Below are 143,519 nucleotides of genomic sequence, written 5' to 3'. Positions count from 1 at the left end.
GGCCTGTTTTGGCCAGGCCAAGCGGGGGGGAGCACCCCCCTTTAGTACCGGTTCCTGGCTCCAACCGGTACTAAAGGCCCCCCCTTTAGTACCGGTTGGTGCCACGACCCGATACTAAAGGGGGTGCGCTGCCAGGTGAGGGGCGCAGAAGTTTAGTCCCACCTCGCTAGCCGAAGGGCGCTCACACCTGCTTATAAGCCCCACCGCCACTGCTGTCTCGAGCTCCTCTCTAAAGCAGGCCTTCTGGGCCTACCTCTGCTACTCTGCCCTGTGGGGCCTATTGGGCTTGCGGGCCTGCATCCTGGCCCAACAACAGGTTGGGTTTCTAGTCGTATGCAGGTCGGTGTGGCCCGGTAGGTGGGCTTTTTTCATTTAGTTTTTTCTTTTCTGCTTTATTTATTTTGTTTTATTTATTTTTAGTTGTTTTTTGCTGTATTTAGAGTTTCTTTGTGAATATTTTTGATAGTTTTTAGAAACTTTCAGTTAGTGCCGGTAGTTTTTAAATTTGAATAGTTTAAATTTTGAATTATTTGAAATTTGTGTGAATCACTAGTTTGTGAATAACTTAACTTTAAAAATACATTTTCCAGTGATTCTTTTTTCTTATGTTTAATATTAGTGTGTTTTATCATTATATTCAATTTGGTAATGCTTAAGTTATTTAAAAATGAAATGCCTTTGTAACGGATGAGTTTTCGTCCGAAACCCTGATACTTCGAAACAGATTGTCCATTTTGTACACGAAGTGTATCCAGTTTTTGCGGTAACCCTCTCTACTTTTTTGCACATGCTATGTGGGTGAAATTATGATACCATGCCAACTTTCATCCTTTTCTGAGTTCATTTGAAATGCTTTTCAATTTCAGGGTCATTTAGCTGAAAAAATCAATAAATGCATGAAAGAATTTGCTTGCACATAAAATTTCTTCGCGTTTCAAATGCCAAAACACATAACTAGCTACCCTAACTATTACAGAGATTCCCTCCTGGGTGTGAAACACAGAAGAAAGTGATGATAGCTAAGCCGATCACATCCCAGATCTTTGGGTGTGAAACTTTTTCTTCGCGTGTGTCCCTTTGCGTCGTAGCCATGGAAAATCTTCATCATTTAACGGGATGCTCGGGTCAATATTCACTGTGAATGGAGCAATTTCATCAAACTTTTCATAATCTTCTGACTTGTCTGTCTTGTCATCCACTCCCACGATGTTTCTCTTCCCAGAAAGAACTATGTGCCGCTTTGACTCATCGTACGATGCATTCGCTTCCTTATCTTTTCTGTTTCTTGGCTTGGTAGACATGTCCTTCACATAGAAAACCTGTGCCACATCATTGGCTAGGACGAATGGTTCGTCTGCATACGCAAGATTGTTGAGATCCACTGTTGTCATTTCGTACTGCGGGTCTTCCGTTACCCCGCCTCGTGTCATATTGACCCATTTGCACCGAAACAAAGGGACCTTCAAACCACATCGATAGTCAAGTTCCCATATGTCCTGTATATAACCATAATATGTTTCCTTTACCGTCTTGGTTTCTGCATCAAAGCGGACACCACTGTTTTGGTTGGTGCTCTTCTTATCTTGGGCGATCGTGTAAAATGTATTACCATTTATCTCGTACCCTTTGAAAGTCATTATATTCGAAGATGGTAACTGGGACAGCAAGTACAGGTCATCTTCAATAGAGGTGTCATGCATGGTACGTGCTTGCAACCAGCTGGCGAAACTCCTGGTTGTTCACGTGTAATCCAGTCATCAGACCGCTCCGGGTGTTTGGAGCGTAGCAAATTCTTGTGTTCATCCATATACGGAGCCACCAAGGCGGAATTCTGTAGAACTGTGTAGTGTGCTTCAGTGAGAGAATGTCCGTCCATACATATTATTTGTTCCCCTCCTAGCGTGCCTTTTCCATCCAGTCTGCCCTTATGCCGCGATTCAGGAACACCAATCGGCTTAAGGTCAGGAATAAAGTCAATACAAAACTCAATGACCTCCTCATTTTGACGGCCCTTGGAGATGCTTCGTTCTGGCCTAGCACGGTTATGAACATATTTCTTTAAGACTCCCATGAACCTCTCAAAGGGGAACATATTGTGTAGAAATACAGGACCCAAAACGTTAATCTCTTCGCATAGGTGAACTAGGACGTGCGTCATGATGTTGAAGAAGGATGGTGGGAACACCAACTCGAAACTGACAAGACATTGCACCAAATCATTCTGTAACCTTGGTATGATTTCTGGATCGATTACCTTCTGAGAGATTGCATTGAGAAATGCACATAGCTTCACAATGGCTAATCGAACGTTTTCCGGTAGAAGCCCCCTCAATGCAACCGGAAGCAGTTGCGTCATAATCACGTGGCAGTCATGAGACTTAAGGTTCTGGAACTTTTTCTCTGCCATGTTTATTATTCCCTTTATATTCTACGAGAAGCCAGACGGTACCTTAATACTGAGCAGGCATTCAATGAAGATTTCCTTCTCTTCTTTGGTAAGAGCGTAGCTTGCATGACCCTGATGTATGCCGTCTTTTCCGTGCATACGTTGCTGGTCCTCCCGTGCCTCAGGTGTATCTTTTGTCTTCCCATACACGCCCAAGAAGCCAAGCAGGGTCACACAAAGATTCTTCGTCACGTGCATCACATCGATTATGGAGCGGACCTCGAGGTCTTTCCAATAGGGCAGGTCCCAAAATATAGATTTCTTCTTCCACATGGGTGCGCGTCCGTCAGCGTCATTCGGAACAGGTTTTCCACCAGGACCCTTTTCAAAGACCACCTTCAAATCCTTGACCATATCATGTACATCAGCACTAGTACGGTGGCGAGGCTTCGTCCGGTGATCTGCCTCACATTTGAAATGTTTGCCTTTCTTTCTTACGGGATGCCTGCTCGGAAGAAATCGACGATGTCCCAGGTACACATTCTTCTTACAATTAGCCAAATATATACTGTCGGTATCGTCCAAACAGTGCGTGCATGCGTGGTATCCCTTGTTTGTCTGTGCTGAAAGGTTACTGAGAGCAGGCCAATCATTGATGGTCACGAACAACAACGCCTTTAGGTCAAATTCTTCCCCCATGTGCTCATCCCACGCACGTACACCTGTTCCATTCCACAGTTGTAAGAGTTCTTCAACTAATGGCCTTAGGTACACATCAATGTCGTTGCTGGGTTGCTTAGGGCCTTGGATGAGCACTGGCATCATAATGAATTTCCGCTTCATGCACAACCAAGGAGGAAGATTATACAAACATAGAGTCACATGCCAGGTGCTATGGTTGCTGCTCTGCTCCCCAAAAGGATTAATGCCATCTGCGCTTAGACCAAACCATACGCTCCTTGCGTCATCTGCAAACTCCTTCCCGTACTTTCTTTCGATTTTTCTCCACTGCGACCTGTCAGCGGGTACTCTCAACTTTCCTTCTTTCTTACGGTCTTCTCTGTGCCATCGCATCGCCTTGGCATGCTCTTTGTTTTGGAACAAACGTTTCAACCGTGGTATTATAGGAGCATACCACATCACCTTGGCAGGAATCTTCTTCCTGGGGCGCCGGCCCTCGACATCACCAGGGTCATCGCGGCAGATCTTATAGCACAATGCACCACATACCGGGCAAGCGTTCAAATCCTCGTACTCACCGCGGTAGAGGATGCAATCATTAGGGCATGCATGTATCTTCTGCACCCCTAACCCTAGAGGGCAGACAACCTTCTTTGCTTCGTACGTACTCTCAGGCAATTCGTTGTCCTTTGGAAGCATATCCTTTATCATTACCAGCAACTTTCCAAATCCCTTGTCAGATACACCATTCTCTGCCTTCCATTGCAGCAATTCCAGTGTGGTGCCCAGATTTTTCTTGTCACCTACGCAATTCGGGTACAACAATTTTTTGTGATCCTCTGACATGCGCTGCAACTTCTTCTTCTCCAAATCACTTGCGCAGTTTCTCTTTGCATCGGCAATGGCCCGACCTAGATCATCAACGGGCTCATCTGATGCCTCTTCTTCAACTTTTTCCCGCATTGCCGGCTCAGCTTCTTCCCCCATTGTTGTATCATCGTATTCAGGGAGCCCATGGCAGGGATAGCTGTCGTCGTCCTCTTCTTCTTCATTGTCTTCCATCATAACCCCTCTTTCTCCGTGCTTGGTCCAAACATTATAATGGGGCATGAAACCGGTCTTAAACAGGTGGACGTGAATGGTTCTTGACGTAGAGTAATTGTGACCATTCTTACAGCGAGCACATGGACAAGGCATAAAACCATCCGCCCGCTTGTTTGCCTCAGCTGCAAGCAGAAAAGTACGCACGCCCTCAACGAACTGGGGAGAGCATCGGTCATCGTACATCCATTGCCGGCTCATCTTCATTACACAACACCGAATAGACCAAATTAATACAAGTTCATACATAAAGTTCATACAACACTTAAATGCAACAAACAAATAACTCTCTAGCTAAAGCATTTAAATGCAACAACAAATACGATCAAGATCGCAACTAAGGTAACAATGGATCCAACAGGATAATGATACCAAGCCTCACTATCGATGGCATATTTTCTAATCTTTCTTATCTTCAAGCGCATTTTCTCCATCTTGATCTTGTGATCATCGACGACATCGGCAACATGCAACTCCAATTCCATCTTCTCCCCCTCAATTCTTTTCAATTTTTCTCTCAAGTACTCGTTTTCTCTTTCAACTAAATTTAACCTCTCGGCAATAGGGTCGGTTGGAATTTCAGGTTCAGATACCTCCTAGAAAAAATTTCTATGTCAACTTGATGGGCATAATTTGTCATAAACACGAAATGCAACTAGTTTTAAAAGATAATATACATACCACATCCGAATCATAACAAGGACTAGGGCCGACGGGGACGGATATCAAAACCATGGCACTATATGTATAACAAACAACGTACGGGTAAGATAATTATACGAGTAACTATATATCCAAATCACACACATCAATTTTTAAATAAAATTTCATGAACAAGAGGCTCACCACAAGGTGGTGCCGGCGACGGGACGGTGCGGGCGATCGACGGTGGCTACGATGGAGATTTAGAAGGCACTAAGTAAACCACACGTACATATGCAAACTAAGTGTTATTTTTGACCTCAAATTGCATATAAATCAAATACTAGCACATATATATATATATATATATCCTCCCAAATTACTAAACTCACAAATTAATCACTATATAAACCAATGCAAGAGCTAATCTAGCAATGAGAGATGAAAGGACAAAGTTGCTAACCTTTGTGATCATTTGAATGGATGAGGGCCTTCAAATCTTGACAAATTTTGGGGAAATTTTGTGATGAACTCGAGAGGAAGAAGGGAAGAACAGAGGAGAGGGCCGGAGAGGGGAAAGGGGGAAGAACAGAGTGCTGGTGGACGAATGGTTTATATAGGACGACCTTTAGTACCGGTTCGTGGCACGAACCGGTACTAAAGGTGCTGGAGGGGCCCCACTCTGACAACATCCTGCCACCACTCTCATTAGTACCGGTTCGTGGCACGAACCAGTGCTAAAGGTTCGCCACGAACCGGTACTAATGAAAGCGGCCCGGCTAGCCGTTGGAACCGGCACTAATGTATACATTAGTGCCGGCTCAAATACAAACCGGCACTAATGTGCTTCATGATTGACCCTTTTTCTACTAGTGGTGGTTCATCTGATGAGATCATCGAGGAGCATGTGGGAGCCAACATGGGTATCCAGATCCCGCTGTTGGTTATTGACCGGAGAGCCCTCTCGGACAAGTCTACATGTCTCCCGAACCCGTAGGGTCTACACACTTAAGGTTCGGTGACGCTAGGGTTGTAGAGATATGCAGTAACCCGAAAGTTGTTCGGAGTCCTGGATGAGATCCCGGACGTCACGAGGAGTTCTGGAATGGTCCGGACGTGAAGAATTATATATAGGAAGTGCAGTTTCGGCCATCGAGAGAGTTTCGGGGGTCACCGGTATTGTACCGGGACCACCGGAAGGGTCCCGGGGTCCACCGGGTGGGGCCACCCATCCCGGAGGGCCCCATGAGCTGAAGTGGGGAGGGGAACCAGCCCATAGTGGGCTGGTGCGCCCCTTTGGCCCACCCCATGCGCCTAGGGTTGGGAACCCTAGGGTGGGGGGGCGCCCCACCTGGCTTGGGGGGCACTCCACCCCTTGGCCGCCGCCCCCCTAGGAGATCCCATCTCCTAGGGCCGGCGCCCCCCTAAGGGAGCCTATATAAAGGGGGGAACAGAGGGGCAGCCGCAACCTTGACTCTTGGCGCCTCCCTCTCCCCTGCTACACCTCTCCCTCTCGCAGAAGAATGGCGAAGCCCTGCTGCGGTGACTGCTGCATCCACCACCACGCTGTCGTGCTGCTGGATCTTCATCAACCTCTCCTCCACCCTTGCTGGATCAAGAAGGAGGAGACGTCACGCTGACCATACGTGTGTTGAACACGGAGGTGCCATCCGTTCGGCGCTAGGATCTCCGGTGATTTGGATCACGTCGAGTACGACTTCCTCATCCCCGTTCTTTGAACGCTTCCGCGCGTGATCTACAAAGGTATGTAGATGCAATCCGATCACTCATTGCTAGATGAACTCATAGATGGATCTTGGTGAAACCTTAGGAAATTTTTTGTTTTCTGCAACGTTCCCCAACATTCATGCCACCAACCGGGACCAATGGTGGTGGGCCAGAAGCGAGGCCATTGGTCCCGGTTCGTCCCACCAACCGGGACCAAAAGGTCAGGACGAACCGGGACCAATGGCCCACGTGGCCCAGCCGGCCCCCTGAGCTCACGAACCGGGTCCAATGCCCCCATGGGTCCCGGTTCTAGACTGAACCGGGACTAATGGGCTGACCCGGCCTGGACCATTGCCCCTTTTCTACTAGCGAAGGAGAGAAAGAGGGGAAAGGAAAAAGGGGAGCGCCGCCCCCCTCCTTGTCCAATTCGGACTTGGGGGGGAGGGGTGCGCGGCTGACCCTTGGCCTTGTCTCTACTTCCTCCACTAGGCCCATTAAGGCCCATTAGGTTACCGGGGGTTCCGGTAACCTCCCGGTACTCCGGTAAAATTCCGATTTCACCCGGAACACTTCCGATGTCCAAACATAGGCTTCCAATATATCAATCTTTATGTCTCAACCATTTCGAGACTCCTCGTCATGTCCGTGATCACATCTGGGACTCCGAACAACCTTCGGTACATCAAAACATATAAACTCATAATGAAACTGTCATTGTAACGTTAAGCGTGCGGACCCTACGGTTTCGAGAACAATGTAGACATGACCGAGACACGTGTCCGGTCAATAAACAATGGCGGAACCTGGATGCTCATATTGGCTCCTACATATTCTATGAAGATCTTTATCGATCAGACCGCATAACAACATACGTTGTTCCCTTTGTCATCGGTATGTTACTTGCCCGAGATTCGATCGTCGGCATCTCAATACCTAGTTCAATCTCGTTACCGGCAAGTCTCTTTACTCGTTCCGTAATACATCACCTTGCAACTAACTCATTAGTTGCAATGCTTGCAAGGCTCAGGTGATGTGCATTACCGAGAGGGCCCAGAATACCTCTCCGACAATCGGAGTGACAAATCCTAATCTCGAAATACGCCAACCCAACAAGTACCTTCGGAGACACCTGTAGAGCACCTTTATAATCACCCAGTTACGTTGTGACGTTTGGTAGCACACAAAGTGTTCCTCCGGTAAACGGGAGTTGCATAATCTCATAGTCATAGGAACATGTATAAGTCATGAAGAAAGCAATAGCAACAAACTAAACGATCAAGTGCTAAGCTAATAGAATGGGTCAAGTCAATCACATCATTCTCCTAATGATGTGATCCCGTTAATCAAATGACAACTCATGTCTATGGTTAGGAAACATAACCATCTTTGATCAATGAGCTAGTCAAGTAGAGGCATACTAGTGACACTTTGTTTGTCTATGTATTCACACATGTATTATGTTTCCAATTAATACAATTCTAGCATGAATAATAAACATTTATCATGATATAAGGAAATAAATAATAATTTTATTATTGCCTATAGGGCATATTTCCTTCAGGCGGCTCGTAGTTGTGGTCGTCGTCGCAGCCATAGATGAAGTTACACTCGTCCACCACCTTGGCATACACAGACTTGCCATTGGCGGTGATCTTGATGCAGTGCCCGCAACGGGCCAAGTTCTTGAACCAGCCAGTGGAGAGTGCGACTACCATCTCCTTGTCGCTATGGTAGGCGTTGTCACACTCTGACGGACCGCCGTCGTCCTTGCCCTTCTCGAAGCTGTTGAGCGTCAAGACGGCCGTGGTGGTCGCAGTGAGTGCAAGGCTTCTTCCCTTGTCCTTGCTAAAGAGCCACGTACGTGCATGTCTTATTCATGCGTTCTTGAAAATGGTACCACGAGAAGGAATAAAATGTACAACTTGGGGATAACATATATAATCCTACCACCAGAGGTGCAGTTCCTTGCTGGTGCAACACATATTTTCGCCATTTTTATTTTCACCTTATAGATACGGTGGAATTCCTCTTCCAAACATACTAGCCTGTCCAAAATCTGCCCTGATATAAAATGCCACATATAATTTATTTTTCATATATTTATTGGCCGCTGAAATCACTCGGGTCCTAGGCCGTCGGATCCAACGCTCGCCATCCACTGGATCCGGTCAACGCATCACGCTGCAACGTGCAGCCGCATCACCATCGACAGGACACGCGGATCGCCACCCTGCGTGCATCACCATGCCCTGTTCTACTACAGCTCCGCGGCCCCGCCTGAGTGTTGCACCGCAGCTCCGCCGCCCTGTGCGCATCACCATGCTCCGTTGCACTGGAGCTCCGCTCGCCAGCCCGCCGGAGTGTTGCAGTGTAGCTCCGCTGCTCCGGCGCGCAGCACCACGCCGTTGCAGCACCAAGCTTGCCCTCGAGAGCCACCGAAGACGCTGCATTGAGCCACGGCGATGCTGCAACGAGGCACCGGGGACTCGGGAAACTCATCGCGCGAGTGCTGCATCGGAGCACAGGGGAGGCACCGGCGAGCGCTCCATTGCAGCACAGCTGGTGGCGATTGTAGCGCCAGTAGCGACACCAAGGTTGCATCACTGCACCGACAACGGTTCCGAAGCAGCACGACGGTCGTCGATGAGTTGTTGCGTCGCAGCTCGCGGTCGTGGACGCGTTGTTGCGTTGCAGCACCGACAGTCACCGACGAGCCCCGTATCACATCTCCGGCAGCACAAAAATGAGTGATCCGCCTCCCGCGTGTGTGTTGCTTCACAACAGAGCGTCGCCTCGCGCAAGGTTGCAGCGCCATGGCGATGCGTGCGGGTCTTCATCGCCTTCGTTTGCGGCAGGGATGCAGCTGGTGGTGCGTGCTGCCGCTCACAGCAGCGGTGCGGAGCGACGATGCTGTTAGAAGGGAGAGAGGGATTTGGTGGAATAGTTCGTTGTATTGTTTGAGCCTCGTGGACATATATATAGGAGTACAATGATCTACTTGGAGCACAAGACAAACCAGAATAAATCCTAGTCTATCTCGTCTTTCCTAATAATCAATATACTCAACATCCCCCCGCAGTCACAATAGTAGCGACGCAGACGGTGAGACTGGAGAAGAATCTGAAAGCAAGCCGACGGACACCCCCCCTAGTCATAACGGTCGATGCATCACGGAAGTCGTGGCTGGAGTGGAAACCCACGAGGTTGCTCAAGCAAGGCGGCAGCCCTTTGTGCTTGTCGAAGTAGCCGAGAGCGTAGGTGGTGTAGCCGTGGTCGAGGTTGCGTGCGAAGAACGCGGCGGTCGATGTCGAGTCGGGGTAGCCGGTGTCGAGGAAGTCGTTTGGAGCCGCGGGCGCAAGGAGGTGCCGAGTTAGTCATGGGCGCAGTGGTGTCAAAGTAGTGGTGCGCCAGGAAGAAGACGATGTTGACGAGGCGTCGCATCGGGTTTGCCAAACCCGGGGACACGTCGTAGACAAAGGCACACGTCGGTGTTGGCAGCACCGGGCATGCATAGACGGACGAAGACGAAGTTGACGAAGCGCCGACCAGGCTTGCCAGGCCCAGGAACACGTCGTTGATGAAGGCACACATCGGTGTTGCCGGCACCGGGCATGCGTAGACGAGGGACCTGTACAAGCTGTACGCCATGTCGGAGAAATCGAAGGGGCCAGCAGAGAAGAACTCGACGATGGTTGCGGTGTCCATCAGCGCGGGGCCGATGTCACCAACGGTGGTCGGAGTAGACGAAGTGGTCGGGGTAGATGACGACGACGCTGGAGACGGTTGGTGCTTGGACGAAGAGGAAGGGGTGGACGGGCGGCGGCGGCGGCCGCCAAAGAAGAGCAGCGGCGGCGGTGCTCGAAGTAGGCGAAGAACCCTGACAGCGTGACGAAGACCGGCGCAGACGGTGGCGTTCCCGCGCCAAGGGAGATGGCGCGGCGCATACCACGGAAGGTCGACGCACGGTGATGGCGGAGTCGACCGCGGGCCGCGGCGCTACGGCCCGAAGGGGCGACGCAGCGGCGGCAGGCGGGTCGGGGCGACGGCGGGGACCGCGGGCCACGACGCCGCGGCCCGAAGAGGCGACGCAACGGTGGTTCGCGAGTCGGTGCAGCCGCGGGGACGGCCTCGGAGCGGCGGCGGGGACCGCGTATTGCGGCACTACGATCCGAAGAGGCGACGCAGCGGCAATGCACGAGTCAATGCAGCCGTGAGGAGAACCACGGGGCAGCGGCGCTGCGGCCCGACGGGACGACGCAGCGGCAGCCCGATGCTCGTTCGGCGGAGAGGCGCGCGATACTCGGGACGATCTTCACGGGACCTGCGAAGACGCGCGCAAGCAACTGGCCAGGTCAGTTGCACGTCGTGGATGAGATGGATCACGGGCGAACGGGTGATCAATCCGGACACGCGCGATGTCGATGATGATGTACCGGATCGCCTGGTGATGATGACAAGCCTATATCGATGGCGCACATATGTGAAGCTAGCTTGGGCTTTGTACTCCAGTACATGAAGTGCCTGCGGATGCTTTGATTCACAGGAGGCAGCAGTTGGTGTGCGTGATGGTTAGCAGACCAACGCATCACTGCGCGAGCGGCCGGCCGTCCAACATGAAGCCTGGACGCCAAGCAGCAACTGATCCGGGTGGATGGAGACGGGGTTGATGGAAGGATCCCAATCAGATCAGGAGACGACGACCGACAGAAATGGACAACACATGGAAGTGCGTATATGGACGTCCCTTGGGACACCGTGTGTGGCATCTGGCCGCATAGTTGAAGATGAGGCCGGTGTAGTTGCAACCGATGTCGAAGTAGAGGCGCGAAAAGGTCGACGGACGGTGGCGGACGATGCAAACCGATCTTAGATCAGAAAACTAAAGAGTAGACGTCGATCAAAGCGATCGGCGAGAGAGAGAAAACCCGGATCAAAGGATCGGGAAAAAGATTTTCTAGGGCAGCCGGCCAACACAGCCGGCGGACGAACCCTAGGTACGCGCGGCGTAGCCCCCGGTCCACTCAACAGATGACATGGGAGCTCCTGTCTCGAGCGAGGGCAAACAGAGATGGGGAAGGAAATGTGTGGAGGAGAGATGACGCGAAGAGATAAGGTTGTGGCGCTGGAGGGAAAGCGGTGGATGGGCCAGGGACATGTGCTGAGCGGTTTACGTCTGTGATAGATTAGCCGGTTGATCTTAATACTTTTTCATATTCATTAGGTCAGAAGTATTAAGTTACGCGAGACATCTTTTTTTCCCTTGGGGCCAGTTGAGGCTGAAAATTTATCAACTTGATGAATTCGTGTCGAATTCGACGGACATGAAACCGTGACCATCATGTGACATGACAGGCCCACTAATTATTCATGAATGAGGCCCCAGGCAAATCGCCCGACCCGGATTTACATGCACGGTGATTCTGGCCGCAACCTTGAGCCTTTCCTCTGTATGTTGGCCATGGCACCAACGCCGGCCTCCACCTCACGAGATCCTCTCTTCGCCTTGTCTTCCGAGCCGCGGATAAGTAGCAAAGGTTGTGCGTGCATCGGCATGATAAGATGTTGTTGCCGCAAGTGACACGAGTGGCATGGGCCCGGTCTGCGTGATTGTGGCGGCGTAGCAGCAACAATTGCATGCTTGGTGCTGCCTCATCGGCGTCCTACTCGCCCAAGAGATGGCGGCTAGTGGCGCTCAACACAAGCAATATGAAGATCGATGGTCCCAAGTCCTCAGGATAGTGCTCCCGTGGGTGCGAACTCACAACGGCATCATAGCGGTTGCTCGAAGCACTCCTGGTGGCATGATGCGGTGGTATGAGTTTATGGGGTGTCCTTCACGAGGCCGCAAGCTATCTAGTGGTGGTGTTGGCTGTCTCGGCGGCCTCCGCGGTTCTCTACTTCACGATGGGCACATGTGTCGGTTGCAAGCAGCTGGCTGGATGGCGCGGCATGCGGCTGTGGGGGGATGATGGTCACGAGCAGAAAATGATGACGTGGCAGCGAAGGCTACAACCTAAAGCATGGCACATCTAGCGTCCCGCGGCTGTGCGTCCACCTTTGATGGGAATCTGGATCTCTGGGCTAGACTTTGCTGATGGGACTGGGGTGCACCAAGGATTTCCCATCGGCTATGCCTCTATTGACATAGAGGACGCCGGGGTAACAACCCTGGGAATGTAATGTATGATGCTGGCCGGTTCATGTCAGTGTGGACTAGATTTGTACCATGACAAGAATGCCCCCCCCCCCCCCCCCCCCCCGGCTACCGTGATGATCTTATGTGGGATTACATTCCACGCATCTGCTAGGGTCACTTCTACATGGCTAGCGTGACGTTGTTTATAGAAGATCTATCATCAAGTTTGTGACTGAAGCACTACTTCATGTCTACGGTGAAATTTTTTGTTCTACCTTTTATATATTGGGCTCATTGCCATCACACTTGCATCGTTGTCTTGTTGAAGGTGTCTTCTAATGGTTGTTTGCTAGCCTTCAGTGGTTGGTCTCGGCTTGCAGGATGGAAAGCCACGCCCTGGTAAGTTGGGACCGGACAGACTATGGCGGCGCAAAGAGGTGTATTCGTTCTCAAAGGTGATATTGCGGAAGAAGTAGACGCCGTCATAGGTGTTGCATTCATTTCTTATAAAGGTTCTTCCGTCATTGCCTATGTTTTATATTCCCCTTGTTGATGACTTTTGTCAACTTTACTAAAATGATTGTGTGCCTCACGATGATGTAAAGGCTGGCGATTTCAACCTCCCTTTCAAAAGAAAATTGGTCACATTGTTTTTTCAGGAGGGACCCCATATTCACGCCACACCTGCTCTAGCCTCAGCCTCGCTCTTGCAAACCAGCTAGAGCACACATAGTTGCCCTCCGCCATTGTCGTGTCCTCTCGGTGTGTCGCCATTATGTAGTGTGGTCACCGACATCCAAACGCAGGCAGTGCCACTATCGGGTCAGCCCGGCCATTAGCTTAGACTAGTCCCCTATTAAGGTTAACCCTCTATCCATATTGCCCTATGATAAGTGGGACCCCTATTTAATCCATCGGTTAAAATATAGCGAAGACACTGCCATGTGTGCCCCGCTTCTAGTTTGATAGTCTTAGTTGACTGGGTAAACATCGGCACATGGATCCACTTGGCATACATCGTCGCTAGGTCCTTGTGTGTGCCAACAGTTTTTTGGGATGTTTTGAGTTCAGAAATACTTTTAAAAATTCCAAAAAAGCATTTAAACTTGAAAAATCATAAGAAATTGATATGAATTCAGATTTATGCAAATAGTATACAAAATGTTTAAAAATATCGCATATATGTGCATTTCATTTGCATTCATGTGTGAAAACCAGTACTTTAAACCTGATTCGGGTAAATAACTTAAATTGGCCTTTTAATACCTATTCGAGTTGTTGGAAATGCTATAACTAGTGCATTTGAAATAATTCAAATAGCTTTTGTTATGTTGCATTAGATCAATTTCAAATAACACTATGGCATGCCATGGATCTCATATCATCATCACTTTGGTGTCTTGATTGTAGTAGTAAATGCCTTGTCTTACGCTTTCCTGGTGTTTGTGCTTCTTCTTGATAGGACCCAAAGTTGATATGAACAATGAGAAAGATCAAAGCAGTGTGAGTCGCTGATGGAAGACAAGGAAAATCGCTTGATCATATGGGCGTCGACGACGTCTATGCCAATAGATGGAATGGATCCTGCCAACGTCGCCTTCATCTGTACCGGAACAACGGGAACGACCCCTCATTTCAACTGGCCAGGTGGGCCCCTTCCATTGGTGGCTCATCCCTCCATCTTTTGCATTAGTATTGTATGTTCCCATCAATATAAAGGATTCCTCTGCAAATATTATATTTCAAACAACGGGTGCCTCTACAAACTTTCAATTAAACTCCTAGATTATTCCGTAAATCCTCCTCATGATTAAATAATCTCAAAAGCACGTTACCATGGAATGGGAATACTTATGGTGATAACGGGCCACCCTGATGGAGGCCCCAAGTGGGAGAGAACATATCAGGTACTGGACCATTAATTCAACTGGAGCTGATATTTAATGGGTGAGACGCATTCAACAATGAGGTCCACCCACTTGGAGTCAAAACCCAGCTTAAAAGTAATACTTCTCAAGAAATTCCACTCCACCTGGTCATATGAATTGTGCATATCAAGCTTGACATCAAAAACACAAAACCTTCCTTTCCTTTTTCTTCTTTGTAGTATGATAACGCTTGTATGCCACCAAATCATTATTAGTAATCATGCACCATGGAAAGAAAGTGCTTGCTTATGGCGAGAATTATCTCGCGCAGCATACTCTTCAAACAGATAGCAACATTTCCTCATAACTTTATAAACTACATTGCGTAAAGAAAATGCCCGGAACTAGACTTACGGATTTGGGGTTATCAAATTTTGGAATAGAAACCACCATTTACAGTTACATCCATCCAGAACCATGCACGAGTTGAGTGCTTGTAACACATTATGGAATCATGCAATCATCTGTATTACATAGTTAGTTGATTTACTGAAACAATAAGCGTCAACACGCACGGATTATTCCTCCTGCTTTTGCATGGCCCTTGATTAAGATGCTCCATTTTGTTGATTGCTTGCTTAATGCTTGACTTGAGTAAATTGTTATGGGAGTTATACTTGCAGCTTGCAGCACTGTCACTCTTCATATGCTGCCACTTGCTGCAAAGATGCTGCACTTTAGATGCAACCGCGCAAGAGAACGGTCTGTATAATTCAACAAAATAGTTTCTACAAAGTTCACTGTATTTTTAGCTGCCCCCTGGACACTCAGTGCAAATGTGAATGATGTAGTTTGTTACCGTTTTGTTATACTTGTTTAGCTACCCTTGAAAATGAGTGTGTAGCTTTCTCAGGTGCCTCTCTCGTATGTTTCACATTCTCTATGCACCATGCTGCTCACTATTTATTATATGCATGATCGAAGAGCAAACATGAACTTGTCATCCGTGCTAAACCATAGGTGGCACTTTTTATTTTATAAATTCATGAAATCATATACAGAATCTAATAAACCTCCCAAGTATATGATATGTGTACACTGGACTTCCCTATAAGAACGAAAATTATATACATGACACTGGACCGATAAGTGGTATCAACAACCTGCGCTCACCTTTATTTTGGAAACTCACTCATCCGACCAGGTGATGCCCTCCATGCCGACGTTCTGGTCGAGCCCCAAGGCATTCCACACCGCAGGAGATGCGTCAACGATGTTGTTGGCACACGGGGGCTCGTAGTTGTGGTCTTCGTCGCAGCCATAGACGGAGTCGCACTCATCCACCACCTTGGCATACACAGACTTGCCATTGGCGGTGATCTTGATGCGATGCCCGCAACGGGCCATGTTCTTGAACCAGCCGGTGGAGAGCGCGACTACCATCTCCTTGTCGCTATGGTAGGCGTTGTCACACTCGGACGGACCGCCACCGTCCTTGCCCTTCTCGAAGCTGTTGAGCGTCAAGACGGCCTTGGTGGTCGCGGTGACCGGCGGCGAGCAGTGGTACTGCGGGTATCTCTTGCCATCCTCGCAGCAGTCGGGGTCGTTGCTCTTCTCACAGTTGCCTGACTTTCCTGGAAGGTAGCCACTTGCACGGCACACACCGAGACCTGGGCGGAGCGAGGACGCGATGTGGGAGGTGGAGAGGGCCACCAGGAGGAAAACTGCCATGGTGGCTAGAGCTCTTGCAGTGGCCATCTTACCTACTGAACAGCGCGGAACTCTAACGCTCGTCTACTTCTTCTTTTTGCTGCTACAGTACTGGTTTGTTTCCCTCGATTGATTGTGCTGTGTGGTTAGACAGCTGCAGGGTCGACTTTATATAGTGCTTCTGCTAGTTCAGTCATGAGCACCAACTTGTTGCATGTTCTCCACGGCAAATCATTGATGAGTTCAGACAGGGCACTGGTCCGTAACGTCTCAAATGGATTGTTATAATACTAGGTCGGACGTATATATATTGTGTCTCATTGAGCATGCCCTTGGGAAAGACAGACGGAGACAGGATTACACCGATGATAAAAATATTGCAGAACAGGTTCAAAGAACTGAATGAATTGATAGCAACATTCTTTATACTATTCTATTTCTACCACACTTCTTGCCGGTGCCTTCAACCATGACAGACACTGAGGGTCACTGAAATATAGAAAACTTCGTTAGATAGATAAGTATTATGCTAAGCTATCATGTGTTTTTATTCCACTAAAATAGTATAGCACAGCTCGATGCCAGACACTGTTTCTTTTTTGCCAATATCGTCTAGTTCTTGCAGGTCTTGCCGTGTGTTTGTGCAAGGATTCTTCCCTTGTCCTTACTAAAACATAATAAAAAGCCATTTACGTGCATGTCTTATTCATGTGTTTTTGAAAATGGTACCACGAGAAGCAAATAAAATGTACAACTTTGAAAAAACAAATGCTACCACGAGAGCTGCAGTTCGTTGCTGGTGCAACACATATTTTTGCCATTTCTATTTGCACCTATTGTTTTTTTTTTGCGGGATATTTGCACCTATAGTTACGTGGGACTTCCTCTTCCAACCATACTAGCTGGTCCAAAACCTGTACCTATGTAAAATGCCACATATTTATTAGATCTGGAGTATTAAGTTGCACATATGTCTCTTTTTTTCAATTGGGGCCAGTTGAGGTTGAAAATTTATCAGCTTCATGCATTCCTGTCGAATTCGACGGACATGTAAACCGGGCCCCATCATTTGATATTGACAGGCCCACTTATTATTCAGGCCCCACACTACTAGAAAAAGGCCTACTAATGGCGCACTGGTTTTGCCTACTAATGGCGCATTACCAGTGCGCCATTAGTAGCACGCCACTAGTATATCTTACTAATGGCACACCAACTAATGCGCCATTAGTATTTGGTATACTAATGGCGCACCAACTAATGCGCCATTAGTGTGTCTCCCGGGGGGCCATACGTAAGCATGGCTTTGTCATACTAATGGCGCATTCTCTGTTGATGCGCCATTAGTATCCTTTGGCATACTAATGGCGCACCTGGTGGTGATGCGCCATTAGTATGAATATTTGGTTTTTTTTCCTTTTCTGATTTTTGCGCAGGTTACAAAATATATTATTAGACAGAATATAAAATATATTATTAGACAGCAGCACACAGCAACATCAGATTCATCGAATACAATAGAAGATTAGTCTCCGAATACAATTCATCATATTAGTCTCCGAATTCAAAAGACCGAACAAAGATAAAACATTACAAATCTCAAGACCGCGAGTATCGAGTTTGTCTTCACATTACAAGTCGATATCGATCATCTAAACAACCATCACATAGAAGAGAGTTGTGGTCATCACGATGAGCATCATCGCGATCAAACTGGTCTTCATCCGGTTCCTCCAACGCTCCCTCCTCTCTCCCGCTAGATAGCGGGCGTATCTAGATTCGGCCTCCGCCCTAGTGGTGTACCCTTTGTAACTATTACCGCTGAAACGGTGAACCTGTCTCCGACACTCCTCCCAGTCGTCGTAGACTCCGGGAACCTTACCCTTGTACACGACATACGACGGCATCTCTATGCACAAGCCAAACAACAGACAATACATAAGCAATATGTAAGTATGCAACAAAAGGATCGGAAGAGAAAAGCAAGACATTAATAGCACGATTCATGGTCCTACTAATAAATAGCATCGATTACATCTAAGTTGAACGACTGTCCAAACCAAAGAGACATACGAATTCATTAAAGTATAATTACAACATGAGCCAATCAATGTTTCAGAACTACACATCACTACTTTCGACTCGACTCATCGGACAGGAACGTGGATGAAGCCGCCGTCTGTCGTGATGGTCATGAAATCACGGTCGTTGTCACCCTGCATTTGTAGCATTTCATCTATCTCACTGTTGGACGGTTGATATCTGAGGAAGAACTGCCCCGAGGTATGAAGGACATCTTGATGGATGATGTCCGCAAACTCCGACTGGATGCGAAAGAATTCTTGTCTGAGGTCCGCGTCCTGGACTGCCGACAAGCTCGCGGCCCAATCTTTGAGATTATCTGGTAGCAGAAGTTGATGATGGTCCCTTACGATCGCCCGCATGTGATGGAGGGCGTAGTAGGCATCCTTCTGACCGCCAGGCGGCTGCTTGACGCAGCAGAACTTCGTATTGTGTGAGAACATGTGCTTGTCGTACTTACGAACTACCCTGGTGAAGGTACCTCTAGATTTGGTGTAGCCGGGGAGAACATCATCAAGAACTTTTTTGACATTTGTGTAGTCTATGTTGGAGTTACGGTTCGGGTCGAAATACGTGGCCATGGAATATTTCGGGCTTAAGAGGATGAATGTGCAATGTGTGTCACTGCACAGAACACGGAATGTTAGAAAAAAAGAACGATCGAAATCTAAGAAATCATATGTTACGGGGCGGTTAAGGGATGACTTACTCGGGAAAGTAAGCCACAAGAAAGTTATCCTTATCTGGGTTTGCCAGAATGACGCCTTCGAGGTGTGAACTCGCAACTTGGCGGTCTCCAGCGCTGCTCAAGTGCTTGGCACGCATGTAGAAGGGGTCGACTATCACGATGTCCGGGGTCTTGTCTCTAATGATCCGCATCTCCATACTCAGCGAAAACAGCCGAACGAAGGTGTAGTGCAGCGGATGAAGGTTAAACATAGCAAAGATGTCATCAAACCGCAGGACGATCGTACCCCCGATGTCGCCATCCACAAAGCCCTTGCCCTCTGGCACCTTGGCCATGAAAACCGGGTATGCCACATCCTTCTCTCTGAGACACCGCTTCTTCAAAGAAAGAACACTGTCGTGCAGACTCCGCATAGCACCGGTTGCAGCATTCAGCATATTTGGCGGTAGCATCGCCCTACCCGCCACATGCACCCTCCTCGAGATATCCTTAGGTGAAGGTGGCCCGTCCTGAGCACGGATCGAACTCGGTGCCGGCTGGCTCGCACCGGCGCCCTTGTTAGTCTTTCGTTTCCGTCCCTTCTTCTTGATCTCCTGTAATGGGACCGAGTTCTGTTCACAGACCGCCTTCTTGAGCGTGTTGGGGCTGATAATATTTCGCACCTCAGCTATCTGAGGCTCGGTGAAGGCGGGAGCTGGAGGCGTGTCCTGAGAACTGAACGCCAGACGACGCCTGTTGCAATTGGATTTCTCCGCCGTACCAGCTAGATCGCGGTCGTCTTGGTTGGGTTCTTGAGAAAGAGGCCCGCAGAACTCGTCAGCGTACCCATGTTCGGCAAAGTACTTATCAACTTTGGTAAATGTACCGTCGTCGTTGTCGTCGCCGTCCGGATCCTGTGCCATAGGGCTGTCCGGATCCTGTGCCATAGGGATGTCCGGCAGGTCCGGTAGCGTTGCGGCGTTCTTGACATGGCTTGGCGCCGGCACGACTGGCGGTCTTGTCTGTGGGGTGGTGTCCCCCGCCCCCAAACGAATCTGGCTCTTCGGCCAAAGCAGGGGCCAGTTTACGCAGGTGCTGAGGGTTATCTCGTCTTCTTCGTTGGCCCCAGCGGGTCGAATCGGAGGTAACAGCTCGTCGCAGCCTGGCAGCACCCGAACCACTTCAACCCTATACATTATGGGTGGCATCGGATTACTGTGGAATATGGGGTTGCCCGGTTGAACGATTCTGCCCTTGGTGACATCGACCAACTCGGCGCCCACGAAATGCAGAAGAGTGCAAGGAACGTCGGCGGTGCCCTGCAAAAACATGTATAGGGCGTCAGGGATGCCCAGTCAAAGGCAAGGAGATGAAGTCATCGGCCGAGAGGCTTGGTTACCGTGATGCCATCGAGCTCGGCTAATGTCGAGGCACCGCCAACGGCGGGCGTGCAACTGACGGAGGGGGCGCTTTCTGGCGAGGTGCCGGCCGGCGTACACCCGAGTGCATTAAGCTCCAATGCCCGTGCCGGCGCCGGAGACACGAATACCGCCTCCGCCGGAGACACCAATGGCGCTAGCCGTGAAGCTGGGAATCGGGGGAGGCCCCTGTTGGCCGCCCGCAATCCACATCGTCAGCCCATGAATCAACGTAGGCACCATGGCGTTGAGCGTCGTTCCAAGTTGTTGTTGCACTTGCTCTTGGACAAGCTCCGGAATCCACGCCACTTGTGCCTTGAGTTCTTCAACCTCGCGCGTCTGGCTTTCCGAGCTGGTCTTTTTCTCCTTCCACACACCAGCGGTATAGTATGACCCCCATTTTATGGACAAGCCTTTGCCGGCCACACGACCAGCTGATGTCGGCTTAGTGAGCTTATCCTTGTTTTTCATTACGTTCAATGCCCTATTTAAAGGGGTGTCGAAAGGGGAGCTCTTAGACGACCCCGCGCTACTGTTTTCAGTGTCCTGCGAAAGGAACGTGAACCATTTAGAAATATTGGGGATTAATTAGAGTGCAACCATATGGAGCTAATTACGCGGGGGTGTATTCCTTACCAGAAGAAGCTCAAGCGCCCTGGTCTTCAGATCCGTGGTAAGCTCCTTTGTTATCGGGTCCTCCTTGTACCGGGCCCTGACATAGTTCCTGGTCTGCTTGTCATCGCTGTATTTCTCGAAGCGGGGCGGTAGGCCTTGCTCGGCACGCTCCGCGTCCTCCTTGTCCCATATAGGCTCCGCCACTCTGTAACCGCCGGGACCGAGTTTGTGTTCCCCTAAGTTCAACTCCCGCATTTCTTTCCCCCACTGACTTGATTCGGAGGTTGCACTGCTGTCGCACTTGATCTTGAACTCCTTGTACTCATCTTCGCTCATCAAAGGATATTTCGCCTTCATCTTCTCATAACTATCACCTTTATCAATCATTCTCTTCACCGCGCTTTTCCAAGTAGACAGGGTCGTGCTCATCTTCGTGAGGGCGGCACTGTTCACTTTATTCCCTGAGAGGTGTGTGTTTTCAAATTCGGCGGGGAACTTGTATCGTTCGTGCAGCTTCGTGAAGAGTAGGTTGCGCAAATTCCCTCGGTCCTTATGCCTAAGGTTCTCGGTGTTGATCGAGACGGTGCTCTGGAGAATGCACCCGAGCTGAAGCGAGTACCCCTTGACTATATGTTTGGGCTCCGTTGGATTCCCGTCGGAGTCCACTTGAGTGAATTCCTCCTTGAGGGTGCGGAGCGCATTCGGGCGCCGGTCCTTCCTTTGCTTCTTCGGTTGGCTGCCATCTGTTTGTGCGCCGCCATCATCAGTGGTGGCATCCTCGGCGGCACCATCAGTGGTGTCATCCCCGACGCCACTAGGGGTTGTGTAATCAGGATCGGTGTCTTCCGCGGCATCCTCATAGCGGTGAGGTTGTTCCTCCATCTCCTGGGATAGCTCCCAGAATTTCTTGCCGCCCGAACCACCGGCCTCATCGTTGTGGGCCATGTTTCGCTCTAAATAGGAAAAAAGTTTGGTCAAAAAGTTGGTTATTGTCAAGGAACAAGATCATGGTCTCATCATTTAGGGTTTGTCGACACCGAGGCACCCTAAAAGCCTAAGCTTTCATCATTTAGGGTTTGTCGACGCCGAGGCACCCTAAAAGCCTAAGCGTACATCATTTAGGTTCTCATCGACACCGAGGCATCCGGGGCAGCCAAGTTAAGTTTTCATCATTTAGGGTTTATCGATGCCGAGGCACCCTAGGTTGAGCCTAATCACTTGGCACTAATCACTTGGCTCTATTGCCACCTATGGTTTAATGCAGCAAGAATAAAGGGGCAGTTGATCCTACTTAACTAAGTACTAAGATACCCCAGCCCATGCATTAGTAGCAAGTACCTCATATGTCCGATTTTTAGCAAAGTCATGCTAAAATTCACGGAAAATTTCAGCATGACCTTTGCTGAAAATAGGACATGTGGAGTACCCGAATTTGCCGGAACGGAATTTAATCGACATTCCGGCAAACTCAAGGGCCTCTCGGGGTACCTGCAAAATCATCACGACACAATGGTCGGAGACAAAACCCAGCCACAGACCATTTTCTGAAACATATTTTTGCCATGGCAATTTTGAATCAATAGACATACTTCTCAAAAGAGGCATGATCAAATTCTGGTGCCCTTGACTTACTAGTATTTATCTCTTATGACTGATGAATGTGCATTGAGTCCAGAAGCAAAGACTCTACAGTGAAATGAAAAAAACCTTGGAAATATATTTATGATAACTCTAAATGGATCAGAAGGTGCAGATGCACTTGTAAAAAAAAGTATGCATTTGCAGCAGCTTTGTTCTGATTATGACACCATTCTGTTAAGAAGGAAAAATAACATTATCATCCCAATTCATGGTTGACCAGTTCAGAACTAATGCACATTGGCCACATAATATTATTTTGCAACCACTCAGTTTGTCCTTGACTGGGACACTTGAAGCACAAAACAACTAATGCAGAGCTAGGTCTACTTTGGTTCTGACAGATCACATCCTGGTGCATATGTGGGGTTTTTTACTTAGAAAATACAAAACTTCTATTATTGTTTTTATTTTTAACCAGAGCCTAACCACCTCTACAGTTTACAAACTAATTCAGATAATCACTAATCAAGAAGATTGGTGATACATATGATGGAATTGTCAGTTTAGTGTTCCACTATGATGCATTGGTTCACCTGTGATTTCCTGATGGCACTGGCCATACCTTTGGTCATTTTCGTTGTAAATATTCCAGAGTTTGACTGCAACGATGCTTAAACAGCAAGCTATTATCTTACTGATCTTGTACATATCTCCAAGTCTCTTGGGATCTTGTCCAATATTTTCTAAATGAGGCGATAGCTAAGGAAAACTAGTTCAGGCTTCTTGCTCCAGCTGGCAGACAAGTTAATGTAGAACTCTATTTTTTTCTTAGTTGGCACATGTTTGTCTAGTGTGAACCTCAACTAATAAAATTGTTGTGTGTTAGGACCATACACTAGAAAGCCTCACTTTCTGGCTTTCAAACTGTTAACCTGTTGTACTGTAAGTATAAAAGATAACAAACTAACATATGGAGATTGTGAGAGAACCTAGAAAAATGCACTCCTCTTATAGTGATGCACAAACTAGAAACTGTATACCAAACACACAAATAGAAACCCAGCTCCGGGAACTAGAGTAGCATATTCAGTAAATCAACTTGTAGTGGGAAGTACAGCAAGTTAAATCAAGTAGTCAAAGACAATAGGATTAGTGTACTGAACCACGGAGCAGAGGTGGAGCGGAGACCGGAGTTGAGGTGGCCGGAGTTGAGGAAGACGACGGTGACCCGAGGAAGAGGACGAGGTGGATCCGGTGCTGTGCGGCTCCTCGGCGATGGCGGATCTGGTGCAGTCTCCCTCCTGGATCGGCTGCGACGCGAACAAGGACACTGTTACTGCTCTGCTCTGCTCTGCTCTATGTAGCAAATTGACAGTAGCCAAGAACAGACCTTCCCAGTGGCGAGGTCCCGATGCGCAGCGCCGACGAGATGGCAGACCCGGCCTTGCTCCGCAGCCACGGCAGGAAAGCACCGTCCTCCTTCACCTGCGGGCGGCAAATTTGATTCCATCGACATTCAGCAAAGGGGCGGGGGGGACGGGGGGATTTCTTCCTCTCTTTCTTTGCTTGCGGTGAACCCTAGCTAGCCCAGATAGCTCACCTTGGGGATGGCTGCGAGGGGAGCCGGAGCGGGTGTGGAGCGGGCGCGGGGGTCGTCGGAGCGGGCGCGGGGGAGCCGGAGCGGGTGTGGAGCGGGCGCGGGGGTCGTTGGAGCGGGCCGGGGGTCGTCGGAGCGGGTGTGGCGGCGGGGGAGGGAAGGGGGGATCGGGCGAAGGGGTATCCAGCTAGACACTATAGCAATGGCGGACCACCCTCTGGTGCGCCATTAGTATTTTTTCTGATAGCAATGGCGCACCCTCCTCTGGTGCGCCATTAGTAACATTTTTTTCATTATTTCTTGTTGCATCTAATAATTTGTTTTTTTATCAAATTTGTTATTTTCATCAGGACTAGAACAGAAGATATCATCAAATAACATCAATTTTTTTTTGAAAATATCTTCAAAAAGTGGGGGAGGGTGCGGGTGTCGGCGGCGGTGGTGGAGCGGGCCGGGGGAAGGTGCGGGGTGTCGGCGGCGGCGGTGGAGCGAGGGAGGGTGCGGTGGGTCGTCGGCGGCGGTGGAGTGGGGGAGGGTGCGGGGGGTCGGCGGCGGCGGTGGAGCGGGGGAAAATATTGAATATGAAAAAATATCATCAAATTTGAAAAAATATTCATGAATTCAAAAAGTGCCCATGAAATATTCATGATATCAAAAAGTGCCCGAGAAATGAAGGCTACAATTTAGATACAATCGATCTTAGCTAGCTATCTGTTCACAATCTTCTTGCCCTTCTTTTTTGCAAATGGAGTTCTTCTGTGGAACGGACGTCCTTTAGGTAGGGTGGTCCTGCTTCTTCTTGTGGTGTATGCTGCTACTTCATCGTCGTCGTCATGTTCGATCTTCGGGTCGCCGTACTTGTCGAAGTCTTGCTCATTGGCTACTCCATCCATTCCGATGATCTTCCTTTTGCCTCTCCTCACGACAACACGACTGGGCTTTGACGGATCGGTAATGAAGAAGCATTGGTCCACTTGTGAAGCCAGTACCCATGGCTCATTTTTCGCGGTGACGTTTGCGCCCGCGCTCTTGGATTTGGCTTCGGGTATAACCATGGTGGTGAAATACCGGTCTTCTTTTAGGGCGCTCTTGGCCCATCTGACACGGAACATCGGGACCTTCTCTCCAGCGTAGCTCAACTCACAGATCTCCTCGATCCTTCCGTAGTATCTGTCCTTGTCGTTACCGGTGTAGGATTCCATCGTTATCCCAGAGTTCTGATAACCATCGCTCTTCATGTCCTTGTCCTCGGTGTAGAATGTGTAGCCGTTGATATCGTACGCCTCATAGGTCATCAGGTTGTGCTCGGCGCCCTGTGACAAGGCGAATATGAGTTGTTCTTCCGCGGAAGAATCCTCATGTAAAGGGTACGACAGAAGCTTCTGCTTGAACCAACGCATGAAACATGAGTTGTGCTCTTTGAGTATATCTCCGTCCGTCCTCTGTTGGCCTCGGTCATTGTACGTCTTCTCAATAAAGGTTTTGTGCTCTACCACCCAAGGATCGACCACGTCTATGTGTTGTAGCGCGACTAGGTTTGCTCTTTCAAAGTCGGCGAGTCGACCCTCGAAGTCGACATGCATTTCGCGGCGACCCTCACGGTGACCCCATCCAGCGAGCCTGCCGAGGTGCCTGTTGATGGGCAGACCAATGGGGTTCTCGATGCCTAGATAATTCGTGCAGTAGGAGATGCACTCTTCGGTCAGAAAGCCCCTGGCTATACTTCCCTCTGGACGTGAGATGTTGCGAACGTATCCTTTGATGACACCGTTCATCCTTTCGAATGGCATCATGCTGTGCAGGAACGTCGGCCTGACTTGGATGATATCCTCCACGATATGGACCAGCAGATGCACCATAACGTCGAAGAATGCGGGCGGGAAGTACATCTCAAGCTCGCATAGTATCACCACGATCTCTTCCTGTAGCGTTCTGAGTTGCCTCACGCCAATTGACTTCCGAGAGATGACGTCGAAAAAGTTGCATAGGCCAAATAGCGTTTCATGGACGTGCGCGTCCATGATCCCACGGATTGCAACTGGAAGTATCTGCGTCATCAGCACGTGACAGTCGTGAGACTTCATCCCGTTGAACTTCTGCTTCGCTGGGTCTAGGTATCTGCTTATCTTCCCCGCGTAACCGTAAGGAAGTTTTACTCCTAGGAGGTAGGTGAAAAACTACTCGATCTCCTCCTGACTTAGAGTGAAGCACGTGGAAGAGTAGTCATTTCCGGTCTTCTTGGCCTTTTTGCCTTTCCGACGACTTTCTGTGTCCTGCTTCGCCTCATCATCATCATCATCATCATCATTAGCGTGAAGCTCCTGCCTGATGCCCATTGATTTCAAGTCTGCCCTTGCTTTCGGCCCATATTTGGTCTTCTCTGGCATGTTGAGCAGGGTACCAAGCAGACTCTCGCACACGTTCTTCGTGATATGCATGACATCAAGGCTGTGAGGCACACGGTGGATCTTCCAGTACGGCAAGTCCCAGAAAACAGACCTCGTTTTCCATACCTTCAGCAGCGGCTCTGGCGCCTTTCGCTTCTTTCCCGGCTCTGGCGCCTTTTGCTTCTTTCCCGGCAGTGGGCAGTCTTTCCAATTTTTCAACAGCTCATCTATTTCCTCACCGCTCCTCGTACACGGGCGTTTTCGGGGTTCGGTTTCACCATCGAACAGATCCTTGCGTTTCCTCCACGGGTCATCGTCGCGAAGCCACCTTCGATGTCCCATGAACACGGTTTTCAAAGACCCGGGATCTCTATCTAGCTGGCGATACGTTGTGTCATCCATGCACCTTACGCATCCAGAAAATCCGTGGACTACCTGCCCCGCGAGATATTCGTAACCGAGATAGTCGTGCACCGTCGTGAGCAGTGCGGCTCTCATAGGGAAATATTCTTTCTCTGCGGCGTCCCACGTATTGGCTGGCGTTTTCCACAGCATGTCTAGCTCCTCCTTCAGCAGCCCCAGATACAGATTGATGTCGTTCCCTGGTTGTTTCAGCCCTTCAGTTAGCATACTTATGTGAATGTACTTCCTCTTCATGCACAACCAGGGGGAAAGGTTGTACGTCCACACAAACACAGGCCAGGTACTATGTGTGCTTCTCTGGCTGCCAAACGGATTGACTCCATCGGTGCTCGCGCCCAGCACGATGTTCCTTGGATCCTTCCCAAATTCTGGGTATTCGAAGTTCAACGCTTGCCACTGGCTCGCATCCTTAGGGTGACTCAGCATTTTGTCTTTTTTATTTATCTCCGGATCATTTCCGTCATCTTCCCGCTTCTTCTCCTCCCTATCCGCGTGCTAACGCAGGAGCTTTGCTACCTTAGGGTCCGCGAAATACCGCTGCAGACAAGGAGTGATCGGAAAGTACCACACCGATTTTCGAGGAGCTTTCTTCCTCTTCTTGTATCGAGTGACGCCGCACACCGGACATATGGTAAACTCCGCGTGCTCGTCCCGATAAATGATACAATTGTTCATGCACACATGGTATTTCACGTGCGGTAAATCCAGAGGACACACGATTTTCTTCGCCTCCTCGAAACTGGTCGGGCACTTGTTCCCCTTGGGAAGACGTTCGTGCCAGAATGACATGTTCTCGTCGAAGCATGCGTCGGTCATTTTGTGTTTTACCTTCATCTCCAGAGCCATGAGCGTTACTTTCAGGCGGGTATCCTTGGGCCTGCATCCTCATACAATGGAGTAACCGCGTCTATCTCCAGTTGATCCAGCTTGGCTTTCTCTCGGGCGGCAGCTCTTGTGTTATCCGTCTGCTTGAGAAGGAGCTCTTGAATATGAGGGTCCTGCACCCAGCCTCCATCGTCGTCTGCTCCGGCATCTTCATCTTCATGATCATGCCCTTCATCTTGATCTTCCTCATCATCATGTACGACATCTTCTACATGATGACTGTGTACAGCATCACCGTCGTGATCATGTCCTGGAGATTCTTCGTCTTCTCACCCGCCCTCGCCGCGGTGGTACTTGTCTTGTTACCCTTCCTCATTTCTTGCCCGGCCCCGGCCATGGACGACTTCATAGTCATCTTCATCACCTTGCCGCCGATAGCCATCCATGAAACCACGCAAGAGTAGGTGGTCCCGCACCTGCCCGGAATCCGGGTCCGCAATAAGGCTCTTCAGCTTGCATCTTCGACACGGACATCTTATCTCCGTCTCGTTCTTTTGAAGTATCTCGGCCTTCGCGGAGCTCAAAAACCTATTCACGATGCCTTCAGTCATCGTGCGGACCATGGTCGCCTGCAGGGTAGAGCAAAACGATATTTTAGAACCAAAAAAAATTTGGCATGACCTTCCCTAAAAATAGGACCAAAAAGAATGCATAGTGCCAAAATTCTCGCCGAAACGGATATGAATCAAAACATTCCGGCAAAATATTGGCAAGTATCGCATTTCAAATACCGGTACCTTCAAACACAAACATATATGCAACACCACAAACACATGCAACACCACAAACATATATAGATCTAGCTAGGCCACAAAAAGTGCATGTGCACGTTGTTGGAGCGAGGTAGGGAGAAAAAAAGTAGATCTACATCATGAAGATAGCTTTCCCCTTACTTACCTATCAAAAAAAGGTAATTTCACCACTTAATTTTGATGAATCTATGGTGGAAATGAGGTGAGGAGGAGGAGGCAGCCAAAAGCTTGGAGAAGGAGGTGGAGGGAATGAAGTGGGGAAAGTGAGTGGGTAGGTGTGGGGCTGTCCAAAATATCTTGTTGGGGTCACAAGTTACTAATGGCGCACCTGCAGATGATGCGCCATTAGAAGTTTTGCAAAAAAGTAAAAAATATAAATATATATACTAATGACGCACCGTGTAATAGTGCGCCATTACTAGTTTAAACTAGTAATGGCGCACTGTGAAACGGTGCGCCATTAGTAGTTTTGCAAAAAAAAGAATAAGAAAAAAATTACAGTAATGGCGCACTCTCTGCCTGGTGCGCCATTACTAGTTAGAACTATTAATGGCGCATTGTCGACCTGATGCGCCATTAGTATGTATGGAAAAATGGAAAAAAATTAATACTAGTGGCGCACCCTGTTTCTGGTGCGCCATTAGTGTCTTCCACACTAATGGCACATCACCAACAGGTACGCCATTAGTATATAGTAGTGGCGCACTACTTCCCTGATGCGCCATTAGTATCAATCCTATCTATAGCCCTTTCCTAGTAGTGCCAGGTGAACCGCTCGATCCGGATTTTCCTGGTCGGCGATTCTAGCCGCAACCTTGAGCCTCTCCTCTGTACGTTGGTCGTGGCGGCAACGCTGGCCTCCACCTCGGGAGATCCAATCTTCACCTCGTCTTCCCAACCACGGATAAACAATAATGGATGTGCATGTGTCGGCGCGTTAAGACCTTGCTGCCACAAGCGACGCGAGTGACACGGGCCCAGTCCTCGGGAAATCACAATTTAGGCCCCATGTATAAGAAAGTCAAGTAGGCAATTTAAACATTATTTTTATTAGTCACTACAGTAGTACAGATTTCTCAAGGAACTACATAATACAAGAGAAAAATCTTAGAATTTTGAGCTACAGGTCCATCTTTTACTCTGTTAGCCAAAGCGTGCCATCCTTTGAGCATTTCTTGATACAAAATCTTCAATTAGATCTTCATAAGCAACCCCCTCCAGTATATCATTTTCAATTGCTATAGTAGCCAACCCACTGAGCCTTTCTTGTGTCATTGTTGAACGTAGATAGGACTTCAATAATTTCAATTTGGAGAAACTTCTCTCAGCTGATGCGACGGTCACTGGAATAGTTAACAAAATTCTATATGCAATAGTTGCATTAGGGAAACAATCTAGCCGTTTAAGAAATTTCAAGATATCAACCGGCCCCATATTATCATTTGGAATGAAACTTTTAAGTAAATTTAGCTCAACATATAATTCACTACCATTAATGTCTGATTTCCCCCCACTCTTTAGTGCAGCCTCAAGAACACTACAAGAATATTTTAAGCTCTTCTCATCCAATGATTTTAGTGCATCAGAAGTAAATAAAAAACCAAAGTTCTTTTGGAATGATTCATATTGCTCAAATCTTGTTGTAAGTGAACTGATAGCCTGATCAACAACAGGAATAAAATATTTTCTCCTAAATGATTCATGTGCAGGTTGTGAAGAAATTAACACATCATCTGGGTTTTCGTCAAATTGTTTCTTTCTTTTAATCTCACGCTTTTGACGAAATGTAGGATCGATCTCCATTTCAAGTGCAATTTCTTTTGCTGTTTCCAATGCATTACAAAAACCAGTGTCTCTATACCCATTAAAAAAGGTAATTAGCCCCTGCACTTGCTCAATAGCAACATCAATAAGCATATCCTTTGATTGTAAGTTCTTGCTGACCAGATTGACGGCATACAGTATTTCATACCAAATAACAATAGCTACTAAAAATTCAAAATCACCAAGTTCATTATTCGCGAGAGATTTAGCTTCACTGCTAGTTTTTGGATCATTATCAATATCAGATACTTGCAGTAAAGCTTCTCGTATGTTCGAAATCTGAAATCTTATAGCTTTAACACTATCTATTCGACTCTCCCAACGAGTAGATGACAACGACTTGAGAGTCAATCCTGTTGTATCATCTATATTATCTTTCAAGATCTGCCACTTTTTAGTTGAATTAGCAAATGTTGTGTAGATGCGTTGTATGATTCCAAAAAAGTCCTTTGCTTTACCACAAGTTTTTGCCATGTCACAAAGTGTCAAATTAAGACTATGACAACCACATGCTGAATAAAAAGCTCTAGGATTTTTATCCAAAAGTTTCCTTTGAACACCATTATTCTTACCTTTCATATTCGCACCATTATCGTAGCTCTGTCCTCTTACATCATCTATATCCAGGTCAAGATTCCGTAGTTCTTCCTGCAAAACATCAAAAAGCCCTTGCCCAGTTGTATCATTGACATCCAAAAATCCTAAAAAGGATTCCTCAATGGAAACAAAAGTCGAAGATGCATTGACATATCGTATTATCAGAGACATTTGTTCTTGGTGGCTCGCATCAGGGGTACAATCAAGTATAATGGAAAAATACTTTGCTTCTTTAATTTTTTTAATTATCTCTGACTTAATTGCAGAAGCAAGCAAATGTATTAACTCATTTTGGATCCCATGACCAAGGTAATGAACATGAGTTTCATTGTTTGTTATGCGCCTAACATGCTCCTGAATAATTGGGTCGAACTCAGCTAGCATTTCAACCAAGCCTAAGAAATTTCCATTATTATCTTGATACAATGTCGAGTTAGTACCACGAAATGCAAGATTGTGTTTCGCAAGAAATTTTACCATCAAAAGAATTCTAAATAGAACTTTTCTCCAATGGTCCTTTTCTTTCTCAAGTTGTCGCTGCGCTACACAATTAATAGTTTGATGCTTTTGCAACCGTAGTCGCAAATCATACCAAGTGACCATATTCAGAACATGTTCGGCACTTGTTTGGTGCTCTCTAATTCTAATGCTAATATGTGCCCAATCATTAAAACCCTCACTAGGCAAATGACCCTTTCCATGCCCCTTTCGAAATAATTTGCAACAAAAGCAGAATACCTTGTCAAGTTCTCTAGAGTATACAAGCCAATCTCTATCACACTTCTCTCCATTTGGTAGAACTCTTGTGTAAAATATCGAAGAAAAGCATCTTTTATTTTTATCCTTCCGGCCTTTTTTTATAGTTAAATCTCTTTTGGGACCATTTTCTACCAAGATGTCAATCGCTTTTGAGTCAAGGGCATCCCAATTCCTTGGATCAAATATATCTGGCCAGAAAGAAACATTACCATCGGAAGATGCATCCATGTTATTCTTATCAGATGAACTATCCATGTTTTCATCAACACTAGCGCCAACGACATTTTCATGCAGGTTAGCCTCATCAGGATTAGTATTCTCAACCTGAATGTTGTCAACATTATCATCAACATCAGCCTCTATATTCTGATTTTCGGAAGAAACTTGTGGTTCTTTCACAACAAATTTATCAAGAGACCCCTTCAGAGAATGAATAAGATTTTCAGCTTTTTTCTTCTTTGTACGTTTTTCATACCCAGATTTATACTTCTTACCAGGGCGTTTAGAACTAGAAGACATCTTAGAAAATTAAGAAAAACCAAGGATACACAAATGCAAGAAAGAACAACGGATCAACTAAAAAAGGGGTGAAAAGGGGGCGAAACAACCTTTGGTTGCTGACTGTTCACGGATGCAGATCATCAGGCGGGGGCGTTTGGTGCTCTGATTGCTCACCTCCAAGGACTGCGGCCACCAAGCAGCGAGATTCCAACCCAGGCCTGTTCCAACCTCTTGATTTTCTAAGGGGGCGATGGATGGATTGATGGATCAGTGGAAGAAGCAGTAGAAAACGCCCTAATTTATAGATTGATGCGGAAACGAACCTGCAGTTCATTGTGTACTTGCCATCAACGGCTCTCTTCTTGGATAATAATTGGGAAGCCATCCGAGAAAGGAGATGAGGAGTCTGCGAGTTAATTGCGAGCGAGTTAATTCGCCGGCCGCCGGCGAGTCCTGGTCTCGAGGAATAGAGTTGTAGAGAGAGAGAAAAGAACAGGGGAATTCGATCCGTCTTCAGTCTTCTGGAATTCTCCGTGAGAGAGATGAGTTGGGCTATGGGCCTGCTGTTCCGTTGGGGCTTGGTGGATTAATTGACGTGCGTTGGGCTGGGGCTGCACTTTATTTTTCTTGGCAGTTTAATGATCCAGTCTTTCCTCTTTATTAATCTCAGGATTTAGTAATATATACATATAGTACTTGAACAAAAATTGGGGGCCCCAGATTTTGGGGGGCCCTGTGCAGCGGCTCCACTTGCACCTGTGGATGTACGGGCCTGGCACAGCTCGATGGCAGACACTGTTTCTTTTTTGCTAAGCTCATCTAGTTGGCGCAGGTCTCATCGCGTGTTTGTGCAAGGCTTTTTCCCTTGTCCTTATCCTTACTGAAAAGCCACATACGTGCATGTCTTATTCATGCGTTCTTGAAAATGGTATACCTCCAGAAGGAAATAAAATGTACAACTTGGGGAGAACATAGATAATGCTACCACGAGAGGTGCAGTTCCTTGCTGGTGCAACACATATTTTTGCCATTTTTATTTGCACCTATAGTTACGTGGGACTTCCTCTTCCAAGCATACTGGCTTGTCCAAAATCTGCACCGATGTAAAATGCCACATACTATATTTATTAGGTCAGGAGTATTAAGTTACGCGACACGTCTCTTTTTTTCCCTTTGGGCTAGTTGGGGTTGAAAATTTATCAGCTTCATGAATTGGTGTCGAATTCGACGAACATCTAAACCGTGCCCCATCATGTGACATTGACAGGCCAACTTATTATTCATGGATGAGGCCCTAGAGGAATCGCCCAATCCGGATTTTCCTGATCGGTGATTCTGACCGCAACCTTGAGCCTTTCCTCTGTATGTTAGACGTGGTGGCAACGCCGGCATCCACCTCAGGAGATCCTCTCTTTGCCTCGCCTTCCCAATCGCGGATAAGCAGCGAGGGTTGTTCGCATGTTGGCGTGTTGAGACCCTGCTGCCACAAGCGACGCGGGTGGCGTGGGCCCAGTCCTGTGTGATTGTGGCAGCGCAACAGCAACGGCAGCACGCGGTGCTGCCTCTTCGTCGTCCTGCTCACCCAGGACATGGCAGTTGTTGACACTCAACACAAGCAATATGAAGATCTATGGTCCCATGACCTCAGGGCAGAGCTCTCATGGGTGCGAACTGTGGAAGGTGCACATGCGCAATAACGTCGCAACGGCTGCTCGCGGCGCTCCTGGTGGCATGATGTGGTGGTATGAGTTCATGGGGTGTCCTTACCGAGGTCGTGAGCGATGCAATGGCGATGTTGGCTATCGTGGCAGCCTACGAGGTTCTCGACTTCACCATGGGCACGTGTATCAGTTGCGAGAGGCAGGCTGGTTGGTGCGGCATGTGGTTGTGGGGGCACAATGGCCGCGAGCGAAACATGATGATGTGGCGGTGGAGGCGATGGCCTGGTGCACGGCACATCTAGCATCCGGCAGCACCGCATCCACCTTCGATGGGCATCTGGCTCCTGGCGTGAGACTTTGCTGATGGGGCTGGGGTGCGTGAAGGATTTCCCAACGGCTATGCCTCTTTTCACATGGAGGACGCCGGGGTAACGACCCCGGAGCCATGGTGTATGCTGCTGGACGGTTCATGTCATTGTGGACTGGCAACAGCTGGATTTGCACTGCGACATGGATGGTCCCCTAATGGCTATCATGATGATCTTATGTGGGATTACATTCCACTCGTCTGCTAGGGTCACTTCGGCCTGGCTAGCGTGACGTGACTTTCGGAAGATCCATCATCAAGTTTGCGACTGAAACACTGCTTCATGTCTAGGGTAAAAACATTTGTTCCAGCTTGTATTTTTTGGGCTCATCAGCATCACACTGCGTCGTTACCTTGTTGACCAAGGTGTCGTCTGGTGATTGTGTTCTAGCCTTCAGTGGTTGGTCTAGGCTTGCAGGATGAAAACCCAAGGCTTGGTAAATTGCGACCAGATGGGACAATTGCGGCACAAGGACGTGTATTCTTCTCAAAGGTGTTGTTGCCGAAGAAGTAGACTTCGTCATAGGTGTTGCATTAATATCTTGTAAAGGTTGTTCCATGGTTGCCTATGGTTTGTATTTCTCTTTTGGATCATTTTCGTCAGATTTAATGTAAAAAAGATTATGTGCATCACAATTATGTAGAGGCCGGAGCATTCAACCTCCCTTTAAAAAAATAGGTCACATTGTTTTTTTTTCAGGAAGGACCCCATGTTTCGGCGCCTCCTACTCTAGTCTCAGCCTTGCTCTTGCAAACCAGCTAGAGCACGCATTTTTCGATAAAGGGTGATTTTATTATCTCAAATGTAGCATCAAACGGATACAAAACATTATGAGTAACACTCGGCCTCTGCATAACTAGGATGCACACAGCCAAACACCAAAGTCTGACACTAGAAAAGGTAAGAAAACCGACAATACGACAACAGTAGAGTCCTATGGACCGACACTTTGCCTATGTCGAACTCGGCGGTGGATGGATCCAGAGGTTATGCTGCCACCCATGTTGGGAAAAAACCTCCATAGCCGCCTGCTCCAACCGCGTACACACCGCCTTGAACAGCGGTTGGTGCTCCGCCTGTTGTATCGTAGACCACGTACGAAGCAAGTGCGTACAATGGAAAATAACCTACAGAGGAGAAGCATTTTTGTCATTAAAAATCAAATCATTTCTACATAGCCAAAGCGACCATAGTAAGGCATACGCCCCCACCCTTATTAGCGTTTTGAAACTATTTGAAATTCCGTCCAACCAATGACCAAATATATTGGCAATACTCGTTGGCGGATACAAATTTGACGCTATTTGGATGACTGACCATGTAGACCGTGCAAACTTGCATTGGAAAAAGAGGTGTTTGATTGTCTCGTCATGAGCACAAAAGCAACACTTCTTACTTCCTGGCCAGTTGCGCCGTGCAAGATTGTCTTTGGTTAGCACAACTCCCCTACGAAGATACCACATAAAGATTTTAACTTTTAGTGGAATCTTTGACTTCCATGTTTTCTTGCTATTATTCACTGGCACCTCGGAATGCATAAGCGCACGGTACATCGAGTCTACTATGTAAGACCCTGATGTTGTGAGTTTCCAGTGAAACACATCCCGACCTTGTGTCAGATTAATCGAATCCAGACGGGATAAAAGATTATGCCATGACAAAAGTCGGGGGCCAATCAAATCCCGCCTGAACGAAATATTCGGTGGGGATGAACTAAGCACTTGCGCAATAGTATTACTCTTATCGCGAGCAATGGCGTATAAGGCTGGGTATTGCTCTCGGAGACTGGCATTGCCTAGCCATATGTCTTCTCAGAAACGAACCTCTGACCCATCCTTTATCGCGAAAGAGCCAAAGCGAAAGAGATGTTTCTTTGCCACCATTAGGCCAGCCCAAAAGTGTGAGTCACCAGGTTTCCAATAAGCCTAAGACACCGCCTTTTGGCCTAGGTACTTGTTGCGCAATATGGTTTGCCAAACACCATCCTCAGTAAGAAGTTTGAACAACCATTTACTAAGTAGGGCCTCATTCTTGACATGCAGGTCATGAATTCCAAGGCCACCTTGGTCTTTCGGCCTACAAACCACGCTCCATTTTGCCAGCCTATATTATTATTTTTTACCGTCTCCCTGCCAAAAGAATCTGGATCTAAAATAGTCCAATCTTTGGAGGACCCCTTTTGAGAGTTGGAAGAAAGAAAGCATATAGAGAACCATATTTGTGAGGACAGAGTTAATTAAAACCAACCGTCCTCCAACTGAGAGCAACTTGTCTTTCCAACTGCTCAGTCGTTTCTCTAGACGCTCCTCAACATGCTTCCACTCCGCAATGGTGAGACGTCGATAGTGAACTGGTATTCCCAGATATTTAATTGGGAATTGACCATGTGCACAACCAAACAGGTCAGCGTAATCTGCAGCCGCCTCAACGGCTTCTCCAAAGCAGAATAGTTCACTTTTGTGGAAGTTAATTTTGAGACCCGACATTTGCTCAAATGTTGAAAGCAAGAGTTTCAGGTTTCGAGCCTTGTCCAGGTCATGTTCCATAAAAAGAATTGTATCATCGGCATATTACAGAATAGAGAGACCACCATCCACAAGGTGTGGCACTACTCCTGCAATCTGGCCGTCCTGCTTGGCGCGCTCAATCAGAATAGCCAACATGTCAACACACGCATAGCAGCCCTCCACCATTGTCATGTCCTCGCGCAGTGTGGTCACCGCGTCCAAACGCAGGCAGTGCCACTACCAGGTCAGCCCGGCCATTAGCATAGAATAGTCCCCTATTAATCCATGTATCCCTATGATCAGTGGGCTCTCTATTTAATCCATCAGTTAAAATATAGCATCCCTATGATCAGTGGGCCCTCTGTTTAATCCATCAGTTCAAATATAGCATCCCTATGATCAGTGGGCCCTCTGTTTAATCCATCAGTTAAAATATAGCAACGACACTGCCATGTGGGCCCCGCTTCTAGTTTGATAGAGTCTTAGTCGACCGGGTAAACATTGCTACCTGGATCCACTTGGCATACACCATCGTTGGGACCTTGCATGTGCCAAATATTTATTGGGATATTTTGACTTCAGAAATGATTTTACAAATTGCGTAAAAGCATCTAAACTTTGAAAAATCGTAAGAAATTCATATGAATTAAGAGTTATGCAAATAGTATACAAATTGTTCGGAAATTATCACATATATGTGCATTTCATTTGCATTCGTGAGAAAATAAATACTTAAAACCTAATTTGCATAAATAACTTAGATAGACCATTTAATTATTATTCGAGTTGTTGGAAATGCTATAACTAGGGCATTTCAAAATCCATTAACCTCTGTTATGTTGCATTAGATCAATTTCAAATAACACTATGACATGCCATGCATCTCATGTCATGAATATTTGGTGTATTTATTGTAGTAGTAAATGCCATGTCTTATGCTTTCCTAGTATTTGTGCTTCCTTTTGCTAAGACCCAAAGTTAATGTGGACGATGAGAAAGATCTAAGCAGTGTCAATCACTGATGAAAGACAAGGAAAAATCGCTTGATAATACGGGCCCCCATTACTTTCAAAGCATACAATTGTGTCTCCCTGCATTTTGCACTACATAAATGCCCAACCCATGTCAATCCACTAGCTATTTTCCATCCTGAGCCTTTCCAAGTGTCCGCAACCACTCCATGGGATCCATGTAGCTCCCGTACTGATGGGTTTCGTAGTAATTTCAAAAAAATTCCTACGCTCACGCAAGATCATGATGATGCATAGCAACGAGAGGGGAGAGTATGATCTACGTACCCTTGTACATCGACAACGGAAGCGTTTGGTTGATGTAGTCGTACGTCTCCACGGCCCGACCGATCAAGCACCGAAACTACGGCACCTCCGAGTTCTAGCACACGTTCAGCTCGATGACGATCCCCGGACTCCGATCCAGCAAAGTGTCGGGGAAGAGTTCCGTCAGCACGACGGCGTGGTGACGATCTTGATGCTCTACTGCAGCAGGGCTTCGCCTAAACACCGCTACAATATTATCGAGGACTATGGTGGAAGGGGGCACCGCACACGGCTAAGAATATGATCACGTGGATCAACTTGTGTCTCTCTGGGGTGCCCCTGCCTCCGTATATAAAGGCTCAAGGGGGGAGGCCGGCCGGCCATCATAGGGCGCGCCAGTTGGAATAGGATTCCTCCCCCAATCCTAGTTGGAATAGGATTCGCGAGGTGGAAAAGAGAGAGAGAAAGGAGGGGGGCGCCGGCCCCCTCTCTCCTTGTCCTATTCGGACTAGGGGGAGGGGCGCGCGGCCCAGCCCTGGCCGCGTCTCCTCTTCTTCCACTAAGGCCCACTAAGGCCCGTGTAGCTCCCGGGGGGTTCCGGTAACCTCCCGGTACTCCGGTAAAATCCCGATTTCACCCGGAACACTTCCGATATCCAAACATAGGCTTCCAATATATCAATCTTTATGTCTCGACCATTTCGAGACTCCTCGTCATGTCCGTGATCACATCCGGGACTCCGAACAACCTTCGGTACATCAAAATGCATAAACTCATAATATAACTGTCATCGTAACCTTAAGCGTGCGGACCCTACGGGTTCGAGAACAATGTAGACATGACCGAGACACGTCTCCGGTCAATAACCAATAGCGGAACCTGGATGCTCATATTGGCTCCTACATATTCTACGAAGATCTTTTATCGGTCAGACCGCATAACAACATACGTTGTTCCCTTTGTCATCGGTATGTTACTTGCCCGAGATTCGATCGTCGGTATCCCATACCTAGTTCAATCTTGTTACTGGCAAGTCTCTTTACTTGTTTTGTAATACATCATCCCGCAACTAACTCATTAGTTTCAATGCTTGCAAGGCTTAAGTGATGTGCATTACCGAGAGGGCCCAGAGATACCTCTCCGACAATCGGAGTGACAAATCCTAATCTCGAAATACGCCAACCCAACATGTACCTTTGGAGACACCAGTAGAGCTCCTTTATAATCACCCAGTTACGTTGTGACGTTTGGTAGCACACAAAGTGTTCCTCTGGCAAACGGGAGTTGCATAATCTCATAGTCATAGGAACATGTATAAGTCATGAAGAAAGCAATGGCAACATACTAAACGATCGGGTGCTAAGCTAATGGAATGGGTCATGTCAATTAGATCATTTAACTAATGATGTGATCATGTTAATCAAATGACAACTCTTTGTCCATGGTTAGGAAACATAACCATCTTTGATTAACAAGCTAGTCTAGTAGAGGCATACTAGTGACACTATGTTTGTCTATGTATTCACACATGTATTATGTTTCCGGTTAATACAATTCTAGCATGAATAATAAACTTTTATCATGATATAAGGAAATAAATAATAACTTTATTATTGCCTCTAGGGCATATTTCCTTCAGTCTCCCACTTGCACTAGAGTCAATAATCTAGATTACACAGTAATGATTCTAACACCCATGGAGCCTTGGTGCTGATCATGTTTTGCTCGTGGAAGAGGCTTAGTCAACGGGTCTGCAACATTCAGATCCGTATGTATCTTGCAAATCTCTATGTCTCCCACCTGGACTAGATCCCGGATGGAATTGAAGCGTCTCTTGATGTGCTTGGTTCTCTTGTGAAATCTGGATTCCTTCGCCAAGGCAATTGCACCAGTATTGTCACAAAAGATATTCATTGGACCCGATGCACTAGGTACGACACCTAGATCGGATATGAACTCCTTCATCGAGACTCCTTCATTGGCTGCTTCCGAAGCAGCTATGTATTCCGCTTCACATGTAGATCCCGCCACGACGCTTTGTTTAGAACTGCACCAACTGACAGCTCCACCGTTTAATGTAAACACGTATCCGGTTTGCGATTTAGAATCGTCCGGATCAGTGTCAAAGCTTGCATCAACGTAACCGTTTACGATGAGCTCTTTGTCACCTCCATATACGAGAAACATATCCTTAGTCCTTTTTAGGTACTTCAGGATGTTCTTGACCGCTGTCCAGTGATCCACTCCTGGATTACTTTGGTACCTCCCTGCTAAACTTATAGCAAGGCACACATCAGGTCTGGTACACAGCATTGCATACATGATAGAGCCTATGGCTGAAGCATAGGGAACATCTTTCATCTTCTCTCTATCTTCTGCAGTGGTCGGGCATTGAGTCCGACTCAACTTCACACCTTGTAACACAGGCAAGAACCCTTTCTTTGCTTGATCCATTTTGAACTTCTTCAAAATCTTGTCAAGGTATATGCTTTGTGAAAGTCCAATTAAACGTCTTGATCTATCTCTATAGATCTTTATGCCTAATTGTTGGGTTTCGTAGTAATTTCAAAAAAATTCCTACGCACACGCAAGATCATGTGATGCATAGCAACGAGAGGGGAGAGTGTTGTCTACGTACCCAACGCAGACCGACTGCGGAAGCGATGACACAACGTAGAGGAAGTAGTCGTACGTCTTCACGATCCAATCGATCAAGCACCGAAACTACGGCACCTCCGAGTTCGAGCACACGTTCAGCTCGATGACGATCCCCGGACTCCGATCCAGCAAAGTGTCGGGGAAAAAGTTCCGTCAGCACGACGGCGTGGTGACGATCTTGATGCACTACAGCAGCAGGGCTTCGCCTAAACTCCGCTACAGTATTATCAAGGACTATGGTGGCAGGGGGCACCGCACATGGCTAAGGAATAGATCACGTGGATCAACTTGTGTGTTCTAGCGTGCCTCTGCCTCAGTATATAAAGGACTAGAGGGGGGAGGCTGGCCGGCCATAGGAGGCGCGCCAGGAGAGTCCTACTCCCTCTGGGAGTAGGATCCCCCCCCCAATCCTAGTTGGAATAGGATTCGCGGAGGGGGAAAAGAGAGAAGGGGGCCGGCCACCTCTCCTAGTCCTAAAAGGACTAGGGGAAGGGGGTGGCGCACAGCCCATGTAGGGCTGCCTCTTCTCTTTTCCACTAAGGCCCATCATGGCCCATTTAGCTCCCGGGGGGGTTCCGGTAACCTTCCCGGTACTCCAGTAAAATCCCGATTTCACCCGAAACACTTCCGATATCCAAACATAGGCTTCCAATATATCAATCTTTATGTCTCGACCATTTCGAGACTCCTCGTCATGTCCGTGATCATATCCGGGACTCCAAACAACCTTCGGTACATCAAAATGCATAAACTCATAATATAACTGTCATCGTAACCTTAAGCGTGCGGACCCTACGGGTTCGAGAACAATGTAGACATGACCGAGACACGTCTCCGGTCAATAAACAATAGCGGGACCTGGATGCCCATATTGGTTCCTACATATTCTACGAAGATCTTTATCGGTCAGACCGCATAACAACATACATTGTTCCCTTTGTCATCGGTATGTTACTTGCCCGAGATTCGATCGTCGGTATACCAATACCTAGTTCAATCTCGTTACCGGCAAGTCTCTTTACTCGTTCTGTAATACATCATCCCGCAACTACCTCATTTAGTTACAATGCTTGCAAGGCTTTAATTGATGTGCATTACCGAGAGGGCCCAAAGATACCTCTCCGACAATCGGAGTGACAAAACCTAATCTCGAAATACGCCAACCCAACATCTACCTTTGGAGACACCTGTAATGCTCCTTTATAATCACCCAGTTACGTTGTGACGTTTGGTAGCACCCAAAGTGTTCCTCTGGCAAACGGGAGTTGCATAATCTCATAGTTATAGGAACATGTATAAGTCATGAAGAAAGCAATAGCAACATACTAAACGATCGGGTGCTAAGCTAATGGAATGGGTCATGTCAATCAGATCATTCAACTAATGATGTGACCTCGTTAATCAAATAACAACTCATTGTTCATGGTTAGGAAACATAACCATCTTTGATTAACGAGCTAGTCTAGTAGAGGCATACTAGTGACACTTTGTTTGTCTATGTATTCACACATGTATTATGTTTTCAGTTAATACAATTCTAGCATGAATAATAAACATTTATCATGATTATAAGGAAATAAATAATAACTTTATTATTGCCTCTAGGGCATATTTCCTTCAGTCTCCCACTTGCACTAGAGTCAATAATCTAGATTACACCGTAATGATCCTAACACCCATGGAGCCTTGGTGCTGATCATGTTTTGCTCGTGGAAGAGGCTTAGTCAATGGGTCTACAACATTCAGATCCGTATGTATCTTGCAAATCTCTATGTCTCCCACCTGGACTAGATCCCGGATGGAATTGAAGCGTCTCTTGATGTGCTTGGTCCTCTTGTGAAATCTGGATTCCTTTGCCAAGGCAATTGCACCAATATTGTCACAAAAGATTTTCATTGGACCCGATGCACTAGGTATGACACCTAGATCGGATATGAACTCCTTCATCCAGACTCCTTCGTTTGCTGCTTCCGAAGCAGCTATGTACTCCGCTTCACATGTAGATCCCGCTACGACGCTTTGTTTAGAACTGCACCAACTGACAGCTCCACCGTTTAATGTAAACACGTATCCGGTTTGCGATTTAGAATCGTCCGGATCAGTGTCAAAGCTTGCATCAATGTAACCTTTTACGACGAGCTCTTTGTCACCTCCATATACGAGAAGCATATCCTTAGTCCTTTTCAGGTATTTCAGGATGTTCTTGACCGCTGTCCAGTGATCCACTCCTGGATTACTTTGGTACCTCCCTGCTAGACTTATAGCAAGGCACACATCAGGTCTGGTACACAGCATTGCATACATGATAGATCCTATTGCTGATGCATAGGTAACATCTTTCATATTCTCTCTATCTTCTGCAGTGGTCGGGCATTGAGTCTTACTCAATTTCACACCTTGTAACACAGGCAAGAATCCTTTCTTTGCTTGATCCATTTTGAACTTCTTCAAAATTTTGTCAAGGTATGTTGTTTGTGAAAGTCCAATTAAGCGTCTTGATCTATCTCTATAGATCTTAATACCTAATATGAAAGCAGCTTCACCGAGGTCTTTCATTGAAAAACTCTTAATCAAGTATCCCTTTATGCTATCCAGAAATTCTATATCATTTCCAATTAACAATATGTCATCCACATATAATATTAGAAATGCTACAGAGCTCCCACTCACTTTCTTGTAAATACAGGCTTCTCCAAAAGTCTATATAAAACCAAATGCTTTGATCACACTATCAAAACGTTTATTCCAACTCCGAGAGGCTTGCACCAGTCCATAAATGGATCGCTGGAGCTTGCACACTTTGTTAGCTCCCTTTGGATCGATAAAACCTTCTGGTTGCATCATATACAATTCTTCTTCCAGAAATCCATTCAGGAATGCAGTTTTGACATCCATCTGCCAGATTTCATACTCATAAAATGCGGCAATTGCTAACATGATTCGGACAAACTTAAGCATCGCTACGGGTGAGAAGGTCTCATCGTAGTTAATCCCTTGAACTTGCCGAAAACCTTTTGCGACAAGTCGAGCTTTGTAGACAGTAATATTACCATTAGCGTCAGTCTTCTTCTTGAAGATCCATTTATTCTCAATTGCTTGCCGATCATCGGGCAAGTCAACCAAAGTCCATACTTTGTTCTCATACATGGATCCCATCTCAGATTTCATGGCTTCAAGCCACTTTGCGGAATATGGGCTCACCATCGCTTCTTCATAGTTCGTAGGTTCATCATGATCTAATAACATGACTTCCAGAACAGGATTACCGTACCACTCTGGTGCGGATCTTACTCTGGTTGATCTACGAGGTTCAGTAGTATCTTGTTCTGAAGTTTCATGATCATCATCATTAGCTTCCTCACTGACTGGTGTAGGTATCGCAGAAACAGTTTTCTGTGATGTACTACTTTCCAATAAGGGAGCAGGTACAGTTACCTCGTCAAGTTCTACTTTCCTCCCACTCACTTCTTTCGAGAGAAACTCCTTCTCCAGAAAGTTTCCGAATTTAGCAACAAAAGTCTTGCCTTCGGATCTGTGATAGAAGGTGTATCCAATAGTTTCCTTTGGATATCCTATGAAGACACATTTCTCCGATTTGGGTTCGAGCTTATCAGGTTGAAGCTTTTTCACATAAGCATCGCAGCCCCAAACTTTTAGAAACGACAAAATTGGTTTCTTGCCAAACCACAGTTCATAAGGTGTCGTCTCAACGGATTTTGATGGTGCCCTATTTAACATGAATGCGGCCGTCTCTAGAGCGTATCCCCAAAACGATAGCGGTAAATCAGTAAGAGACATCATAGATCGCACCATATCCAGTAAAGTATGATTACGACGTTCGGACACACCATTACGCTGAGGTGTTCCGGGTGGCGTGAGTTGCGAAACTATTCCATAATTTTTCAAATGTACACCAAACTCGTAACTCAAATATTCTCCTCCACGATCAGATCGTAGAAACTTTATTTTCTTGTTACGATGATTTTCAACTTCACTCTGAAATTCTTTGAACTTTTCAAATGTTTCAGACTTATGTTTCATTAAGTAGATATACCATATCTGCTTAAATCATCTGTGAAGGTGAGAAAATAACGATATCCGCCACGAGCCTCAATATTCATCGGACCACATACATCTGTATGTATGATTTTCAACAAATCTGTTGCTCTCTCCATAGTACCGGAGAACGGTGTTTTGGTCATCTTGCCTATGAGGCACGGTTCGCAAGTACCAAGTGATTCATAATCAAGTGGTTCCAAAAGTCCATCAGAATGGAGTTTCTTCATGCGCTTTACACCGATATGACCTAAACGGCAGTGCCACAAATAAGTTGCACTTTCATTATCAACTCTGCATCTTTTGGTTTCAACATTATGAATATGTGTGTTACTACTATCGAGATCCAACAAGAATAGACCACTCTTTAAGGGTGCATGACCATAAAAGATATTACTCATATAAATAGAACTATCATTATTCTCTGATTTAAATGAATAACCGTCTCGCATCAAACAAGATCCAGATATAATGTTCATGCTTAACGCTGGCACCAAATAACAATTATTTAGGTCTAATACTAATCCCAAAGGTAGATGTAGAGGTAGCGTGCCGACTGCGATCACATCGACTTTGGAACCGTTTCCCACGCGCATCGTCACCTCGTCCTTAACCAATCTTCGCTTGATCCGTAGTCCCTGTTTCGAGTTGCAAATATTAGCAACAGAACCAGTATCAAATACCCAGGTGCTACTGCGAGCATTAGTAAGGTACATATCAATAACATGTATATCACATATACCTTTTTTCACCTTGCCATCCTTCTTATCCGCCAAATACTTGGGGCAGTTCCGCTTCCAGTGACCAGTCTGCTTGCAATAGAAGCACTCAGTTTTAGGCTTAGGTCCAGGTTTGGGTTTCTTCTCTTGAGTAGCAACTTGCTTGCCGCTCTTTTTGAAGTTCCCCTTCTTCTTCCCTTTGCCCTTTTTCTTGAAACTAGTGGTCTTATTGACCATCAACACTTGATGCTCCTTCTTGATTTCTACCTCCGCAGCTTTCAGCATCGCGAAGAGCTCGGGAATAGTCTTGTTCATCCCTTGCATATTATAGTTCATCACGAAGCTCTTGTAGCTTGGTGGCAGTGATTGAAGAATTCTGTCAATGACGCTGTCATCTGGAAGATTAACTCCCAATTGAATCAAGTGATTATTATACCCAGACATTTTGAGTATATGCTCACTGACAGAACTGTTCTCCTCCATCTTGCAGCTATAGAACTTATTGGAGACTTCATATCTCTCAATCCGGGCATTTGCTTGAAATATTAACTTCAACTCCTGAAACATCTCATATGCTTCATGACGTTCAAAACGTCGTTGAAGTCCCGATTCTAAGCCGTAAAGCATGGCACACTGAACTATCGAGTAGTCATCAGCTTTGCTCTGCCAGACGTTCATAACATCTAGCGTTGCTCCTGCAGCAGGCCTGGCACCCAGCGGTGCTTCCAGGACGTAATTCTTCTGTGCAGCAATGAGAATAATCCTCAAGTTACGGACCCAGTCCGTGTAATTGCTACCATCATCTTTCAACTTTGCTTTCTCAAGGAACGCATTAAAATTCAACGGAACAACAGCACGAGCCATCTATCTACAATCAAACATAAACAAGCAAGATACTAATCAGGTACTAAGTTTCATGATAAATTTAAGTTCAGTTAATCAAGTTAATTAAAGAACTCCCACTTAGATAGACATCCCTCTAATCCTCTAAGTGATTACGTGATCCAAATCAACTAAACCATAACCGATCATCACGTGAGATGGAGTAGTTTTCAATGGTGAACATCGTTATGTTGATCATATCTACTATATGATTCACGCTCGACCTTTCGGTCTCCGTGTTCCGAGGCCATATCTGTATATGCTTGGCTCGTCAAGTATAACCTGAGTATTCCGCGTGTGCAACTGTTTTGCACCCGTTGTATTTGAACGTAGAACCTACCACACCCGATCATCACGTGGTGTCTCAGCACGAAGAACTTTCGCAACGGTGCATACTTAGGGAGAACACTTCTTGATAATTTAGTGAGAGATCATCTTATAATGCTACCGACAATCAAAGCAAGATAAGATGCATAAAAAGGATAAACATCACATGCAATCAATATAAGTGATATGATATGGCCATCATCATCTTGTGCTTGTGATCTCCATCTCCGAAGCACCGTCGTGATCACCATCATCACCGGCGTGACACCTTGATCTCCATCGTAGCATCGTTGTCGTCTCGCCAAGCTTATGCTTCCACGACTATCACTACCGCTTAGTAATAAAGTAAAGCATTACATCGCGATTTCATTGCATACAATAAAGCGACAACCATATGGCTCCTGCCAGTTGCCGATAACTCGGTTACAAAACATGATCATCTCATACAATAAAATTCAGCATCATGTCTTGACCATATCACATCACAACATGCCCTGCAAAAACAAGTTAGACGTCCTCTACTTTGTTGTTGCAAGTTTTACGTGGCTGCTACGGGCTTAAGCAAGAACCAATCTCACCTACGCATCAAAACGACAACGATAGTTTGTCAAATAGACTCCGTTTTAACCTTCGCAAGGACCGGGCGTAGCCATACTCGGTTCAACTAAAGTTGGAGAGACAGTCGCCCGCAAGCCACCTATGTGCAAAGCACGTCGGGGGAACCGGTCTCGCGTAAGCGTACGCGTAAGGTTGGTCCGGGTCGTCTCGTCCAACAATGCCGCCGAACCAAAGTATGACATGCTGGTAGGCAGTATGACTTATATCGCCCACAACTCACTTGTGTTCTACTCGTGCAAATAACATCAACATAAATAACCTAGGCTCGGATGCCACTGTTGGGTTTCGTACTAATTTCAAAAAAATTCCTACGCACACGCAAGATCATGTGATGCATAGCAACGAGAGGGGAGAGTGTTGTCTACGTACCCAATGCAGACCGACTGCGGAAGCGATGACACAACGTAGAGGAAGTAGTCGTACGTCTTCACGATCCAACCGATCAAGCACCGAAACTACGGCACCTCCGAGTTCGAGCACACGTTCAGTTCGATGACGATCCCCGGACTCCGATCCAGCAAAGTGTCGGGGAAAAAGTTCCGTCAGCACGACGGCGTGGTGACGATCTTGATGCACTACAGCAGCAGGGCTTCGCCTAAACTCCGCTACAGTATTATCGAGGACTATGGTGGCAGGGGGCACCGCACACGGCTAAGGAATAGATCACGTGGATCAACTTGTGTGTTCTAGGGTGCCTCTGCCTCAGTATATAAAGGACTAGAGGGGGGAGGCTGGCCGGCCATAGGAGGCACGCCAGGAGAGTCCTACTCCCTCTGGGAGTAGGATTCCCCCCCCCCAATCCTAGTTGGAATAGGATTCGCGGAGGGGGAAAAGAGAGAGAGGGGGCCGGCCACCTCTCCTAGTCCTAATAGGACTAGGGGAAGGGGGTGGCGCACAGCCCATGTAGGGCTGCCTCTTCTCTTTTCCACTAAGGCCCATCATGGCCCATTTAGCTCCCGGGGGGTTCCGGTAACCTTCCCGGTACTCCGGTAAAATCCCGATTTCACCCGGAACACTTCCGATATCCAAACATAGGCTTCCAATATATCAATCTTTATGTCTCGACCATTTCAAGACTCCTCGTCATGTCCGTGATCATATCCGGGACTCCGAACAACCTTTGGTACATCAAAATGCATAAACTCATAATATAACTGTCATCGTAACCTTAAGCGTGCGGACCCTACGGGTTCGAGAACAATGTAGACATGACCGAGACACGTCTCCGGTCAATAACCAATAGCGGGACCTGGATGCCCATATTGGTTCCTACATATTCTACGAAGATCTTTATCGGTCAGACTGCATAACAACATACGTTGTTCCCTTTGTCATCGCTATGTTACTTGCCCGAGATTCGATCGTCGGTATACCAATACCTAGTTCAATCTCGTTACCGGCAAGTCTCTTTACTCGTTCTGTAATACATCATCCCGCAACTAACTCATTTAGTTACAATGCTTGCAAGGCTTTAATTGATGTGCATTACCGAGAGGGCCCAGAGATACCTCTCCGACAATCGGAGTGACAAAACCTAATCTCGAAATACGCCAACCCAACATCTACCTTTGGAGACACCTGTAATGCTCCTTTATAATCACCCAGTTACGTTGTGACGTTTGGTAGCACCCAAAGTGTTCCTCTGGCAAACGGGAGTTGCATAATCTCATAGTTATAGGAACATGTATAAGTCATGAAGAAAGCAATAGCAACATACTAAACGATCGGGTGCTAAGCTAATGGAATGGGTCATGTCAATCAGATCATTCAACTAATGATGTGACCTCGTTAATCAAATAACAACTCATTGTTCATGGTTAGGAAACATAACCATCTTTGATTAACGAGCTAGTCTAGTAGAGGCATACTAGTGACACTTTGTTTGTCTATGTATTCACACATGTATTATGTTTCCGGTTAATACAATTCTAGCATGAATAATAAACATTTATCATGATTATAAGGAAATAAATAATAACTTTATTATTGCCTCTAGGGCATATTTCCTTCACTAATATGTAAGCAGCTTCACCGAGGTCTTTCATTGAAAAACTCTTATTCAAGTATCCCTTTATGCTATCCAGAAATTCTATATCATTTCCGATCAGTAATATGTCATCCACATATAATATCAGAAATGCTACAGAGCTCCCACTCACTTTCTTGTAAATACAGGCTTCTCCAAAAGTCTGTATAAAACCAAATGCTTTAATCACACTATCAAAGCATTTATTCCAACTCCGAGAGGCTTGCACCAGTCCATAAATGGATCGCTGGAGCTTGCACACTTTGTTAGCTCCCTTTGGATCGACAAAACCTATCGGTTGCATCATATACAACTCTTCTTCTAGAAATCCATTCAGGAATGCAGTTTTGACATCCATCTGCCAAATTTCATAATCATAAAATGCGGCAATTGCTAACATGATTCGGACAGACTTAAGCATCGCTACGGGTGAGAAGGTCTCATCGTAGTTAATCCCTTGAACTTGCCGAAACCCTTTTGCGACAAGTCGAGCTTTGTAGACAGTAATATTACCGTCGGCGTCAGTCTTCTTCTTGAAGATCCATTTATTCTCAATTGCTTGCCGATCATTGGGCAAGTCAACCAAAGTCCATACTTTGTTCTCATACATGGATCCCATCTCAAATTTCATGGCTTCAAGCCATCTTGCGGAATCTGGGCTCACCATCGCTTCTTCATAGTTCGTAGGTTCATCATGATCTAGTAGCATGACTTCCAGAACAGGATTACCGTACCACTATGGTGCGGATCTTACTCTGGTTGATCTACGAGGTTCAGTAGTATCTTGTTCTGAAGTTTCATGATCATCATCATTAGCTTCCTCACTAATTGGTGTAGGTGTCACAGAAACAGTTTTCTGTGATGCACTACTTTCCAATAAGGGAGCAGGTACAGTTACCTCGTCAAGTTCTAATTTCCTCCCACTCACTTCTTTCAAGAGAAACTCCTCTAGAAAGTTTCCGAACTTAGCAACAAAAGTCTTGCCTTCGGATCTGTGATAGAAGGTGTATCCAATAGTCTCCTTTGGATATCCTATGAAGACACATTTCTCCGATTTGGGTTCGAGCTTATCAGGTTGAAACTTTTTCACATAAGCATCGCAGCCCCAAACTTTCAGAAATGACAACTTCGGTTTCTTGCCAAACCATAGTTCATAAGGCGTCGTCTCAACGGATTTTGATGGTGCCCTATTTAACGTGAATGCGGCCGTCTCCAAAGCATAACCCCAAAACGATAGCGGTAAATCAGTAAGAGACATCATAGATCGCACCATATCTAGTAAAGTACGATTACGACGTTCGGACACACCATTACGCTGTGGTGTTCCGGGTGGCGTGAGTTGCGAAACTATTCCGCATTGTTTCAAATGTACACCAAACTCGTAACTCAAATATTCTCCTCCACGATCAGATCGTAGAAACTTTATTTTCTTGTTACGATGATTTTCAACTTCACTCTGAAATTCTTTGAACTTTTCAAATGTCTTAGACTTATGTTTCATTAAGTAGATATACCCATATCTGCTTAAGTCATCTGTGAAGGTGAGAAAATAACGATATCCGCCATGAGCCTCAATATTCATCGGACCACATACATCTGTATGTATGATTTCCAACAAATCTGTTGCTCTCTCCATAGTACCGGAGAACGGTGTTTTAGTCATCTTGCCCATGAGGCACGGTTCGCAATTACCAAGTGATTCATAATCAAGTGGTTCCAAAAGTCCATCAGTATGGAGTTTCTTCATGCGCTTTACACCGATATGACCTAAACGGCAGTGCCATAAATAAGTTGCACTATCATTATCAACTCTGCATCTTTTGGTTTCAACATTATGAATATGTGTGTTACTACTATCGAGATTCAATAAGAATAGACCACTCTTCAAGGGTGCATGACCATAAAAGATATTATTCATATAAATAGAACAACCATTATTCTCTGATTTAAATGAATAACCGTCTTGCATCAAACAAGATCTAGATATAATGTTCATGCTTAACGCTGGCACCAAATAACAATTATTTAGGTCTAATATTAATCCCGAAGGTAGATGTAGAGGTAGCGTGCCGACTGCGATCACATCGACTTTGGAACCGTTTCCCACGCGCATCGTCACCTCGTCCTTAGCCAATCTTCGCTTAATCCGTAGTCCCTGTTTCGAGTTGCAAATATTAGCAACAGAACCAGTATAATATACCAAGGTACTACTGCGAGCATTAGTAAGGTACACATCAATAACATGTATATCACATATACCTTTGTTCACCTTGTCATCCTTCTTATCCGCCAAATACTTGGGGCAGTTCCGCTTCCAGTGACCAGTCTGCTTGCAGTAGAAGCACTCAGTTTCAGGCTTAGGTCCAGACTTGGGTTTCTTCTCTTGAGCAGCAACTTGCTTGCTGTTCTTCTTGAAGTTCCCCTTCTTCTTCCCTTTGCCCTTTTTCTTGAAACTAGTGGTCTTGTTGACCATCAACACTTGATGCTCCTTTTTGATTTCTACCTCCGCAGCTTTCAGCATTGCGAAGAGCTCGGGAATAGTCTTATTCATCCCTTGCATATTATAGTTCATCATGAAGCTCTTGTAGCTTGGTGGTAGTGATTGGAGAATTCTGTCAATGACGCAATCATCTGGAAGATTAACTCCCATCTGAATCAAGTGATTATTATACCCAGACATTTTGACTATATGCTCACTGACAGAACTGTTCTCCTCCATCTTGCAGCTATAGAACTTATTGGAGACTTCATATCTCTCAATCCGGGCATTTGCTTGAAATATTAACTTCAACTCCTGGAACATCTCATATGCTCCATGACGTTCAAAACATCGTTGAAGTCCCGGTTCTAAGCCGTAAAGCATGGCACACTGAACTATCGAGTAGTCATCAGCTTTGCTCTGCCAGACGTTCACAACATCTGGTGTTGCTCCAGTAGCAGGCCTGGCACCCAGCGGTGCTTCCAGGACGTAATTCTTTTGTGCAGCAATGAGGATAATCCTCAAGTTACGGACCCAGTCCGTGTAATTGCTACCATCATCTTTCAACTTTGCTTTCTCAAGGAACGCATTAAAATTCAACGGAACAACAGCACGGGCCATTTATCTACAAACATACATAAACAAGCAAGATACTATCAGGTACTAAGTTGATGATAAATTTAGGTTCAATTAATCATATTACTTAAAGAACTCCCACTTAGATAGATATCCCTCTAATCCTCTAAGTGATTACGTGATCCAAATCAACTAAACCATGTCCGATCATCACGTGAGATGGAGTAGTTTCATTGGTGAACATCACTATGTTGATCATATCTACTATATGATTCACGCTCGACCTTTCGGTCTCCGTGTTCCGAGGCCATATCTGTATATGCTTGGCTCGTCAAGTATAACCTGAGTATTCCGCGTGTGCAACTGTTTTGCACCCGTTGTATTTGAACGTAGAGCCTATCACACCCGATCATCACGTGGTGTCTCAGCACGAAGAACTTTCGCAACGGTGCATACTCAGGGAGAAAACTTCTTGATAATTTGGTGAGAGATCATCTTATAATGCTACCGTCAATCAAAGCAAGATAAGATGCATAAAAGATAAACATCACATGCAATCAATATAAGTGATATGATATTGCCATCATCATCTTGTGCTTGTGATCTCCATCTCCGAAGCACCGTCATGATCACCATCGTCACCGGCACGACACCTTGATCTCCATCGTAGCATCGTTGTCGTCTCGCCATTCTTATGCTTCCACGACTATCGCTACCGCTTAGTGATAAAGTAAAGCATTACAGCGCGATTGCATTGCATACAATAAAGCGACAACCATATGGCTCCTGCCAGTTGCCGATAACTCGGTTACAAAACATGATCATCTCATACAATAAAATTTAGCATCATGTCTTGACCATATCACATCACAACATGCCCTGCAAAAACAAGTTAGACGTCCTCTACTTTGTTGTTGCATGTTTTACGTGGTTTCTACGGGCTTAAGCAAGAACCAATCTTACCTACGCAAAAACCACAACGATAGTTTGTCAAGTTGGTGCTGTTTTAACCTTCGCAAGGACCGGGCGTAGTCACACTCAGTTCAACTAAAGTTGGAGAAACTGTCACCCGCAAGCCACCTATGTGCAAAGCACGTCGGGAGAACCAGTATCGCGTAAGCGTACGCGTAATGTCGGTCCGGGCCGCTTCGTCCAACAATACCGCCGAACCAAAGTATGACATGCTGGTAAGCAGTATGACTTATATCGCCCACAACTCACTTGTGTTCTACTCGTGCATATAACATCAACATATAAAACCTAGGCTCGGATGCCACTGATGGGTTTCGTAGTAATTTCAAAAAAATTCCTACGCTCACGCAAGATCATGATGATGCATAGCAACGAGAGGGGAGAGTATGATCTACGTACCCTTGTAGATCGACAACGGAAGCGTTTGGTTGATGTAGTCGTACGTCTCCACGGCCCGACCGATCAAGCACCGAAACTACGGCACCTCCGAGTTCTAGCACACGTTCAGCTCGATGACGATCCCCGGACTCCGATCCAGCAAAGTGTCGGGGAAGAGTTCCGTCAGCACGACGGCGTGGTGACGATCTTGATGCTCTACTGCAGCAGGGCTTCGCCTAAACACCGCTACAATATTATCAAGGACTATGGTGGAAGGGGGCACCGTACACGGCTAAGAATATGATCACGTGGATCAACTTGTGTCTCTCTGGGGTGCCCCTGCCTCCGTATATAAAGGCTCAAGGGGGGAGGCCGGCCGGCCATCATAGGGCGCGCCAGGAGGAGTCCTACTCCCTCCGGGAGTAGGACTTCTCCCCCAATCCTAGTTGGAATAGGATTCGCGAGGTGGAAAAGAGAGAGAGAGAGAGAGAGAGAGAGAGAGAGAGAAAGGAGGGGGGCGCCGGCCCCCTCTCTCCTTGTCCTATTCGGACTAGGGGGGAGGGGCGCGCGGCCCAGCCCTGGCCGCGTCTCCTCTTCTTCCACTAAGGCCCACTAAGGCCCGTGTAGCTCCCGGGGGGTTCCGGTAACCTCCCGGTACTCCGGTAAAATCCCGATTTCACCCGGAACACTTCCGATATCCAAACATAGGCTTCCAATATATCAATCTTTATGTCTCGACCATTTCGAGACTCCTCGTCATGTCCGTGATCACATCCGGGACTCCGAACAACCTTCGGTACATCAAAATGCATAAACTCATAATATAACTGTCATCGTAACCTTAAGCGTGCGGACCCTACCGGTTCGAGAACAATGTAGACATGACCGAGACACGTCTCTGGTCAATAACCAATAGCAGAACCTGGATGCTCATATTGGCTCCTACATATTCTACGAAGATCTTTTATCGGTCAGACCGCATAACAACATACGTTGTTCCCTTTGTCATCGGTATGTTACTTGTCCGAGATTCGATCGTCGGTATCCCATACCTAGTTCAATCTCGTTACCGGCAAGTCTCTTTACTCGTTCTGTAATACATCATCCCGCAACTAACTCATTAGTTGCAATGCTTGCAAGGCTTAAGTGATGTGCATTACCGAGAGGGCCCAGAGATACCTCTCCGACAATCGGAGTGACAAATCCTAATCTCGAAATACGCCAACCCAACATGTACCTTTGGAGACACCTGTAGAGCTCCTTTATAATCACCCAGTTACGTTGTGACGTTTGGTAGCACACAAAGTGTTCCTCTGGCAAACGGGAGTTGCATAATCTCATAGTCATAGGAACATGTATAAGTCATGAAGAAAGCAATAGCAACATACTAAACGATCGGGTGCTAAGCTAATGGAATGGGTCATGTCAATCAGATCATTCAACTAATGATGTGATCCTGTTAATCAAATTACAACTCTTTGTCCATGGTTAGGAAACATAACCATCTTTGATTAACAAGCTAGTCTAGTAGAGGCATACTAGTGACACTCTGTTTGTCTATGTATTCACACATGTATTATGTTTCCGGTTAATACAATTCTAGTATGAATAATAAACTTTTATCATGATATAAGGAAATAAATAATAACTTTATTATTGCCTCTAGGGCATATTTCCTTCACGTACTACAACAAAACTCCAATCGTATCGCTTCAAGCGTGTGTGCTCTAGCCAGAGAAACCCATCATTATCACCTCTAGAAGATCTCCTATTTAGAAACTCCCCCTCCCCGAGCACTCTTTCCCACCCATAGCTCCTCCACCCATTCTTGGGAATCTTCATGCCTAATGAGTTATACCCCTACACTCTCATTTTCCACTACTGGAGAAATAATAGCCACCACCACTTCTTACCGCCATGAGCTCTCTAGAGCATCCCTCATCAACTCCATACACCAATGCGGCCCAATCGCCACCGTGTAGCACCCACGGCACTCCAATACCATTTCTGGATCACCGCACCATGCACCTCAAAGGTGCTCGTCACCACTAACCGCCGTGGGGGACATTTTCCTTGCTCCGGACCTTTTCCTACATGGACTAGTGCGCTCGCTTCTCTCGTCAATCTTTTGTACGAAACGTCGACGATGTCAAGAATGGATTGTGCCGACACCGCCTTCGTCCATACCGGAACGGCAGGAAAAACCCCTCGTTTCTACTCGCTACGTGGGCCCCTTTCAGTGGTAGCTCATCCCTCCATGTTTTGCATTAGTATTGTATATTCCCATAAAGATTAAGGATACTTATGCAAATATTATATTTGAAAAACAAAGGGAGCCTCAACAAACTTTAAACTTACTCCTAGATAATTCCCTAACTCCTTGTTCTTAAATAAACTCAAAAGCCCCTTACCGTCGAATGGGAATACTTATGGTGACAACGGGAACCACTAATGGAGGCCCCAAGTGGGAGAGAATAGAGCAGGTACTTGACAATTAATTTAACTGGACCTGATATTTAATGGGTGAGACGCATTCGATAATGAGATCCACCCACTTAGAGTCAAAAACCAGATTGAACATAATACTTATCAAAAATTCCAGTCCACCTGGTCATACGAATTGTGCATATCAAGCTTGACATCACATAGACAAAACCTTCCTTTCCTTTGTTTTCTTTGTAGTATGATAACACTCATATGCCACAAAATCATTATTGGTGACCATGCACCATGGAATGAAAGTGTGCTTGCTTATTGCAAAAATTATCTCAGGCAGCCATACTCTTCAAACAGTTAGCAACATTTCTTGATAACTTTATAAACTACTTTGTGTGAAGAAAAATGGCTGGGACTGACTTACTGATTTGGGGTTATCAAACTTTGGAATAGAAACCAACATTTGTTGTTACATCTGTCCAGAACCATGCCCGAGTTGAGTGCTTGTAACACATTACTGAATCATGCAATCATCTGGATTGCATAATTAGTTGATTATGTGCAAATGTGAATGATGTAGTTTGTTACCGTTTTGTTATACTTGTTCGGCTACCCTTGAAAATGAGCGTGTAGCTTTCTCAGGTCTCTCTCTCTCTCTCTCTCTCTCTCTCTCTCTCTCTCTCTAGTGTGTTTCATATTCTTTATGCACCACGCTGCTCACTATGTATTATATGCTTGATCGTAGAGCAAACGTGAACTTGCCATCCATGCTAAAACATAGGTAGCACTGTTTATTTTATAAATTCATGGAATCATATACAGAATCTGGTAAACCTCCCGAGTATAGGATAAGTGTACACTGGACTTCCCTCTAAGAATGAAAATTATATACATGACACTGGACTGACACATGGTAGCAACAACCTGCGCTCACCTTTGCTTTGGAAACTACTCATCAGACCAGGTGATGCCCTCCATGCCGACGTTCTGGTCGAGCCCCAAGGCATTCCACACCGCAGGAGAGGCGTCAACGATGTTGTTAGCACACGGGGGCTCGTAGTTGTGGTCTTCGTCGCAGCCATAGACGGAGTCACACTCGTCCACCACCTTGGCATACACAGACTTGCCATTGGCGTTGATCTTGATGCGGTGCCCGCAACGGGCCATGTTCTTGAACCAGCCGGTGGAGAGCGCAACGACCATCTCCTTATCGCTGTGGTAGGAATTGTCACACTCGGACGGACCGCCGCCGTCCTTGCCCTTCTCGAAGCTGTTGAGCGTCAAGACGGCCTTGGTGGTCGCGGTGACCGGCGGCGAGCAGTGGTACTGCGGGTACCTCTTGCCATCCTCGCAACAGTCTGGGTCGTTGCTCTTCTCACAGTTGCCCGACTTTCCTGGAAGGTAGCCACTCGCACGGCAGACACCGAGACCCGAGCGGAGTGAGGACGCGATGTGGGCGGTGGAGAGCGTCACCAGGAGGAAGATTGCCATGGTGGCTAGAGCTCTTGCAGTGGCCATCTTAGCTACTGAACAGTGCTGAACTATAACCCTCGTATACTTCTTCTTGGTTGCTGTTACAGTACTGGTTTGTTTGCCTCGATTGCTTGTGTTGTGTGGTTAGAGAGCTGCAGGGTTGACTTTATATAGTGTTGCCGCTAGTTCAGTTCTGAGCACCAACTTGTTGCATGTTCTCCACGGCAAATCATTGATGAGTTCAGACAGGGCACTGGTCCGTAACGTATCAAATGGATTGTTATAATACTAGGTCGGATGTATACATATCGTGTCTCATTGAGCATGATCCTTGGGAAAGACAGACAGAGACAGGATTACACGGATGACAAAACTATTGCAGAACAGGTTCACAGAACTGAATGAATTGATAGCAACATTCTATTCTATTTCTACCACCATTTTTCTGAATTTTTTTCCCTAGTTCGTGCAGGTCTCCTTCGTGTGTTCATGCAAGGCTTCCCTCTTTCTTACTAAAAAATTCAGGTCCAAGTCTAATTCATGTGTTGTTCAAAATGTTAAGAAACCAGATATCCTGATTCAATTTCACACAGAAGGAAATAAAATGTACAACTTGGGGAGAACATATATGATGCTACCACCAGAGGTGCAGTTCCTTGCTGGTTTTTCTTTTTTAGACAAACTCACAAAGCTTTATTCAACCGTCACAAGGTTTACAGGGAAGAAAACAAGCTGCTGCAACACATATTTTCGCCATTTGAGCAATTTACCTTGAGACCACAGTTTCATCCTCAGATTCCATTGCCGTAGTAACATCTTACTTGGAACTTTAGAATCCTGCAGACCACCATTTCATTGCCTGAATGTAGTACACTGCATATACGCGCTGGCAGAAAGGTAGCGGAGCACATTGCTCTGCTTAGACCCAAGCTGAAGAACAGGGCATGCTTGATTGCTTGCATACATCTCAGTATCGCAAACCGAGCTTTCGCTTGGATCTACAACTGCAAGACACACATCCAAATGTTCGATTTCGTCGAGTTTGAAGACCTCCGGCATCTTGTTAAAATCAAGGCATAACCACTCATTTTTCCGCTGGCGTTACATTCAAATGTGACCAGAATCAAAAATAGGATAATCTCACAAAAATAAGTCAGGACGTCTCTGCTTCTCCATACATACAGGTAGAATTTTCCGTTGTTGGACAGCCGCAACAGGTTTACTTCCTAGAACTTATTTCTCTAGCATGACAGTATAGAGTGAATAGCCCTAGTAACAAAGGGAAAACGCTCTCGCTCCATTCGCTGAAGATGGTCCTCTATTTCACTTGGTAACATCATGAATGGCATTAGCCAAGTAGGCGACGTTGCCTGTCGTTACGCCGGCCATGCTGAAAGAATAGATGCAGAACAAGTTAATGTGAGGAAATTAGACCAAAGGCGCCAGCAAAACAAAGAAAAACATGAAGAAACTGAATAGTTATAGTCGTTGTTAGTACCTTATTCTCCCGTTGCGTGTCATGTAGATATGGTATTCACTTGTCAAGCGGTCGACTTGTTCCGGTGTCATCCCACTGTAGCAAAACATTCCAATCTGCACGAATATAGAAAACAGTTCTTACATATAACCAATAACCAAATTGCCAATCTCCAAAAGAAACAAAGTTGAAATGAATGCAGAGGTTCTTGTCCAGCTAAAGGTATCAGCGCCACACAGAAGGAGATTGGTCTGCACTAGTAGTATTACGTCAAGAGTTTAATCACGGAAGTTACTGACTCTTCCCAGTTTTAATTAAGACTAAAAGCTTGAATGCCACACCTTCATTTGTCAGATTGACTATAACCATACGTAAGACAACTAATATATTATAAATTCACACTTCTAGTTGATTTGGAAAATTGTTAGGCCCAAAAAGCCCCTGACATATGTTTCTAGATGGTTGTTTGGCTCTCTGACATGGCTGTGACTTGCAGGACTGTATTAGCACCATAGACCACACATCATAGAATCATTTTCCCTATCTGAGTTTGCGCAAGTGTGGAAGCCATAATTTCTTTAAGTTACATCAAATGTAGTCCCTGGTGCACATAATTGTCTATAACTACAAGATTATGGTACCCCAGGGTGGGACCTTAGGATTGTTAGCATTATCGCAACTATTGTACATCAGTACAATTTGCATGCCATTAGTATCAAATTCAGAAATTCCATAGTGACATTTATCATAGTGCTATTTACCTGATTCGTGACATGCTCCCATGATAAAGGTGAACCTAACTTTTCAAGATTCTCCCGAAGTGCCTTCCGCATTCCAATGATACGATCAGCCATACCCTAGAGACAACAAGAATTGTTAATAAACTACTCCCTCCTTTCCAAAATACTTGACTTCCATTTATCCAAAAATGGATGTACCTATATACTAAAACATGTCTAGATACATCTATATTTTGACAAATGGAAGGCATGTATTGTGGAACGGAGGGAGTACTTTCTTTACATACTCCATAGACTTCATTTAGGAGCTTTAAATGGTTTAGACAGCTAATCAACAGTTTACCTTGACCTCTCCCAACCATACGTTCTTCAATTCTGGATCACTAAGGATAATTGAAACAACCAGCGCACCATGAACAGGTGGGTTGCTGTACATTGGTCTCGCAATCTGTTGCAATTGGCTCTTAACAGCAACTGCTTGCATCTCATCCTCGCAGAGGATACTGCAATGGCAACAAATCAAATGATAGCAACGATCATGATATGGCTACCATTTAGACAAAACACAATATACTCCCTCCGTTCCTAAATATAAGACCTTTTAGAGATTCCAGTATGGATTACATATGGAGCAAAATGAGCGAATCTACACTCTGAACTATGTCTACATACATACGAATGTTGTCCGTATTGAAATCTCTAAAAGGGCTTATATTTAGAAACGGAGGGAGTATTTCTTTGACAGTCATAGACTTCGCTGCAGACAATACATAGGGATCATTCCCTGAAGTGAAATTTGTTTGGTCTTTTGTTTGATTTCAAAACACAGTGTCTTGAGAAATCCAACAAGCTATACTTATTTTTATTTTTACCAGAAAGCCACACTTAATTTTACAAGAGCATGCGTGAAGTTGGTCAGGAACATACACAGATACACTATTACTGAAACCAGGAGCTAGGTGATAGCATCATGACATACGTTTCAAGGATAACTATCAGTGATCAATAGGATACCTCAGACATCCCACTCTCTGGCCATAAAGACCCATGTTCTTTGCATATGACTGAGCACATCCAATTTGGTGTCCATCTTCAAGGAATATACGGATTGCCTTGGCATCTCTCTCTGGATCACCGCTGGCAAATCCTTGGTATGCCATGTCAAAGAATGGGAAATGGTTCTTCAACTATAGAAACACAAGAGTGAGATATGCAAGCTGTAACCTGTAGCAAACAGGAAGCCAATATACAATCAACACCAATATCTGTTATCTTCTATTTCTCCTTACCTTGAACTGATAGGATATTTCTCGCCATTGTTCCTCAGTAGGATCTACTCCAGTAGGATTATGGGCACATGCATGAAGCAAAAAGAATGAACCATTTGGAGCATTCTGCGGATGACACAGAAAATCAGAAGAAGAAAACATAAAATCGAAGCAGCTATAGACAAATACACACTGTCAACATGCTAGAATCACTTGGGAAATGGCAAGTCTTTCTCTGTCTTAACTTCCAAAGTCTAACAGGCTGAAACTATATATGTATATAAAAAACTCAAGGTAACAGATAGAACAAGTAACATGAGAAGTTGATAATTGATCTATAGCTACGTGGTTTTACAAATCCATACAAAGTTTGATACAGGAATGAGCAACAATGCAAGATGTCATAATAAAAATGATACTCGGGAAATGGATCACCTTGATATCATCCATCAATCCTGCAAAGTCAAGCCCTCTCGATTCCGGATGGTAATATGAGAATGTCCTCTGTGGCACTTGAGCATCCCTCCAAATATTATGATGGCTGGAGAAGTTTCCGACATTAATGTTAGCTACTAAGGATGTAGCGCAAGTGGGAAGACAGCTGCTTATGAATTCTGTTTGACTACCATAGCGGCAAGCCTAAGGTAAGATAAACTACTTCCTCCGTCCCATATTAACTGTAGCTCAAACGGATACATCCTTTCGAGCAACAGTTAATATGCGACGGAGGGAGTAGTTCTCATGCAGACCACAATGGTGTTTACTGAAGATCTTTCTTTCTTTTTTTTCCTTAAAATAATCTGAGAAGTGAACAAAAGAACAATTGGTATCACAGCAGAGTATTAACTCACTTGGACCACGTTGGTGTAGGTATGTAGATCTGCGAATCCGGCAAGAAACGCTTCTGGAAATCAGCGAAGAGCCGGCATGCGCCAGTTCCTGAAAGTGCCTGCACCGCTGCAATTCTTTTATCTTTGATGAACTCGGAGTCCTCGCCATACGCCAGCTTTAGTGACTCTTCAATCATGTGGATACTCCCTCCCATTGGAAGGTACTCCCTGTTTTGCAAATGTAACCAAGATACTGATCATAAGTCTGGAAGCCAAAACACATGGCAAACTGGCAGTGTCCACTCTCCAGTAGTTAAGTGTTTGTGTTTAACATTGATATGGTCTAGTATCAAGCAAAAGACAGCATGTCTAGGATGACCGAACCATCTTTTTCATGATAAAGCTGCCAAAAAGCATCATCTGAAAATTATGATGTAGATCAACCCAAAACTGGTGTCCGGCCAATAAGCAGAAAGTAAAAAAATGCTAGCATTCCAAAATCTCATTGAAGGAGAAAATAAGAAAAACCGGCGCCACTAGAAGGTAAAGGCGTCGATGCGGTTCCTATTTGGAAGGTTGTAATTTCTTAACCGCAGCAGTTCCTACCCCTGCCAACAGCATCGGTTATCGATCAAGCATCTGGCAAGCTATTTCTCCCCAGCCCGCACATAAAAATGAACATAAGGTCCTTGCAACTAACTAGTGGATCAGCAGGTGCGAAGCAAGCAAGCAGCTGAGATTCCCAACACGCACAACTAGACAGAGAAAACACTAGCATCGGCCGACTCCGTGTCCACTCAAGCCCGCCGTCATCCTGGCTGGCGGAAATTTCATCGAACACGATCCGTGCAAGCAGCAGCTAGCAAGAGCGAGCGGATCAAGGGAGCCGGGAAGGGGATCTCACGCACATGTTGAGGTTGCCGGCGATCCGGCGCTCCGCCTCGCGCACGCAGTCGAGCACGACGGGCTTGCCGCTGTCGTCCCGGTAGGCGCCCTGCAGTTCGCCCAGCCATTTTGTCAGAACCAGCCGGCGGCGGCATTCGGATGGGAAGATTCCAAATAAAGAGGCGAGCTATAAGAGGAGTGTAAGCACGTACGACGCCGACGTTGACTTTGTCGGGGGAGGGGTCGGCGAGGAAGGCCTCGGTGACGCCGAGGATGGGGTCCTTGGGCGCCGGCTCGACGTGGCCGAAGAGCGACGCCATCGCCCGCGCCGGGAGCAGGGGCAGGCCCCCTGCCCCGCGCCGCCGGATCGCGGAGGCCGCGCGGCGGTACAGCGCCATGGCGGGCCGGCGAGGCGGCGGCGAGATTCTTGGCCGGCCGGAGGAGGGGCGGAGGGGAAAGGTGGGAGGAAATCTGTGGGCTGGTTGCGGCGGGCGGGCGGTGGTTTTGCGGGGGAGGAGAAAAAGGCGTTCCGTTTCGACGGATTCCTTCCCCGTCTCGATTCCTTCGCTGGCTGGTTTCAATTTTACCACTTTACTGCTACTCTGACTGGCAGTCAACTGTTACTGCTAGTGCTATTTTCACTACTCCCTCTGATCCATGTTACTTGTTGACAAGTAACAAATACTCCCTTCATCAGGAAATACTTGTCCAAGGAATAAATGTATCTACCTGTATTTTAGTTTTAAATACATCCATTCGTATCCATTTTCACGACAAGTATTTCCGGACGAAGGGAGTACGTGTCCGGAGACAAATGGTAGAGACAAAAATCATCCAACCATATGCATCAAATCCAAACCATGTGTTATGACTAATAGTGGGCTAGGCGGTCTAGGAGAAGAAAAAAAGAGATAAAGTTGCACATGGGCTGTCGAGGGACATGGTCCAACTAATAGTAGGCTAGGCAGACTTTCCTGACTTCCCACAAATCGTCAGCGCCGTCAAGTTGGGATACTTGAATCCCAACCGAGATGGAGAACCTTGCAAGAGGGTTTTACAAAAATCATTTTTTCATTGGAAGGGGTACACGACATGGAAACAAGTCTTAAAACAAGTGCTAAAGAGAAGTGAGTTTAGAGATGAACGCATCTTTAGTGGAGCCATATACAGAAGAGGAAGTAAAAAAGACCTTGTGTCCAAATGTTCCCGATATATGCTCCTGGGCTGGATGGGTTTCACGCCCTTTTTGTCAGCGTCACTGAGACGTGTGGCGCAAAGAAATCACGATGGTTGTTTTGAGAATTGTCAAGGGGGGAGAGAACATTGAATCCATCAATGGCACTACCTTGGTTCTAATATCAAAGGGAACAAATTCTTCCTCCCTCTCACAATGTAGACGATAAGTCAGCACCATCAAGTTGGGATACTTCAATACAACCGACTCCCATTTGGCGCTGTCTAGCGGAATAGTGCGCACACCCGAGGTTGAATCATTCGCACAATGGACCAGCCTAGTTTTTTGGGGATTTTCACGAGTAGTCTCGCCCTTTTTTTCAATTTTTTGTTCCATTTTTTCTTTTCTTTATTTGTGTTCTTTCCTATTTTTTTCTTTTTGTTCTCTTTTTGGTTTTTTCTTCTTTAATTTTCAATTTTTTGGGAATTTTATTTTAATTCATGAACATTATTTTGTTCATCGGATTCAAAAATGTAAAAAAATCATTGAATTCAAATTTTGTCCATCGAATTTAAAAATTGGTCATCAAAAATAAAAAATGTTTATAAAAATCGAAATTTTTCCATATTTTTTTTCAAAAAATGTACATCAAATTCAAAATTTGTTGTATTGATTTTCCAAAAAATGTTCATTGAATAATATTTTTGTTCATCAAGTTCGAAAAATGTTCATCGATTTTTGAATTAGCGAACATTGTTTCTGAATTTTATGAACAAAATAATGGTTTAATATTCCGAATTTTTTTAAAGAATAAAAAATAGAAAAAGGTTAAAAAATGAAAAATATGAAATAAAATAACTGGGGAGCCCAATCCCGCTTATGGGCCGGCCCATGAGGGGCGCGCGGGAGGGGAATGGGTGTGCGCTGGCATGTTTGCCAGCGCTCCACATGCAGAATAGGAGCTCCCTTCAGTACGAGCTGAGATGGAGAACCTTGCAAGAGAGTTTTATGAAAATATTTTTTTTCATCAAAAGGGGTACACGACATGGAAACAAGTCTTAAAACAAGTGCTACAGAAAGTGAGTTTGGAGATGAATGGTTCCAAATGTTTCCGACCAAGGCTCATGGACTGGATGGATTTCTCGCTCTTTTTTTCAGCGTCACTTGGACTTGTGCGGTAAAGAGATCATGCTGGTGGTTTTGAGAATTGTCAAGGGGGAAGAGAATGTTGAATCCATCAACGGCACTATCTTGGTTCTAATACCAAAGGGAGCAAATCCTTCCTCCCTCTCACAATTTAGACCGACAAGTCTGTGCAATGTCCTCTATAAGATTACTTCAAAAGTTGTGGCCAACTGTTTCAAGGTTATTCTCCATGGAATTATTTCACAAGAACATTCAACTTTTTTTGCCAGGTAGACTCATCACAGACTATTATATCAACATATGAGTGTCTACATTTTATGAAGAGGAATATATCCAAGACCAACAGTTATGATGCTCTTAGATTAGATTTGATGAAAGCTTATGACATGGCCGAGCGGTAGTATCTCGAGGCTATAATGTTGAAGCTTGGGTTTAGCCATCAGTGGTTTAATGTGGTTATGGTGATGGTCAAGTCAGTTTTATTCAACGGTAAGAAGCTTGGGGAGTTCACGCCATCCAGGGGTATTCAACAAGGAGATATCATTTCACCCTACATTTTTCTTGTCAGCAGTGTAGGGCCTTTCCTGCCTGTTGAGATCTAATCAGTCATCTCACTTGAGCGGGATTAAGGTGGCTTCAATGGCTCCACCAAGGAACCACCTTGTTTAGAGAGAGAGAAAGGTCACGGGCCAAAAGCCTGGGTAGGCCGGTTCATGTGCGCCAGGGCTGAATAAGTTTTTGGTCCAGCGAAATAGTTTTATTTATCAATTGAATTTACAACAAAGGGTTTTGGGGGCCAAAACTTATCCAAATGAAACCATAAAAAAACCAAACAATTCACAACATTAGCTAGCCTCATATAGAGTTTTGCGAACATTTATTTCTGGCTAAAAGCAATTACATGAATATATGTTTTATGCAATGAAGTGAATTTGGCAGTAATAATCCCCTAAATTATATTTAGGGTTTATTGAATGTTCAAAATGTTTCTAAGAACTCCAAACAATTAGGGTGATTTCATGATCCGGTCGGAGCTCATCGGCGGAAGGGAGCGGCGACCGCGGTTCCTCCCCTCCGAGGGCAGTGCGTCTCTAGTTTTTTTTTTTTCATTTGTAGTGGTGGCAGAGCGGAGGTGGGTGGGCCGAGTTGAGCCCTAGAGCAAGAAAGGAGAGGATGGGCCCAGCAACCAGCTGGCCAACCGAAGTGGGCTTTCACTCCGGCCGAGCCCACGAAGCTAGCGCGGCCCATTCGACCGGTCCGTTGCGTCCGTCCTACAAAACTCCGCATCCCCCCCGCTGCGCAACGGACCGTAACGTAGCGTAGCTTCCCTCCTCCCCTCCCCTTCCTCCGCTCCGGGGGCCCTCGCCGTCGCCGTCGCCGGCCGAAGTGAAGCGCCGCCCGCGCTCCACGGGTAAGCCAGCCCCGCTCCACCCCCACCGAATGCATGCGAAACCCCTCCCCCGCTCGCTCGCTCGCGCTCGGCTCAAGAGGCCCTGCCGCACCCTAGCCGGCGGGGCCTCGTGCGGACGCCGCGGAGGCGGAATCCCTGTGCTGCGCTCCTCTCTCTCGCCCGCTCTTCCCCGACCAGAGCGCGCGCGCGCATGCGCGTGGCTGCTCTGCTCGGCCCGGCTCGAGAGGCCCTAGCCTGGTCGTCGTCGGCGCCGCGCGCGTCGCGTCGCGGCGGCGGAGCTCTCGCGCGCTCTTCTCCTACCTACCAGAGCGCGTCCGTGATTTCCTGCGGCCGTTGCTGACCGATTCCGTTTCGCCGTCTCTTGCTGATGAACCTGCAGGGCACGCGATGGCCGCCGAAGGGGACGAAGAGGGGGCCGCGGCGCCCAAGGTGGTAGGGCTGGCGCTCAGCGGCCCCAAATCATGCGCCTACGTCCTCCGGTGGGCGCTCCGCAACTTCGCCCAGGACGACGCCCCTCCCGCCGAGTTCAAGCTCATCCACGTCCTCACCCCGGTCCTGGCCGTGCCCACGCCATGTACGCAACGCCACGGCTCTTCACGCCCCGCCGCTCCTTCCTCCTCGTCGCTTCCGCGCGTTTGAGTTTGCTTTCGCCGTACGCATGCCCACCATCTGTTTGTGTTTGTGCCTGTGCCTGTGTACCTTCAGTGGGGCACCTCCTCCCGATTGATGAAGTCAGCAACAGCGTCGCCGAAGGCGAGCTCGAGAAGATGTGGATCGAGAAGCAGGAAATGCTGCAACGCTGCAAAGACACGTGTGATGAAAACAAGGTTGGTTTGGATCAGCAAGTGCTCCTGCCTTTGCATTTCATGTTCTAGAATGGATCTGAATGAATGAATGAATCAGTGGATCGACCCCCTTCTATGTTGGCTGGATTTATTTGTTTGTTTAATTGGCTCAGGTTGACTTGCCTTAACAAGTACTAGTACTCCATCTCCATTTCATAGTCTACACTGGCTGAATGAATGCATCAACCCCTTGTCTGTTGGTTGAATTTATTTGTTTACTTACTACTATAGCCCAGGTTGACCTGCCTTAACAAGCATATCTCCATTTCCTATTCTAGACTGGCTGAATGAATGCATCAACCCCTTGTCTGATGGTTGAATTATTTTCTTGACTTACTTGGCTCAGGTTGAAGCTCAAGTACTGCTTGTTGAGGGTAAAGATGTCGCGGATACCATTTCCAGTCTTGTTTCTCAGTACCAGATACATAACCTCGTTGTCGGTAACCCTCCCAGCAAGAGCCCATTCACTAGGTAGCTCCTTCATACTCATACTCATACCTGTACTGTACTAATTCGTGATGAATAAGAAATAATGTGCGTGCTCCTGATGACCATTGGATCTTATAGGAGGTCCACTGCAAGTAGGACGGCCTGCAAAATTTGCAAGTGTCTCCCCAGCTTTTGCACGGCATATGTTGTTTCAAAGGATGGATTGTCTTCAGTTCATGTTCCTGAATCAGAAAGTGGCTCGCCCTCTGGCTCTCCAGTACCAAAAGGCAACTCTGGGAGCTCCAGCACCAAAGAATTTACAGATGGAACGTCCTCAAGATCCGGTAAGGCCCCATAGGCGTCAACCTATCACCAAATATTTCTCACGTATGTTCCCTTTCTGTGCATCCCTGGCGTGCAATATATCCCTTCCCATTTCTCATTGCTGCTAGAACTGTGAAACTGCAGCAACCTTGCATGAAGACATAAGCCTATTATTGTTTCTAGTACTTGGCTTAAAAGTATAATCTCAAATGCAAATATAGACAAGTTGGAGTTGCTTATTTCCCCTTCTCATCATCTGAATGTTACCTGTTCCCCTGTCTCATCAGATTTGGATGGCAGTTCAGCGCCGGGCCTGCCTAGTTTTACTCTGAACGATTATCTCACTGGAAATGCACCAGTATATGCTGACAAGGAGAGAAGAATTGCCTCACGCACTGGTGCTGAAAGCTCTATATTAAGTCAATTTCGGGGTTCGGACAAGGTGCCAACAAGTTCACTGCAGGAATTAATGCTTTCAGACAACAAGGTTGGTGGTACAATTTCTTGGTTCTTGACTGACTTCTAATTATATGAACGTCTTCATTGAAACTATAGTTACGCGTCAAACACATACCTTTTGCTTTGATTTTTTCCCTAGATAATAGTTCATATATAACAAATTCCACAGTTTTTTGTTTGCTAACTTTGCTACAGTAATTTGCTTTCCCTCCAATCTGATTGATAACGAGTTACTATGGAGTTGGCACGTGCGTTATGGATCTTGAATTATTATAGATGCATTCCTTAATTAGGCCAATTGACTGTTGCTCTGGAAAAAAGAGGTGAATGGAATATATGGTATGTTTTGGGGATTGCACTCTTAACTCTGCTCTCATCTGATAACCTGTCCCATTGCAGGATGATGTCAGTACAGAGCTTGGAAAGCTGAACCTTGAACCGAGTCATAATAGGCTGCTGGCAACGGCATCCAAGGACGCTGATAGGGAGTCGAGGCTGGAGAAGCCCCTTGTACTTCCAAGCGACTCGTACTCAATGTTCACCTGGGAAGAGATTGATAATGCTACAGCGTCATTCTCACTCAAGATCGGAACTGGGTCTAATGGAACGGTATACAAGGGCCATCTCAATCACTTGGATGTAGCGATAAAGGTCCTTCATTCTGATGACAAATCCAGTACCAGGCATTTCAACCAAGAGGTAGTATTATGTATTTGCTGAATTCATCCTGTGCTTCTTCTTCTACTACTTCTAGTGAACTGTTTTTTAATTAGGCAGCACTGTGTGTGTGTGTGTTTTAATGGCCTTTTCATCATGACATAGTGAAGCAGCTAGCGTCCCATCTTGAGAAATTTTTATGTCAAAAAGTTATTTAAGTGACAATGTTCAAAAAAAGTTGATGCAAGTGCACTCTGTTTCTGCAGCTTGAGGTTCTGAGCAAGATACGCCACCCACACTTGCTGATGCTCCTGGGAGCCTGTCCGGACAGGGGCTGCTTGGTGTACGAGTACATGGAGAACGGCAGCCTTGCGGATCGTCTGCAGCGCAGAAAGGGCACACCACCGATCCCATGGTTTGATCGCTTCCGCATTGCCTGGGAAATTGGGTCAGCCCTGGTGTTCCTGCACAGCACAAAGCCCAGCCCAATCATCCACCGTGACCTGAAGCCTGAGAACGTCCTCCTCGACCGCAACCTAGTGAGCAAGATTGGTGACGTGGGCCTGTCGACCCTGATGCCACCCAAGGAGACTCTGTCGAACCGCACGGTGTACAAGAAGACGGGCCTGGCGGGCACACTGTTCTACCTGGACCCGGAGTACCAGAGGACCGGGCAGGTGTCGGTGAAGTCGGACACGTACGCGCTTGGCATGGTGATCCTTGAGCTGCTGACGGCAAGGTGCCCGATCGGACTACCTGAGGTGGTGGAGCAAGCAGTGGAAGACGGTCAGATTAGCAATGTCTTGGATGAGAGCGCGGGGGACTGGCCCGTGAGGGAAGCGCATGACCTTGCTCAGCTAGGCCTGAATTGTTTGGAGATGCGGAGCAAGGACCGGCCTGACCTCAACAGCGTGGTGCTGGAGGAGCTGGGGCGGCTGAAGCGTATCGCGGCCAGCGTGTCGGGGGTGGCGTTGCCAGGGTCACCCAGTCACTTCAAGTGCCCAATACTCAAGGTACAGTAGATTAATGTCGTCCCAGTGAGTGTGTGTGTGTGTGTGTGTGTGTGTGTGTGTGTGTGTGTCATAGATAGACTGATGATATGGTTAAAATTAGCATGCATGTGGATGTGTGGATTGATAGCTTATTGTGTGTGTTTGTGTTTGGTTGCAGACGGTGATGTATGACCCATGCATCGCGTCGGACGGGTACACGTACGAGCGCAGCGCGATGGAGATGTGGCTGTGCGACAAGGACGTGTCGCCGGTGACCAAGGCGCGGCTGCGTGACAAGACGCTGTTGCCTAACCTGTCTCTCAAGAGCGCCATCGTGAGGTGGGTGGCCGATGGGGGGAGGCCTGTCAAGGAGTAAGGCTAATGGTAAATACTACTACTAAGCTAGTCTAACAGAACAGAGTGCTGCACATATCATGGGGGCTTGGTTGGGTTGGGTTGGGTTGGGAGAGAAGGCTGATGGTATTGGTGGTACAGAGAGTAGACTGCACATATCATGGGGACTTGGTGTCTGCATAACGTGAAGGAGCAATTTTGCAACGATACTATCATACTAGAGTAGGTAAGTCGTGGAGATGTCCAGGAGAGGAAACCCTGAGTTGAGTTGGTCTTAAAAATAGAGAATACGGAGAATTTTGGTTGGATTGGATGGGTGCCGAGGTTATATATGGCATTGAAACTTCTTGGATGATATATGGCTTTGTCCTTTGTTGTTGTTGGCCTTGTGCTGTGAAGCCAGATTGAGATGAGACGAATGGAATGTGGATATCTTTTTTGGGTGCGGGATTAAGTTACAGAGTTGCTAATTTTCAGCTGACTGTTGGGTTGTTCGTTTTCTGTTTCACGGGTTCGCGTCTGGACGGTTATGTCTGCACATTATAACCCATGGTTGTCATGTTTTGTCGCTTGGTGTCCTTGAGCTGCTTTGGCTTGTGTTTTGCTGCCCCTGATTGGATAGCTTGCTAGGTTTGGGGGCTGCTCTAGGCTATTTAGGCCTTGTGTTTTTGCTCCTCTGTGTGCAGTTTGGCGTGGTTGTTGCTCTGCAAGTAGTTCAGAGATAGCTAGGTTTGTTTTGTGTCATGGCTCATATGTCTTTCTGGTTTTGCAGTGCTGCATCGGTTGGTTATTCTTAGTTTGTGTAGACGAAGCGATAGGTGAATCCCTAGCTGTACTATTTACACCATGGCTCATATGTTTTTTTTTGGGGGGGGGGGGGGGGGGGGATTATTTTATGTAGTTGAGAGGCTAGTAGCAAGTTTAATCTTGTGGTGTAGCTGCCCTTCTGCTGTAGTGTCTTTTCCATCAGTTGGGTTTACGTACCTTGTATCTTATATGCCCAAACCTGGAAGTAGAAGGATCATCAAACCAAGAAACCTTCTGATGCATGATGCCCAAAACATAGAATCATTTTGAAGCTGGTGTGCTGGATGCCTGGATACTAGGACATCACAATGCTGAATGATGGGAAAATAATTCCATGCAGAAAAGCAGCTAATTTATAGGATAATTGGTGCTTCTCGATTATTAAGATTAAAAAGGCGTCCAGTTTGGTGCTTTCTTAGGAGCCTCACTGTCACCAAGTTCCTTGTGTGCTGGTGTTAGCTTGCCCTTGCAAATCAAATCATCATATCCAGGCAATTCAAATCCTTGTGTAGAGTGCAAATCATGATATCCAGACAGTCCTAGTGCTACATGTTGAAGACCTTGACACATGTACTTGGCACCTTGAGGACTCTATAAAGGAATGGTGGGTAAACAGATCAAGACGGTTAACCATATTCCAGTGTAAGAAAGGATTGCAAAAATTGCTGTATGATGGCGGGTAACCATATTCTCTAAATGATTCCATGATTAATTAGTTAATTTGTGCCTGGAGGGAGGCATTCTCTTTATCTTGCTGGAATGCATGCCATGTTTTGCAGCCAAGTGGATCTCCATAGCTTGGTTAACTGCTTGCACAAGACGATGGGCCAACGAAGAGTTTCATCCCAGTATTGTTTCTGTTTATTTTGATCCACTGATTTGGGCAGTGAGTGATGATCCATCATTCAGGGAAAGTACACGAGTCTCAAATTCACACAACTCCCTCCGCACCAAAATATAAGACGTTTTTGTAGTTCAAATTGAAATCAACATTAGAATTACTTGTGTTGAGATCAACATTAGAATTGCAACATTGATGAATTCGCCGTGGAGGAGTACCTCGTCTCCACCTGCGGACTCACCCGACCTCACGCGCTCAAGGCCTCCGCCAAGCTTTCCCACCTCAGGTCCCCCGCCAACCCCGACGCCGTGCTCGCCTTCCTCGCCAGCCTCGGCCTCTCCGCCGCCGACGTCGCCGCCCTTGTCGCCAAGGACCTGCAGTTCCTCTACGCCAGCGTGGAGGGCACCCTGGCCCCCAATGTCGCGGAGCTCACCGGCCTCGGTCTCTCGCGTTCTCAGATCACGCGCCTCGTCTCGATCACCAACACCACTTTCCGCTGCAAATCCATCGTCTCCGGACTGCACTACTGCTTGCCCCTCTCTGGCTCCTCAGAGAACCTCCTTCGGGTCCTAAGAGTGACTCCGTTCTTAGGTCTGACCTCGAGCGGGTGGTCAAGCCTAATGTCGCCTTCCTGCAGGAGTGCGGGCTAGGTGATTGCGAAATTGCCAAGCTCTACGTACTTAGGCCATTGCCACTCAGCATCAGCACGGAACGCATCAGCACAGCAGTGGCATGCATCGATGGTCTTGGTGTACCCCGTGGATCTCCGATGTTCAGACATGCACTACAAGCTGTGGGATTCCTCAGCGAGGAGAAAATCACCGCCAAAGTGGAGCACTTGAAGACCACGTTCATGTGGACGGATGCCGAGGTGGGCATTGTCGTTTCTAAGGCTCCAACGTTGCTGACGAGGAATAAGGAATCGCTGCAGCGCAGGTCCGAGTTCCTCATCTCTGAGATGGGGTTGGAACCGGCATACATCGCTTATCGTCCGGCAATGCTCACTTACAGCTTAGAGGGCCGGATCAGACCCCGGTACTATGTCGTAAAGTTTCTCAAGGAAAATGGATTGCTCAAGCATGACCCGAGCTACTTTACTGTTTTCAAGGAGTCCGGGAAGGCATTCAACAAGATGTTCATACACCCTCATAAGGAAGCTGTACCACACCTTGAAAAAGACCACGCTGCTGCTTGCAAAGGGGAGGTGCCCACTAATTTCAGATCCACATAAGCCAAGAACGGGCTCTGATGTAACTGTGTGCTGGTTGTCCGCTGTTGTATGACTGTTAGATGCTGGGTTGATCGTTGCTAACTGTGATGGAAATGATAATTTGAGCCCTGTCTCCTGGTAATTACTTGGTAGTTTCCTAGTAGCTTCTGGACATGCAAGTAGGTGGTAGTACCTGTGCATGTTCCTGGTAGTTTCTTAGTGCATGGATAGGAAAGTGCTATGCACTTACGTGGTGGTGATCACGCAAGGGCTGTGCATGTACGTAGTAGTTCCTAGGAGTTTACTTTAGCTTGACCAGGTAGCCTATAAAAGGACCTGTGCCCCATCGGTTGTAACCAGGCCATTCCAAGTTTGTAATACCAGGCATTTCCTCCTTCTAGTACCACCGTGTGTGCTCCAAGCCTCAAGTTCTGTGTACTACTACTATTGCTACTAGTGTGTGTATGTGATACACTAGTGAGTGTGTGAGTAGTACGTGTGTGTGCATAAAAAAAGAATGCAAATCCCATTTTTTGCAGCATAAAAAAAGAGATGTGAGGATATGAACACTAATATTTATTTTTTTTAAATAACTAAAACATTGAAAATCTAACTAAACTGAATTTCTAAGCATGTCATTTTCAAGTACCCCCAACAATTTTAGAGATTCAGTATAGTGGCCAGAAATACATCTTGGGTAGTTGAATAAAATAGTTACCACACAATGAGCACCAAGCAAAGAGAATGACGGGGATGAAACATCTTAATTGTGAAGTACTGATAAGATAACCAATTGCCAACATATATAGTCATGAGATGCAAATCCCATGGATCAACCCTGTGAAGAAACACTAACAACAGAACCGATTTCACATGAGGTAAGATGCAGACTTTGGATTTCCGATAAGAAATTTTGGAAGATAACTATAGGACCGACATAACTGATGGCATAGTGAAATACGTACGTCCACTAATCTAAATTACCTATTACTACATGGCTGGATCCATGCATGCTGACCACCAGCACACTGAAAGAAGATTCTCTATTTCTAATTTCCTGGCGGTCACCACGTCGTCCAGTCGCTGGCCATGTTGACTGCAGAGAAAGGTGGGAGCGTCCAGTCGCTGGCCATGTTGACTGCAGAGAAAGGTGGGAGCGATGGATGAGGGAGAGAATCGAAAGAACAAGAACAAAACAATCCCAAACTCCTTCCATAGTGCCGTTGTCCAGCCGCCGATCTGCGTCATCTGGCCACTCCTGCACAGCATCCCCACCTCGTCCTTGTGCTGGTGCTCCAGGCTTCTTCTTGCCCGCGACCTATCTATATGGCCACCACGCCTCATCGATCTAGGCCCGAATCACCAAGCCTCGCCCATACCTGAGCATGTCGCCGAAGAAGATGTTGCTGCTGGAGTAAGATGTGCATAGACAGCCAGGAAGGGAAGCATTATATGGTACTACCTGCGAGGTTTGCGACTTTACCAGACATTAAGCAAATGACCTGAATTAAGGAATGATAATAGCCATAATCGCGAGCTTGAAGGGGAGCATGGCAGTTTCCAGCAGAACAATGCCATGATTGCGAGCTTGATGGAGAGGAGACAAGTTACCAGTACACGAGGCGCCTCTCCCTCGCACGCACCTCACACCTTGCGCTGGATTGGATCGCTGGAATCGACCGGATGGACTCGTCTTCACCTGGATCCCGCTCCTCCGGTCGCTGGGACCGACCGGACTCGATCCCATCCCTATGGACGGACGCACCCCGACGGTCTTCGATCTGGAATTGAGCCCTTAGCCTCCTGGATTAGGGTTCGCTAGGTTGGGCTCTCGAGTAAAGCCGACGCGGTCGCTCTCGGGTCCCTCCTTCGAATGGGCTGCCGGCTCGCCCAAGGCCCAATGCGCCACAGGCGCCCGTTTCGGCCTGTGGAGCAGCAGCCCACAGGACAGCCGGCCCAGTTAACACAGATCGCGGAACAGATCGCCAAACGCACGAAATCGAACGTTCAGGAAGTCCCAAATCGGGAAAACGGACGGCCGAAAACGCTAATCGCTCAGAAGGCTCGCTTTAGGTGCAGTTATACTGTCCTTAACTAATAGAGTCTTGCAGAATCTCTTTCAAATATAGGAATAGTGTGTACCTCAGTTTACAAACCAACCTGTGCGAGGATGGTGCACATCTATTTGTTCCTGATTTGAGGCTGTAGAAGTTGGAAGATCTCAGGTGTGTGCTTGCAGTAAGGCAAAGGATAAGTCCATGCTATACTGGCCAAGATATGTGATTTAAAGATCAGCTATATGTCCCTTTCTCTGGTGCTTGTTGAAATATAGAAACAATATGAATGAAATGCAGGCGAGGGGAACTGGTTGATCAGTAAAGCGGCTTACCACCGGGTGAGAAGATGTGGAGTTTTTCATCAAGCAAAAAGTGGGTGGGCAATAGGAGCATACTGATTTACTGAATGTGGATGGTGCTTTCTTTCTTCCAGGTGAAGATGTGCTAAAACTGCATGTTGATGGTGCTTTTTTTCTTCTTTCAGGAAACGAGAGGAACCATGGCGGCAATGGCTTTGCTGTACTATACATCATTCTGAAGGCTCTGTTAGTTGATGGTGCCCTGAAGCTTCAGTGACAAGTACGGCCTGATGATGGCATGAGTTCTAATCAGGGAAGCTCCTACTTTTCTCTTTTCTGAATCTTGCAAGTTAAGTAATCCTTCTAGTATTGTATATACTATAGATTTGAATAATCCTTCTAGCATCTGGTGCTTTCATCAATTCTGTACATTTTGTTGGATCTTCACTTGGATGTAAACAATTTTAACGAGTCACACATGCATGTAAACAATCCTGCCGGAGTCCCCTTTTGTTTCGAAAGAATTTGCCCATCTCCCCATTGATCGACACCGCTGTTTGCCCACAACTAATCAGGTGCATAATCCTATGAACAAAGCCTGCATCAAAACCCTTTTTGAGCAGCACCTCCCGCACGAACTCCCAGTTCACGCGGTCGTAGGCTTTCTCGAAATCTAGCTTGAGCAGAACCCCTTGCTCTTTTGTTCGTTTTAGCTCATGCACGATCTCCGCGAGTGCAATTGGTCCCTCCAATATGTTGCGCCCTTTGATGAACCCGGTCTGACACCTACTAATCACCCGTTGAGCAATAGGTGTCAGCCGGACGGCGTAGGCTTTGGCACACAGCTTAAAAGAAATATTAATTAGCGTGATAGGCCTGAATAACTTGATGCAATCCGCGCCCTTAACTTTTAAACGGGCCAGATCCACTTGGCCCAGCGCAAAGCCATTGACGATTGCGTGAAACACATGTTTCAGGCTCGATCATTTTTTTTGAAAAACTCAACCGACCACCCATCAGGACCCGGGGCCGTGCCCGCTTTCATGGAGGCAAGTGCACGGTCAATCTCCTCCGGGAGAAAAGACAGGACTAGTCCTGCATTTTCTTCCCGAGAGACCCGCTCGGGAGGCTCCCACTAATCCTCCCGAAGACAGAGCCGCTTCTCCTTGGCCGTCCCTAACAGCCCTATGAAGAAGTCATAAATGTGCTTACTGATCTCCGCCTGGATGACCAAGACCCTATCCCCATGATTAAGGCGAAGGATAGCACATTTACGCTTTCTTCCGTTGGCGTACGCATGAAAGTAACCTGTATTTGCGTCGCCTTTGGTCACCCACTTGATGCCGCCCCTGCGGCGCCAATACTCTTCTTCGGCTCTCAGGATGGAGAGCACTTGGTCTTCCAGCGTGTATCTCTACGCCCACTCCTGCTCAGAGAAGGTTCGCACGTCCGCCTCCGCGTCAAGCGTTGTGATTTGATCCATCAGCTTGGCGCGTTCCTTTTTGGATTCGCCACCAAAATTGGCTCCCCAGCCCCTGAGGAACGCACGAAGCCTAGCCGCGGCTATCGACCAAAACTCGGCCGGGCCCCTTTGGGGGCCCATATGAGACACAATAGAATCCCACCTCTCGCGCACCATGCTCTCAAAGCCCTCTGCTTCAAACCATGTTGTTTCGAAAAAGAATCTACTACGACGACGAATCTGCTCCTCCCCTGAGGAAAAGATCATCGGGATGTGGTCAGATCCGATCCTAGTCTCTGCCACTAACGAGCACATCGGGAAAAGCGCTTCCCACTCCGGGGTAAAAAATACATGATCAAGAACTGACCTAACCGGACGGAGCTGTTTGTTGGTCCATGTATATCTCGCCCCGGTCCGGGCAGCCTCACGTAACACTAGTAGAAAACAGGGCTATGGTCCAGGCCGGCTCAGCCCATTAGTCCCGGTTCAGTGTAGAACCGGGACTAATGTGGGCATTGGTCCCGGTTCGTGAGCCCAGGGGGCCGGCCGTACCACGTGGGCCATTGGTCCCGGTTCGTCTGGACCTTTTGGTCCCGGTTGGTGGGACGAACCGGGACCAATGGGCCTCGCTCCTGGCCCACCACCATTGGTCCCGGTTGGTGGCCTGAACCGGGACCAAAGGCTCCCCTTTAGTCCCGGTTCTTGCCACAAACCGGGACCAATGAGGTGCCTATATATACCCTCGCCCGCGAGCAGAGCACTCCAATGCTCTGTTTTTCTCTAGCCGGCGAGGGGAGGGGTTTGTGGTGCTCTAGCTCACCTCCTATGCACATGAGGTGTTCGATGGAATGCCCGAGCCACACTACTTAAACTTTCTCCTCTCGAAGCTCGACCTCCAAGCTCCATTTTCCTCGAGATTTGTCTAGATTTAGCGGTCCGTCACGCCCCGTCCCCGTCTTCACCGCCGTCGATCACCCGCGCTGATCTCATCACCGACACCACCGTGGTGAGCCTCTTGTTCTTATCTTCTTTCTGAAAGGAAAAATATTCTTACTTGTCTGTTTAGATAGATACTTGTATCATTTTCTTACATTTATTATTGCATCTTATATAGTGCGATGGTTTTGGTATCCGCCCCCGTCGGCCCTCGTCCTGTCTATGATTCGGATTTGGTATGTATATTATCTTCATAACTATTGGTTCATTTATTGTTTATGAAAATTATGCCGACCAACGTGACATAGATTTTATTTATCTAGGATGTATGTGAATCGGAAATGCCAACCGACCCTATTGTCGAGAGGTTAAATTTAGTTGAAGAAGAAAACAATTTGTTGAAGGAAAAAATAAAAAAAATTGAGGAGGAGAAGATGATATTGGAGTTGCATGTTGCGGATGTCGTCGATGATCACAAGATCAAGATGGATGCAATGCGCTTGAAGATTAGAAAGATTAGAAAATATGCCATTCATACCGAGGCTTGGTATCATTATGCCGTTGGATCAATTGTTACCTTGGTTGCGATTATGATCGCATTTGTTTTCGCATTGAAATGTTTTACATAGTTTCAATGTATGGTTTAATTAATTAGATGCTCTGGAGAGCTATATGTTGTTAGATGAGAACTATGTATGCACTTTGGTTTTAATGTGATGATGAACTTCTATTAATTTGGACACTTAATTATATATAATGCACGCAGATGAACCGGCAATGGATGTACGGTGACAGACACACCCGCGAGTACATTCAGGGCGTGCATGAGTTTCTCGATGCGGCTGAGGCAAACAAGCAGAATGGTTTTATGTGTTGTCCATGCACTGAATGTGGGAATACGAGGTCTTACTCTAACCGAAAAATCCTTCACTCCCACCTGCTTTACAAGGGTTTCATGCCACACTATAATGTTTGGACGAGGCACGGAGAAATAGGGGTTATGATGGAAGACGGCGAAGAAGAAGAGTACGATGACAACTATGTGCCCCCTGAATACGGTGATGCTGCAACGGGGGGAGCTGGTGAAGATCAAGAGGAACCAGACGATGTGCCCAATGATGCTGCCACGGGTGAAGCTGCTGAAGATAAAGAGGAACCAGACGATGTGCCCGATGATGATGATCTCCGCCGGGTCATTGTCGATGCAAGGACGCAATGCATTAGTCAAAAGGAGAAGTTGAAGTTCGATCGCATGTTAGAGGATCAAAAAAAGGGTTATACCCCAATTGCGAAGATGGCAACACAAAGCTCGGTACCGTACTGGAATTGCTGCAGTGGAAGGCAGAGAATGCTGTGGCTGACAAAGGATTTGAGAAGCTACTGAAAATATTGAAGAAGAAGCTTCCAAACGATAACGAATTGCCCGACAGTACATACGCAGCAAAGAAGGTCGTATGCCCTCTAGGATTGGAGGTGGAGAAGATACATGCATGCCCTAATGACTGCATCCTCTACCGCGGTGCCTACAAGGATCTGAACGAATGCCCGGTATGCGGTGCGTTGCGGTATAAGATCAGACGAGATGACCCTGGTGATGTTGACGGCGAGCCCCTCAGGAAGAGGGTTCCTGCGAAGGTGATGTGGTATGCTCCTATAATACCACGGTTGAAACGTCTGTTCAGAAACGAAGAGCATGCCAAGTTGATGCGATGGCACAGTGAGAACCGAAAGAAAGATGGGAAGTTGAGAGTCGCAGTGGAGAAAAATCGAGAGAAAGTACTGGGATGAGTTTGCAAAGGACCCAAGGAATGTATGGTTTGCTTTAAGCGCGGATGGCATTAATCCTTTCGGGGAGCAGAGCAGCAATCACAGCACCTGGCCCGTGACTCTATGTATGTATAACCTTCCTCCTTGGATGTGCATGAAGCGGAAGTTCATTATGATGCCAGTTCTCATCCAAGGCCCTAAGCAACCCGGCAACGAAATTGATGTGTACCTAAGGCCATTAGTTGAAGAACTTTTACAGCTGTGGAATGGAAACGGTGTACGTATGTGGGATGAGCACAGACAGGAGGAATTTAACCTTAAGGCGTTGCTGTTCGTGACCATCAACGATTGGCCCGCTCTCAGTAACCTTTCAGGACAGACAAACAAAGGATACCACGCATGCATGCACTGTTTAGATGACACTGAAAGTATATACCTGGACAAATGCAGGAAGAATGTGTACCTGGGCCATCGTCGATTTCTTCCGACCAACCATCAATGTCAAAAGAAAGGCAAGCATTTCAAAGGCGAGGCAGATCACCGGAAGAAGCCCGCCATGCGCACCGGTGATCACGTGCTTGCTATGGTCAATGATTTACACTACGTAATCTTTGGAAAGGGTCCCGGTGGACTAGCTGTTCCGAATGACGCTGAGGGACACGCACCCATGTGGAAGAAGAAATCTATATTTTGGGACCTACCCTACTGGAAAGACCTAGAGGTCCGCTCCTCAATCGACGTGATGCACGTGATGAAGAACCTTTGCATGAACCTGCTAGGCTTCTTGGGCGTGTATGGGAAGACAAAAGATACACCTGAGGCACGAGAGGACCTGCAACGTTTGCACGAAAGAGACGGCATGCCTCCAAAGCAGTATAAAGGTCCTGCCAGCTACGCTCTTACGAAAGAAGAGAAAGAAATCTTCTTTGAATGCCTGCTCAGTATGAAGGTCACGACTGGCTTCTCATCGAATATAAAGGGAATAATAAATATGCCAGAGAAAAAGTTTCAGAACCTAAAGTCTCATGACTGCCACGTGATTATGACGCAACTGCTTTCGGTTGCATTGAGGGGGCTTCTACCGGAAAACGTCCGATTAGCCATTGTGAAGCTATGTGCATTCCTCAATGCAATCTCTCAGAAGGTGATCGATCCAGAAATCGTACCAAGGCTAAGGAGTGATGTGGCGCAATGTCTTGTCAGTTTCGAGCTGGTGTTCCCACCATCCTTCTTCAATATCATGACGCACGTCCTAGTTCATCTAGTCGACGAGATTGTCATCCTGGGGCCCGTATTTCTACACAATATGTTCCCCTTTGAGAGGTTCATGGGAGTCCTAAAGAAATATGTCCGTAACCGCGCTAGGCCAGAAGGAAGCATCTCCATGGGCCATCAAACAGAGGATGTTATCGGTTTTTGTGTTGACTTCATTCCTGGCCTTAACAAGATAGGTCTCCCTAAATCGCGGTATGAGGAGAGACTGACTGGAAAAGGCACTCTGGGAAGAGACTCAATAATATGCAGGGACGGATATTCTTGGTCTCAAGCACACTACACAGTTCTACAGAACTCTACCTTGGTGACCCCGTATGTCGATGAACACAAGAACAGTCTGCGCTCCAAACACCCGGAGCAGTGCGACGACTGGATTACATGTGAACACATCAGGACTTTCAGCAGTTGGTTGGAAACACGTCTCAGAGGTGACAACACTGTTTGTGATGAGTTGTACTTGTTGTCCAGGGGACCATCTTTGACTGTATTGACTTACAAAGGATACGAGATAAATGGGAATACATTTTACACGATTGCCCAAGATCAAAAGAGCACCAACCAAAACAGCGGTGTCCCCTTTGATGCAGCAACCGAGAGCGGAAAGGACACATATTATGGTTACATAGTGGACATATGGGAACTTGACTATGGACCTGATTTTAAGGTCCCTTTGTTTAAGTGCAAATGGGTCAATCTGTTAGGCGGCGGGGTACAGGTAGACCCACAGTACGGAATGACAACAGTGGATTTGAAAAATCTTGGGTACACTGACGAACCGTTCGTCCTAGCCAATGATGTGGCACAGGTTATCTATGTGAAGGACATGTCTACCAAACCGAGAAAAAGAAAAGATAAGGAAGCGAATACATCATACGATGAGCCAAAGCGCCACATAGTTCTTTCAGGAAAAAGGGACATCCTGGGAGTGGACGGCAAGACAGACATGTCTGAAGATTATGAAAAGTTTCATGAAATTCCTCCCTTCAATGTCAAGGCTGACCCAAGCATCCTGATAAACAATGAAGATTATCCATGGTTACGGCGCAATAAGCAAATGACACAAGCAAAGAAAAAGTGAAGACTTTCTCCCGCAATAAGCAAATGCTATGTGGGTGAAATTATGATACCATCCCAACTTTCAACTTTTTCAGAGTTCATTTGAAATGCTTTCATGTCTTATGGTTCGAAACTTTGATACTTCGAAAGTGATTGTCCATTTTGTACACGAAGTGCATCAAGTTTTTGTCGTAACCCTCTCTACTTTTTGAAACATGCTATGTGGGTGAAATGATGATACCATGCCAACTTTCAACCTTTTCAGAGTTCATTTTGAAATGCTTTCCAATTTCAGAGTCATTTAGCTCAAAAAATGAATTAATAGCAAACAGAATGAACTACAAAACTTTTATGAAAATAAAAACAATCAATTAAAATATTATGTTATGATCAACTAAAATAAAACTATAATATTCTTCAATAGCAAAAAGAATATAATTTGTGTGACCTAAAATCAAACTATAAGTATTTAATTGTAAGTATAAATAAAAAATAAATAGCAAAGAAGAAAAAAATTCTAATTTTATAGTAAAGTTATTCATAAACTAGTGATTCACACAAATTTTTAAAAATTCAAATTTAAACTATTTAAAATTTAAAACTAATGGCACTAACAGAAAGTTTATAATTTTTGTGACCTAAAAGCAAAAAGAAATCACTAAAAAACTGTAAGTATTTAGTTTTAAGTAGAAATAAAAAAATAAAAAACCAAAAAAATATAGAAATAAAAAAGCAAAAACCAAAAAAAAATGCCACCAACTGGGCCTCCACGGCCTGAATACGACTAGAAACCCTACATGGGCCAGGATTCAGGCCCGGAGAAGGCCCAATAGGCCCACAGGCAAAGCAGTGTCAAATTAGGCCCATAGGCCTGCTATTCAGAGGAGTTCGAGAGGGAGGAGGCAGCAGAGCTTATAAACCAGTGCCGGGCGCTCTCAACTAGCGATGTGGGACTAAACTTATGGGCGCGGGTAGCACAAGGGCATTGGTCCCGGTTGGTGGCACCAACCGGGACTAAAGGGGGCATTGGTCACGGTTGGTGCCACGGTTCGTGGCACCAACCGTGACCAATGCCCCCCTTTAGTCCCGGTTGGTGCCTTCCCGCCCTTTGGGCTGCCGAAAAGAGGCCATTGGTCCCGGTTCGTGGCAGCAACCGGGACTAATGCCCACCTTTAGTCCCGGTTGCTGCCACGAACCGGGACTAAAGCCTCTGCTATATAAGGCCACACTTTGGAATTTTTCATTCTCGTCTTGCAGTTGCAGTTGCCGACGCCGCCGGGCTACCCCGACGCCGCCCGCCCCCATCGTCGCCGTCGCCCGCGCCCATCGTCGCCGTCGCCCTCGTCCCTGCCCCCGTCGCCGCGCCCCCGTCGCCCCCGTCGCCGTCGCCCTCGTCCCTGCCCCCGTCGCCGCGTCGGCCGGCCCCTTGCCCGACGCCCGCCGCCCCGGCCCGCCGTCGCCGTCGCCCGCGTCTCCAAGCGCGCACCCACTGCCCCGTCGCCATCCTCGCCGCCGACTCCGCGGTCCTCCTCTGGTCCGGCCGGCGCCCTAGAATTTTTTCATATATATATGCTTGTTTTTCATATATATATGCTTGTTATATATATATATATATGTATACATATGTTCTCTGTGTATATATCTATGTTCATGTATATATGCAAAAGATTAGGATTAGAAGAGGGAGAAGAATATTAGGATTTTATATATATATGTATACATATGTTCTCTGTGTATATATATATCTAGCTATGTTATATATGCAAAAGATTAGGATTAGAAAAATTAGGATTTTTTTTCTGTTCATAGATTTTTTTTGGTGATATTAATTATTATAAATATGAAAATGTTTGTATATTCATATGAACAAATGAATTAGAAGAGGGAGAAGAAGAGGGGGTCGAGGGTCGTCGAACATGAGAGGAGGAAGAGGATAAAAAATGAAGAGGAATAAGAAAAGAAAAAAGAGGAGAAAATCTTCTCCTCTTTTTTTCTTCTTCTTCCTCTTTTTTTTATCGGGAACGAGGGTCGTCGAGGGTCGCCGAGCGGTAGAGGAAGAAGAGGATAAAATAGAAGAGAAAGAAAAAAAAGAGAGGGGTCGACGGTCGCCTAGGGGTTGAGGGTCGAGAGGGGGTCTAGGGTCGCCGAGAGGGGAGAGGAAGACAAGGAGAAATAAATAAGAAGAAGAAAAAAGAAGAAAAAGAAGAGGAGAAGAAGAAAGGAATAGTGGAGAAGAAGAGAAAATAGAATATATTCTATTTTCTCTTCTTCTCCACTATTCCTTTCTTCTTCTCCTCTTTTTTTTCTTCTTTTTTTTCTTCGACACGTGGGGGGGGGGTCGAGAACGTCGGACATTCATGAGAGAGGCAAGGAAGAAGGGGAAGAAGAGGGAGAAGAAGAGGAGAGGAAGAAGAGGAAGTCTTCTCCTCTATTCTTTCTTTTCTTCTTTTTTCTTCTTCTTCTTCCTCTTTATTTTATCGGGAACGAGGGTCGTCGAGAGGTCGAGGAGCGGTAGAGGAGAAACCCTAAATAGAAAGTATCGTCGGTGTGAGATACATGTACCGTCGGTGTCGGACACTACACCCACATCCCACAAGTGGCGTGGGCTTCGACGCCCACGTCACTTGTGGGACGTGGATGTAGTGTCCGACACCGAAGGCCACATGTATCTCACACCCACGAAACTTGCTAGCTATTTAGGGTTTCCTCTACCGAAAAGAAGAGGAGAAATAAATAAGAAGAAGAAAAAAGAAGAAAAAGAAGAGGAGAAGAAGAAAGGAATAGTGGAGAAGAAGAGAAAATAGAATAGAAAGAAGAGGAGAAGAAGAAAGGAATAGTGGAGAAGAAGAGAAAATAGAATATATTCTATTTTCTCTTTTCTCCACTATTCCTTTCTTCTTCTCCTTTTTTTTTCTTCTTTTCTTCTTCTTCTTCTTCTTCTTCTTCTTATTATTATTATTATTATTATTATTATTATTATTATTATTATTATTAGCCGGAAGTAGAGAGGGGTTTCCTAGTGTCAAAGTATTGAAGAAATCCATGCCTTCATCATTAGCCGGAAGTAACCAGGGCATGTTGGTACGAAGTTCTCCAAAGTTATTCTGGAATGGAGTCCCGGATAGAATAATCCGCTTTTTGGTACGAATTCAGCAAAGGCCTTCCAAATAGCGATATTCGGAAGGCTCTTGCTCAACTTTGTACCAAAAAGCGAATTATCCTATCTGGGAGTCCGTTCCAGAACAACTTTGAAGAGCTTCGTACCATCATGCACATGTTACTTTCGCCTAATGATGAAGACATGGTTTTGTTGAATCCTTTGACACTAGGCAACCTCCCGACCCCTCGGCGATCCTCTCGAACATGAGAGGAAGAAGAGGGTCGTCTAGGGGTCGAGGGTTCCAGGGTCGTCAAGGGTTCGAGGGGTCGAGGATCGCCGAGGGGTCGAGAGAGGTTTCCTAGTGTCAAAGTATTGAAGAAATCCATGCCTTCATCATTAGCCGGAAGTAACCAGGGCATGTTGGTACGAAGTTCTGCAAAGTTGTTTTGGAATGGAGTCCCGGATAGAATAATCTGCCTTTTGGTACCAATTCAGCAAAGGCCTTCCAAATAGCGATATTCGGAAGGCTCTTGCTGAACTTTGTACCAAAAGGCGGATTATCCTATCTGGGAGTCCGTTCCAGAACAACTTTGAAGAGCTTCGTACCATCATGCACATGTTACTTTCGCCTAATGATGAAGACATGGTTTTGTTGAATCCTGAGACACTACGCAACCTCCCGACCCCTCGGCGATCCTATCGAACATGAGAGGAAGAAGAGGATAAAAAAAGAAGAGGAAGAAGAAAAAAAGAGGAGAAGAAAGAATAGATGAGATCTTCTCCTCTATTCTTTCTTCTCCTCTTATTTTTCTTCTTCTTCCTCTTTTTTTTATCGGGAACGAGGGTCGTCGAGGAACATAGATGTAGTGTCGTCGTTGTCGATATATACCCCCTCCCGATAGCTTACTATGATTAGGTAGCTAGTTCTACGTTTGGCACTAATATATCCATCTATCATGTTTGAATAATAATTGCCATGTTGTAAATATTTGTAGAAACTATGGACACCGCCCTAGACGAAGCAACAAAAGAAGCGTTGTTGAGGGACATAATCGCAGAAGGAAGTGATGCCATCTCGTTGTTTCTCAACGAAACCGATGGTCTGGAAGGACAGGGTGAACAAGCTGGCTACGGTGACCTAATGCCGGTGCAAGAAGAAGAACATGAGGACGGCTCCGGTGACCGAACCAAGTCCGGCCAGGTATATATATTAGTTAAGCCTATGCTGACTAGCTGATTGATGCATTCATTGTTTTGGTATGTACACATATTAATTAAGTCTTTGTTCTTTTTTCTAGCCCTCCGGATCGAGCACAACTTCGGTAAAGAGACGAGGCCCGAAGAAAAAGTTGAGCTCGGATGAAAAGTTTGAGATCATAGCAATCGCGCCCGACGGCCAACCTATTGAACCCCTCCGGACAAAGAGCGCATTTGTTGCTCAGTGCGGGGTTCTGGTTAGGGACAAGATCCCGATAAGCATCCAGCAATGGTTTAAGCCGGCTACAGAAGACCCTGAGGTCTCTTATGTCAATGATATGCAGAAAAATTGATCTTTGGACTGAGCTGAAGTCAAATTTCACCCTACCGCAGCAGACCCAAATGCAGGCGCTGCAACCAAGGGTGGACGCGATAGAGGAACGAGAAGCAAATCGCAGCAAACGTACTGCCGAAGCCTCCCCCGAAGCTACCCCGCCATCTCAACGCAGAAGCAGCGTGGCTTCCACCGAGCTGCTTCAGCTAGAGCATGCCTTGACAGCTCCTGCCAGCTATCCCGTGGATGCTATCACGGAGTCTCAAAATTGCCACCTTATGACGCAATGGATGAATTTGAAGGTCAAGGCGGTTGTTGGCTCTGTTTATCCTACTGAACCCGGCGCAACTTTTCACTGCCGGCCGATTCCAGAAGGATATGCTAGGGTGATGGTGGATGAGATAACGGAGGGATTTGAGGACCTCCAGCTTGACCACCCTACCGGTGAAGGGGAGACTCGGCTGGGGTCTGCTCTGAAGACTCCATGCCTATGGCAGAAGGACCTCATCAACCTTCCGAACTGGACGCCACCGCCTCCTCCTCCTCCTCCGGCGAGTGACGATCAGGGCCCTCGGCCGGCTCCTTCTCCGGCGCGCGGCGGCACTCCGCCTCCTTCTCCGCCTGCGCCGACGCGCCCGAGCAGCCCGCCTCCTCCTTCTCCGCCTCGTCAGCAAGGGCGGAAGAGACCTGCCGCCGCTCCAGCTGCTCCGGCGCGTCGTAGTCCTTCTCCTCCGCCGCTTAAGCAAGTAAAGAAGACAACCGCTACGTCTGCTCGGTCGGCGTCTAGCAGTACAACCAGAGGAGGGAGGACATACAGATTCGGTCCTTCTCTGAAGACTCCAGAGAAGTTACCATACGAGAGGACCCAGGAGGAGAACGCCGAGATCGCGCGAGAAGAAGTGAAGAAATTCTTTGAAGGGGTGAAAGCAAAGAAACATCCACCTCCGGAGGAGAAGGTAGATCGGGTGAAAGTGAAGCGCACTCTGGCTGCCCTGACAAAAACACCGAAGTCTGATTCGCCGAAAGGAAACTATGACCGCATTATTGGAAAGGAATTTGCCGAAGCGGAGCGGTCGGGAAGTACTGTCAGTGATCAAAGGCTGAAACAACGACGAGCTGGGAAACAAATTGCCCAGCTCGGCGAACAAGCGAAGCAATCGTTCCCCCCGCTCAAGGTGCCTAGCCACAACGTCGATAATGATCCGAGGATGGTGCCCGGTTATAGCAATCCTGCAGATTACCTGCCCGACGAAGTACATTATGACCCCATGGACGTGCAGATACAAAGATACGAGTACGGGAAGCCTCTCGTCAAAGATGAAAGATCTCTATCAACGATGATGCAAAGATTGCATGATTGGTACTTGAAAATCTGCAGAGACTCTAGGGGGAGGAGTACTTTGTATGCGAGAGTTAAACCGGAGCATGACCTCGTTGGAATTGATATGTTGCCTGTTCCATTTGAGGAGTTCTATCAGTTCTTCAATCAATTGGCCCTCGATAAAGCAACTGTCACCTGCTATTGTCTGTAAGTAGTACTACTTCTGTCATTAAGTTTCTCTATATAGCTTAGCTCTTTCATTGCATGTATTTATAATCATCCTCACTATATTATGCAGATTGAAGATCATCGAATTGAAGAAAAGACAAGTCGGTGATATTGGGTTCATTAACACAAATCTCATAGATGCAACTCAGGTTAAATTTCATGCCGCAGAAACCGAGGCTAGCATGCTAGAATCGTTGATAATAAATCAAAACAAAGATATAATACTCTTTCCTTACAACTTCAAGTGAGTGTTACTGTCTTGTGCGTATTCGGTTTCCCTTATATATTAGTCAAGGTTATAATAATGTAATTGATGAGTTATGCATGCGTGTGCAGTTTCCACTATATTCTCCTACATATTAAGCTTGAGCAGGGACTAGTAACCGTCTTAGACTCAAGACGAAAAGATCCCAAGGACTATGCAGACATGACTCAAATACTCGAGAAGTAAGTTAAATCGATCATTATCCACCATATCAGCAACTTTGTTCATTTCCTGATATATCAAGTAATTGTTTTCTTTGTCCGGCAGGGTTTGGAGAAAATTCACCAGAAAAGCTCCGGGACTGCCGAAGGAGCTGCAATTTAGACACCCGAAAGTAAGTACTAGCTATAGTAGCATTTTAAGCGCATCTACTAGTCATTCAAGCGCTAGTTTCATCAATACCATTTGGAATTCTTGCTTATCAGTTTGATTAACCTCTATTTCTTGTAAAGTGGTTGTGGCAGCAACAAGGGAATGATTTCTGTGGTTACTATGTTTGCGAGTCCATCCGCCACACGACCTGTGAGCGGGGCTACACTGACGAACAATATGAAGTACGTAAATAACAACATTCACAATTTTATTTTATTACCATCATTTGTGTTGAGTTTCATTCATTCATATATATATGTATTGACCCCCTTCTTTAAATTAGATGTTTCGGAAGCGGGATGAACTCCTAGCACCAGCTCGCATGCGAGGAATTTAAGAGGAATTGGCGGCATTCTTTCTTGACCACGTGATCCCTGAAGACGGAGAATTCTATGTTAACCCTGAGTCCGTATGATTATATTTGTAAGAGATAATTACTGTATATATGTAGCCGGTAGTGTCAGATAGATATACGAGAACTTGTTGTTCGACCAATCTCTCGGAGAAGGAGAGGTGGTCGATATCACTTCTCTCTGTATATATGCATATATGTTCATGACGATCTTCTGTTTCCTTCGTTTGCTTACTAGCTAGCTAGCGTGTCTAGTCCTCTCTATATACGTATGTATAGTACGTAGCGTCGACCAAGCACAGACATAACAGAGGACACTTCTCTCTATTAATTATAACTAGCTAACACAATATATGAAACACCTAAATTAACCCCCTAAAACCCCCAACCCCCCCCCTTCAAAAAAAAAACAAAAACCCCAGCCACAGAAGTGCTGACGCGTGGATGCCTATTGGTCCCGGTTGGTGCCACCAACCGGGACCAAAGGGTCTCCACGTGGGCAGGGCACCAACCGGGACCAAAGGGTCTCCTGACTGGGCTCTGCGCACTGCCCACGTGGAGACCCTTTGGTCCCGGTTCTGGATTGAACCGGGACTAAAGGGTGGAGGTATTAGTACCGACACTTTAGTCCCGGCCTGAACCGGGACTAAAGACCCTTACGAACCGGGACTATAGGCCCTTTTTCTACCAGTGTAACCAGGCCGCCGCAATTGCGTTGTTGAAAAGGGACACCCTAGCCCAGTCGACAATGCCGTTGTTCTTGTCCGAACCCGATCGGATCAAGTTAAAATCCCCTCCCATAATGACCGGGAGGTTAGCTGCCCGTTTGTCCCCCACCATCGCCGAGACCTCATCTAGAAAACCTGCAGACTTCGAATGATCCGCAGGCCCATAGACACCAATAACTACCCAAACCAGGTTGGAAGCACGGTGCCTAATCGTGGCCATAATGCAAAATACACCAAATTCCCACAACACTACATCACATACATCACTTTTACAACCCATCAGAAGGCCACCCGAATGGCCCGAAGCAGGAACCCAACGCCAATCAAATCGTTGTAACGGGTCGATCGCAAGTAAATCACGGGAAGAAAAGTCAGCCTTGATGGTTTCCTGTAACGCAAGCACGTCAATGCGCTCCTTGGCCATGTATTCCCTGAGCTGCGTGCGACGCCCTACGTGCCCACAGCCCCGAATATTCCAAAACGAAAACCGCATTACAGCACCCGATTACGAAGGCGAACTCCTCGCGAGCTCACCGCCTTTTGCACTCTCTTCCTAGCCGGCGCACGGCTGGAAGAGGGGATGTCAGAACCTTCCCTCGGCTCTGCCTCCCCTTCGGGCACCACCACTGCCAACTGACCCCCTGGGCAGTTGTTCTGTGCATCCGAGGCATGGCACCGCGCGGCCGCCTCGGCCAAGGCAGCTTGTGCCTCCTCGCGCACGCACACTAACGGAATAATAGCAGTAGGGCTAGTCCCCAATTCAACCCCACTATCATGTAAAATCGAAGCAAGATAGCCTTCTTATGTTCAAGGCATGGTTCTGTCACCAAATTTGCTCCTAATTTATTTAGTCAAGTCGGAAAATATGTTTTCTTAGGATATTGACTATTTAAATTACATTTGTAGCCCGCGCATTGAACGGGCCACTTTGCTAGCTAGTTACAAAGAATGGTAGGTAGTTAAAGCTTGTACTTTTGGCAACAGATAAGATTTAACATAGTAGTACATGCATGTTTATTACTGAACTGTTGCATTCTTCATCGAGCACTGGTGCCTTGATGAGCATAGTAGCTACTCGCAGCAGTTTTGCCTCATCGTGCTCTCAACTGAACACAAGTGTCCTCTTTCCTGGTGTCTCCTACTCCCTAATAGTTTTAATTTCACATCCTCCCTTTCTAGTCTCGCCCTCTCACCTCCCATCGTTCTTATCAGTGGTAGATTGTTGAGCTTGCTGCTACTTGGCGTGGTATATATGCATGCCCATATGTGGATGGTATCAGGTAGGTTGGTGGGTATGTGCTTTATTTTCAATCGATGCCATCATTTTGTAAAGTAGTACATGTACCTAGCTATGTGAAAGCGACTTCGGTTTACACGATGTATGTAACATAACTGTGATGGTCAGATAGAGATAGACTTTTCTTCAGGGCCACATCAGATGCTTCAGGTCTTCAGACATTATTTATAGGAAATGTAGTTCTCGAAACTTTTCGCAAAACCCTACTAGAGACTTTCTGCAAAATTTTGCATGAGCATAACATTTGAACTGAATTTGCGAAACAGTTGAGAATCTTGATTCTGCTGACCAACCATATATAATACTCCCTCCATTTTATTTTATAGTGCGTATGATTTTTTCTCTCAGATTCTGAAATGTAGTGCACATTTGTAGCAGATTGCTCATTTGGACAATGCAGTAGCACTACGCACATGTAGAGTGGGAACAAAAGTTTCCCTTGGTAACTGTACGTGCGCTTCAGAGAGCAATCTCTGATCATACACCATTGTTGGTCGATTCCGGGGAAGCGACCCATGTGGGAAACAAAAACATTTTCTCTTTCGGACTAGGATGGTTCGAGAGGGAAGGCTTCATGGAAACATACCTAGAGAATGGACCAAGGAGTCAGGCGGGATTTCCAGTGTTGAAAGATGGAAAAAAATAAAATTTGACATTTGCACCAGTTCTTGAGGAGATGGGCCAAAAATCAGAGTGGTTTACAAGGTGCAAAAAGAGAGACTTATACAACTTATAAATGAGTTAGAACTAAAAGCTGAGTCTAACATTCTTAATGTGTCAGATCGGGCGGTTAAGAATGAGGCTGAGCATAATCTGCGTGTTCTTCTTGGAGAAGAAGAGATCAAATGGGCTCTCAGAGCTAAGATGACAAAGGTCGTCCAAGGTGACGATAACACCCATTTCTTCCACGTGATAGCGAATGGAAGACATAGAAAGAAGAAGAAAAATCAGCTTGAGCTGGATGAGGGTACAATTCTGGGGCACGAGAACCTAAAGCTGTACATCTCTAATTATTATAAGCGACTTTCTGGGGGCCCCGAAGAAAATTTTGTGTCGCTCAATGAGCACGCAGTCGCTGACATACCTCAACTCAACAAAAAAGAAAACGAGGTTTTGTTGCTCTGTTTACTGAGAAAGAGGTGTTTGATGCGGTCAGAGATGAAACAAAGAGGTGTTTGATGCGGTCAGAGATGAAACAAAGAGGTGTTTGATGCGGTCAGAGATGAAACAGAATAAAGTGCCTGGCCCTGATGGCTTTCCAGCAGAATTTTACAAGAAATGTTGGCATATCATTAGGAGATCTTATGCCTATGTTCCATGATTTATTCAAAGGGCATCTACAACTTTTCCACCTCATCTTTGGAACAATTACGTTGTTGCCAAAAAAGGAGGAGGCTGTGTGCATTGAGCAGTTCAGACCGATCTGTCTACTCAATGTGAGTTTTAAAATCTTCACCAAGGTGGACACGAATAGGGTTGATGCGGATTGCCCATTCGGTGGTGCAACCAACTCAGACGACATTCATGCTTGGAAGACATATCCTGGAAGGGGTTGTTGTCTTACATAAAACTCTTCATGAAATTCACTCAAAGAAACTGGATGGGCTTATCTTCAAAGTGGATTTCGAGAAGGCGTATGATAAGGTCAAATGGCCCCTTCTGCAGCAGGCGTTACGCATGAAGGGGTTCAATGAAGCTTGGAGGAAACAGCTGGATTCCTTCACTCAGAAAGTTAGTGTTGGGATTAAGGTGAATAATGACATAGGTCATTATTTCCAGACACATAAGGGCTTAAGATAAGGAGAACCAATGTCTCCTGTCTTGTTCAACATTGTAGCAGACATGTTAGTAGTTCTTATTGGTTGGGCTAAAGAAAATGACTAAGAAGGAGGGCTAGTTCCGCACTTGTGGATGGGGGAGTGTCCATACTATGATACGCGGATGACACTATTTTTTTCATGGAACATGATCTCGCAATGTCTACAAATATGAAGCTAGTACTTTGCTTATTCTCGGGACTCAAAATAAATTTCAACAAAAGTGAGTTATTCTGATTTGGGAGAGCTAAAGAGGAACGTGATGCTTATAGACAATTGCTTGGTTGTGAAATGGTGTCCCTACTGTTCAGCTACTTAGGGATTCCAATTCATCACCACAAATTATCGAATAAGGAGTGGAAGTGTATTGAAGATCGATTTGAAAAAAGACTAAGTTGTTGGAAAGGAAAGCTTATGTCTTATGGAGGTCGGCTTGTGTGACGCCCGGATAATCTTGCTACAGTAATCCCACGCTAATCGTGCCATGACACCTCAGTTACTGTTGCTATCCTCGCAAAATTCGAAACCGTTCAAAATTCAAATTCAAATTAGTGACAACAATAAAAGTTCTCAAAAATTGAAACAAAAATGTTCAGTGGTTGCCGAATATTACCAGGGTAGTTATGATGCAACAAACATATTTTTATAAAATGGCTAGATGGTTTTAAGTTAAATAAAATAGAAAAAAAATAAATAAAAGAAAGAAAATACAAAATGAGAAAACAGAGAACAAAAATAGAAGGAGAACACCCCCTTCCCTGGGCCGTGGCCCAACTGGGCCAACCCACCTAGCCCAGCCGGCCCACCCCCGGCTATAACCCCCCCCCCCACTACCAGAAACCCTAACCCCATCCACCCCACTCTCCCCACGACACCCCCACTCCCCCCCCCCCCCCCCCGCAGAAATATCTCCCTTCCCCTCATCTCTCCCGATTGGATCGGGAGGAGACGGCCGCCCCGACGCCCGTCGTTGCCGGCCCCGCCAATCGCCGCCGCCGCCCGACGCAGCCCGCTCCGACCTCGCCATGCCGCCGCCTACCATCGACGCCCGCCTCCTCATCTCCTCCCGCACGGCCGCGCCGACGCAAGCCACCACTCCGCTACGGCCACCGCAGCCGGCGCCGGTGCCGCCCCCAGGGCCTCCTCTGTGCCCCTGCGTCCCCGTCGCCAACCCTGCCGACCTCATCGCCTCCCCATCGAGAACGGCGCATCGGTCCCATCGCCCGTCGCCGAACCTCCCCGCCGGATCGCCGCCGTCCTCCTCGTCCTCCTCCCCAGGCCGCTTCCTCGCGCCTCACCGTCCCTCTCCTCGGCAACGAACGTGAGCCGCGCCCCCTCCCTCTTTCCCCCTCGGTCGCTATGCCGCTCCTCGCGCCGCATCGCCCGCTGCCCCGCTACGTGACCACCGCCGCTGTTTAGCTCCTCCCCGCGTCGCCCCCCTTGCTGCTTGCTGCGGCCCCGCTTCCCCTGGCCGGCGCCCCACAGCGCCCGGTGGCCATCACCGTCCACGGCCTCGCCGCTGCCACCTCAGGCGACCGGCCTCGCCGTGCCGATGGCCGCCCCTGTTGACCCGGGCATATGCCCAATCAGGCTGGGTGCCCGCGCCCGTTAGCGCTAACCCAGCGCCCGTAAGGCCCCTCTGGCCTATGGCATGTGGGGCCCTACCCCCCACAGAACATTTAAATAAAAATAAAAATAAAAAATAGAAAAAATTAATTAATTAATTAATTAATTAAAGAATTAATTAACTTAATTAATTTTGATTATTTAAACTAATCAAATAACTAAACTAATTAAGCTGTTAGTCAATTAATTAATTAGTATGACAGTGGGCCCCCCACCTAATTAATACTAATTAGGTTAATTAATATGTCTAATTAAAATGTGTCACCGACCAGTGGGACCCACTGGTCAGGTTGACCAGTCAACCCTGTTGACTGCTGACATCAGCATGACATCATGCTGATGTCATAAATCCTTTTTCGAATTAAATTAAATAATTAATTAAATTCCAAAAATTAATAAAATCTTTAGAAAATCATATCTTTTAATCCATGACTCGGATTAAATTATTTTCAATATGAAAGTTGCTCAGAACGACGAGACGAATTCGAATACGCAGCCCGTTCGTCCGCCACGCATCCCTAGCATAGCGAACACGCAACTTTCCCCCTCCGGTTCGTTTGTCCGAAAACGCGAAACACCGGAGATAATTTCCCGGATGTTTCCCCCCTTCACCGGTACCACCTCGTACCGCGTTAGGGCACACCTAGCATCACGCTTTGTCATGTCATGCATCGTCATGCAATTGTTTGCATTATATTTATTGTTTCTTCCCCCTCTTCTCTCGCTAGACACCGAGACCGACGCCGCTGCTACCCAGTACGACTACGGTGTTGACGACCACTCTCTCTTGCCAGAGCAACCAGGCAAGCCCCCCCCCCCTTTTGATCACCAGATATCGCCTACTCTTCTCTATACTGCTTGCATTAGAGTAGTGAAGCATGTTACTGCTTTTCGTTATTCCTATCCTGATGCATAGCCTGTCCTTGCTACTACTGTTGTTACCATTACCTGCTATCCTACTACTTAGTATAGGACGCTAGTGTTCCATCAGTGGCCCTACACTCTTGTCCGTCTGCCATGCTATACTACTGGGCCGTGATCACTTCGGGAGGTGATCACGGGCATATACAATATACTTTACACAGTTACATTACCTGTGATACTGTTCGGAGATGGGGGCTGAAGGGGCAGGTGGCTCCATCCCGGTAGAGGTGGGCCTGGGTTCCCGACGGCCCCCGACTGTTACTTTGAGGCGGAGCGACAGGGCAGGTTGAGACCACCTAGGAGAGAGGTGGGCCTAGCCCTGGTCGGCGTTCGCAGATACTTAACACGTTTAACGAGATCTTGGTATTTGATCTGAGTCTGGCTACTGGCCTATACGCACTAACCATCTACGCGGGGAAAGTTATGGGCACTCGACGTCGTGGTATCAGCCGAAGCACTTCGTGACGCCAGCGACTGAGCGGCGCGCGCCAGGTTGGACCGCGTAACGTGACTTCCTTTGAAATGGAGGTTGCTAGGTCTGCTCTTCGGCCGCGTACGCAACGTGCAGGTGTGCTATGGGCGATGGGCCCAGACCCCTGTGTGCTTAGGTTTAGACCGGCGTGCTGGCCTCTCTGTTGTGCCTAGGTGGGGCTGCGACGTGTTCATCTTCCGCGGCCGGGCATGACCCAGAAAAGTGTGTCTGGCCAAATGGGATCGAGCGTGTTGGGTTATGTGGTGCACCCCTGCATGGAAGTTAATCTATTCGAATAGCCGTGATCTTCGGTAACAGGATGACTTGGAGTTGTACCTTAACCTTATGACAACTAGAACCGGATACTTAATAAATCACACCCTTCCAAGTGCCAGATACAACCGGTGATCGCTCTCTAACAGGGCGACGAGGAGAGGATCGCCGGGTAGGATTATGCTATGCGATGTTACTTGGAGGACTTCAGTCTACTCTCTTCTACATGCTGCAAGACGGAGGCTGCCAGAAGCGTAGTCTTTGAAAGGACTAGCTATCCCCCTCTTATTCCGGCATTCTGCAGTTCAGTCCACATATGATAGCCTTATTCCAGTTGATACCAATGCATACATATGTAGTGTAGTTCCTTGCTTGCGAGTACTTTGGATGAGTACTCACGGTTGCTTTCTCCCTCTTTTCCCCCTATCCCTTCTACCTGGTTGTCGCAACCAGATGTTGGAGCTCAGGAGCCAGACGCCACCTTCGACGACGACTCCTACTACACCGGAGGTGCCTACTACTACGTGCTGCCCGTTGACGACGACCAGAAGTAGTTTAGGAGGATCCCAGGCAGGAGGCCTGCGCCTCTTTCGATCTGTATCCCAGTTTGTGCTAGCCTTCTTAAGGCAAACTTGTTTAACTTATGTCTGTACTCAGATATTGTTGCTTCCGCTGACTCGTCTGTGATCGAGCCCTTGTATTCGAGCCCTCGAGGCCCCTGGCTTGTAATATGATGCTTGTATGACTTATTTTATTTGTAGAGTTGTGTTGTGATATCTACCCGTGAGTCCTTGATTTTGATCGTACACATTTGCGTGCATGATTAGTGTACGATTGAATCGGGGGCGTCATAGGGCTTGTGTTTATTAACTCGGTTCTCTCTAGCTTGCCGATGTTCCTTCTATCATTCTTTGAAGTACCGATAGGGGTATGGAAACGATTAGATTTCTATCGATCTTGTTTTTTCTGGCAATCTGATGAGGTTAAGAAGAAATACAGATGGACCAGATTGAATATCATTTGCAGGCCCAAAGATCAAGGTGAGTTAGGAATCGAGAACTTAGAAGTTAAAAATAATTGTCTCCTAAGCAAATGGTTATTTAGATAATCTGTTGAGACTGAGGAACATGGGTACAAATTGTGTGTAATAGGTACCTACATTCCAAGACTTTGGCCCAAGTTAATGCTAAACCTAATGACTCGCCATTTTGGAAGGGGTTAATGAGGATGAGCGAAACCTTTTTTCATAGGGTGAAATTCATTATTAGCAATGGTAACACGACTAGATTCTGGGAAGATGCATGGCTAGATTAGACACCCTTAGCCATATAATATCCCACTGTATAATATTCTAAAACTCAAGGAAGCCTATGTGGCTACAGTACTACAATCGCCCCCCCTTAATATCTAATTCAGGAGGTCTTTGGTGGGGGAACGATGAAACTCTTGGTTGCATTTGGTCAGCGGGTTGATGGATGTTCAACTTTCGGACCAACCAGATACCGTTTATCAGAAACTGCCTAGGAACAGTAGTTTGATGGTGAAATCTATGTACTTGGACCTAATTGATTCTGGGCCAATTCCGCAGTCTCTCCACATCGGGAAGATTAAAGTACCGCTTAGAATTAAAATCTTCATATGATTTGTGCACAAAGGAGTGATATTAACTAAGAATAACTTGGTAAAGCCAAGATTGGTCGGTAGTTCCCGATGTTACTTTTTGACCATAACAAAACGATTCAACACCTCTTATTACACTGTACATTAGCCAAACTTTTTTGGCGTACTCTTCATACAGCCGTGAATAATCCTCCTATTAGCACCAACATGTTAATTGGGATGTGGCTACATGGAGTGGATCTAAATATTGCGGGACAAATTCAGATAAGGATATGTGCGTTATTTTGGGCTATATGAAATTGCAGAAATGATATCATCTTTAACAGGAAAAATTTTAACAGCTTTCTGCAGGTTATCTACAGAACCACTGCTTGGATCCGTACGTGATCGTTACTCACTCATGCGGACTCCGGAAAGCTTTTGGTTACTAGGTGCAACCGGTGGGAGATGGTAGCACGGGTTATCTTCAACCTATTTGAATGGCGAGCTAATAATAAGCTAGGTGGTTAGTCATCGTAGCCTATATTTTTCGCAGGCAGTGGCATCTTTTTTACTTTTTATTATTTCTGGGCTATTTTTGTGAGCCAGTACTAGACGTGAGACCTTGTTTTTGTTTTAATAAAGGGCGCTACTAGGTGCCGGCGTGCCGGCCGAAAATTTCGGCCGGTCAGCCCCGAGCCGCTAGATTAGTCACATCCCATCGTTGGATTTGGATCCCCCGAGTCGTCTTCTTCCTCGCCCGCGTCGGCGGCCGACGGCCACGCACGACCCCGCGCTCGCCTGCCACCCCTGCACCGCCTTGCTCGTCCTCGCCGGTCACACGGCGTTGTCATCGTCGGCCGCCATGACCGCCGCATCTTCCTCACCACCCCCCTGCTTTCTCTCCTCCTCACTGCCGCATCTCCTCCTCACCGCCTACTCTCGCTCCATGGTAGCTCCCGATGTGCCGCCGTCCCCTCGTTGTCGAAGCTCGCTGCACGGTGTCGCGTGAGCGACGGCCAAGACTCGACGCCGTTTCATGGATGTAGCAGAAAAAGACACCGATCGTAGCAAAAAAGAATGACGGTTGCAGCAATCTGTCGTCGTCGCCGTCGCGGGTCGCGACTCTGGCATGATGGATGTAGCAAAAACCTCGCCGGTAAGAGCAAAGTCCAACTACGGTTGCAGCAAAAATCATCTCGTCGCTGTCGCCGGTCTCAGCTCCGCCATGATGGATGTAGGAAAAAAAATCCTCCGGTAGTAGCAAAATCGGAAGACGGCTGCTGCAAATCATCTTGCCGCCGTCGCCGGTCTCAGCTTTGCATAACGGATGTAGCAAAAATCCCCGTTGGTAGTATCAAAATCTGAGGATGGTTGCAACAACAAAAAAAGCCGTCGTTGTAGTAGGTCGCAGCTCCGACATGGTGGATGTAGAAAATCCGTCGTCGGTGGTAGCAAAATTCGACGACGGTTGTAGCTTCTAACGGAGTGGATTCCATGGCGATGCTGCGGCAGTAGCTCGTCGTCCCGGCCGGCCGCGCTCGTCGCCCCCGGCCGCCCACGCTTGCCGGCCATCCGCGTGAAGGTAGTGAGTCGTGCCAAAAAAAAAACTTCTACGGGTCCCATGTGCCAGTGTCTCGCGTGACGAAGTGACTGGCCGAAAGATTCGGCCGGCGTGTAGGCAGGAAGGCTTTTCATTTAATAAATTGACTGCATGCATCACTCTGATGCAGAGACATGGGGATATCCTCCTTAAAAATAATCTCTTGCTTCTATGTTTCCTTGCAACATCATTATTTTTTGTATACAAGCTGATGCACGGCGACGACGAGATGCGCGGGCGGCAACCTTGTCTTCACAACCTCCTTCGTCTATAAAGTGCAACATGCCCATCAGGGCCGGCCGCAGGCCATTATTTTTATTTTTTAATTTTATTCCAGACTGCAACTGTGCCGGCCTCATGTGACCCAATGTAAACTATAAGCCTATGGTCATACTAACTTTTCGAAGCGATCAAAGTCATGCCGATATATTATATCCGATGATGGGGCAGGCGACGTACATATTTTGTTGCAACATTATTCTTGTAGATGTTGATCCACGGTAATGATGTGATGCTTGTAGTGGCCACGCGCGTGGCCGGCAAAACCTGCTCTTCACCTCCGTTTATCAAGTGCAACATACCATTATTTTTATTTCACCCAGACTCCACCGGTATACCTAAGGTTAATTATAAGACATCGGAGACTGGAAGATTACACGGACTTATGGGCATACCAACTTTTTCGAAACCATCAAGTCTTTGCTCAACCATGGTAATTAACAGCCTTTGCTTTGCTGGTCATAATGATAGTATCATGGCTAGTATCATGCATGTCAACTACGTAATTTTGATAAGGTGTCATAAAATTAAATGAAGAAAAAGAGGGTTGAGTATCATATCATGCTACCATATCATAATAAATGCTATGATACTATGTGTCATGCATGACAATAAATAAAATACTACATGATACTAATATATCATACTATGCATTAGGCTGGCCATAGTGGGGATAACATAACTAGTATCATATACTTGGGACTCGCAAACATGCTTACGTGGCAGAAAATTAAAGAAGAGAGAGAGGGTCATAGTAACATAGGTAGATACCGTAACATAATAAATGTTATGCTACTATGTGTCATGCATGGCAATAAATAAGACCATCTATGATACTACTTTATCATACTATGCATTAGGCTGCCCGTAATGGGAGTATCATAGGTGGTATCATGCATGTCAACTAAGCAATTTTGATGAAGTGGCATAGAATTAAATGAAGAAAGAGAGGCTTGAGTATCATATCATGATACCGTATCATATTAAATGATGTGCTACTTTGTGTCATGCATGGCAATAAATATAGTCCTCTATGATACCAACATATGATACTATGCATTATGAATGTAGTATTATAGACTAATATCAAATGCATGATACTAGTATATGATACTCCCCATTACAACCAGCCTTAGGAAGGTAGTATCATAGACTAATATCATATGTATGATAGTAGTATATGATACTCCTTATTACAACTAGCCTGACAGATGGTAGAAAACTCTTCATCAAGGTGGAGATTTTGAGAGCTGTGCCGACGGACAGAAATATTATTACCACAGCACTTGCAACACCCACATGACCAACTAAAGCTAAGCTAGCATATATATGGAATACGCAAATGCTTCATCCAAACCAAACCAACAGCACACGCAAAGAGGGACACAAAAATAGAGGTGATCGCATCGCCATGAGCTTGCTATGCTCACTTGTTGCTGTCCTGTTGATCGTCCTTGTGAGCGCCGGCGATGAGGCCGCATTGCTTGCTTTCAAAGCGCAGCTCAGCCATGGCGGCTCGCTGGCCTCCTGGAACAGCAGCACCGACTTCTGCATTTGGGAAGGTGTGACGTGCAACCACCGGAGGCCAGCGCGGGTGGTGGAACTAAGATTGAGCGGCGCCGGGCTCACCGGAGCGCTCTCCCCGGCAATCGGGAACCTCACGTTCCTGCGGATGCTCAACCTTGGTGTCAACTCGCTATACGGGGACATTCCAGCAAGCCTCGGCCGCCTCCGTCGCCTGCGGTGGCTCTACTTGGAGAAGAACTCCTTCTCCGGCACATTGCCAGCGAACCTGAGCTCCTGCATCAGCATGACTGAAATGAGACTGGACAACAACACGCTTGCCGGGCACATCCCGACTGAGCTTGGCGAGAAGCTCAAGTACCTGACAGTGCTCGCGCTGAGAAACAACGGCTTCACAGGGTCCATCCCGGCGTCACTGGCCAATCTTTCCCATCTACAGGTCCTCGAACTCACTTATAACCATTTCACCGGTTCAATCCCGCAGGGGCTCGGAACCATCCAGAGCATGCGATATTTCAGTCTCTTCGGAAACAATCTTGTGAGCTCAATCCCACCAGGGCTCGGAAGTTTCCAGAGCATGCGATATTTCAATCTCGCCGAAAACAACCTCCACGGTATGATCCCACCTTCTCTTTACAACTGGTCGTCATTGGTAGTATTTGATGTCGGGTCGAATATGTTGTACGGAAGCATTCCGGATGATATCGGAAACAAGCTCCCCAAGTTGGAAAGGCTTGGCTTGCGTGCCAATCACTTCACAGGAACCATCCCTTCCTCAATATCCAACATATCTTCCCTCATATCACTTGACCTCACACAGAACAAATTTAGTGGGTATATGCCTCCCACATTGGGGTGGCTCGGAGCTCTCCAATATCTGGAGTTGGGTAACAATGAAATCGAAGCGAATGACAACAAGGGGTGGGAATTTATAACATCCTTGGCAAATTGCAGCCAACTGCAGAAATTGGCACTACCCAAAAATTCCTTTGGAGGACAACTACCGGGTTCAATTGTGAACCTCTCAACGACTCTCCAGCGGTTAAACTTACAGGACAATAGGTTCTCTGGGAGTATACCTGCGGACATCGGCAACTTGGTTGGTTTGGAATTGCTTGTGATAGCAAATACTCCGATATCCGGAGTGATTCCCAAGAGCATCGGTAAGCTAGTAAAATTGATCCAGCTAGTCTTGCATAATAATAGCTTGTCTGGCCTCATACCATCATCGCTAGGGAACCTTTCGCAATTGAGTATCCTTTCTGCATACCATGACAACTTGGAGGGGCCAATTCCGGCAAGCCTCGGGGAGTTGAAAAAACTTGTTGTACTCGATCTGTCAATGAACTACAGACTTAATGGTTCAATACCTAGAGGGATTTTTAAATTGCCTAGCCTTTCTAGGTACTTGGACTTGTCATATAATTCCCTTTCGGGACCCCTTCCTAATGAAGTTGGTAGTTTGTCAAATCTGAACCGACTTATTCTATCAGGAAACCGGTTGTCTGGCAAGATACCTGACAGCATTCAGAATTGCATAGTATTGGAATCTCTAAGATTATACAACAATTCATTTGAGGGAAGCATACCTCAGTCAGTGACAAATATAAAGGGGCTCCGTATACTGGTCCTAACCATGAATAAGTTCTCTGGTAATATTCCTGAGGCCCTTGGTAGCATTAGAAACCTGGAGGGACTGTACCTAGCACACAACAACTTGTCTGGGTCAATCCCATTAGTTCTACAGAATTTGACATCATTGTCTGAACTGGATATATCCTTCAATAATTTGCAAGGTGAGGTGCCAAATGAAGGTGTTTTCAGAAACATCACTTACTTAGCAGTTAATGGGAATGCCAATTTGTGTGGTGGTACACCTCAACTTCATTTGGCTCCATGCTCCATAAGAAAGAACAAAAAACAGATGCCAAAGTCTTTTGTAATCTCTCTAGTGACAGCTGGAGCAATCTTGTTTTCACTTTCAGTTATTCTTCTTGTTTGGATACTTTGCAAGAAGCTCAAACCAAGCCAGAAGATATTAGCAGAAAATTCAATTGCTGATGACCATTACAAGAGAATCCCCTATCATGCATTATTGAGAGGAACTAACAATTTTTCAGAAGCCAACTTGCTTGGAAGAGGAAGTTATGGTGTGGTTTATAAGTGTATTTTGGACAATGAAGAAAGAACATTGGCTGTCAAGGTGTTTAATCTCAATCAATCTAGGTATTCCAAGAGTTTTCAGGTCGAGTGTGAGGCCATGAGAAGGATACGACACCGTTGTCTCATTAAGATCATTACATCTTGTTCAAGCGTCAACCACCAAGGTCAAGATTTCAAGGCATTAGTTTTTGAGTTCATGCCCAATGGTAGCTTGGATGGTTGGCTTCATCCAAAATCACAAGAGCCCACTATAAACAACACGCTCAGCCTTGCCCAGAGACTTGATATTGCTGTCGATATTATGGATGCGGTAGAATATCTGCACAACTACTGTCAATCATTGGTAATCCATTGTGACCTTAAGCCAAGCAACATTCTTCTTGATGAAGACATGAGCGCACGAGTTGGTGACTTTGGCATATCAAGGATCCTTCAAGAAAATACGAGTGAGGGGATGCAAACTTCATATAGTTCAACTGGAATTAGAGGTTCCATAGGCTATGTTGCTCCAGGTGACTAGGACTCTTCTAATTTTATATTTTACTTTTCACTCCAATATGGCATGCTAACCACCATTTTTTTTCATAATTGTAGAGTACGGAGAAGGATCTGCTGTCTCAACACCCGGCGATATCTATAGTCTTGGCATATTGCTGCTTGAGATGTTTACCGGAAGGAGCCCAACGGAAGGCATGTTCAGAGATTCATTGGATCTGCATAAGTTTGCTGAGGATGCTCTTCCAGATAGAACCTTGGAGATAGCTGACCCAACAATATGGCTACACAACGGACAACAGGATAACACTACAAGTATTAGAATCCAGGAGTGCTTGCTTTCAGTCTTGAGGCTTGGCATATCCTGCTCAAAGACACGAGCTCAAGACCGAGCACCGACAAGAGATGCAGCGGCAGAGATGCATGCAATCAGAGATGCATACCTCCTGTTTGCTGGTAAGCGTATAGGGGAGCATGGAGGGCCTCGGCTTGAGACATTTGAGCTAGAATGATATGAGCCTGCAACAATAGATGTGTGTATGTATGTCACTTCAGTTTGTGTTTGTTTGTCATCGGGCCCATTTTATTTGCAACAATGAGGTATCTACTTTATATGTACTTTTTGGAGAGATTTCTTATTGTTTGAATCAGGTTTTTGCTGGTGTCACATCCCTACTCTGGTATGCACCTAGTGTTAGCATGTTGTTTGCATCCTGTTTAAATTCAATGAAACTTGAATTGGGGATGATCAAACCCTAGTACCAAATGGAATTCAAATAGGTTCAACTTAATTAAAAATATTTTCAGTGCACCCAAAATGTCCTAAAAATGTTCATGATTATGGCACAAGGTGGAAACCTAAACCAGAATGCTGCACATTTACCTAGGAAATTTCTGGTCTTTGAGTTAACCCATAATGCATTTGAAATGGGGCTAATCTATAGCTCCAATAATCCTGAAAAGTTGTGAGGTGCTCTGGAATAGTCCATCTAGTCCCTACAAAAATTATCAAAAGAAATAAAAATGGTTTCATATTTTTACTAAATCAAAACAAACAGCAGAAAAGAAAAACAGAAAAATAATAAAAGGGAAAACTCACCTGGCAGCCCACTACCTGGCCCAGCCTAGCAGCCTCCTCCCTGTCATCTTCCTCCCCTGCCAGGAGGACGAAGGTGCGTGGCCACCTCCTACCTACCCGCCTCGCCTGGAGGCCCCTAAGAGCACCACGACACCCCCTGGACCCCCTCGAGCTCCTCCCCATGCTCATCCCCTCCTCTGGCTCGCTCTCTCGCATGAATCCAAGTGCCACCATCGCCGCCCCTCGTTGTTCGTGGCCACCATGCACGCCTCGCCTCGCCGACGTGTCAGAAGTGTTAGAAGGGAGAGAGGGATTTGATGGAATAGTTGTTGTATTGCTTGAGCCTTGTGGGCATATATATATAGGAGTACATGATCTATTTGGAGTACAAGGCAAGCCAGCATATTTCCTAGTCTAATCTATGTTTCCTAATACAATCACGTTACTCAACATCCCCCGTAGTCACAACGGTAGCGACGCAGACGGTGAGACTGGAGAAGAATCCGAAGGCAAGCCGACAGACACCCCCCACAGTCGTAACGGTCGACGCATCGCGGAGCCGTGGCTGGAGTGAAAACCAACGAGGTTGCTCAAGCAGGCGGTAGCCCTTTGTGCCGTTTGTCGATGTAGTCAAGAGCGTGGGTGGTGGAGCCGTTGTCGAGGTAGCCGTGCGGTCGATGTCGAGTCGTGGTGGCCGGGTGTCGAGGAAGTCGCCGTGGAGCCGCGGGTGCAAGAGGGCGCCGAGTTAGCATGGGCGCAGTGGTGTCGAAGTAGGGGTGCGCCGGGAAGAAAATGTTGTTGACGACGCGTCGTGGCGGGTTTGCCAAGCCCGAGGACACATCGTGGACGAAGGCATGCACCGGTGTTACCAGCACCGGGCATGCATAGACGGACGAAGACGAACTTGACGAAGCGCCGACCAGACATGCCAGGCCCGGGGACATGTCGTGGATGAAGGCACGCATCGGTGTTGCCAGCACCGGGCATGCGTAGATGAGGGACCTGCACGAGCTGTATGCCATGTCGGAGAAGTCGGAGGGGCCAGCAGAGAAGAACTCGACGACAATTGCGGCGTCCATCGGCGCGGGGCCGATGTCACCAACGGTGGTCGGAGTAGACGAAGTGGTCGGGGTAGATGACGGCGACGCTGGCGACGGGCTGGTGCTTGGACGAACACGAAGGGGGTGGACGGGCGGCGGCAGCGGCCAAAGAAGAGCAGCGGCGGCGGCCCAACGGCGGCGGCTAGGTTAGGAGTGCGGCGGCGGTGCTCGAAGTAGGCGAAGAACCCTGACAGCGTGATGAAGACCGGCGCGGGCGGTGGCATTCCCGCGCCAAGGGAGACGGCGCGGCGCATACCACAGAAGGTCGACGTGCGGTGCCGGCGGAGTGGACCACGGCGCTACAGCCCGAAGGGGTGACGCAGCGGCGGCAGGCGGCTCGGGGTGACAGCGAGGACCGTGGGCCGCGACCCTGTGGCCCGAAGGGGCGACGCAACGGCGGTTCGCGAGTCGGTGCAGCCGCGGGGACGGCCTCAGGGCGGCGGCGGTGTAACACCTCGGTAGTTAAGCTACAGTAACCACACACTAATGATGCCATGTCATCGCAATTAAATTCCTAAATCTCACTTTGATCCAAAACGAATTTGAATTGAAAACAAAGTCAAATTTTTATTTCTTCAAACGGTAAAACAAAAATGTCCACTGGGTTGCAAAAGTCCACTAACAATTTTCCTGAAAGAAACCAACATTTTATGAATAATTAAGATGCCCTTAAACTAATTAAAATTGGACCAACAACTTTTAATTGATCCTTTTCAATTTAAATAAATATTTGCACGTTTCAAAATAACTTGAAACTTGCTGTGCTAGCTCATAACATTGCATAGTATTTATGTGTCAAGTAACTTGTTGGACCAAAAATCTTTTGCCTTCAATAGAAATAGCAAAACAATAGCTAAAAGTAAAACAGAAATAAATAAAGATGAAACGCAGAATAAAAAGGAAAGGGAACCCCCTCCCCCGCTTTCCGTGGGCCTTAGACCGACAAGGCGCAGGCCCAGCCCACCAGCGCCTTTGTCTTCCTCTCCTGTTCATCCATGGCGCTGGTAGTGCGTGCACGCCGTCCACGCCACCGGTCGTCGCCGTGTCAAGCATCCACTACCTCCTCGAGATGGATAAGAAGACCCCCGACCCCATAGACAAACCCTAATCCTCACTTATCCCCTCGCGCTCTCTCTCTCTTTCATTTGTTCATCGCCTGAAGCTCATGATCGTCGTTGCCGTGTCGATCCCGCGGCCACCGGCATCCCCGTCACCTGAGAGCATGCCCTGGAGCTTTAGTGCCATCGACTCCACCGACTACGTGCATCGGTTCGAGCTCGGACGCCCTGCTGCCTCGCCATCGCGTCGTCTTCTCCGCCACCATCGTCGCATCTCGTCATCGAGATCGTCACATCCGGCCACCCCTGCGCTCCCGACCTCGCCATCAGACTTGCGTGAGCATCCCCTCCATTTCCCTCTTGTTCCTCGTCTTGATTTGTTGTCGTAGATGTCCCCACGCTCGCTGTCACGCCTCCGGCTGGCCCCAGTCGCGCCCTGGGCCCGCCGTAGTGGCCACGCCCGTGCGCGCCCTGCGCCCTCGTTCGCCCGCTGCCATGCTGCATGCCGTTGCCGCCCTCTGCCGTTGTCTGTTGCTGCCGCCGCAGTTGCCTGCTCCCGCCACTTCTAGCCGTCACTTCCCGCCTCCGGCCACAGCGCTTAGCTGCAGCACCGCCGCATGCCGCTGGCGCCGTCCGTCGCTCGTCGCCTGTACTCGGGGCTCCGTGATACGTCTCCATTGTATCTACTTTTCCAAACACTTTTGCCCTTATTTTGGACTCTCACTTGCATGATTTGAATGGAACTAACCCGGACTGACGCTGTTTTCAGCAGAATTACCATGGTGTTATTTATGTGCAGAAACAAACGTTCTCGGAATGACCTGAAACTTCACGGAGCAACTTTTTGGAAAATATAAAAAATACCTGCAAAAGATGAAGGCCAGGGGGGCCACCACCTGTCCACGAGGGTGGGGGGCACGCCCCCTACCTCGTGGGATCCCTGGAGCTCCTCCGACTCCAACTCTATATATTGTGTTTTAGGGAGAGAAAAATCAGAGAGAAGAATCCATCGCGTTTTACGATACGGAGCCGTCGCCAAGCCCTAAAACCTCTCGGGAGGGCTGATCTGGAGTCCATTCGGGGCTCCAGAGAGGGGAATCCATCGCCATCGTCATCATCAACCATCCTCCATCACCAATTTCATGATGCTCACCATCATGCATGAGTAATTCCATCGTAGGCTTGCTGGACGGTGATGGGTTGGATGGGATCTATCATGTAATCGAGTTAGTTTTGTTAGGGTTTGATCCCTAGTATCCACTATGTTCTGAGATTGATGTTGCTATGACTTTGCTATGCTTAATGCTTGTCACTAGGACCCGAGTGCCATGATTTCAGATCTGAAACTATTATGTTTTCATCAATATATGAGAGTTCTTGACCCTATCTTGCAAGTCTATAGTCACCTATTATGTGTTATGGTCCGTTAACCCCGAAGTGACAATAATCGGGATACTTACCGGTGATGACCGTAGTTTGAGGAGTTCATGTATTCACTATGTGTTAATGCTTTGTTCCGGTACTCTATTAAAAGGAGGCCTTAATATCCCTTAGTTTCCGTAAGGACCCCGCTGCCACGGGAGGGTAGGACAAAAGATGTCATGCAAATTATTTTCCATAAGCACGTATGACTATATTTGGAATACATGCCTACATTACATTGATGAACTGGAGCTAGTTCTGTGTCACCCTAGGTTATGACTGCTACATGATGAACCACATCCGGCATAATTCTCCATCACCGATCCATTGCCTACGAGCTTTCCATATATTGTTCTTCGCTTATTTACTTTTCCGTTGCTATTGATATCATCACTACAAAATACCAGCCCAGAGTTGCCCTGGTGGCCACCGGCGGCTGACAGGTTGGACCAACACTCAGAGGAGCACTGGCACTACAAGAAATATGTCAACTAGTGACCTTCTGTCAGTGACCCTGAAAGAATTGGTCATAGATCTATGACTATTTGAGACCAATTGGTCAAAAGCTGTTCGGGGGCTCCAAACCCTAAACTACAACGACCATTTTGGTCACAAAGGTCGTAATTTCCTTACACGAAATGGTCATAAAACAGATAGCACTGGTCCGCTGCCTTATTTCTAGCTGATCATGACCAATATAGATGGTCATAACCTTGTAAATTGTGGTGGGTTGCTATGACTAGGCGCCACCTCATCAGTTTTGCCTATGTGTCATATCCATGTGGCAGTTTTTGCCCTAGGTTGTGAAGCAACCTATATTTCTGTCATTCCCAAAATTCCCAAAAAAATCTCATAAATTCTTTGGGTCATATCTTCGTCAAATATGTAAAAAAAACCTTCCTTGCCTAGTTCAAAAATAATTCAAAAATATTCATTTTCCTATTTTGTTCAGAACAACACTTTATGAAGGAAGTGCTAGTTATATATTCTTGATTACCCTCGAAATTTTTGGGCACTTTTTCCTATCCAAATCGTTGCCTCATAAAAAAATTTAGCTTCATTTTCCTAGCAAATCTTCCTCGGCAAATTTCCAAAGTTTTTGTCCACCTAGAAGCATTGTGAAGGAAGTATCATTTTTATATATCCAAATGACATGAAATTTATACAATTCCTTCATATGCCAAAATTATCACCCTCCTCCAAATTGCAACTCATTTAAATCATCTATGTGAGCCCAAATTCAATTTATATTTTATGGCCAGATTGGCACGTTGCAAAGCAAGTACTATCTAGACCCCTCCTATTACCCTAAAACTTTTTGGGCACTCTTCCATACTCAAATCATCGCCACATGATAATATTCAGCTCCATTTTCCTGATAAATCTTTCTCAGGAAATTTTCAAAGTTTCTACCTCGAGAGAAACTTTGTGAAGTAAGTACTAGCTAGGCTTACCCAAATGGTACATGTATCCTGGATGGGGCTGATGCATACGTATCCTTTTAATTCCTTTTCCTTTTTGTACACTTAAATAAAAAAATACCAATCTTGACTCAGGCCAAGAACCTGTATACTGATACCCATCACTTCAGATTTAATTGTCGAAATCATTTGGTATGAGGAAACACTGATGATACCCATTACTACAAACTGACCCCCTCCGATGCACCAATGTACAGCAACAAACCATTAAGCGCTAATTTCTCAGTGAGTCGGTTTATTGGATATTTCGTTCTTCAAAATGTTATTGTTTTAATTATTAGAGCGAGGTCTAAGAACCAAAATGCACGAGTTTAATCCAGAATCAGTAACCATGGTTTTCCATGCTCTTGCATGTTTTGCATTTGAACCTTGCAGAAAACAGACACGGCGAGGATGCGCTGAAACTGGATGTAGTGTAGATGCATTCTGCTTTCTTCTTCCTTCCTGGTGATCGGTTGCTTGCTATGTATGTACTACAGTTAATGTGTGACATGCAAGGAGGCACACAAGCGTTGATGTTGCCTACCGGATTCTTTGTTGGCTCCTCTTGCTTTGATTATTTCGCACATTAAGCTCCATGCTTCCTCTTGCTGAAGACATGTTTGATCTGCGTTCAACGTCGGAGCTGAAAGTCTTGTATTCTGAATCTTTCCTTCCTGAGCTACAACCTAAGTGAACAAGCTATCTATAGTAGGTGAAAGTTGTTTCTGAATCTCTTGGACTTAATTGGCGAAGTCTGATTTTTATTCTCTAATGGCAGCCAAAACAATTTCATCAGTACTGATGTACCAGTACTGTTCTTTCTCTAAAGGTTATTGAGATTCAAATAGCAATCTTACCTAGTTCCCGAAGCAACGAGATTGCACCTATGAAATTCACAATTGTGCCGGCGAAAAGCACTTGAGAATCTTGATCGGGCCGATGGAAGAGCGACCCTTTGAAAGCGTCGTGCGCTGTTCTGCAGGGACGCAGCGAGCTGCCATGTTTAGTGCTCGTTTTTTCTAGACACGTCGCAGGAGTGTTTCAGGATGTTTTCGTTATTAGATGGAGGAAAACGTCCATTATAAACCTTGAACTTATAGAGCTTAGCTAAATCAAACCCTCAACTCTGAATCCCGATGGTTGGTACACTGAACTTATCAATCCTGGTCTAAATTGAACCTTGGAGCTATTTGGTGCACCGGGAAAGCGGTGATCCTGGGATTACATTTCTCAGTTCGTTTCTTTAGTCGGGCGGCCAGCCCGAAAAATATCCATAATCTTTTTTACGAATTTGAAAAATTAGGCATGATATTGAAAAATGTTTGCAAATCATAAAAAATGTTCGGAAACTAAAAAATATTATTAAATACGAAAAACTTTGGGACATTTGAAAAAAAATTCGGAAATTAATAAATATTATTAAACACGAAAAAACTTTAGGAGTTTGGATAAAATTTCGTGAGCACAAAATATGTTCGCAAATCTGAAAAAAATCGGAAATAAAAAAGATTCTTAAATTTGAAAAATCCTCAGGAGTTTGGAAAAATGTTCGCGAACTAAAAAATTGTTCGCAAAATTGAAAGGTTTCTTGCATTTGAAAAAAATCGTGAACTCCAAACATGTTTTGAATATTAAAAACTGTTCATGAATTTGAAAAAAGATCACGAACTCAATAAATGAAAGAAATGTTCACGAGCTCAAAAAATGTTAGCAAATTTAAAAGGTGTTCTAAAAAGATTCGTGAGTTTGAAGATTGTTTGTGAAGTTGAACAAATATCCACAAACTCGAAAAATCTTCGCAAAGTCAAAAGATATTTGTGAATTTGAATTAGATTTCATGATTTTTTTGAAAATATTCACAAGTTTGAAAGATGTTCATGTCTAAAAACCACCTCTAGTCTCATGCGGGGCACCCAGTAACTGATTTGTTTTTTGTATTCGTGCCCACTTGCATAGCAAACTTAAGCTTTTCTGTTAATCTCTTTCGGGCAATGGTCTAGCTAGTGTCTACTGTCTAGATCTTTTTTCTATTTTGATTTTATGTTTCCGTAATTTATATTATCATTTTATATCCTTTTTGTTTATTTTTAATTTACATTTTCCTTAGGCATTTTTTATTTACGTATTAATTTTTCTTTCTTTCTTTTCTTTTTCCTTTTCTCCATTTTATTATCAGATTTCCTTTTTAAACACATGAGCATTATATATCTACTTTGATGTATATTTATGAATATACAATGAGCATTTTACAAATACATGGTCAATTCTCTTAAATACATGGTGGCAGCGTGGCAGCCTTGCCATTGATTCTTGCGGGAACCGAGGCGATGAGGATGACGAAACAACGTCTCGTTGACTTGGCGGGCCCATCATTACGATCGTGTTTGCTCGGCATCATTTCACTCGACGAATGAGCTTTAGATCTTGATTGCATTACATCGCTTGCAGTCTTTGGCCGGATCAATGCTCATTCTCTATTGGACAACATATTATCAAGGGTGTCTTTTTATTCTATGTAAATAAATCATAAAGAAAGAAAGATAAAGGGAAAAAACTCAAATATTTTTTTACGACAACAAAAACTCGTATGTACGGAGTTTCTATGGTTATTTTTAGGAGACGGGGTGCAGTATGTTTTTTTTCTGGCATATGAGTCGCTTCAGCCCAGCCCAGCCCAGCCCATTATTAGATGCGAGTATGCGACAGACACTGATAGCCCAGCATCAAGGTCCAACCAGACCACGCAAATCCATCCCCATCACTCTCTCTCTCCCTCGCCGCCGGCGCCACCGCGCCGCCGACGACAGCAGTACGCCATGCTCCGCCTCCACAAGTACGTCCTCACCCAACTTCTACCTTCTTCCTCCGCCTCCGCCTCCGCCATCTCCCCTCTCAGCCGCCTCATCTCCGCCGCCGCGCCCGCCGTTTCCCCCAACCCTAGCTGCTTCGCCGTGGAGGAGTACCTCGTCGCCACCTGCGGTCTCACCCGACCCCAGGCCGCCAAGGCCTCCGCCAAGCTCTCCCACCTCAAATCCCCCGCCAAGCCCGACGCCGTCCTCGCCTTCCTCGCCGGCCTCGGCCTCTCCGGCGCCGATGTCGCCGCCCTCGTCGCCAAGGACCCGCAGCTCCTCTGCGCCGGTGTGGAGAAAACCCTGGCCCCCAACGTCGCGGGGCTCACTGGCCTCGGTCTCTCGCCTTCTGAGATCGCACGCCTCGTCTGGCTCTCCCGTAACAGCTTCCGCTCTAGATCCATCGTCTCCAAGCTGCAATACTACTTGCCTCTCTTTGGGTCCTCTGAGCACCTCCTCCGGGCCTTCAAGAGGAACCCCTACCTTCTCTCGTCTGACCTTGAGGGTGTGGTCAAGCCCAATGTCGCTTATCTGCACGAGTGCGGGCTAGGTGCTTGTGATATTGCCAAGCTATGCATCAGTCGACCAGGTCTGCTCGTCATCAATCCAGAGCGCTTCCAGGACATGGTGGCATATGCCGAAAACATAGGTGTGCCCTGTGGTTCTGGGATGTTCAGCCACGCGCTGCATGCTGTTGCGTGTTTCAGCAAAGAGGAGATCGCGGCCAGGGTGGACTACTTGAAGAACACGTTCATGTGGACGGATGCTGAGGTGGGCATTGCTGTTTCTAAGGCCCCATTGATACTGACGAGGTCCAAGGAATCGCTGCAGCGCAGGTCTGAGTTCCTCATCTCCAAGGTGGGGTTGGAACCGGCATATATTGCTTGTCGTCCGACAATGCTCACGTATAGCTTGGAGGGTCGGCTCAGACCCCGGTACTATGTTGTCAAATTTCTCAAGGAAAGTGGATTGCTAGATCATGACCGGGGCTACTTTGGTGCAGTCACGATCAGCGAGAAGGTATTCGTCAAGAAGTTCATATGCCCTCATAAGGATGCTGCACCGCATCTTGCTGAAGATTATGCAACAGCTTGCAGAGGGGAGGTTCCAGCTAGATTCAGTTTCACATGAACCAAGACTAATAAGAAAATTGGTATGTTCATTATGTCATTCAGTAGAGAAGAAACCATCACACTGCTGTGAAATGGCCATTTCAGTTTTGAATGCAATCCTCAATCAATATTTCCATGAAAGAATGGTCTCATTTTGGCCATAAAGATGATATGAAGTCTCTACTTTTCTTTGGATGGAAATTTCGAACCTCTTTTTCCTTGGGAAACAATTTTGGATTTGTTGATGTGCTGATCACTGTTGAGGATCCAGTTTTGATCTAGTTTGTTGGTTGCTTGCTTGCTTTAGTTCTTCTAAGCTGAAATATTCCTTCTGCCTGGAGTAGCTTTATTAGTAGCTTTGTTTATAAGATATTAACTGTTGTGAAAGCAGGCCATTGTTGAATAGTAGTTTGTATATCAGTTTTTTTTTTGTCTCTTGTAGTTTTGGATGACCTTCTGGGTGGTACTTTTCTAGGGGCATCTGATCTCGAAACTGAATAGTTGAGTACATCACCACGTGAACAGATATTTCTAACGCCGTGAATAGTTGAGTACATCACCACGTGAACAGATATTTCTAACGCCGTGAATAGTTGAGTACATCACCACGTGAACAGATATTTCTAACGCCGTGAATAGTTGAGTACATCACCACGTACATCACCGCGACGTTGTACACCTCCGTCTTCCACTGCCGGATGTTCCCGTGCACCTCCGTCTTCCACTGCCGGATGTTCCCGTGCACCTCCGTCTTCCACTGCCGGATGTTCCCGTGCGAGCCCCCCGCATCCTGACGCTGGCGAAGCGCTCGCCGGCGAAGAGCAGCTCTGCATCGAGCGGCGCGCCAACCCTGGCGTGCATGGCCCAGTTCCGGTTGTGCACGGCGACGGCGAGGGAGATGTCGTAGGCGAGCATGGTGCCGTTGGGGCCGGTGAGGGCCAGGCGGGCGAGTGAGGCGTCCTCGACGGCGACTTCGTCCTCCCCGTCCGCGACGAGGATGGCAACCAGGAGGAGGAGGAGGATGATCAGGAGGCAGCGGTGGGGAGTGTGGTCCCGAGAGCCGTCGTCGCAGCAGCAGCAGACAAAACAGTCGCCGTCGCCGCAGTCAGCAGGGCAGTCGCCGTCGCTCATGGTGCTGATTGTTTCTTGTTTGTGCCTGATCTGATTCTGTCATTCTGATCGATTGAGCAGCAGGGCAAAGCGATGTATGCATATATAGATTAGAGATCAGAGATGAAAACGGATCCGACTCCAACGAGTCGATCGTAAGCAAGGTAAGAGCCGCAACACCTTCCATTTTCGATCATGATGGCGTTCCGGTGTTCGTCTCCAAGTCGGATTAGAGATAGCTAAGGGAGGTGTCGATTTTGTTTGTAGCAAATGATATTTGGCCCTGGTCTAGTGCATACTCGTGTGCAATATCTTGAATTGAGAATGTCCGTTACCGGTCGTGTCACAAAGTCGCTCTTAAATGGGGTTTATACAAAAAGGCTACTCTTATTGAGAGGTGTTTATACAAAGGTTGTGGAAAATAGATACGATCATACCGTGTGTAAAATTTGACAAGACGAGAGGTCACCTTGTGTTTTTCTTTTTCTTTTGAAAGACAATATTTGCACCATCAGTAAACTCATTCTATTCACCTAAAAATAAGAATTTAATTTTAGATTTAAGTATACTCATTTTTATTCAAATTAATTGCATGAGAATATCGCATTTGCATTTGAATACTCTAAAACTCCAAAGTATGATACTTGCAAAGTTCAAAAGATAGGTCCATATGTATTGAATTTTTGAATATTCCTCTTCCATCGATATTTTCACGGGAGTGGCGACACAGAGGAGAAGGTGTTTTCCTTATGTTCGAGTGTACAGTTTTAATAAGTGATTTTCTGATTATTACATGGATTTTTGTAACCAGATATTTTAAATGATTCTTATCTATTATAAAGGTTCATCACCAGTACAAAGCATCCCGAACATAATAAGAATTACATTGAGGTCTCTTAACCAGCGAACAACCACTATGCTGCTAGGACGAGCCACCGACGCATCGCTATTGCCAATCGCTTACCGAAGCTGGCCTGACCTTGTCGATGATAGTAAAGAAGTCTTCAGGCATGTGCCTCTAAGGGCCATCACTCCAGAGCCACAATTGTCATTATTGAACTTTTTTCTTGATCTGAACTAACACAAATAACTCGTCGTCTTGCACTCACGGCATGAAACTCTAACCTCACCGCCCACAAAATCGGCCCTGCAAGGACTAGACCGAGGTACCGTGGACCCCCTCCCCGTCGTGGGTTGCCGGAGCGGCAGACACAAGCGAGGAGAGTCGACGAGCGGCAGAGCGTGGACGGAACAGACCTTCACCCTAGCGCCACCAGCGAGAGGGAGGAATATAATTGTTCGTGGTTTTGTAACCGAATTGACAAAGTCAAATATCTAGAGAGTATCACTCTAGTTTTTTTTTAGAAGGAGTATCACTTTAGTTAAAAGAAAAGGTTTTCATGGCCCACTACGCTCATATTTTCCGGTTCGCCCAGACACGCAACTATAGTCTTGCTCGCCGCCGCCGCTCGTTTCCCCTGGCGCCCCTATTCCTTGCATTTAGGGAGTCTAACTTCCAGACTCGCTGAAGGGGGCGAGCAAGGTGGGCCGGCCCACGCGCCTAGGAAGACATAGCCTGTTTTTTCTGTTTTTTTATATATTTTCTGTTTTATTTTTTTATTTTTTTGCTTATACTTTAAAATATTCTAATGTTAAACAAGTATTTTTAAAACCACTCTATAAAAATATTTGAAAAATGTTGAATGAGTATTTCAAAAATGTTAACCAAGTATTTGAAAATGTTGAACAAGTATTTTTAAAATGTTGAACAAGTATTTGAATCCACTCGCGCATCCTATTTTACTGTATTTACTGTATGCTTCGCAAAGGGTTGCGCAAGCTTTTTTGTTTTTTGTACAGTATTTCTACCGGTTTTGGGAAGGTTCCTGAACCATGTTTACTACTTTCGGTTTTTTTATCGTTTTTCATTTTTCTTTCTTTTTTTCGTTTTTCCTATTTATTTTTTTGTATTTATTTTTTTCGTAACTGCAAAAATTCATATAAAATTTCAAAATTTAAAACTTTGTTCAAAATATAAAAAAAATTCACTTTTTCAAACAAAATGGATTCCAAAATTTTGTCCACTGTTTTTCAAAAAAATCTTCGGAATTACAATGTTTTTTCATGTTTTACCAAAAATGTTCTATTTTTAAACTAATCGTTCACATTTTCCAAAAATGCTCTGAAAATCGAACTTTGTTCATGTTTTCAAAAACCGTTCACATTTTGTATAAAATTATGGATTTTTTTTCATGTTTTAGAAAATTATTCAAGTTGTTTTTAAAAAAATCACCTTTTAAAAATTGTTCAGAATTTCAATATTTGTTCACGTTTTTCAAAAATTGTTCACTTGTTTCAAAAATTGTTACGAATTTTGAAATTTGTGCATCCTTTCATAAATTGTGCACGTGTTTTGTATATAATTTCAGTTTTTTCTTCATGTTTTTCAAAATTTGTACACTTTTTTACAAAAAAATTCGGTATTTCTATATTTTTTCATGTTTTTTAAACATTGTTCACTTTTTAAAAAACTGTTCGGAATTTGGAAATTTAATCACGTTCTTTGTATAGAAATTTGGTATTTTTTTCACGTTTACAATTTTGTTCATGTTTTTCTGAAAGAGTTTGAAAATTCAAAAAGAATGGACTTTGAAAATCTTGTCCATGCTTTCAAAAAATTTCACAGAAATGATTGTTCACATTTTCCTAATGTTGTTTGCTTTTTCAAAAAAGTTTAGAATTTTTGAAAAGAGTTCGATGCTTTTGGAAAAAATACTCGGATATACCGTTGTAATCTATAATACTTAATAGTTCGCGGTGCCAATTAGTCACTAACAGGTAGGTGTGCCGGCTAGCTTTACACGTTATTTAGCGTGGGATACCGATTTCGATCGCTAGTACCACGTGTTTTTTTTTTGTTGCGAATTTTACATAGGCACCGCGCTAGAGTTTGATCGCTCGCCCACTTGCACTGCCCGCATGTGTGAACCTCTGCCAATCTGCCACAAAGAGCGGCAGATAGAAGGTCCTCGTTTCCCGGTCCCCTCGTAGCCACCGCCGTGCTCCATTTTCCGGTTGGCCCAGAGCACACAACTTTAGTTACCAAGGTATAGTTTGGAACTTCAAAAATGGTTTTCCCTGTTACAAAATTTCCCGTTCATTATGCTCCTCTCTGCTCCACATCCCCTTCCCTCTCTCTCTCCAAGGTACGGGCTTTCATCAAGTGTTAAAATAAAAGGCTTTCAAGGCCCACTAAGCTCACATTTTCCGGTTGGCCCAGACCACGCAACTATGGTCTTGCTCGCCGCCGCCGCCGGTTTCCTCATCCCCCTGCCGCCGCCGCCATGCTACAGCTCTGGTGTTGTATCCTCACCCAGCTCCTCTCTGCTCCACCCCCTCCCAGGTACCAGCTCCACCCCCTCATATCTGCCACAACGGCCTCTGTCGACACCTGCGGCCTTGCCCGAGCGCTGGCACTCAAGGCCTCCGCTAAGCTCTCCCACCTCAAATCCCCATCCAATCCGAACGTTGTCCTCGCCGGCCTCAGCTCTCCGGTGCCGACGTCACCGCCCTCGTTGCCAAGGACCCGATGTTCCTCTGTGTCGCGTCAAAAAAACCATGGCCCCCGTCGCCGTCGGGCTCGCCGGCCTTGGCCTCTCTCGTTCTGACATTGCACGGCGGGCCAACTCTGTTGTATATCCATCGTCTCCAATATGAAAATACTGCATGTGCTTCTTTGGCTCCTTTGAGGACCCCCTCCGGGTTCTTAAGCGCGGATCATGCCTTCTCTCGGGCGACCTTTACAGGGTGGTCATGCCCAATGTCGCGTTCCCGCGTGAGTGCGGGCTAGGTGATTGCGACATCGCCAAGCTGAGCCTCTCCGTGCCATGGATGATCAGCACCAACCCGAAGCACGTCCGGACAACGGTGTCACACATTCGCCGAGTTCCGCTGGCCAAAAACTTAGTAGTGTCTTGGCAAGTGGGGCCCACCAACAACAAGGCGATGGAGAAGTGATGACGGTCTAAAATTTTCGGGTTTTGACTAAGAAAACTCGATAATCTTTTTGCCTTTTTCTTTTTTTTATTACGGACTTCCAGGGGTCACCTCGATGCCGAGCTCCTGCGAAGAAACTCGGCAAAGACCTGAAATCCTGGCTCAGTCCATAAAATCCTGGCTCATGGTCTTACTGAACTTGCAAGAAATGCGGATCTCTTCGCCTTGGCGAATGTCCCTGAATGATTATAAGAGATTTTGTACTCCAACTGTAACCTAGTTGTTTTGATCAATTTATTGATCATTTTTCTCAAACAAAATAAAGATTTTTTTTATTGACGGGAAAAGGAAGAGTTTTTTTTTATGAAAAAAGAACCTTCATTGCAATATGCCACAAGATAAAAAAAACGTGTATACGATTGGCTCCATCCCATCCCAGTCCCAGCCCAGACCATCATGAGAGCAGAGGAGCAAGTGACGCGTGGGGTCACCTTGTCATCGCCAAGGCCACGCTAATCCTCTCGCTCTCGCACTTTGTCAACCGGCCGTCGTTCCCCATCACCGGGATCCCTCGCCGCCGCGCCGCCATGCTCCAGCTACGTAGCCGCGTCATCGCCCATCTCATATCATGTCCAGCAACCTCTCCCGCATCCCCTGTCCGCCGCCTCCTCGCCGCCGCGGCGCCCGCCGTCTCCCCAAGCCCTAGCTTCGTCGTGGAGGAGTACCTGGTCTCCACCTGCGGCCTCACCCGACCCGAGGCCGTCAAAGCCTCCGCTAAGCTCTCCCACCTCAAGTCCCCCGCCAAGCCCGACGCCGTGCTCGCCTTCCTCGCCGGCCTCCGCCTCTCCGCCGCCGACGTCGCCTCCGTTGTCGCCAGAGACCCGCAGTTCCTCTGCGCCAAAGTGGAGAAAACCCTGGCACCCAACGTCGTCGGGCTCACCGACCTCGGACTCTCGCCTTCTGACATCGCGCGCCTCGTCTCGCTGTCCCGTCACAAATTCCGCTGCAGATCCATTGTCTCCAGGCTGCACTACTACCTCACTCTCTTTGGGTCCTCTGACAACTTCCTGCGGGCCCTCAAGAGGAACTTCTACCTTCTCTCGTCTGACCTCGACGGCGTCGTCAAGCCCAATGTCGCTTATCTGCACCAGTGCGGGCTAGGTGCTTGTGATATTGCCAGGCTCTGCATAGCTAGGCCATCCCTGCTCGGCATCAGCACGGAACGCATCCGCACAGCAGTGGCCTGCGTCGAAGGTCTTGGTGTACCCCGTGGATCTCCGATGTTCAGACATGCGCTAAACGCTGTTGCATTCCTCAGCGAGGAGAAAATCACCGCCAATGTAGAGCACTTGAAGAAAATGTTCAGGTGGTCGGATGCCGAGGTGGGCATTGCTTTTTCTAAGGCTCCAACGTTGCTAACGAGGACCAAGGAATCGCTGCAGCGCAGGTCCGAGTTCCTCATCTCCGAGGTGGGGTTGGAACCGGCATACATTGCTTGTCGTCCGGCAATACTCACATACAGCTTGGAGGGCCGGCTCAGACCCCGGTACTACGTTGTCAAATTTCTCAAGGAAAATGGATTGCTAGATCACGACCGGGACTACTATGCTGCAGTCATGATCAGCAAGAAGGTATTCGTCGAGAAGTTCATATGCCCCCATAAGGATGCTGCACCGCACCTCGCTGATGACTATGGAGCAGCTTGCAGAGGAGAGGTTCCAGCTAGATTCAGTTTCACATGAACCAAGACTAATAAGAAAATTGGTATGTTCATTATGTCATTCAGTAGAGAAGAAAAAGCATTGCACTGCTATGAACTTGTCCTTCCTCGTGTTGTCATATTGCACACATCTTGGAACTAGGAGAGTGTGAGATCACGGCATTCTGCCAATTTCTTTGAAGTATCAATGAGTAGTATTTCTGCACACTCTGTATCTTTGTGTTCTAAAATGTCCATTGCAGTTTTCAGTGCAATCCTCCATCTGCCTTTCATGAAAGAATGTTCTTATTTTGGCCATGAAGATGACATGAAGTCTCGAAATTCCTGGGAGTAGTGTTTCTGTTTCTGACTAGTAGTTTGTATCAGCTTTCGTTTATTTATCTCTTGTAGTTTTGGATGGCCTTCTGAGTGATACTTTTCTAGGGGAATCTGATCTCGAAACTGAATAGTTGAGTAGTAGGCTAGTTGCATTTTTGTTGAAAGCCTACTTGTATATCACTATGTAAACAGAAATTTCTAATGCCCTGGTATTTGTACTGGAGAAGCAAATTGATGCTTGTATTGCATAGTGCTGAAAAACAGAGGACATACTTAAGTTATGGTAACCTTAAAAAGGGTTATGGCATTACCATGTAAATTTCTGCTATATCTTTTAGCTAATTTTGTCATTCCATAATCGCACTATCTATATTGATCGCGAGGGCATATTTATCCCTTAGCATATTTGTTTAGGGTAGTATAGTGGGTCTTATGTACCGTCATTTTTGCAAATTTCTATCTGGAAAGTCAGAAGAGGAAAAGGAAAAAAGCCGGATGGGATTCCATGTAGTCTGGAATCTTGCAGAATTTCAAATATAGGAATTACTACGTACCTCAGTCTACGAAGCAACCTGTGAGGATGGTGCACATTTGTTTGTCCCTGATGTGAGCCTGTGGAAGTTGGAAGAAATGTGATCTCTGGTGTGTGCGTGCAGTAAGGCAAAGGAGTGGCCCATGCTATACTGGCCAAGAGATGTGATTTGAAGATCAGCTAGCTGTGTGTCCCTTCTGTGGTGCTTGTTGAAATTATAGAAACAAGATGAATGAAATGCAGGCGAGGGGACCAGGTTGATCAATGGAGCAACTTACCACCAGGTGAGAAGGCGTGGAGGTTTTTCTCAAGCAAAGAGTGGCTGCGCAACAGGAGCATACTGATTTACTGAATGTGGATGGTGCTTTCTTTCTTCCAGGTGAAATGTGCTGAAAGCGGATATTGATGATGCTTTCTTCTTCTTCCAGGAAACGCGACAAAACATGGCGGCTATAGCTTTGCTGTATTATACTGTTCTGAAGGCCCTGCTGGGATGATGCCTTGAAGCTTCAGTGACAAGTATGGCCTGACGGTGGCACGAGTTCTGTTAAGGGAAGCTCCTATTTTTCTCTTTTTTGAATTTTGCAAGTTAAGTAATCCTTCTAGTATTGTACTATTGATGTGAATAAACTAGCATATGGTAGTTTAATCATTTTTTGCATCTTGTTGGATCTTCACTTGGGTGTGAACAGTTTGTATGAATTCTGAACTCTGAATTTGAATCAGAGCTGAGCATTAACTCTGAATCTTTCAGACTCCATGTGCAAACTCTGAATCTTATTATAGCCTATTCAAGCGTGAAGCTATAGTAAGCACTTAGAAATCTTTCAGGAGCCTAGGTTTAACTCGAACCAGAGCAGAAAGTTAACAGCAATCTTACAACAAAGTTTGTAAACTGTGCGTCCCCGCACAGAACAACATATTCTATATTTGGTTGCCAGAAGCTAAAAGGGTAAACTTCTATGTATGATTCACTTCAACCTTTTCCATCATTACAGCAGCATCTGTATGACAAAGAGTTCTTATGTTTTCAGAATATTGGGACTGGGCTTAACTAATTATGATGAGAAATCACTTTCTTATCCTAAATACATCAGCGATTAGAGGATTTTGATTCTCCTGCCGTTTTCATAAATGCCCAATTTAGTATATTAAAATAGGCATATTTTCATATAAAAGTTCACCAAAAGCGAAATGTCATTTTTATTAGTTTCACTGTCAGCGGATAGAACTGTTTTACCTTGAAGTGTAAAGCGTACGTTTAGTATCTAAAAAATGTATTGAAGGCATGTGATGAATTCCAAGTGCAAAGGCTAGCTGATTTGGATCATTCTTATTTTGTGGAATCTATTTGTCCAACATTTATGCATATTTATTTACAGTAGATAAATAAACTTCACTAGTGAACTTACTGCATGAAGGCAATGTGATGACAGTTGATAATAAAATACAGCTCCTGAATTAATCCCGAAAAACTCACGCAAGAGGCCATGATGAGCAATCGACGCGATGAGGACCAGGAGAAGGAGAAGAGCAGCAACTAACTCGGTATGGTTGTTTACCAACTGCGTTTTACACAAAGAGGAGAGCCTTATAATCAGAGACATATCCAGGGGATTGGACATGACTATAAATCGGTGAGTCTAAATAAACAGGGGCTGGGTTTGAACATGTACAGGTATGGTGCCACGTACGGGGATTCAGTTCAACTCAATAATCGGAGAGAAGAGCAGCACAAGATAGTCCAAACTACAGCCACATCAAGCGCTCCTAGGTAGGTCCTGAGATGCAGCAGGGAATGTACCTAGCTACAGATCGTCGAAACAACGCGGCCAATAGGTGCCGGAGATTGCTTAAAAGGCAGGGAGGTAAGACATGACCACTGGAGGTGTTTGTCTTTATCTGATCCACCCAAATTCAAGGTTTTCAGTTTACTGAATGTAGGTGGTGCTTTCTTTCATTCTTCCAGGGGTAAGAGGTTGCTCCTTCCAGGAGGAGACGATGAAGCATGGCAGCGGCTGGGGCTTTTGTCTATACAAACGCGACTCCGAAGGAGGATCGACAAAGTTTGAGCTGAGAAATGGTTTTGAGCATGTATATATGACTTTTTATTGTAGGGCAAGTATAGTGTTTGCCTACTGAATATACTAGATGATGCCCCACACGTTGTTGCGAAAATGTTTGCAATATTTCAATGAGATTTTGATTATATGGAACATGAATTCTTGAAACAATAGTTTCTGAAAGTATATAAGAATTAAATGTAAATAGCATAATAAAATGGAATTTTACATGCATGCATGTTGTAGTGGATTTTTAATATGCATAGTTGCATGTTGAGGTGGGCCTTTTCTTATGCATGTTGAATGATGAGGTGGCATGCTTGCATGTTAAGAAAAATACCTTAGTGGGGGCTAGCTATTTAGATATAGAAGATAGAAGATGTGCACATTGCTCCCTCCCCTGTCTCCTCTAAATCGTGCCTTGGTCCGTCTGTTTGCTTTTCTGAGAAGACATGCCCTGGAACACCGTCGACAGGGCTGACGTTTGACGATGTCCATGGCATGATGCACTGCAACAGTATCCAAAAGGGCAGTGCATAATTACTTGTGTGTGAAAAATGGGCTCCACGGCAGAGTCTAGGAAAGGGTTTTCAAGGCAACCTCAGAAGCGCTTGAATGCGCCACTCCCTCCCTCCTTCTGTCCCGAGCTTCTCCTCTCATGCCCTTATAGGAATGTGCTCCAACTTGTTTCTCAAACCCTTTTAAGTATGCCATAGATAAAGTCTTAGATGTGTTATAGACTTTGCACCAAGGTAATAATCTCAAACAAAGAAACCGAAGAGTTTTTAGCTCAAACAAGCTCCACATCCATATAGAACTTATTCATTGCACACTGTTATGATTTCGGTCTCGTAGAGAGTAGTTGTAGTAATTGTTTTCACCAATGAAATAGGGAACACCAAGATGCAATTTGTGGCATAGGGATGACCCTGGCCATCTTTGATAGTATTATTATGCACTTGAACAACGGATGAAGCAAACAGCTAGCGCAGGGAGGTACCCCGGGCTTAAAGTTATTGAATGGAACTTGGGAGGAAAAATTAAGCAAAACATAGTACTCGTACTATGGTGGGTAACAACAAGCAGGACTAATTAGTTTTCATGGTGTAAACACCGATTGCATTGACGAATCTCGCAGCACGTCCATGGAAGCCCACGACGATGCTGTTTTCTGGTATATCAGCTTTGAAAGGAGTGCCAGCAACTTTTCCAAAAGGCCCATAGGTATTGAAATTGGTGACAAGCTTGAGTGATGTTAAAACTATCTGGCTAAAGTCCGCCCACATAGTATAAGATCCCGACAGTTCCTTCACGTACTCCTTGGGGGCCAAATTGATCTGTAAATTCACATAAGAGATCATGACGAAAAGGTATCAGCAAGTTAGTGACCGAGCCGCACATATATATAGTTTAAGGCATCGGACATGCATGATGAATGAGAGAAGCAACTAGATATGAAAACACTCACCGTATTAGTGCTGCCGTCCCCACCACCTTCCCCCAAACGAGTTTCGGTACGCCTCACCCCATCTTGGTCGATATAAGAGAACTGAATTGAATCCACTATACCCTCGGCTTTAATGGTCACGCTTTCTAGGCGCCAAGGTTTCACTATGTTTTTGACAACTGAACCATACTTGATTCCACCCCATAGTACAGACGACGTATCGAAAGCGGGGAAACTCTGCATGACATAATGGAGTGCATTGTTAGCATTTATCCTTGGACAGACGTACGCACGCTACAGCGTTGGAAATTCTCACCTCCGGGGCGCAGAATGCATGGATGGTAAGCTGCAGAATCAGTCCACCATCTATCTTCCGATGCAACCTCCGTTTGATGACACCACGTGCCATTGAGAGGTCACCCGTTCCACCAACAATGGCCCATGGACTATGTTCTTCGACGGATGCTCCCATTACCTCTAGAGTGCTTCCCTTCAACATGTGTCATTCATCACGCTTATCATGTAAGTATATATGTGACAAACCAACAATCCTACTGCATAATGAAGTACTTCAGGACAGGGTGAATATAAATTGAAGAACATATGATGGATTGATTGCTTACCTTCCAGCCTCGAACACCACGGTGAATGAATGGTGCCAGGTCCCAGCAAGGATATGCAGGCCTTGCGCACGAGCAACTAGAGTTCTCTCGGCAGTATCAGCATCATATATTGTCCAATTGTGAACGACGGTGCTGACAAATCCATGCTTGCCGGCATCATCTCTGGTAATTATGTCTTCTTGGTTTGGGCTTGCTCCGCCATAGAGATGGTGCAAATACAGGTTTTGCATTCTAAGCTCCGCGGTCTCCAAGTTGTCACCACCGAAAGGGGTGATCAGGAGATCCGGGGTATTGGCCATGGCCCATGGATGAGGATGGGACAACAAGTGTAATCTCTTCTAGTACTAATGCAATGTATTAGCTATAGCTCAGAGTAGGCTTGTATCTGGATCTGCTGTGTGAAAAACGTAAGCTCAACCAGTGGTATTTATAGGCATGGAAGACTCATACTTGGGGTTGCTTGTTCATAGAGATAATCCCTTTTGTATTCTTGTGCATCAGAATGGCCTGACTCATATTTTTGTATTCATACAGATAATCCCTTTTATATTTGTTCTCGTGCATCAGGAGGATTAGCTCGCCCGGTGGTCTGACTCATGCCACATGCTATTGCTGCACGACATTAAGAATTGAGTAGAACAAACATGTAAAGCTAGTTTTGTTTTGACTAATTACTCATAATCTTCAAAATAGCTGCCTACATTGCAGCAGCTTCTTGGTAAGTGGCGGTTGTTAGTACGTTTTAACTTATTGTTCACTTCTGTTCTTCTACAGATATACTCCCTCTAAATTGGATGTAATAACATCTTATATTATGGGACATAGAGAGTAAGCAGTATCCCTCTGTCCCAGGTGCATTAGGGGCCGAATGAAAATTAGATATTCTCACAATAAACCGTTTTGTTTACCCAAACGAGATAGAACAATGTGTCTAAGTAAATCCAATGCTTCCAGGCCCTGGCATCTGAGCGACAATGCAAGGAAGGTGCTCATGGGGCTACTAGTAGGAGCATGGCCAGCGGCAGAACCATCGATCAAAGAGATATCGATATACTACTATAATAGGTCTTGGTGAGTCACTCAGCTCACATGATCATATCCGGCCGTGGTTTTAATGCCAAGATTGGATTGGCCCTTGGTCAATGCAAAAAAGATGCTCGAAATTGCTTTGCCGGCAGCAAACCCCATCCCTAGGCTATTTTGACTTTGCCTATATTACTAAATGTGTAAGATAATTAAGTAGACATTTTAATTAGACATGTTGTTTCCCTGGCATTCAGCTTGACGTTGCTACGTAGGAGTAGCAACCGGGTGACAACAGTTCATACTATTTGCTGTCTATATCTCAAATCTATGTATATTGGCAGTTTGGAACACTCCATGGTAACGGCTAGCTAACATGATCTAGCTAGCTAGCTACTAGTAGTGCCAGAAAAGAAAAAGAAAAACTCAAGACTAACCAACCCCGGCCCAGTTGCCTCGTTTCATTGCACTAACATGCCATGGATACTTACTAGCTACTACCAGTAGCTACTTCTAGTAATTAAGGATGACCGATTGTACCTTGAAGATCGATCCGGGTAACACGGAGCTAGCACATCGTCAAATATAATGTGGCTTCAAGATGCTGTATGCCGGCCGTCCTTCGCCTGTTTTCTATTGGTAATCTCTACGTACCGTCCAACTTGAAAGATACCACCTCACACATGGAGGCTGACACACACCAGGTGCAACAATTCACGTAATGAATCATCCATGATTTCCCCCCAGACTTATCACGTGGGAGATTGGGCAGCTGCTCTTTTTTCTTTTCTTTTTCTTTTAGAACGGGGCTTTACCCCTTTCCATTGCATAGAACGAAAATACAACCAGTTCCAAACATAGAAGTCAGGAGAAGGGAAAGAGGTAGGGCGAGTTCCTGCACTACCAGGAAACCCACCACACTCGCTCGTCGTCGAAACAAATGTTGTGGGGCGAAAACCTGAGTAGCACGACATAAAGTCTATCCTATTACAAGCTCAAAAGACCAAACTAGAGCAGACATAGAAACATTTGCCATCCGGGTAGACATCTTCTCCGGGTAGAGAGCGCCAAAAGGTAGACGACTCGTGCCAACCATCCCTTCACCTACAGCGTCTCGAAGCATCAGGCTCCTTGGATCGTTTGCTTGGCGGCATCACACATCTTCATCAGCTACATTGTGCTATCCCTGATCATCTCCGCTCATGTGCGCAGCTCCCTGGCGGCATCCCCTTGCTGTAAACCTGTCCAATAAAGTAGAAAAGAGCATAGAGAAAACACAATCTCAAAAGGAGTCTTGATTTGTTTCTTTTCAAAAGTGGCTCGATTGCGCGCCAGCCAAATCGCCCAACAGGTGGCCGCTACGCCCACCGTGTAAAATGATTTCTTCCCAGGAAGAAATTTGTGACACCATACGAAGTATTGCCAGTAATTTTTGGGGCATTTGTCAATGCCCAGCACCACCCCGATGGATCGCCAGACTACCCTAGCCACAGGGCAAGTAAAAAAGAGATGTTGCACTTTCTCCACCCCTCTGCAGAAAGAGCAATACGGGTTTCCTGGCCATTTTTTTTCATCACTTGCATGTAAGCACCGCGTCCTGCGACAACTGCCAGAGAAAGATTTTAATCTTCAAAGGGATTTTGGCTCTCCAAATCCACTTGTAATGACACCCACTGAGGGGGTTTTCCAGCATCTTATAAACCGATTTGGTGGTGAACTTGCCATTTTGATTTAGGCCCCAAAAGACTCGATCATTCTTCTCAGTCAGAGGGATGCTTTTAATTGCAGCGCGCAAGACTTCCCACCGTTGAGACAGTTCAGGGGTAAGCCTACGCCCGAAGATAGAAGTGGTCTCAAGTTCATTTCTCTTGTCCAGGGTGCTATCCAAATGATTGCAAATCTCAAACAATCGTGGATATTAGTCCTGCAATGGGAGCAGCCCATTCATTGGGTCTTTCCACAGTCTAATTAAGTTTCCAGCCCCAATCTCAATTTTCCTGCCCATCATATAGATGTCTTTCACTTTAAGCAGGTTTTCCAGCATGGTGAGTCGGAGAACTTGAGAGTAACTTCAGCAACAGATTTGTTCCGAAGATATCTGGCACGGACGATGTCTTGCCACAACCCATTCTGAGTCTCTAACTCCCACCACCATTTAACCATGAGGCTAATATTTTGCTTCCGGAGGTCTTTTATGCCTAACCCACCTTTGTCTCTGGATCTACATATTCTACTCCACTTGACAAGATATATAGTATCTTTTCTTTTTGTTACACCCTTGCCAGAAGAACCGACGTCTGTGTTTGTCTAGCCTTTCAATGAATGTTTTGTTCATTAGCCACATCGACATGTGATATAAGGAAATCTGTGTAACCATAGAATCAAGCAGGGTGTGTCTCCCCCCCATCGAGGCAGCATTGCCAATCCAGGCTTCGAACCTCTTCAAGTATTTACTAACAATGAATTCCCATTCAGAGATTTTCAGGTTAGCATAACTGACAGGCATGCCGGGCAGCTGCTCATTAATGCGCGCAACATCAACTGAGTGATGCTCTCTCATCGAGATTCCACGAGATCTGATAGAGCTGGGAGTGATATTTCATTTGCTAATACCCATGACATGATGAGACTAAAAGGCAAGAGCAAGCTTGTGAAACCTTATAACTTTTTGTTATTACCGGTACCAGTATAAAAAAACAGCACTGTGATGGAATCCAAATGAACTTCATAGGTCTCAAAATAGTGTGATGGTACCAATATTAGGGTTTTATTCCACAAAAAATTCATAGGTCTCAGAATAGTTTTGCAGATTGTCTGCCGAGGAATAGTCGCTCTGAGCGAGCTACGGCTATGTGGCTCGGCAGAGGACCCCCATGTATTGAGGATCTCTTGCCGAAGGATTGTAGCTCTCTCGTGATGGAATAAAACCCTATTGATCTCGCAAACAAAAAAGATGAACTAGCAAGGTGACTCATAATGCAATGACATCATTTTTAATCCGTCAAAGGTCCTCAAAAAAAGGTACTAGATATTTATTTATTTTCTTATACAAATGTTTATTACTCCTATTTACCCCTTTAATACGTAATACACAATATTTCAGGCATTGATATATTTATAAAGGTGTAACATCGACCTTTATTTTGAATATGAACATATGATTATGTTGCTATTAAAAAATAAATAAATAATAAAATATTAATACAAGAAATCTAATCATATTTGAACTTTTCCTCAATAATATATTTATGAAGTCAGAAATTGAGATGTGAATACACGAACGGAACTCATCCAAAATCCTTGTGTTCGCCACAACAATTGTCATATTCTCTAGCGTATGTCCACATATGTACACCACTTTGCTATTTTTGTGCATGCCTAGAACGGCTATGTATAGATCTAAATATTGTGATATATTAATAAAGAGGTCGTCCACCAGATGGACGATCAGATGTTTTGTTTTTTGTGAGAATTTTTGTCGCGCCTCTCTACTTATTTCTGTATTATACCTTTAGTATATAAATAGATAAATAATCCATGCATTTGCACGTTTAAAATGACTATATATTGTCTGGTTCGATAGTAATTTTTCTCTAATCTCAAGTAATTTTCTTTTATTTGCTAGGTCACTTGCCCATGTGCAACCAGGCTCACTACATATTTATATATTTCATGTTCTGTATTATTTCTTTCTATCGATTATTTGTCTCTCACCATTATTTATTACGTTATATTCGATGCATCATTAGCTTTGATATATGATCCAATTTATATAAAAATGTAGCCAAAAGTGAAGTCTAAAAATGTAGGAATATATGATCCAATTTATATAAATATTTGTCCCTCACTTCTTTTTTGAGGGGCTATTCTCCCTCACGTGAGGTCAGCTCATGGGGGTTTATCACAAAGAGCCCACGGGAGTCAGCTTTGGGCCTTGACAGGCCAAATTTTTCTGGCCCACTCATGTGGCCCGATGCAAAAAATTAGTTGCTTGTTGCGGGATTTGAAATCACAGTCTTATGTTCAAGAGGTGTTGCCACAACCAGCTAAGCTAGATCATAGAAACTGATAGTTAAAGGTTGCTTTGCTTCTTAAATAGTCCCACCTTGATTTTTTACATCAAATTTTTCTTATTTATATACGTCTCGAATTTTTTGGGGTATCAAGGAGCTGTCTCGGGAATCATTAAGGAAGGAAGGAAGTCGTCCCATAACAAGGAAGGAAAGAAGTACTGGAAGAATAAGGAATGAAAGAAGGATTTCAGATGTGATAGAGAAAAATAAAGAAGAAAAGGATAAAGAAGGAAAGAGGAAGGATATATAGTAGGAAAGAATAAAAGAAGGAAAGAGGAATCAAATAAGAGGCAAACCTACATCTAGCCAGTGGCGGCGCCAAGAAATTAAGGCCGGGTATTCACCTAAATTTTTTTGCTCTAAATATAGTATATGAACCAAACAACAGACCACTAGCAATATATGAACAGAACAACACTAAGATAACTGCAGTAGCAATATTTCAATGTATCAGACCATAACGACATTGAAAGAACATGCGGTGCCCCCATGTTTGGTTTTGGTAATTGATGACAATCTCTATGGACTAATGGTTGCCTTGAGTTATATTTGAAGGTTTTGTCCATAGGGTTTTCTTGGAGTTCATGTGTTGGTTTCAAGGAGAGTTTGTGTCGACCAAGGTGCTATTCAAGGAATTATCGAAAGATTGGTCATGTGAGTGTTGAGCTTATTGCAAGCATGTCTTGAAGAAAAAGATTGTGTGATCATTCATGTCTACCTTCAAGACATCATCCAAATGAAGAGAATTGGAAAGATTCAAGGTTGATCAAGATTAAGTCAAGAATGAATCAAGTTGATCAACACACAAAGCATAGAAGATGTACTGAGGGATCAAGTGATCCCATGGTATGGTAAGCATTGTCAATTATGCTTTGTGTACTAACCCATGGTCTTCGTGAGAGTTCTGTGTGGGGTTAGGTTGCCGTGTGCAAGTTCAAGTGATGCATCACGAAGAGATCAAGTGCTTGAAGCTTTCCGTCCATTGTTGTGACAATGGACTTGTGAAGATGCGCGGAAGAGTTGCTCACCCATAGTGGAGTATGGGGGAGCAATCTACTAGTCTTCACCAAGACAACACAATCAAGAAAGGTGGTCCAACTTGAGGAAGTCAAGATCGTCATCATCTAGCTCAAGTGGACTATGTGCAAGTCAAAGGTTTGCCCTTGATAGGTTTTCTATTTTACCGGTCTCATAGTGGTAGTTGGGAGACCGGGTTATAGGATCGATTGCCGTACTAACAAGGGGCTCTCTCGATGAGTAGCTTGATCGTATCGTTCGTAGAGAGCTCAAACCATTGCATCCTTACATCATCTTTATCGGTTCTTGTTTGGTTCTTCTCTTTGTGAGTTTTGGAGCTTATGGTCATCTTGGTGACAAGCTAGAGTTCATCGAAAACGGAGTTCACTCGCATCTTCTATGATGTTTTTGATGTTGGAGGTTATGCCGGTTCTTCTCGGTTGGAGGTTTCACTCCTCTATTTGTTGGCATACCTCCCCTGCTATTTTGATGCTACTCGTCGTCTTGTTTCCAACAAGCTTGAGTTTGCTCAATTAGGAGCTCATATGCAGAAGTTATGGCAGTTCAGCTTTTTTCCGTGGAGTTTACTTGCTTTCGTGGAAGTGGCATAAGGATGGCGCCAGCGGTGAAAGCTCGTGGATGTCGCCTAGATGGGGGGAGGGGGGAGGGGGTGAATAGGCGCTTTAAAATAATTACGGTTTAGGCTTGAACAAATGCGGAATAAACCTAGCGGTTAATTTGACAAGCACAAAACCTACAACAACTAGGCTCACCTATGTGCACCAACAACTAATGCTAAGCAACATAAACAACTAAGTGAAGCAAGATATATGACAAGAAACAATATGGCTATCACAAAGTAAAGTGCATAAGTAAAGGGCTCGGGTAAGAGATAACCGAAGCACGTGGAGCCGACGATGTATCCCAAAGTTCACACCCTTGCGGATGCTAATCTCCGTTTGGAGCGGTGTGGAGGCACAATGCTCCCCAAGAAGCCACTAGGGCCACCGTAATCTCCTCACGCCCTCGCACAATGCAAGATGCCGTGATTCCACTAAGGGACCCTTGAGAGTGGTCACCGAACCCGTACAAATGGCAACCCTTGGGGGCGGTCACCGAACCCGTACACTTTGGCAACCCTTGGGGGCGGTCACCGGTACCCGTCAAATTGCTCGGGGCGATCTCCACAACCTAATTGGAGACCCCGATGCTTGCCCGGAGTTTTACACCACAATGATTGAGCTCCGAACACCACCAACCGTCTAGGGCGCCCAAGCACCCAAGAGGAACAAGCTCAAGGTACCAAGCACCCAAGAGTAATAAGCTTCTCAACTTGTAACTTCCACGTATCACCGTGGAGAACTCAAACCGATGCACCAAATGCAATGGCAAGGGCACACGGAGTGCCCAAGTCCTTCTCCCTCAAATCCCACCGAAGCAACTAATGCTAGGGAGGAAAATGAGAGGAAGAACAAGAAAGAGAACACCAAGAACTCCAAGATCTAGATCCAAGGGGTTCCCCTCACATAGAGGAGAAAGTGATTGGTGGAAATGTGGATCTAGATCTCCTCTCTCTTTTCCCTCAAAAACTAGCAAGAATCCATGGAGGGATTGAGAGTTAGCAAGCTCTAAGAAGGTCAACAATGGGGGAAGAACACGAGCTCAAAAGATAAGGTTCATTGGGGAAGAAGACCCCTTTTATAGGAGGGGAAAAATCCAACCGTTATGTGCTCAGCCCGCACACGAGCGGTACTACCGCTCGGGCGGAAGAAGCAGGGAAATGGAGCAACAAAACATGAACCTTGGGGCGGTAGTACCGCATATAAGCGGTACTACCGCTCACCCCAGCGGTACTACCGCTGGAGGAGCAGAACACGGGACCAAAAGAGGTAGGGCAGAGCAGAGTACAGCGGCAGTAATGCAGTAGCGGTACTACCGCCCGACCGGAGCGGTACTACCGCTTATAGGCGGTGCTACCGTGCCTTACTTCCGTGCAACTACTGCTAAACCCGACACGGAAAGAGCAGGACCCAAAAATCGAGGTGGTAGTAGAGCGGTACAGGAGCGGTACTACCGCTTGACGCTATAAGCGGTACTACCGCTGCCGACCGCGGTACTACCGCAAGGAGAAAATCAGAACTGCCATAACTTCTTCATACGAGCTCCGAATTGAGCAAACTCAAGCTTGTTGGATACAAGACGACGAGTAGCATCAAAACAGCATGGGAGCCGCCAACAAATAGAGGAGTGAAACCTCCAAGCAAGAAGAACCGACATAACCTCCAACATCGAAAACATCATAGAAGATGCGAGTGAACTCCATTTTCGATGAACTCGAGCTTGTCACCAAGATGACCATAAGCTCCAAAACTCACAAAGAGAAGAACCAAACAAGAACCAATAAAGATGATGCAATGATGCAATGGTTTGAGCTCTCTACGAATGATACGGTCAAGCTACTCATCGAGAGCCCCCTTGATAGTACGACAACCGATCCTATAACCCGGTCTCCCAACTACCATCATGAGACCGATAAAATAGAAAACCTATCAAGGGCAAACCTTTGCCTTGCACATGGTCCACTTGAGCTAGATGATGACGATCTTGACTCCCTCAAGTTGGACCACCTTTCTTGATTGCGTTGGCTTGATGAAGACTAGTTGATTGCTCCCCCATACTCCACTATGGGTGAGACACTCTTCCACAAATCTTCACAAGTCCATTGTCACCACAATGGACGGCAAGCTTCAAGCATTTGATCTCTTCGCGATGCTTCACTTGAATTTGCACACTGCAACCTAACCCCACAAAGAACTCTCACAAAGATCATGGGTTAGTACACAAAGCTTAATTGACAATGCTTACCATACCATGGGATCGCTTGATCCCTCTCGGTACATCTTCTACGCTTTGTGGGTTGATCAACTTGATTCACTCTTTGACTTAGTCTTGATCAACCTCTCACAAGACCAATCTTTAGGTAATTCCTTGAATAGCACCTTGGTCGACACAAACTCTCCTTGAAACCAACACATGTACTCCAAGAAAAGCCTATGGACAAAACCTTCAAATATAACCCAAGGCAACCATTAGTCCATAGAGATTGTCATCAATTACCAAAACTAAACATGGGGGAACCACATGTTCTTACAAGCGGTAGTACCGCTAGGCCGGAGCGGCAGTACCGCTTATCGCCACAAATGATAGTACCGCTGTCCCACAGCGGTAGTACCGCCCATGGCCATAAGCGGTAGTACGGCTCCGGTTCCGCGCTGGTACCGCCTCGACTCGAGACGTGGTTTTCTCGTGTCGGGTTCAGCGGCAGTAGGAGTGGTAGTACCGCTCATGTGCGGTAGTACCACGGCTACCACCACCCCTAGTGCCGCTCAATGGCCCTCCTCCCTGTTCCTTCTTCCTATGCTTGTGGTAGGCGATGTGTGCGGTCCCAGCGGTGGTACCGCTGGGCCAAGCGGCAGTACCGCTGCGACCAACGGTAGTATCGCTGGCTCCAGCGGTAGTGCCGCTCATACGGCTCTGCCTCGCACTCTGTTTCGCTCCGCTCTCCGTGTTCTACCGCCTGGGCGGTAGTACCGCTCCCCTGAGCGGTAGTACCGCTCGTGCGCGGACTGAGCACATAACGGTTGGATTCGGGAGCTCCTACAAAAAGGGGGTCTTCTTCCCCAATGAACCATATCCTTTGAGCTCGTGTTCTTCCCCCATTGTTGACCTTCTTCGAGCTTGCTAATTCTCAATCCCTCCATGGATTCTTGCTAGTTTTTGAGGGAAAAGAGAGAGGAGATCTAGATCCACATTTCCACCAATCACTTTCTCCTCTATGTGAGGGGAACCCCTTGGATCTAGATCTTGGAGTTCTTGGTGTTCTCCTTCTTGTTCTTCCTCTCATTTTCCTCCCTAGCATTAGTTGCTTCGGTGGGATTTGAGAGAGAAGGACTTGGGCACTCCGTGTGCCCTTGCCATTGCATCTGGTACATCGGTTTGAGTTCTCCATGATGATACGTGGAAGTTACAAGTTGAGAAGTTTATTACTCTTGGGTGCTTGGGCGCCCTAGACGGTTGGTGGTGTTCAGAGCTTAATCATTGTGGTGTAAAGCTCCGGGCAAGCGTCGAGGTCTCCAATTATGTTGTGGAGATCGGCCCGAGAAATTTGTCGGGTACCGGTGACCGCCCCAAGGGTCGCCAAAGTGTACGGGTTCGGTGACCGCCTCCAAGGGTCGCCAAAGTGTACGGGTTCTGCAAATTCTTTGAAGTAGCAATGAGTAGTATTTCTGCGCACTTTCTGTTTGTATGTTCTGAAATGGGCATTTCAGTTTTAAATGCAATCCTCAATCAATCTTTCCATGAAAGAATGGTCTCACTTTGGCCATGAATTGATGATATGAAGTGTCGACCTTTCCTTTGGATGACAATTTTGGACCTTTTTTTCCTTGGGAAACAATTTTGTATTTGTTGATTTGCTGATCACTGTTGAGGATCCAGTTTTGATCTAGTTTGTTGGTTGGTTGCTTGTTTTAGTTCTTCTAAACTGAAATATTCATCAACTGTTGATAAGATATCAACTGTTGTGAAAGCAGGCCATTGTTGACTAGTAGTTTGTATATCAGTTTTTTTTTGCCTCTTGTAGTTTTGGATGACCTTCTGGGTGGTACTTTTCTAGGGGCATCTGATCTCGAAACTGAATAGTTGAGTATATCACCACATAAACAGATATTTCTAACGCCCTGGTGTTTTTGCTGGAGAAGCAAATTGACGCTTGTATGGTAATGCTATGGTGCTGAAAAACAGAGGGCATTTCATACAATAAGGGAAGTTATGTTATGGTAACCTTGAAAAGGGTTATGACACTACCATGTTAATTTCTGCTATATCTTTTAGCTATTTATTCCATAAAAGCTCTATCCATAATTCCATATAGATTGTGAGGGCATCTTTATCCCTTAGCATATTTGTTTAGGATAGTAAAGTGGGTCTTATGTACCATCACTTTTGCAGATTATATCTGGAAAGTTGGAATAGGAAAGGAACACAGTCGGATGGGATGCCATGTAGTCTGGAATTTCGCAGAATTTCAGACATAGGAATTACTAGGTACCTCAGTCTACAAACCAATCTGTGTGAGGAAGGTGTACATTTTGTTTGTTCCTGATGTGAGGCTGTAGAATTTGTAGGAAATGAGATCTCGGGTGTGTGCTTGCATTTAAAGATCAGCTGTGTGTCACCCTTCTCTAGTGCTTGTTGAAATTATAGAATCAAGATTAATGAAATGTAGGCGAAGTGAACAGGTTGGCTGATGAAGTGACTTACCACCAGGTGAGAAGATATGGAGTTCTTCCTCAAGCAAAAAGTGCCGGGCAATAGGAGCATACCGATTTACTGAATTTGAATTTTTGCAATTGAAGATGTGCTGAAACTGGATGTAGATGGTGCTTTGTTCTTCCAGGAAACGACCCGAAACATGTCGGCAATGGATTTGATGCACTAATACATGATTCTGAAGGCTCTGTAAGTTGATGATGCCCTGAAGATTCAATGACAAGTATGGCCTGATGCTGGCGTAAGTTTTATTCAGGGAAGCTCCCACTTGTCTCTTTTTGGAAATTTGCAACTTAAAGTAAACCTTCTAGTATTATACTAGAGATTGTAACATGGTGGCTGGCGAGTTGCTGCCGCATGCCTGTCGGATTTATCAGCTCAGCTGAGCGAGGCAAACTGAACAAAATAGCAAGTCGAATAAAGTAGCAGCATCTTGTGCTTTAATCAATTCGTACTTGGACCTCCGTGTGCTTATATTTGAAAAAAAAAACCGAACGAATCATGCAGGCATGTAAACAGAAAGCGTGATGTAAATTTTCTACTCTGAATTCTGAATTTGAATCAGAGTTGATTGTTAACTCTAAATCTTTCAGACTTCATGGGTTACACCCAAGTAAGTGTGAAGCTACAGTACATGTTTAAAAATGTTAACTTGAATCAGAGCAGAAAGTTAACTCCGTCTATATGTTATCTCAACATAGCACATGGAGAAGGTGATAATGGTTCATGTACTCCATCACACGTATGGGCATGACACATCATATATCAGTAGGATTCGAGATGGCTTGTTACCTTCAGTCTTTATTTTAGAGCAAGCATGGCACCAACTTGGCTGCCACGGTCCGGGCGTATACATTCGTTCGGTGTGGTAAGTAGAGAAACTACTACTACCTGTAGATTAACTCCTCTTTTCTTACTGTGTGAGCTTCTTCAGAGAAGTACCCTTTATTCCTTGAAAGGCAGAGAGGTAAGACATGGCAGGGCACTGGAGTTGTTGTCCCTTTCTCTAATCCAAACCACTTGAACTCAAAGTTTTCAATCGTTGATGTGGATGCTCCTCTGTTGCGCCGTGGTGCTCGGTACGCACGCCGGTGTGGTGCGTTAGGCCGCTTGTCAAGTCTTGGTATTATGACTCCTCGACGACTCCCTTCATCTACTTGTGCCTCTCGTGGTAATGTTCTTCGGGTTGCTAGCTAGGCATGCCTTGTCTTGAGCGTCTTTTGTTTTGGTTTCTCTTCTTTTACCCTTGTATGGTTTTTGGCCCGGTTTTCCTCATAAACAGGGTCTAATTGTCTAGGTATTCGATTCGATTTTCCTTACAAACCGGATCAATTTCATGGCATTAAAGCCACTTTGAAATATATTCAGGTGGGGAGCCTTTCCCCCCGGTGACCATTTTAAAAAAAAATTACTGAATATACACGATGATTTCTTTCTTTCTTTCTTTCTTCCAGAGGGAGAAGATGTGCTGAAAGGAACTGGATGCGGACGCATGGTGCGCTACGTACGTCCCTGTTTTTGGAGGAGGGTCAGTAAATTTTGAGCTAAGAATATATTGATGACGACGAGTGTTGAAGATTATGTTTTTCTTGGGAAATTAGAAATACAAACACAGAGACCATGCTATTTGGCTTAGCGCCTAGGATTTTGCGCAAAATTTATACCTAATAATAAAGGCTATCATGGAAATTTCTAGCAAAATATTACCCACTGTGTCGAAGCACGACATAGAGGCATAACCGCATTGAAAGCAATATCGCAAGTGAGGTAATCTTCGCACAACCCATGTAATACATAAGGAAAAAAGATACATAGTTGGCTTACAATCGCCACTTCACACAATTACATGAATAAAGCATTACATCATCTAGATACAATCAAGGTCCGACTACGGAACCAAAATAAAAGAAGACTACCCCAAATGCTACACAGATCCCCGATCGACCCCAACTGGACCCTACTACTGATCAATTAGAACGAAACAACACAAATGACAAGATCTTCATCGAGCTCCTCCTTAAGCTTGGTTGCGTCATCTGCACGGTTCAACGGCACCTGCAAGCTGGTTTTGGAAGTTTCCGTGAGTCACGGGGACTCAGCAATCTCACACCATCGCGATCAAGACTATTTAAGCTTATAGGTAGGGTAAAAGGTATGAGGTGGAGCTGCAGCAAGCGACTAGCATATTTGGTGGCTAACATACGCAAATGAGAGCGAGAAGAGAAGGCAAAAGCACGGTTGAACAACTATGATCAAGAAGTGATCCTAGAACAACCTATGTCAAGCATAACTCCAACACCGTGTTCACTTTCCGGACTCCGCCGAGAAGAGACCATCACGGTTACACACACGGTTGATGTATTTTAGTTAAGGTCAATTTCAGGTTTTCTATAACCGGACATTAACAAATTCCCATCTGCCCATAACCGCGGGCATGGCTTTCGAAAGTTCAAATCCCTGCAGGGATGTCCCAACTTAGCCCATCACAAGCTCTCACGGTCAACGAAGGATATTCCTTCTCCCAAGACAATCCGATCAGGCTCGGCGTCCCGGTTACAAGACATCCTTGACAATGGTAAAACAAGTCCAGCAACACCGCCCGAATGTGCCGACAAATCCCGATAGGAGCTGCACATATCTCGTTCTCTGGGCACACCGGATTGTCCAAGGTTCCGGTAGGCCAGCCCAGAGTTTCCCCTGGTGGCCACCGGAAGCTGACAGGTTGGACCAACACTCAGAGGAGCACTGGCCCGGGGGTTTAAATAAATATGACCCTTGAGTCCGCAGAACCCAAGGGAAAGAAAAGGCTAGGTGGCGAATGGTAAAACCAATGTTGGGCCTTGATGGAGGAGTTTTATTCAAGGCGAACTGTCAAGGGGTTCCCATTATAACCCAACCGTGTAAGGAACGCAAAATCCGGGAACATAACATCGATATGATGGAAACTAGGGCGGCAATAGTGGAACAAAACGCTAGGCATAAGGCCGAGCCTTCCACCCTTTACCAAGTATATAGATGCATTAATTAAATAAGAGATATTGTGATTGTTGGGGAACGTAGTAATTTCAAAAATTTTCCTACGCACACGCAAGATCATGTGATGCATAGCAACGAGAGGGGAGAGTGTGATCTACATACCTAGTAGATCGACAACGGAAGCGTTTGGTTGATGTAGTCGTACGTCTCCACGATCCGACCGATCCAAGTACCGTTACTCCGGCACCTCCGAGTTCTTGGCACACGTTCAGCTCGATGACGATCCCCGGACTCCGATCCAGCAAAGTGTCGGGGAAGAGTTCCGTCAGCACGACGGCGTGGTGACGATCTTGATGTACTACTGCAGCAGGGCTTCGCCTAAACTCCGCTACAATAATATCGAGGACTATGGTGGCTGGGGCGCCGCACACGGCTGAGGAAAAGATCACGTGGATCAACTTGTGTGTCTCTAGGCTGCCTCTGCCTCAGTATATAAAGGACCAAAAAGGGGGGGGGAGGCTGGCCGGCCACATAGGGCGCGCCAGGAGAGTCCTACTCCCTCTGGGAGTAGGATTCCCCCCCAATCCTAGTTGGAATAGGACTTGTGGAGGGGGGAAAAGAGAGAGAGAGGGGCTGGCCCCCTCTCCTTGTCCAATTCGGACCAAGGGAGGGGAGGGGCGCGCGGCCCATGTAGGGCTGCCTCTTCTCTTTTCCACTAAGGCCCATCATGGCCCATTTAGCTCCCGGGGGGTTCCGGTAACCTCCCGGTACTCCGGTAAAATCCTGATTTCACCTGGAACACTTCCGATATCCAAACATAGGCTTCCAATATATCAATCTTTATGTCTCGACCATTTCGAGACTCCTCGTCATGTCCGTGATCACATCCGGGACTCCGAACAACCTTTGGTACATCAAAATGCATAAACTCATTATATAACTGTCATCGTAACCTTAAGCGTGCGGACCCTACGGGTTCCAGAACAATGTAGACATGACCGAGACACGTCTCCGGTCAATAACCAATAGCGGGACCTGGATGCCCATATTGGCTCCTACATATTCTACGAAGATCTTTATCGGTCAGACTGCATAACAACATACGTTGTTCCTTTTGTCATCGGTATGTTACTTGCCCGAGATTCGATCGTCGGTATCCAATACCTAGTTCAATCTCGTTACCGGCAAGTCTCTTTACTCGTTCCGTAATACATCATCTCGCAACTAACTCATTAGTTGCAATGCTTACAAGGCTTAAGTGATGTGCATTACCGAGAGGGCCCAGAGATACCTCTCCGACAATCGGAGTGACAAATCCTAATCTCGAAATACGCCAACCCAACATGTACCTTTGGAGACACTTGTAATGCTCCTTTATAATCACCCAGTTACGTTGTGACGTTTGGTAGCACCCAAAGTGTTCCTCCGGCAAACGGGAGTTGCATAATCTCATAGTCATAGGAACATGTATAAGTCATGAAGAAAGCAATAGCAACATACTAAACGATCGGGTGCTAAGCTAATGGAATGGGTCATGTCAATCAGATCATTCACTTAACGATGTGATCCCGTTAATCAAATAACAACTCATTGTTCATGGTTAGGAAACATAACCATCTTTGATTAACGAGCTAGTCAAGTAGAGGCATACTAGTGACACTTTGTTTGTCTATGTATTCACACATGTATTATGTTTCCGGTTAATACAATTTTAACATGAATAATAAACATTTATCATGAAATAAGGAAATAAATAATAACTTTATTATTGCCTCTAGGGCATATTTCCTTCAGTCTCCCACTTGCACTAGAGTCAATAATCTAGATCACATCACCATGTGATTAACTTCGATAGTTCACATCATCATGTGATTAACACCCATAGTTCACATCGCCATGTGACCAATACCCAAAGGGTTTACTAGATTCAGTAATCTAGTTCACATTGCTATGTGATTAACACCCAAAGAGTACTAAGGTGTGATCATGTTTTGCTTGTGAGAGAATCTTAGTCAACGGGTCTGCCACATTCAGATCCGCATGTATTTTGCAAATTTCTATGTCAACAATGCTCTGCTTGGAGTTACCCTAGCTAATTGCTCCCACTTTCAATATGTATCTAGACCGAGACTTAGAGTCTTCTAGATCAGTGTCAAAAACTATCATCGACGTAACCCTTTACGACGAACCTTTTTGTCACGTCCATAATCGAGAAACATATCCTTATTTCACTAAGGATAATTCTGACCGCTGTCCAGTGATCTACTCCTAGATCACTATTGTACTCCCTTGCCAAATCAGTGCAGGGTATACAATAGATCTGGTACACAGCATGACATACTTTATAGAACCTATGGCCAAGGCATAGGGAATGACTTTCATTCTCTTTCTATCTTCTGCTGTGGTCGGGCTTTGAGTCTTACTCAACTTCACACCTTGTAATACAGGCAAGAACTCTTTCTTTGACTTCTCCATTTTGAATTACTTCAAAATCTTGTCAAGGTATGTACTCATTGGAAAAACTTATCAAGCGTCTTGATCTATCTCTATAGATCTTGAAGCTCAATATGTAAGCAGCTTCACCGAAGTCTTTCTTTGAAAAACTCCTTTCAAACACTCCTTTATGCTTTACAGAATAATTCTACATTATTTCCGATCAACAATATGTCATTCACATATACTTATCAGAAATGCCGTAGTGCTCCCACTCACTTTCTTGCAAATACAGGCTTCACCGCAAGTCTGTATAAAACTATATGCTTTGATCAACTCATCAAAGCGTATA

At 46.0% G+C, this 143,519-nt stretch overlaps 8 protein-coding genes and 2 pseudogenes across 12 annotated transcripts; 5 read left to right on the top strand and 5 right to left on the bottom strand.

Annotated features, from left to right (window-relative positions):
* Positions 1–15,730: 15,730 nt before the first annotated feature.
* LOC147963242 (putative ripening-related protein 5) lies at positions 15,731–16,300 on the bottom strand. Its single transcript, XM_087527830.1, has one exon. The coding sequence runs from the start codon at positions 16,298–16,300 to the stop codon at positions 15,731–15,733; it is 570 nt and encodes a 189-aa protein (XP_087383956.1).
* Positions 16,301–29,777: 13,477 nt separating this feature from the next.
* LOC147963241 (uncharacterized) lies at positions 29,778–32,358 on the bottom strand. Its single transcript, XM_087529521.1, has 2 exons — positions 31,860–32,358; positions 29,778–31,733 (listed from the first exon to the last, which is right to left on the bottom strand). The coding sequence occupies exons 1-2, from the start codon at positions 32,356–32,358 to the stop codon at positions 29,803–29,805; spliced, it is 2,430 nt and encodes an 809-aa protein (XP_087385647.1). The 3' UTR covers positions 29,778–29,802.
* A 24,711-nt stretch (positions 32,359–57,069) lies between these two features.
* On the bottom strand, positions 57,070–58,550 carry LOC147963240 (putative ripening-related protein 5 pseudogene; annotated as a pseudogene).
* Positions 58,551–58,811: 261 nt separating this feature from the next.
* On the bottom strand, positions 58,812–63,499 carry LOC147963239 (aspartate aminotransferase, mitochondrial-like). The gene is made up of 10 exons (XM_087527829.1): positions 63,166–63,499; positions 62,977–63,062; positions 62,090–62,296; positions 61,674–61,779; positions 61,260–61,364; positions 60,985–61,157; positions 60,314–60,473; positions 59,992–60,087; positions 59,252–59,346; positions 58,812–59,143 (listed from the first exon to the last, which is right to left on the bottom strand). The coding sequence occupies exons 1-10, from the start codon at positions 63,349–63,351 to the stop codon at positions 59,077–59,079; spliced, it is 1,281 nt and encodes a 426-aa protein (XP_087383955.1). The 5' UTR covers positions 63,352–63,499; the 3' UTR covers positions 58,812–59,076.
* A 3,086-nt stretch (positions 63,500–66,585) lies between these two features.
* LOC125529992 (U-box domain-containing protein 35) lies at positions 66,586–71,557 on the top strand. The gene is made up of 9 exons (XM_087528299.1): positions 66,586–66,684; positions 67,064–67,258; positions 67,390–67,511; positions 67,876–68,000; positions 68,097–68,302; positions 68,570–68,769; positions 69,141–69,440; positions 69,665–70,411; positions 70,569–71,557. Exons 2-9 carry the CDS (start codon positions 67,072–67,074, stop codon positions 70,764–70,766), a joined length of 2,085 nt encoding a protein of 694 aa, XP_087384425.1. The 5' UTR covers positions 66,586–66,684; positions 67,064–67,071; the 3' UTR covers positions 70,767–71,557.
* Positions 71,558–72,223: 666 nt separating this feature from the next.
* On the top strand, positions 72,224–73,623 carry LOC125529991 (uncharacterized; annotated as a pseudogene).
* Positions 73,624–101,652: 28,029 nt separating this feature from the next.
* LOC125516350 (uncharacterized) lies at positions 101,653–104,935 on the top strand. The gene is made up of 2 exons (XM_087527819.1): positions 101,653–104,440; positions 104,523–104,935. Exons 1-2 carry the CDS (start codon positions 101,653–101,655, stop codon positions 104,933–104,935), a joined length of 3,201 nt encoding a protein of 1,066 aa, XP_087383945.1.
* Positions 104,936–113,251: 8,316 nt separating this feature from the next.
* LOC125514451 (transcription termination factor MTERF8, chloroplastic) lies at positions 113,252–115,471 on the top strand. 3 transcript variants are annotated; one of them, XM_087527821.1, is made up of 3 exons: positions 113,252–114,251; positions 114,397–114,546; positions 115,123–115,471. In XM_087527821.1, exons 1-3 carry the CDS (start codon positions 113,361–113,363, stop codon positions 115,138–115,140), a joined length of 1,059 nt encoding a protein of 352 aa, XP_087383947.1. In that variant the 5' UTR covers positions 113,252–113,360; the 3' UTR covers positions 115,141–115,471. The 3 variants fall into 3 exon arrangements, with proteins under 3 accessions (XP_087383947.1, XP_087383946.1, XP_048535746.1); XM_087527820.1 differs by lacking the exon at positions 115,123–115,471 and having other exon boundaries at positions 114,397–114,670; XM_048679789.2 differs by lacking the exon at positions 115,123–115,471 and having other exon boundaries at positions 113,253–114,670.
* Positions 115,472–120,096: 4,625 nt separating this feature from the next.
* On the top strand, positions 120,097–124,749 carry LOC125514452 (transcription termination factor MTERF8, chloroplastic-like). Of its 3 annotated transcripts, none has more exons than XR_015608093.1 (4): positions 120,097–121,375; positions 122,306–123,729; positions 123,860–124,049; positions 124,151–124,749. XR_015608093.1 is itself a non-coding variant. In XM_087527818.1 (1 exon), the coding sequence occupies exon 1, from the start codon at positions 120,199–120,201 to the stop codon at positions 121,351–121,353; it is 1,155 nt and encodes a 384-aa protein (XP_087383944.1). In that variant the 5' UTR covers positions 120,098–120,198; the 3' UTR covers positions 121,354–121,585. The 3 variants fall into 3 exon arrangements, 1 of the variants encoding a protein (XP_087383944.1); XR_015608094.1 differs by having other exon boundaries at positions 122,610–123,729; positions 124,151–124,562; XM_087527818.1 differs by lacking the exons at positions 122,306–123,729; positions 123,860–124,049; positions 124,151–124,749 and having other exon boundaries at positions 120,098–121,585.
* A 399-nt stretch (positions 124,750–125,148) lies between these two features.
* LOC125514453 (protein GOS9) lies at positions 125,149–126,182 on the bottom strand. The gene is made up of 3 exons (XM_048679798.2): positions 126,008–126,182; positions 125,713–125,928; positions 125,149–125,581 (listed from the first exon to the last, which is right to left on the bottom strand). Exons 1-3 carry the CDS (start codon positions 126,161–126,163, stop codon positions 125,333–125,335), a joined length of 621 nt encoding a protein of 206 aa, XP_048535755.2. The 5' UTR covers positions 126,164–126,182; the 3' UTR covers positions 125,149–125,332.
* Between the last annotated feature and the right edge of the window lie 17,337 nt (positions 126,183–143,519).

Source organism: Triticum urartu, chromosome 6A (genome assembly GCF_056163025.1).
Source record: "Triticum urartu cultivar PI428250 chromosome 6A, HENAU_Tu73, whole genome shotgun sequence".
Classification (NCBI taxonomy): domain Eukaryota; kingdom Viridiplantae; phylum Streptophyta; class Magnoliopsida; order Poales; family Poaceae; genus Triticum; species Triticum urartu.
Note: the sequence above shows the minus strand (reverse complement) of the source record. Positions and strands in the feature narration are given on the sequence as shown.

Excerpts from the sequence above, each read along its gene's own strand:
- LOC147963242 (XM_087527830.1), bottom strand. The coding sequence starts at position 16,300 with ATGGCCACTGCAAGAGCTCTAGCCACCATGGCAGTTTTCCTCCTGGTG.
- LOC125514452 (XM_087527818.1), top strand. The coding sequence starts at position 120,199 with ATGCTCCAGCTACGTAGCCGCGTCATCGCCCATCTCATATCATGTCCA.
- LOC125516350 (XM_087527819.1), top strand. The coding sequence starts at position 101,653 with ATGAGCTTGCTATGCTCACTTGTTGCTGTCCTGTTGATCGTCCTTGTG. Across the intron at positions 104,441-104,522 it reads CATAGGCTATGTTGCTCCAG|AGTACGGAGAAGGATCTGCT; the intron begins GTGACTAGGACT and ends TCATAATTGTAG.
- LOC125529992 (XM_087528299.1), top strand. The coding sequence starts at position 67,072 with ATGGCCGCCGAAGGGGACGAAGAGGGGGCCGCGGCGCCCAAGGTGGTA. Across the intron at positions 68,303-68,569 it reads TGGAACGTCCTCAAGATCCG|ATTTGGATGGCAGTTCAGCG; the intron begins GTAAGGCCCCAT and ends CTGTCTCATCAG. Across the intron at positions 68,770-69,140 it reads TAATGCTTTCAGACAACAAG|GATGATGTCAGTACAGAGCT; the intron begins GTTGGTGGTACA and ends GTCCCATTGCAG.
- LOC125514453 (XM_048679798.2), bottom strand. The coding sequence starts at position 126,163 with ATGGGAGCATCCGTCGAAGAACATAGTCCATGGGCCATTGTTGGTGGA. Across the intron at positions 125,929-126,007 it reads ATGCATTCTGCGCCCCGGAG|AGTTTCCCCGCTTTCGATAC; the intron begins GTGAGAATTTCC and ends TATGTCATGCAG. Across the intron at positions 125,582-125,712 it reads GGGACGGCAGCACTAATACG|ATCAATTTGGCCCCCAAGGA; the intron begins GTGAGTGTTTTC and ends GTGAATTTACAG.
- LOC147963241 (XM_087529521.1), bottom strand. The coding sequence starts at position 32,358 with ATGTCTTCTAGTTCTAAACGCCCTGGTAAGAAGTATAAATCTGGGTAT. Across the intron at positions 31,734-31,859 it reads TCTACCAAATGGAGAGAAGT|TTAGCATTAGAATTAGAGAG; the intron begins GTGATAGAGATT and ends ATTGGGCACATA.
- LOC125514451 (XM_087527820.1), top strand. The coding sequence starts at position 113,361 with ATGCTCCGCCTCCACAAGTACGTCCTCACCCAACTTCTACCTTCTTCC. Across the intron at positions 114,252-114,396 it reads CTGAGTTCCTCATCTCCAAG|TCACGATCAGCGAGAAGGTA; the intron begins GTGGGGTTGGAA and ends ACTTTGGTGCAG.
- LOC147963239 (XM_087527829.1), bottom strand. The coding sequence starts at position 63,351 with ATGGCGCTGTACCGCCGCGCGGCCTCCGCGATCCGGCGGCGCGGGGCA. Across the intron at positions 61,365-61,673 it reads GATTGATGGATGATATCAAG|AATGCTCCAAATGGTTCATT; the intron begins GTGATCCATTTC and ends TGTCATCCGCAG. Across the intron at positions 60,088-60,313 it reads TATGGTTGGGAGAGGTCAAG|GGTATGGCTGATCGTATCAT; the intron begins GTAAACTGTTGA and ends TGTTGTCTCTAG.